The sequence below is a fragment of the Euprymna scolopes genome, chromosome 6, assembly GCF_053919585.1.
Source record: "Euprymna scolopes isolate OS-2025 chromosome 6, ASM5391958v1, whole genome shotgun sequence".
In the NCBI taxonomy this organism is placed as follows: Eukaryota; Metazoa; Mollusca; class Cephalopoda; order Sepiida; family Sepiolidae; genus Euprymna; species Euprymna scolopes.
The window spans coordinates 144,314,716-144,446,608 of NC_136487.1; the positions used below are offsets into that span (position 1 = coordinate 144,314,716).

Here is a 131,893-nt window from a genome sequence, read left to right on the forward strand (position 1 = left end):
AATGTGTATATGTGTATATATATAAAAAAATCAATGAGGTTTATGGACAATCGTATGAACTGGAAGCAGATTTGAAAAACGCTAAACTCTAAAAGAGAACTTTTTGCATGTGCATGAATGGTAAAGTTTTTTTTAAGAACGAATCCAATTGATGAACTATTATAAATTGTAAAACCACAAAGAGCCATGGTATTAAGACCCAGAAAGAAGAAGTGGGTTAGAAAAAATATTGAGTCCAATATTGTTTCTTTTAAGTGGGGGAGGTATGTAACCAGGTTATGGGGTTGATATGCCGTTGTAGAGAAAGAGCAAAAAGAACAAACAATAGGACGATCAAATGACTCTGTGGTTAGAACACACAAAGGAAAAAGTATGTCAAGAGATACTTATTGTTGTAACGGTCAGAGTTTGGAGTGAGCTGGCTGTTTATTTTGAAACACAGAATTCGAAATGAAATGACAGGCGGTTGTTTATTTTAGAAAACAAGGTTTGAAAGCCGATGACAGGCAAGTTTTCTTGTTGTAAACAAATACAAACTCGTGATGTTTAAAGGGCATTGATGGATATTTATATATTCCTCGAACACAGTACAAAAAAAAAGAGAAAAAAAAAGAGGGGAAGAGAAGGAGAAGAGAGAATTCGATTTTGGCGAATTCAGATGGTGTTAAAGTCGGGCAGAGAGGGCTTTTGACTTAAAACACGTATCTCCTATGGCCGAAAAACTTATCCGAACTCGAGTCACAAGCTACCGTTTTAAAATAGCTACAGCCAACTTCCTTCAAACTCTGAAATATTATTAGACCATTATTATTGTGAATAAACCCAGATTAATTGTTTATTCGTGTGTGGAATCATTTTAATTTCCTTTTTCACCACACTAAAATCCACGGCTCTCTTATCGGCGATGTTCGCCGGTAAGTGAGTACACAACGACAGGTCCAGAGTATAAATTTAGACGATCAATTGATAATTCTGTCATTACCCCATATCAGCAACATTAAAACGGCTAAGGATTATCACCGGCAGTGGTCATTGGAAGGACGAAAATAGTGAGCTGCAAACCGCCAGAGTCGGGTCGTTTTCAGGCTGCCGTAATTGGAGTGGAAGAGTTCTGGGGTCGACGATCGTCTCAACCGACCGGCTGAAGGGGGTGACAGCCTTATCTAGATTGAGGCTTTATAGAGAGTATAAGGACAAAAACGACGAGGAATTTGAAGACACATTCCTGCCCCTTGCAGAAACCGATGTAATATCTGTACATAAAATGGCTACTGAAACTACAAATGACCCAGTGTTAAACAGCTATATTAATTTTACTTTTTATCTTTTTAGATTCAAATGTAAATAACTACATTTTATTTCAGTATTTAATTTATATTTTTATTTTCTGTTTTTTTTTTATTTAATAATTAGCATTTCTCGTCCATAAATGTTGTTTATTATATCTACCAAGTTGATCTTAAAGATAGCATAGACTCAACTATTATCTTTTCTTTACAGACCCCCCCCCCCCGCACCGTGCTTTCATTTTATCTTGCAATTCCTTAAAACGTCACTAGCTGAAGTTCAAAATACGATCACGTTTTTTCTTTTAACGGTTAATTAAAAAAAAAGTCTTTGGAACGTTATGTTTTTAAAGCTAATTTCCCTTCAACAGTTTGCATTTTGGAGACGGAACTCTTTTCGAGATAAGTCGCTGCTATATTAATTTTACTTTTTATCTTTTTAGATTCAAATGGTTTTATTTCATTATTTAATTCATATTTTTATTTTCTGATTGTTTTATTTAATAATTATCGTTTCTCGTCCATAAATGTTTATTTTACCTACCTAGTTGATTGCATAAATAGATTAGGCAATTGTATTCATTGTCAGTTCGTGAGAGGGAAATCTATCACCATACTTTCCCTTTAACACGCCAATTGGAGTTTTATTAAGTACAATACTTAATAGAATATTTTTTTCTAATGGAGAGTAGAGAACGCATTGTGGATGCGTTATCAGCAGCTCGTGTTACTCTTGCTTCTCTTTATTTGTCCTTCAGTCCTCATTTTTTAATGAGTGATTTTTCTGACAAAGGGAGAAGAAAAAGCTGTATTTTAGGTTGGCAGTATTTTGCGCAAACAGTTGGCAGAGGTGCCGGAAATTTTCTGTTTCTATGTCTATCCTTGTAACCATGTCACTAGTAAGGGTGCTGGAGGTAAACGTTTTATCTGGGCTGACATTATCCGCCTGATAGTCAGGGATCCGAACCTTGGATTAAACGCTAAGGAGACTGTCCTATCAGCAGGTGCAAAGTACTGGGACTGCTGTATTGCCATTTGGTGAATGAATTCTGGACCATGCAGTAGCTTCTGGTAGGGCCTCTCGATGCCATATTAGTGGGTAATTGTTACGGCTTTACCTTATCATGTTCTACAAAAAAAATGTCTTCATTTCTTTTTCTCTCTTAGTTTCCCTCTCTTTCCTGCTCTAAGCAAGTCTGACGAGCTAGTTCACAAATTCCAAAACTCCATCATGAAAACTTTCAAGAAAATATACACGATTAAACCTGGATCTCCATCTTCTAATGTAGACCCCCACTACTATGTCTCCTTCTCCAACATCAGGGGTCTACATTCTAACCTTCTAGAGGTTGAAACTCAATTACAGGAGACTAAACCAGACCTATTATTTCTAAGTGAAACTGGCATTGGACAGACTATTTCCCTAGATGAGTTCGTAATTAAAGGATACTCTAACTTAACTTCCAAATCTGACCCCCAAGATCGCCATGGGCATGGAATATGTGCCTATATAAAAGATGGCTTTCCATGTGGTAGGGTCATCTCCAGAGAAGATCCTTACTTACCCTATATGTGCTTTTGGGTTGCACTTGCTCAAACTGCTGCATTTATATTTGCTCTCTGCTGCCCCCACAACAGCGGAGTTACTATCTTTAAAAGCATATCTGAGAAAATTGACCATGTCCTATCTGCTTATCCTTCAGCTAACATTCACGTATGTGGGGATTTCAATGTTCACAATGTGGAATGGTTGACCCACTAAAACAAGACCAATAATGAGGGGAGGTTCTGCCATGATTTCTCCATTGCTTATGACCTCACTCAGATTGTTCACGGACCCACCCATGTGCCTGACACTAACGGCCAGTATGCAAGTCTCCTAGACCTTTTTCTCACAACTTGCCTTGAACTATGTTCAGTTTCCGTTCTGTCTCCTCTTGGATCTTCCGACCACTCTGTTATATCAATTAAGATAAAAATGAAATGTAATAAGTCCTCAGACGTACTTCTCCATCGTACAGTATATCGATACACTATGGCTGAGTGGGATAGCTTCCGTACATTTATATTGGATCTACTTCTGTGTTCGATGTTTAAAAAGGATGTGTCCTCTATAGTATCAGACCTAACGGAATGGTTAATTGTAGGTATAGACCGTTTCATACCCTCGAAAAAGTTCCAGCAAAAACCTAACAGCCAGCCATGGTTCTCTTCAGAATGTGCTGCTGCCATTGCGCACAGAAATCACTTTTTCCATTGCTTCCAAATTACTTAAAATGAAAACATATATACATAATGATGGTGTGTGTGTGTGCGCGTGTGTGTGTGTGTGTGTGTGTGTGTGTGTGTGTGTGTGTGTAGTTTTGAATGTTAAAATTTTATGTAAAAAAAAGATAACTTTGAGTCCAAAATTATTTGTTCAAAAACTCCTTTGCTTGTAAGTCGACAACTCTCTTGCAATCACTGTATTCTAATCATTTATGATAGTTTTAATATTACTGTCAGCATCACCAGCTTCTATTATTTTGGATTAATCAGACGATTATTCTCATCTTGGGTGTTATTTGCACAACGTTTAGGTCGTTGTACCCTGTGACCTTCTTTTTCTCTAATAAGGAAAAGAAGGGTTAGCTCTGCATTGCAAGAATTTGGATCATGGGTTTGAGGGTATGTCTCCGTAGATCATAAAGAAAATTCAATCCTCACACGTTTAGGTCGCTGTACATTTTTTCAGGATAATTGTTAATATTAGTATTGTTTCGTAAAACATGTTTTTCATTAATATTAACAATATGCATAGATATCCTGAAAAATTGAGTCATAGGAAAACCCTAAAAATATCTTAGTGACACCTGAAGATTAAACTTTCTTTATGATTTATGGACACACCCTCAAGCCCACAGTTCAAATTCTTGCAATGCAGAGCTAACCCTCTTTACTTTAGTAGAGAAAAGGAAACGTATTCAACACCCAAAGAACGTTGCAGGGTACAACGACCGAAACGGTGTGCTAACAACACCCAAGATGAGAATAATTACCTGATTCATCAAAATAATACAAGCATTCACATCTCAAAAATTCGGAATTGGATCACCAGTTGTTTTCTACGAAAAATTGTTTTGGGTATTTAAAAACAAAACACTTTTCTTTATCTCCTGCCTCTCCATCAGTGTTGATCAGACATGAACTACCAAAAACGCTCTGGCTCTCAATTGAATATTCAATGTAATGCATTTTGATTTATTTTACCAGTATTTCGCCAATTTAAACTTTGACAGAATAAAAGTCTTCAACGAACACCAGTAATTGCAGCCACGGGGAAGGTCATATTATTTGGATTCTTCAAACTACTGTTCTTATCTTAAGTGTTATTTTCAAAATGTTTCGGTCGATGTAACCCCCGACCTTCTTCAGGTGTATCTTGTCAAACTCGGGAATTTGGACAGCATTTTGGATGGAACCCTTTATTTACTCCACGGGAGTAGCATGCTCTCATTCCATCAGCGATGATTGAATCGGGGTCCTAAGTAATTCGCATTTGTATTTTCGGTCAACCACACTGAGAATTGAACCTTCAACCGTCAGGAGAATATTACTTTTTATGATTCATTTTTCCAACTACTGTTACTAAGGTCCGAATTAACACTCAAGGTTCGAACAGTAGTTCAAAGAATCAAAATAACATGAATAACTAATTCTCATCTCAAAAATTCAGAACCATAAGAGGGGAGGTTTACAATGATTGGATCGAAGTAATAGTTTAGTCACTGAACTCCTACAAGAGGTGAATATATATATATATATGAGAGAGAGAGAGAGAGAGAGAGAGAGAGAGAGAAAGAGAGAGATGATATAAATGCGGGTATACCTCAAGGGTCGATCCTTGGACCTTTATTATTCCTGATATTCATAAACTACCTTCCTGATAAAATTGTTTCTGAGATGGGTATATTTGCTGATGGCACCACACCGACCCGTGGGAAACAAAAAAAAGCACACATCTAAGGCAATGGCGGAAAGCCTAGAGGAAGATTTCCAGTCAGTAGTTGAATGAAGACAAAAATCGATGGTGACATTCAATGCTGCCAAGACTAAGCTTGTTTCCTTCAATAATTACAAGAAACCTTCTAAACCACCAATAACTATGACTAATGATAAACTACTTGAAAGTACTTAGTTTAAACTCCTTGGCTTAACGTTCACAGGGAACATGAGTTGGAACAGATACATTGAGGGCATTGCTGCGAGGAAGGTGGGCTCTCTCTACCATGCTAGAAAGTTACTTATGTCTGAAAGTATCCTGTATGTTTACAATTCGCCCATGTATGGAGTATTGTTGTCATATTTGAGCTGGTGCAACTGCTATCAGTCTCTCGCTCCAGGACAGGGTTCAAAAGAGAGTCGCCAGCCTAATAGGTTCTGAACTGTCAGCCAGGCTTCAGCCTCTCTCCCATTGACGAAATGTTGCATCCCTCTCCCTGTTTGACAAGTATTTTAATGGTAGATGTTCCGATAAACTACAAGCCTTTGTACCCCCTCGACATAAATACCCCAACAAACCAGAGAAGCAACAAAATCCCACCTCTATACAGTAGAGATCTCCAGATGCCAGAAAGCCTTCTACTTCAATAGTTTCTTCCTCAGAACTGCTAGACTTTGGAATTCCCTTCCAGATTCCTGCTTCCCCGACTGTACTTACATGCACAAGTTCAAGTGTAATGTAAACAGACAACCTGCTGCTCAACTCCCTACATAGTATCTCTGCAATTATGTTCCAAATTGTAACCCCCTACAGCAGTGGCACTGTGCTTTTTTAGGGGTGAAAATGCAATTAAAAAAATAATAATACAGTTGTTGATATCGTTCCCAAAATTGATTGCACAACCAAACGAATCATCCTGCTGCTCAACTCCCTACATAGTATCTCTGCAATTATGTTCCAAATTGTAATCATTGGTATAACTGTACACAACTCACATCGTTGTCCAGGATGTTTTTTTTTGTTTTTTTAAATTTTTTTTTTTTTTTTTTTTACTTTAGTTCACCCCAAACAAAGCACGTTGACATTGTATGAGATTATATAAATTCGGAACTATGTTCACTTGTGCATTACTATGAAGGAACCACCTTTTTGGTTTTCAGTTTCGTGTTTCGAGAGTTCAGAGCAGGGAGGAGAAATAAAATTTTCAAATGCGTGTTTTGTTTGTTTTTTATTTTGTTCTTTTTTGTTGATAAAAAGGTTTTGTTACACATCTATTGAATTAAAATAAATTTTAAAAAACTATAACGTGCGCAAGCCTTTTCTAGTCTCACACAAAAACACGTGTTCACATTTCAAGCTATATTACTTGTCATATACATACGCGCACACAAACATACGCGCCCACGTCCACACACGTACATATATTCACATTCGCGTACATACACTCACATTGACGTGTATATATACACACACGCTAACGTACACACATGTACTCACTTACAAGCACGCATGGACGACGTCACTCCCTTTCAAAGGAAATCCATACATGCGCAAAAGACCAGCGAAAACACCTATAAAAGAAAGAGCAACAAGCGGCTTCTTCCTTTTAGGCTCAGCTTTCGAGCTGGTTGGTCTACGGAGCGACCGCGCGTACCTCACACCATTTACTACTATGTGGGGTAAAAAGTTAACAGACCGTACGTACACATTCTCACTCTTTCTCTCTCTATCTACTACTGGTCCCTGAGAACACCTTCGCATAGCTGACTGCTAACTGATGTCAACCCTCTATCCTTTTCTTTGTCTACACGATGAACTGCCATTTCTCGTTCTATTACATTACTCACTTCTTTTCCCACACGCGAACAAACGATAGTGACCCGAACGTGAGATGAAAACACATTTCCTTTTTCCTTCTACAATACAAGTCCTCTACAAACGATGGTTACACCCGCGCAGACATGAACACATGTTATATCTAAAACATTCTTTCAACAGTAAATAAACAACGTTTATCTTATCCATCAATTGAGTTTTCGTTTCATTATTTTCTTGTGGCGAGTTAGGGTATTTTATATCCTGGTCCGCAACAAACGCAAATAGATTTTTTGATTTTTTTTTTTTTTTTTTTTTTTAATCGATTACATTACACCTACTGGTGCCAACCTCCAGGTATCAGTGCTGAAAACTACATCGGTGAAAATTTTGGGTCTGATTAGCAGACTTCCTCAGTGGGTGACCCGACCGAATGCTGTTACCTGAGGTGAAAACTGCTATTCGTGTAATCGTGCATACTTCTTTTTTCTTCTTCTTCTTTTTATATAGATAGATAGAGAGAGAGAGAGAGAGAGAGAGAGAGAGAGAGAGAGAGAGAGAGAGAGAGAGAGAGAGAGAGAGAGAGACGCGGTTAATTAGTTAATTAAGTTAATTAGCATTAGTCAATTCACTTAACCGCGCTTCTCTATAAAAAAAATACATAAAAGTAATCTCAGGCTATTTTGATGTTTTTAGTCGGAGGCGATACTGTTCAACATGAGGAGTTCAACTCGGAGTGGGGTGGGGGTAAAAAAACTGTTGGCATGACGACGCGACAAATTGGTTCAAATAGTTTTTTCACTCACATTTCAAATCTATAAAACAATCTTTAGGTACCTTCAAAATGTTGTGTACTACGTCATCAAACTAAACAAAAAACACGACGTCATCAGTTCGTGTGTTTATTGTAATTTCTATGAAAGAGCATTAGCACTATAAAATTTATTTGCAAATAACGTTATTTTACTATCGTTATTATTTTAGAACGGTAAAATAAGTGCATAAGTTCACAAAAAAAGTAATTTCTCATATTACGAAAAACAACTTGTCCGTGTAAATGATTTGAAGATATAAGAAAAAAGCTCACAAAGAATTCAAAATTTATACATTAAACGATAAATTTATCAGAGATTTCTGAATAAATAAAACATACAATAAAAAATGTACAATAAAAATGTATAAAAAGTAATATAAGACTTACCTTTTGTAAAGCAAATAGATTTTTAATAACGAACTAGACAGACGATAAAATTAATTTTAACCTGTTCTATTGATACATGTATCTACAAATGCTTGTCGTTACAGGCTTCCGTATATTTTTGAAAAAAAGCGCAAATTTGGATTTCAACCTCTGTCATTTTAAATAATCAAATCGAAACGAATTTTTTTTTTTTTTGGTCGATTTTTCTTTTGCAATTTTTATTATCTCAAGAGTCAGATATTATATTATATGAATATATTTTTTTAATATTGGAAACCTGTTATATAAAAAATCGGTTTAAACTTCATATCGCGTAATATTTTAATTTAATATCATTTAAAGCTTTTTAAAAATAATTATTTTTTAGAATTCGTTTTTTTTTGTTGTAATTCAAATAATTATGTTACCGAGAAAAAAAATCAAGAAAAATTGTTCATTTTATTTTTTTAACATAACATTAATGGTCTTATGTCAAATTTTATTTACAACTTTGAGGTAAGTGAAAAAAATGATGGAATTTTATATATATATATATATATATATATATATATATATATATATATATATATATATATATATATATATATATATATATATATATATATATATATGAATATAACTATTTTTCATTTATTTGATCTTTCCAGCTTTAAAAAATGTTGAAATTTTTATCGACCTACATTTATTTTGTTCAGTTTACGTAACATAAATTATTTATGGTAGAACACTAGAACACCTAAAAAAAATCCTCTAATATATTTAACGAAACCTACTTTTAATATGTAAGTTTATTTAATAATGAATAAATATCGAAAATTCCAGGTAACTATGACTTGTTTGATTTTTGCTAGATTTTTAAAACATAGGTGTATCAACGGCTTAAAAGACGTTACTACATAGGAACGTTGTTTTAATGCGTCCATAATGTAAACACGATTTTTGTCTCATTATTTTTTCTTTTCATTATTTTTATAAGCTGTAAAAAATAATAAAAAATATTAGCAGTTTATTTGAAGCTGATTCTTTTAAATAGTAAAAACGTTAGGATGATAATAATAAATTAATTATCGTGTTACATACAGGGGGGGGATAAAACTGTGGTGCGCGTTGGGGGTACCTAACAATCTACATCGAAAAAAAATTCTGACTAATTACCGTGCGAAATATTTAGCGAGTAATAAAATAGTAACAAAAATTATATATCTTTTTTAGTAACAAAATCGAATTTCTTAAATTTTCGTAACTAATAAAATATAAATAATCATCAACGTTTATTGTTTGAAATAAAGTTGTCAAATGCATAAATTTTAACATTTATAAATATTTTGAACACACATTAATATGCGCGTGAATTTTGAGAAAACTTGTTTTTTCAAAACTTTTAATTTTCGTAACAAAATCAAAACTTTATTGTCGTGAATAAAAGTTGTCTGCCCCTGTTATGCACTCTCTAAACTGAAAAACAAAACAGGCACCCTAAATAGACAATTGTACAATAAGATGTTACTGTTGGACAGATCGATATTTTTTTAATGTATGCTTGTTAAAGAAAACAACAGTGCTTCTTGCTTAAATGTCATGCCGAAAATAGTAATATATCCAAAAATTACGAAAATTCATAAAGTAGGACATTATTTATAGTTAAAGGTAATTTTTACGGAAAATTGGAGAAAATTGCATTTTCCCTAGATGTGAACACCAATTTAAATAAAATGCATTAAAAAAACATAACGATGTTTAAAAAAATATATTAACAAAAAATATCTGATTACTTTTTCCCAAATATATAAGTGTTGCGGGACTAACGTGTGTCGATGTTAATCCCGCAAATTCAAAATAATAAATAATAATCAATCAAGTGAAAAATAATAATAATAGTAACGATAAGAATCGAGTGTAAAGTGGAGTTGAAACAATGAAGCAAAAATGACTGAGACGAATGGATAAATTAAATACAAAATTTATTTTTAAAAAAATTGTAAATGAATGAAAAGAGAAGATAAGAAAGTTTCTTCTTAATTGAAAGTCTCTTCCTGCGACTGAGGTGATTGAATGAAAAGATGTAGAAAAGTGAAAGTTCTTGGTTAGAAATAACCAGTCTCTTTACAAAGAATTAAACAATGTAAAAGGTCCACCGCTTACTTAGCGGAGAAATAGAAAAGGGTAAAAATAAAAGGTTCATTAGGGTTGCAAGTCCGTATCCGCGTGGAGGAATTAATTGACGGGCACACGTGTTTAACTTCCAAACGCGGACGGGTCGATGTTGATGTTTACGCCATGATGTTCAAAGGTCAACTGCCGTTTAAACGCAAAAATGCCCTTTCTATACCTCTCCGACCGGCTCCAGAGAGGCCTTCAGAAAAAAACATTTTTTTAAATTTGTTTTCCTTGTAATCCGATTGGATGAAAAGAATAACATTCTTATGACGTACGATGCTTTAAGTGACGTCTGCATGAACAACTGAAGTTTCCTTTAAGATCCACCAAATTTGCGTGGGTGGAGAAAGGGAAATTGTATGCGCAGCTGAAACGATGTTTATACATCCACGCATGCACAACTGGGTTTTACTCTTAAGGCAGCATGCCATTATTTTGTTTTGAGTAGATTTGACGCGGGCATGTCGGGGCTACGATATAAGTAAGCAGTTTTGAAGAATGGCAGAAGTAGTGTATCCATTTGTGCTTCCATATCTCAATGGACAGATCTGCCGGTGTGTTTGAAAGTTAGGGTCTGGTTTTATGCACAATTACCGATTTTTTACATCAATGTCCTACGCCACAGTTTTAACATAAATTTCATTACATAGGAAAACAATTATTTGTTATATACTTGTGTTTTCACTAATTTTTAATTCTGTGGAGTATTTAATTTAATTTTCTTTTTCGGACTGATTCTCAAGATTGTGCACATGTTAACTGTTTTGGGGATGGGTGTGGGGGGAAATTTTTACATTAGGTCCACCTCCACAATTTTTTTTAGAATGATGACTTTTATAGGTTTTCGATATGCTGATTAAGAAAATCTCATTCAAATTTTGCAGAGACAGATACTTATAGAGATATAAAGACCTGTATCATGCACTGTAATTTACTGGCAGGTTTGTGTGATAAACAAGTCTACTTCTCTCCTACCGACACTGCCACCCTCAATTTGGGGGAATTATCACCCACCCCCCAAAGGGTGTTGTCTATTTCGAAAGTTGTTCTTTACATGGGGATGTTATGGGCGTCTATTCCAAACACCGTATCTAAGATGGGGAGGTTGGTTGTGTCTATTCCAAATAACATAAGAAGTTTGGGATATCTATTCCAAATGCCATCCTTCTTAACATGACAATGCTCAAAGATGGGACGTTGGTGGTGTCTATTCCAAAAACCGTTCTTAACATGAGGAGTTTGGGATGTCTATTCCAAATGCTGTTTTTCTTAACGTGACAATACTCAAAGAAGTGAAGTAAAAATAGTTGTAATTGTTTTGTTTTACACATTAAAAAAGACGACATGAAACTGGGATTTAATTTATTACTATTGGTGGAAGAGTTGAAAAGAATATATATATATATATATATATATATATATATATATATATATATATATATATAAAGTTGATCATAAAGGTTTGAAAAGATTAATAATTAAAGGAAAGTTCTAAAGTTAAAATTCTCTAACTTTCTGGATTTTCACCCAAATCAACTTATTACCAAAACCTGATGAAGATTAGCAGATGCCATTTACTGATTCAGCAATGTAAAGATACTCTAAATCAGTTGTAGAAATCTAAACAACATTTGAAAAGTAAAAAAAATTGTTGCCCAGTGATTTACTTTTGATAAAGTGCGTGAACGGTCATTAAGGAAAGATATATCTTATTTTAAGAATCACAGACACGTACGTTTTTAATTTGTTTATATTTACCGTATATTTCGAGTATAAGACGACCCTTAAAGTTTAAAAAATCATCTTTGAAAACCAATATTTCATAAGAGACCAGGTGTTGTAATCTCTAGCCTAGGCTAAACAAACATGTTTTTTGTGATTTAGCACACAGCCCAAAAATAAATAAATAAATACTTGCAAACTACATTTATATTTTTACTGGACAAATGAGTCACCGAACGACTCCTGATAATCTGTCCATGGCTTCAACATTCCTTTCATTTTTCTTAATTTCGCTTCATTATTCAAACATTCAGGCGGATCAGATTGCAGCGGCTTAATTTGACCAATCAAATGAACCGTTGGAACAACCAGACTAATTTCTGTTTTCACCAAGCATCAAATTATCGACTTACTAATATAATTGCTGGAATGTTGCACTGGCTATATCAATGCTTTATCCTCCATATTAACACTTGTATGGTGGACTTTAGCAAATTACTAGCAGTATTTTCCGGTGTTGTCTGGGTGGATACATAATGGAGAATTAACTTCAATTTTGTTGTTTTCTGTTCACAATCCGATTTCGGTGACAATTTTTTTATACAGGTGTCCCATATTCAGCGCCTGGTATCCTTAAATGGTCACCCATCATGTACTGACCAGGCTCAACGTCCTTTAATTTCCAAAAATCAAAAATGGGTTATCTTACTAGAAATTCTGTCAACGTATTTATGTCATACTTTGTTTTATTAAAGGGAAGTAATTTCATTTTCGCCCATATTTCGGTGAAGAACAATGGAGTTATTCCCCTTGGTAAGAAATTTTACTCAGTAAAAGTAGTGTCAAGGATGTGTGGTAATATCGTTAGCGTGGTTTCAATTGCCCCTAATTAGCTAGTTAACTATGTTGTAGCATATCTTTCTTTTGATTTCTTAGTCTTATTGAATTCCAAGGCAAGAATTCATTTAATATAGTTAAATACCCAGTTTAGTACTGTTTCTATAGGGAATAACACTTGGAAAAGGTGCACAATTCTTTGTATAAGTGTGAAGCCATACTGACGGGGATCTTATTTGGCCTTCAAATACTATGTTATTTTGAATATTTGGTCAGGGTTAGTATCTTCATGCTGTCTTCATAAATTCCTGTACAAAAGGACTTTAGACTCTTGAGAATGGTGGCTAGTAGGCATTCAAATTCTCTACATTTTTTTTTTTTTTCAATTTTTTAATCATTTTGTTATTGTTGACGATGGAACATCCTCTTGGATGCCAGAAAATCGCTCACTATTTCAGACACTTCAACCGAGAGATCATTTTAAGATTTTAACTGCCTATTAAGTACTCTTTGTTTGTATTTCTTTTGCACTTGCTTGCTTCACCAGGTATATTTGCCAGGTAGTTCTTGTAATTCTTTTTCGTGAGCATGCTTCTATAAACTGGAATGATGGAGATCTTTCTCAGATTCCACTTTATTTTTATGTTGTACATAAAACCTTGGTTTTTTGTTATCTTCTCTTTCTTATCACTGTTTAAGCAGGCATCATCTCTGGATATATATATATATATATATATATATATATATATATATATATATATATATATATATATATATATATATATGAGCAAATAGTATATAAATATGTTAAAAAACACTTTGAAAAAGAGTTAAAAACATATTTAATTTGAAAAGGGAACACTAAATAAGTGAATAGTCCTTAATCCGTGGAGTTTTGAAGAAATACTTTCCTTCTTATCAGAGGATAGGAATTAGCAAATACGGGATCGGATTTTCCAAAAGTATTTGATGAAACTGCAAGTAAGTCAAAGATTTTACTTCATAACAAAAATTGAAGCAGAGGGAATAGGGTGAAGAAAAAGGTGATTTCACGTGAATGGATAGTCTGGTGAAAGGTAAAATATCTAATGAAGGTAAAATCCAAAAATGTAAATCCAAGAAAGTTAGTTAAATTTCCATTCACACAAGTAAAATCCAATGAAATCGCGTAATTGGAAGATGGTCCAAAATAATCCAAAAGGCCAAATCCATAGAATAATTCACAAATAGGTACAAGGAAAATAGGAAAGAAATCAAATAATATTATTAAAAGAAAAATAAGATATACGTTAAAATGAGTGAAGAAGAAGAGAGAAAAAATGAGTGAAGAAGAGAGAATATATATATATATATATATATATATATGTATATATATTTACACACACACACACACACACACACACACACATGCATGCATGCATATTGGAAGCGGTAAACGAGTTAAGAATTATTCTCTGATATAATATATATTACACTGTTCAACACTGAAAAAAGTACAGGGCATGTGTAGTCATTTTTATATGTACAATTGTATGGAATATCTTTTTTCCGGTGTTTCTTTTGTAAAATTAGGTATATTTTTTTGTTGTTGTTGTTTTTTGTTTTGTTTTTTCTTGCAAAATTTTCACTTTTGAGAATTTTGTGGATAATCTCAGTGATGGGAGTGATGAACATGACGAAAGATTCTATCAGAATATTTCAGTGATAAAGAAACGTTTTAATGAAAAGTGAAACCCTGACAGATTACTGCTGGAATATAAAAGGGGGGGGGTGACACTCAACACAAGAGAGTTAAGAGGAGAAATGTTTTTTAAACTGGCGATTGTTGTTTTTCATTCATAACCAATAATAATAAAATATGATTCATAGTACGTGAAAACGGTGCATAATCTAAACAAATAAAGGTCAGATTAAGTATCAGGATATTTTTCTTACACCGAAACAGATTTTATGTAACATGTATGTGTTTTAACCTTAACTTTCTTGCATTGTGTTGTATTTTTATCTCTGTCTCTACTTACGTATAAAAGGCACTTTATGTGTGTGTGTGTGTGTGTGTGTGTGTGTGTGTGTGTGTGTGTGTGTGTGTGTTCCCTATGGGATCTGAAACAGCTGTTTATGAAATTTTACACAAACATTTTATGTATCTGGGAGTGTTCTTAGATAGAATGCCTCTGATAAGTATTGAATATCGTTAATCGAAAAAATCCCATTAAAAAAGGAACAGTCCGATTGTGAACAAAGTTAATACCTTATACAGCCTAACATCATAAGTGCATCTGAGAAGTTTATCACCGAACAAACAGAAAGGCCTGGCATACAAAATCAACAGTAGTTTTTTTAATAAAACCGGGGCGTGTGAAGTTTCCTTTCAGTGCACCACAGTGGGTCAACCACTAGATCAGTCACTCAATCAATTTGGTTAAAAAATGGGCAATTTCACTGATTTCGATGACAATAAATGTGTGGTTTAGAACATTCGTTGTTCCTCATTCAATCCCGGACAACGTCGAGTTTTCCAGCTAATTCTTCTTTAATTTCTCTATCAATATTATGTCTCCACCCAGACAACACCGGGAACATGCTGCTAGTAATTTGCTAAAGTCCACCATACAAGTGTTAATATGGACGATAAAGCATTGATATAGCCAGTGCAACATTCCAGCAATTATTAGTAAGTCGATAATTTGATGCTTGGTGAAAACAGAAATTAGTCTGGTTGTTTCAACGGTTTATTTGATTGGTCAAATTAAGCCGCTGCAATCTGATCCGCCTGAATATTTGAATAATGAAGCGAAATTAAGAAAAATGAAAGGAAAGTTCAAGTCATGAACAGATTATCAAGATTCGTTCGGTGACTCATTTGGCGAGTAAAAATATGAATGTAGTTTGCAAGTATTTATTTATTTATTTATTTATTTATGGGCTTTGTGCTAAATCACGAAACCATGTTTGTTTAGTTTAGGCTAGGGACTGCAACACCCGGTACCTTATGAAATATTGTTTTTTAAAGATGATTTTTAAAGATATTGTTTTTTAAAGATGTTTTTTTAAACTTTAAGGGTCGTCTTATACTCGAAATATACGGTAAATATAAACAAATTAAAAACGTACGCGTCTGTGATTCTTAAAATAAGATATATCTTTCCTTAATGACCGTTCACGCACTTTATCAAAAGTGGACAACACTGGGCAACAATTCTTTTACTTTTCAAATGTTGTTTAGATTTCTACAACTGATTTAGAGTATCTTTACATTGCTGAATCAGTAAATGGCATCTGCTAATCTCCATCAGGTTTTGGTGATTTAAGTTGATTTGGGTGAAAATCCAGAAAGTTAGAGAATTTTAACTTTAGAACTTTCCTTTAATTATTAATCTTTTCAAACCTTTATGGTCAAGTTTTATATATATATATATATATATATATATATATATATATATATATATATATATATATATATATATAATGGTTGTATCGTTTGTTTTCTAGAAGTAGATCCACTGAACCCCCTGTGTTTATTATAGAGTGCCTGATTATTAATATTTTTAAACCTTTAAGGTCAAGTTTATATATATATATATATATATATATATATATATATATATATATATATATATATATATATATTATATAACTTATATATTATATATATAACATATATTATATATATAACATATAACATATATATTATATATTATATATATAACATATATATATATATTATATATATATAACATATATATATATATTATATATATATATATGTATTATATATATATTATATATATATATATTATATATTATACATATATATTATATATGTATTATATATATTATATATATATTATACATATATATATATTATATATATATGCTATATATATATTATATATAATATATATATATATTATATATATTGTATTATATATATTATATATTTATTATATATATATATTATATATATTATATATATATATTATATATATATTATAAATATATATTATATATATATTATATATATATATTATATATATTATATATATATATATATATATATATATATATATATATATATATATTATATATGAACAAATGATTAATAAAACATGTTAAAAGACATCTTGAAAAAGAGTTAAAAACATATTTAATTTTAAAAAAGGAAGCACAAGATAAGTGGATAGTCCTTAATCCACGGAGTTTCGAAGAAATACTCTCCTTCTCATCAGAGGGCAGGAATTAGCAATATGCGGGATCAGATTTTGCATGTAAAAGTATTTAGTGAAACTACAAGTAAGTCACAGATCTTACTTGGTTAAAAAAAGGGTGAGGTAAGGGGAGTAGGAGGTAAAAGAAAAATGATAAAAAGATTTCACATGAATGGATAGTCCGGTGAAGGGTAAAAAATCCAAGAAGGGTAAAATCCAAACACGGTAGAATTAAAAATTTCCAATCCCACAGGTAAGTTCCAAATGGTCCAAAATGATCCAAAAGGCAGAATTCCTTGGAAAAAATAACAAATGGAATGAGTTCCAAATGATTAAGAGAAAAGTTCAAATGTGCACAGAAAAAACATTGGAGAGAATATTTAAAACACGTCTGCCAAGGCCGGAGGAATCAATTTCTATATATATTATATATATTATATATATATATATATTATTATATGTATATAACAATGCCTCTTCCTAGATGGTTTGGCACCGAACGATACTAAACCAAATCCGATACTCCCTGTTATGCAAAACGCTCGATGTCTCTTAAATGAAAACTGAAATTATCTCCCTTCAATAGTAGAAACACTAACACAACTTTTATCTATTTGCATCTACTGAAAACTTGCCCAAATATCTATTTACCTGATTATACATACAGAATACGCCATGACTTTAAATGTTCCCTCTAGTTATACCCTTACTGTACTGCACCTACATCTTAACACCCTAAATCTAAATATACAGTGGCTGGGCAAAATTCTTTGCTCAATTCCTAATACCTACTCACACTATAATGTTAACCTGTACCTAAACTAACATAAAGTTAAAAAAAATGGAAAAATCTAAAGGTAAAAGTCTTAATCCGCAGTAACGCCTTTCTAACAAGCCTGCTCACATAACTGCTTCCACTGCATGTCCCTAAATCACTTTGAGGAGTATAACTATTCATTATATATATAACCTCTACAAACTAACCCTGTAACATTAACTAACCACGCGGGGTCGCAGAAATACCTGGATTAGGACCCAGGCGCAGAGCAAACCCTCTCAGTGCTGATGGACCCAGTAGATCTTCCCAGATTACCCGTCTAGGAGAAGGAAAACTCTGAAACTAAACAAAAGAGGAGGGATGCCTCTCCAGTCTTGGATGACAACCTTCCTAGATCGGTGACTCAAACAAATTACCGGTCTGCAAACCTAAATTGCTTTAGGAGTAGATAGGCTCTGTCAATCGCCCGGCTTCCATACTCCTTTTTTGCCTATTAGTCAGGCGCAGAGACACTATCACAGTGAATCGACAAAACACTTAGTGGTAGATCTTGTTTCTTGTCTAGGGCAATGAATGCCGTTTCCCCACTACCGACACATCCCACCCCTCAAAACTGGGCACTTGGGGGTGCTTGAGTACCACACATGCCTGTGCAATTAGATTGAGGTGACCTTCTTCTGATGGGCTGAGGGTACCGGATTGACAGTTCGTGGTTACTGTTTCCGACTTGTAGTACAGGAGCCCTAACTCTTTGGTAGCACTTAGAGCGGCTGCTCCATCAACAGTTTATAATATCGGGATGTTTGTAGTGCCATGTCGTGCATGGAAAGGGACCCTGCACTCATCCCCGATGGGCTTTCCCGAGGCCACAGTCCTAGTTGAAGAAAGGTCAGCTAATGGTCTACTTGTGTTGCATGTCTTATACCCTGCATAACCTCTTGTTCAGCTCCCCCTTAACTGAAACTCTTTAAAAACATGATGACAGTACAATAAAAAAAATAAGCTTAAACCAGGCCTAGGGACAAACAAATCCAACTTGCCTCCTCCCTCGAGGCTTGCATTCACTAACATCCGTCGGCTTAGAACTAATTTAGCTGATGTTGAAGCATTTCTCCTAACAAATACCCCGGATATCTTAGCACTAAGTGAGACTAACCTACACTCCTCCATCCCCTCTAACTACTTTAACATGCCTGGCTATCTCCCACTCTGCCGTAAGGACTCTGACAGACATATGCACGGACTTGGAGTCTACATTCGTAACACCCTCCCCCTGACTAGAGAAACAAACCTAGAAACGGACGATCAAGCCTTTATGTGCTTTAGACTAAACATACAACATAACATTAGCTACTGTTATTTTCTCTACTGCTCTCCCTCGACCCAGGACTGCACCATAATAAACAAAGTCTCTGACAGCATAGACACAGCACTCTCTCTCGACACTAGTGCACAAGTACATGTATTTGGTGACTTTAATGTTCACCACAAAAACTGGCTTGGATTCTCTACTCACACAGATGCAGCGGGCAGCTCAACACATAGCTTTGCTATATCTCACTCTCTATCACAAATGGTTACGTTTCTAACCCATTTCCCTGACCAGCAAGAACAACAAGCATCACTTCTAGATCTGTTTCTGACCACAGTTCCCGAGGATTGTATAACAAATGCTGACAGCCCACTCGGGAACGCGGATCATGCAGTGATAATGGTAGAAATCGGCCTAAACTCTAGACCCAAAATTGAAGAGCCAGTGCTCAAAACAACGAGATATTATAAAAAGGCTGACTGGGAAGCCATCAGAGATCTTATCAGAGATGCCCCATGGGGAAATATTTTTTCTCTTCCTGCTGAACAGTGCGCAAATGAGACCACTGAATGGTTCAAAACGGCAATTGAAGCACATGTTCCCATGCGGAAATTTTATAGCAAGCCCCACTCTCCCCAATGGTTTACCTCTACTTGGGCACCTGCCATTGCTCAAAGGCAGCATGCATACCGCAGATTTTACCGACATGTCCAGTTCAAACAGACAGAAGTATATAGAAGCTAGAAGTAACGTTAATAAAGAAATAGCGACAGCTAAGAGAGAATTTACTGAAACCATTAAAAAATGCATCGAAGCACAAAAATTAGGAACGCGTGACTTCTGGAAAATCTACAACAGTGTAGTAAATAATGTGCAATCAACAATTCCTCCACTAACCAACAATCACGAGGTTGTTTGCTCAGCAACCAACAAGGCTAATATGCTTGCCAGCCGGTTTGCCTCAAACTCCATACTGGACCTTTCCAACCATCCCCTGCCTGACTTTCATTTGCGGACAGACGCCACGCTAGACAATCTAAAAATCACCCCTGCTCAGGTGCATACTATCTTAAAAAGCCTTGACACTTCAAAAGCATGTGGACCTGATCTCATCCCAGTTGTGCTATTAAAAAAGTGCTCAGCCGAAGTAGTTCCAGTTCTCTCCAAACTCTACAACAAATGCTTTAATGAATCATGCTTTCCGGGCTGTTGGAAAACTGCTTCTGTGGTACCAGTATTCAAGAATTCTGGCGAAAGAACTGACCCATCAAATTATCGCCCCATTAGCCTCCTCCCACTTTTCGCCAATATATTTGAGACCATAATTAACCATGCTCTAGTCCATCACCTTACAGATGCTAAACTTCTGACTGACAAACAATATGGATTTAGACAAACCCGTTCCGCAGCAGACATCCTCACTGTAATCTCTGAACGTATATATCATTCACTGGACAAAGCGGGGGAGGGCAGAGCGGTAGCTCTAGATATATCTAAGGCTTTTGACAGGGTATGGCATGAGGGTCTCCTCAGGAAAATTAGATTATACGGTATCACTGGTAGAATACTTAACATAATTAAATCCTTCTTAGATAAGAGAAAAATCCAGGTTGTCCTCGACGGTCGTACATCTAAACAATATGATATAAATGCGGGAGTGACCTCTATTGTTCCTAATATTTATTAATGACCTCCCCGACAAAACTGCCTCTGAGATGGGTATATATGCTGATTACACCACACTCTATAACAGGCATGACAGGAAAACAAATGAACACATAACTAAAGAAATGACAAAAACACTAGAGGATAACCTCCAATCTCTAGTGGAATGGGGACAAAAATGGATGGTCACATTCAATGTTGCCAAGACTAAACTGGTTTCCTTCAATAATTACAAGAAACCTTCTCTACCACCTATAGCAATGGCCAGTGACTCCCTATCTGAGAGTACATCTTTCAAACTGCTTGGCCTAACGTTCACAGGAAACATGAGTTGGAACAATTACATTGAAAACATTATCAGGGCTGCTGTGAAGAAGGTAGGCTCTCTCTACCGTGCTAGAAAACTACTGACACCTGAAAGTATCCTGTACCTCTATAAGGCCACCATTCGCCCATGTATGGAGTATTGCTGTCACATTTGGGCTGGTGCATCTGCTGCTAGTCTCTCGCTCCTAGACAAGGTTCAAAAGAGAGTCGCAAATCTGATAGGCCGTGAACTGGCATCTAAGCTTCAGCCTCTGTCTCATCGACGAAACGTTGCATCCCTCTGCTTGTTCTACAAGTATTTTAATGGTGAATGCTCTGACGAACTGCAGACACTTGTGCCCCCATGACGTAGACACCCTCGACAAACCCGACAGGCTGCTAAATCCCACCCCCACACAGTAGAGATCCCTAGATGCAAAAGATCCTTCTACTCCAGTAGTTTCTTCCCCAGAACCGCTAGACTCTGGAATTCCATTCCAGGTCCCTGCTTCCCAAGCTGTACTGACATGCAAAAGTTCAAGTGTAATGTGAACCGACATCTTGCTGCCCAAATCCCAACATAGTGCCTCAGTAGTTGCTGCGCCTGATAGTAGCCCCCTACACCAAAGTGACAATGTGCCTGGTTTGGGGTCAAAATGTAATAAAAAAATAAAAAAAACAACTTCTGCACTAGCAAGCATTTTGGATTTCTTCTACCAACACATTTTTATATCACCGACGAGGATGACCACTCCATATGCACTTCGAAATAACAGTATGGAACAACCAAACATCTTGGTATATCAGATTACTGATTTTTCCCCTGGATCACTACTCCTCCAACCTGGCAATAATACCCCGGAAAATATTAAATTCATTCTGATATTGGGCTACCCAGGTTGTATGAAATTCCTTTTCCTATAACTATTATTCACCTCTGAGTATGTCCCCACAAGTTCTACCAGTCTCTACATTTCCTTTTCCTGTCTACCGAATATTTTCAAATCATCCATAAACAGTAGATGGTTGAGGCGTCTGTCACCAGATCCAAAGTTATACCCCAGTTTTTCTCTCTTCAAGAGGATGGTCAGTGGCATCATTATCATTACAAAAAGAAGTGGCGATAATGAATCTCCTTGAAATATTCCACGTTTAATGCCAACCTGCCCCATCTCCTCTCTGCTGTCAGCACCGTTTTCCATTGAGCCATACTTGTCTCCAAAAGCCCTACCACATTCTCAGCAACCTTCATCATCAATAGTTTCACGTATCCATGAATGAAGAACCATGCCATAAGCCTTTCTGTAATCGATCCATGCTACGCTCAGATTTCTCTTCTTCGCATCCTGCATTAATGCTTTATCAATTAGTAGTTGCTCTTTAGTACCTCTCGAGCCTTTCCGGCACCTCTTTTGTTCGTCAGGAACAACACAATTACTCTCGATTTCGATGATTGTTTTTATAACCATAGAACAATGACAATCAACCAATCAGAAGCTTTAAATGTTGTTATAAAAAATATCGAATTTTGGATTCAATTCAGTTCACTGTCAATCTCTGTCTCGAAATGACTGAATCGTGACTGTATTGATTCTTCGCCACCATCCTTTTTACTAGGAATTACTGAACACTCGAGATCGTGACTGCATTGATTCTTCATCGATTTGATTTATTCCCGCCATCTTTGTTCAACATAATGTCTCAACACTTAACAGTAATTGAAAAGTAATATTAAAAAGTATGCAAAATAAAAAATACAAAATTAACGAAAATAAAAATATAAATAGAATAAAATAAAAATAAATTATAGAGTAATAAAGATTGAAGCAAATTAATGGTAAAAAAAAAAATATATAAAATAAGTAATAGCGTTTTTTTTATTTTTTATCCACTGTTAATTATTTTATATTTTTGCATCACTATTCTGCTTCCAAAATCTTTGCTGCATCACTTTTCTTCAGGACTGGTTTCTTCTGTGAAATGTAACCTTTTTTTTTAAATCGCCTGACGAGGACTTGTGGTTTTAACCGACCATCTGTCCAAAACATTAGCATCTGCAGTATTGCAACTATGTAAATTTATTTATATTAATAAAATATATCTTGCTCCTCTTTTATTGAGCACTCTTATATCCTCGTTAAATTTCTGAGGGATCACTCTTAAATACCTATAACTTGGTATATATATATATATATCCATTTATGTGAAATATTTTTATCATTTTTTTCTTTTACCTCCTATTCCCCTTACCTCACCCTTTTTTTTTTTTAACCAAGTATGATCTGTGACTTACTTGTGGTTTCATTAAATACTTTCACATGCAAAATCCGATCCCGCATTTTGCTAATTCCTGCCCTCTGATGAGAAGGAGAGTATTTCTTCGAAACTCCGCGGATTAAGGACTATCCACTTATCTTGTGCTTCCTTTTTTAAAATTAAATATGTTTTTAACTCTTTTTCAAGATGTTTTTTAACATGTTTTATTAATCATATGTTCATATTATAAGCTCTATTTCCTTTTCGGTTTTATTGAGCTTTTACATCTGGTTGAGATTACTTCACTCGTAAATATTAACTCTTTAATATTTATAATATATTTTAAGTTTACCATTTTGATTACCTTGGTAAACTTATTGTAATTTTTATTTCTTATATATATATATATATATATATATATATATATGTATATATATATTTATATTTTTAAAAACTTGTTTTTTCAAACATATGAAGGAAAAGACAAGATGGAAATAGGAAATAGCAAATATATATATATATATATATATATATATATATATATATATAAAACTTAGTTACCTTTTCCATTTGCTAAAATGGCTTTGCTATTTCCTATTTCCATCTTGTCTTTTCCTTCATATGTTTGAAAAAACAAGTTTTTAAAAATAACTTGAATTTTACTTCTATGTGATCCGATGGATTTTCTGGAACCATGAACATACCCTGCAATTCTGTTTTCCATTTTTATGGATTATCAATGGACTTTATCGGATTTATCCTGTCCTTCCTGGATTTTACCTCCTTATTCAATGGATTTTTACCATATCCTTTCATACTTCTACTTTTTTCCTGCTTTTATAATCATTACGAAACTTTCACAAACTGTTAAAACCGTGTTTATGCAAATATGATTCAATTAATATTTGTAGTTTCTTTTAATGCATTTTTCTTCAAAATTTATTGTCTATTTTGCTAACCTCTTTCCTTTGATAAGAAGAATTAATTTTTAGAAACTCCGTGGAATAAGGTCCTTCAAGTTTATCTGTACTCCTTATTAGATAATTATAAATTCTGTATACCTTCTTTACAGGTATTTAATGGTTTTTTTTTTGAGAATCTGAATTCATTTTTAATAATATTTTTCTATTATATATATATATATATATATATATATATATATATATATATATATATATATATATATATATATATATATATATATTATTCAAGGTTAAGAATATCCAAAAGTAAAAACAATTGAACTTCATGAGGTTGTTGATAGTGATAGATCAAATATTATTTCATTCAGTTTAGGAAAATAACATTACCATTAGTCGTGACAATGAATTTACTGTTTCAGTCTAAAAAGTCTAAAAAGTCTGATGTTTTTTAAACTGAAACAGTAGATTTATTGTTGTGACTAACGGTAATAAAATAATATGTATATATATGTATTATATAGCAGGACCTGTTAACTGGCATTGCCCAGTTGAAGTCTGCCCCTCCCCAACTCGCCAGAAAGTAAACTAAAGTTATTGTTGGTGGTCACTATGTAATGAAATTTATGTTAAAACTTGTGCATAAAACCAGACCCTAACTTTCAAACACGCCGGCAGATCTGTCCATTGAGTTATGGAAGCACAAAATGGATACAATACTTCCACTATTTTTCAAAACTGCTTATTTATATATTTGGGCAAAATATTAAGATATTTTTTGTTAATATATATATATTTTTCAAACATAGTTACATTTTTTAATATACTTTATTTATAAGTACGGGCAAAAATGGGCGGACAAAAATGGGGGACATAGTTTTGAAAGCCGATTTACCATAATTTTTTGGTAGGTTTCCGACTACTTCTTAATTGTATTTGAAAGATTAGAGACAAAAGTTAATTTCCTAAAGGAAAAAATATTTGTACACATGAAAAAAAAAAGTTATGAAAAATGTTTTCACAACGAGCTAACCAATTCAGCTAAATTTTGAAGTTAAATAAATGAATTGTAAAAATCCTTTAAAAGATAAATATTAGTTTTCTGGGTCTATTGCAAAGATAATTAGTAAACTAAAGTCTTAATATATTAAATTAAATTTTAAAAAAAACACCTTGTTTGCGCAAAAATAACTTTCCTTCAAAAAGCAAGTAATTTACCGTTTGACAAAAATGCAACAAGCTAAAATTTTGTAAACACGATTATAAGGAGGCCCAACATTTCAGCCAATCGAAACGCTGTTTCAAAATGAAGTCATGAAAGTAAAAGGATGTAGGGGCGTTAGATTATTTTTTTTTCCAGATGTGCATCCATACATTCCTATTCTAAACGTTTGTATCAATTTTTGATTTAATTATTTATTATGTTCGTGTTTTTAAATTAATTTTTTTTTTAAATTATTGTTCGAGGTTATAAAAAATTATATTACACCGAAAGTTTCACATTCTTGCGGGCAAGGAAATTATTAAAATCTTGCCTATAAAAATTATGCGAAATCTGTAATTTAAAAAAAAAAAGTAGAAATATTTTTGCTATTATAATTTTTTTTGTGCGAAAATATTAAATAAACAATAGTAATAGCGGTAGTTCGAGAAATTAATTTTTCTTTGAGTTATATCGAATTCATTAATACGGACTTTAGGGTCTTTTTCCGTAATGTTCCTATAATTTTTTTTTATTGTTACAAATTACGATGCTTTATTTATATAAAAAAGCAAAAATAAATTCTTGCGTTTTTTATTCACTACTGAAACCTATAACTTTAATAAAGGTATTTTTTGTTTAAACAAAATAATATATTTCCACTCAGCTTTAAATAAAAATAATTAATTCCGCCACCATTATTTGATAAATACTGAAAATTTCATTAAACCTAGTTCATTTTCTAATTTTTGGTGAATTTTTAAATAAAGGGAGGGGTTGTTGGCCCTCTTGCACTTTAGGCAACTGGAAATTAGGAAGATAGAAAAGGAACAGCAGTCGTCTGACACCGGTTGAAAGAATGCAATTTGATTGGATAGAGAAATTATGACGTCATTACGATGAAATATTGATAAAAATTGAAATTGTTGAAAAAGAATTGAAAAAGAATTTAATAACTAAATATTTAATAATTAATAGTATTTTTAGAATTAAAAAAAAATTTTTAAGTTAAGATAGAATTTAAGAATTGAAATTATTGTAAAAGAATTTAATAAGCATTTAATAATAGTATAAAAATAATTAATGTAGAAGCATTTTTAAAAGTTAGTCATTTGTGGAGAAATGCGTGACTTACCTGGATAGACCACATGCGGGTCGGTCACCGAAAATAAATAAAAAGAAAGAAAAGAAACGGTCAAGACTCTTATTTATAGAGTAGTGATCACGTGAGTTAGAAGAATATGCAAATAGAGGTGAACGATTTTGCGATATAAAAAGCCTGTGTTGTTAAGAGAAGGGGCAGACTGTTGGCAGAAGTCAGTGCTGTCAGACGTGCTTTAGAGTTTTGCTGTGTTCGATTGTTGGGAGAGAGAGAAAAGAGAAGAGGAGGAACCAAGAAGACATTCTGCAGATACTTGACTTTGTGTTGGTTTTAAGCTATTTCGGCGCTTGGTGTGCGGTGACTAACAATGGACAGATTCGACATTCGCTTAATACCCGAGTTCGACGGATCTACCACTGGACCGGCTGTCGTTGAATGGATTGAAAAGGCAGAGAAAATCTGTAAACTGTGCAAAATTTAAGAACCAGCCACAGTTATCCCTTTGAGGCTAACCGGAGGGGCCTATGCAGTCTACCAACAACTCGGGGATGAACCAGACTGGGATGAAATCAAGCAGAGCCTGTATACAGCGTTTGGTACAGATCCATTTGTTGCGTGGCAACAGTTCACGAGCCGGACATTTCAACCCAAGGAAACAGTCGACGTGTACCTAGCCGACCTGAGAAAATTATCTGTACCGTTTGGTGAGGTCAACGATAAAATATTAAGCTGTGCTTTTTTGGTAGGCCTACCCGAGGAGGTCAGTAAACTGTTGCGGGCATCATCAAGAATCGATGAATTGTCAACTGATGAGTTATTAGCCCGAGCTCGAAACATCTGTAAGGAACAGGAACCAATTGCAGCAGCAGCTCGTTTTCGACATGGAGGCAATGTGGACTTTCTTCCAGATAGTAATAAGCATGCCACCCCAGTGTGCTATAAATGTGAGGAGGCCAATCATTTTGCTAAAGAGTGCCGGAGTGATAGGAGAGGTGTATATCCACAATCAAAGAGACCAGTGCAATGCTATCGCTGCAATAAGTTTGGGCACATATCTCGCAACTGTTCGGGAAACGAAGTTGGGGGCAAGGTACTATCGCTACCCTTGCCCCCTGCCAACCAATAAACACAGGATTGCTGTCATTAGCGTTAAACTTGATGATGTGCAATGTTCAGCACTTATAGACACGGGGTGTTCCCGGTCTATAGTTAGTGCCCATTGCTGTCCGGTGTGGCGGAGGAACCCAGTCGGTGTTATGACCATCAATGGCTTATCACGGGTATGTTGTGGTGAAGGGACAGTCACAATCTGTACTGAGAAGGGTGACACAGCTAAAGTTGACGTTCTGGTGATGCAGGAGAAACCCTTTGGCTATGACATGTTGCTTGGAATTGATGCAATACAAGCACTAGGAGGCGTTACAATCACAGCAGCTAGAGGTATCAGGCTTGGAGAAGGGAAAGACGTCTGTGCAGCCATGTCGATTGAAGAAAAGGACTTCTGTGCTACATTTGATGACAACGAAAGGGTGTGGACTGCAAAGTGGAAATGGGCCATGGGCCAGGAACCAGATTGGCTGTGCAACACGATTCCAGAGTATGCAGTTTCTACCAAGAATAGGGCCGCATATGAAGAAGAACTTCAGATGTGGATTGACAACGGTTGGTTAATACCATACCCACAGGAACGTCTGGGACCACCCAAGGGATTAATTCCGCTCATGGCTGTTGAACAACCTACCAAAGAAAAAATTCGTCCCGTAATGGATTACCGAGAGTTGAATCGGCATGTTGATGCGTTTACCGGAAACGCAGATGTGTGCGCTGCTAAACTGAGAGAGTGGCGTCAAAAAGGGAGCAATGTAGCACTTCTGGATCTAAAGAGGGCCTACCTGTAGATACGTGTCCATGAGTCATTATGGCCGTTTCAGACAGTACTACTCAAGGGAAAACTATATTGTTTGACACGTTTGGTTTTGGCCTAAACGTAGCACCCTTGATTATGACAACCATTATTAAAACTGTTTTGATGCAGGATGAGACTACAGCAAAAGCTGCTTCAGCCTACATAGATGACATCTATGTTAATGAGGACATAATGTCTGTGGATGCAGTTCGAATAAAACTGAAAGCGTTTGGGTTAATAAGCAAAGACCCTAAGCGCCTAAAGGATGGAGTGCCCGTGCTAGGCCTCGAGGTCTGGGAGGAGGGCGATACGTTGCGATGGAAACGAGGGAGCCCACTTCCAAAGTTACCCAATGTATTAACAAGACGTACTGTGTTTTCTATCTGTGGTAAATTGGTAGGACATCTACCTGTCTGTGGATGGCTCCGATCGGCAACAGGAGTGGTGAAAAGACGAGTGACTACAGTAACAAAAGGATGGGACGATGTTGCGGATGATGATTCTCTCCAACAAATGATGGTTGAAATGTTGTCCAGAGTGCATAGGAATGACCCTGCCCGGGGTGAGTGGCAAGTGTCTGGAAACAAACTAAATGCATGGGTTGACGCAAGTTCGTTGGCTACAGGTATCGTGTTGGAGCAACTAGGTGTTGTTGTGGAAGATGCATGCTGGCTTCGTCCGAAAAATGATGCCCAACATATAAATTTGGCAGAACTTGATGCCACGTTAAAAGGTCTTAATCTCGCATTGCAATGGCATACTAATGTTGTGCATCTCCACACTGACTCATTGTGTGTTTACCATTGGTTAACCGACACCTTGACTGGAAAGGCTCGAGTTAAGACTAGAGCTGCAAGTGAAATGCTAGTACGAAGAAGACTAGCAATAATTAAGCGTCTAGTTGACGAATACAGCTTGCAGGTAGACATTACGTTAGTCTCGTCGATGCAGAATTTGGCTGATAGCTTGACTCGAGTACCAAAGAGGTGGATCGATGCAATGAGGCAGGAATCCGATCTTCAACAACAAACATGCGCGACTGTAACGGATCAATTAACACCTGACCAGATCCGTATGATACATCAGCAGATTGGACAACCTGGAATTCAGAGGACTGCATATTTTGTCCGAAGAGTATGCCCTGCAACTACAAAAGCATCAGTGAAAGCAGCCATACGTTCGTGTGAAGAGTGTCAGAGAATTGATCCGGCACCATCCCAATGGCAAAAAGGGAAGCTCGAGGTGGAGGGCAACTGGCAGCGAGTAGGGATGGACATAACACATTATGGGGACAAACATTTTTTGACTATGACGGATTGTGGCCCGACGCATTTCACAATATGGCGCCTGTTGACACGACAGGATGCAGCCAGCATTATACAACAGTTGAGATCCGTCTTTTTTGAACGTGGTGCCCCGATTGAAATTCTGACTGATAATGCCGCCACATTTCGATGTCAAGAATTTCAGAAATTCGTGCACGAATGGGGGATTAAAATGCATTATCGGTGTGCATATTATCCAGAGGGTAATGGTATAGCAGAACGGTGTCACCACACCATCAAAAGAATTGCAGCCAGGACGCAGTGCTCTATTCCAGAAGCTGTGTACTGGTATAATATAACACCCAAGGACAATGCAACACCAGCAACTGCACCAACCAATAGGATTTACCAATATGAACAGCGTGTGAAAGGAGTTGATGCCATACCATCAGTGGTGAGTGTTGTCAATACACCATATCAGGTGGGAGATCTTGTTTGGATAAAACCCCCGAATGCTGGGTGCACTACGAAATTTTTCCGGGGAAAAATAGACGAAATCATAAGTCCTCAGACCATGTTGATTAGTGGCATACCACGTCACGTAAAAGATATCCGCCCTTGTTATACCTCTTCTGATTCTGAGGACGATGAGGAGGATCACACACCGTTCAGAGATGATCCTGATCACTTACTGCCCCTTCAGGTGAGCATAGAAACACCACCAACAGAACCAGACGAGGGAATGATGGGACATACTGATGACAATAGTGAGGAGAGCGATGGACACAAGGAAGTAATGCCTCATCGAAATACTCGACAGAGACGAATACTGCCCACCCCCCGTGATTGCGAAACCCCGCGAGAAGGGATGATGGAGCATACCGAGGAGATGACTCCTCCGATTCTTCAGAGAAGTACCCGACAAAGACGGATACTGCCCCCCTGCCCTGATTGTGAGACACCGCCTATGGAACCACGAGACAGGATAATGGAACAGACTGGTAGTAATGATGGTGGTAATGAAGAAAACAGCAATGAGGAAGTGCTGCCCCCAATTCTTCGAAGGAGTACCCGCCAACGACGATTGCCCGCATGTCCTGTTTGTGATCATGAGATCAGGGGGGAGTGTGGAGAAATGCGTGACTTACCTGGATAGACCACGTGCGGGTCGGTCACCGAAAATAAATAAAAAGAAAGAAAAGAAACGGTCAAGACTCTTATTTATAGAGTAGTGATCACGTGAGTTAGAAGAATATGCAAATAGAGGTGAACGATTTTGCGATATAAAAAGCCTGTGTTGTTAAGAGGAGGGGCAGACTGTTGGCAGAAGTCAGTGCTGTCAGACGTGCTTTAGAGTTTTGCTGTGTTCGATTGTTGGGAGAGAGAGAAAAGAGAAGAGGAGGAACCAAGAAGACATTCTGCAGATACTTGACTTTGTGTTGGTTTTATCATTTAAGTAACAATTCGATCGCTGATTTATAGTGAACTATTTTACTTTTATTTTAAATTTAAAAAACGTTAATTAGTTCTCCAGTTAAAAGAATTTTTTAAAGTTCAGATAGAATTTAAGAATTGAAAGTATTGTAAATAAGTATTTAATAATAAAAATAATTAATGTAGAAGCAATTCGATCGCTGACTTATAGTGAACTATTTCACTTTTATTTTAAACTATATTTTATATTAAGTCAAATATTTCCGCGTATAATAATATGTATAAGAGAACAATATCAGTTATAATTAGCTTTGGTTGGTTAAAATAAAAACTGTTTTATACTAAATAAAAAAAGAGTACTTTTTTATCATGCATGTATTTATTTATTTCTAAAACTATCATTTATTTAAAAAAAAAAAAATTGTTTTCTAATACTGTCAATTTCAATATCGTATCTTTTTATCGTTTCTAATTAATTAAAATTACGCGTAAAAATTGTTTAAGAAATTGTTTATTTATAAAATGACGTCATAATTTCTCTATCCAATCAATGGCATTCTTTCAACCGGTGTCAGACGACTGCTGTCCCTTTTCTATCTTCCTAATTTCCAGTTGCGTAAAGTGCAAGAGGGCCAAAATGTTTATAAATTTTGAGCATCGGCATTCATTTTGACTGTAACTATTTATTTGAATTGGTGTTATTTTCTCTAGGTTTCCCGAAAAATTACCTTTAACTATAAATAATTTCCTACTTTATGAATCTTCGTAATTTTTGCATATGTTTCTATTTTCGACATGAAATTTAAGCACTTGTTTTTCCTTAACAAGCATACATTAAAAAAAAAAAAAAAAAAAAAAAAAAAAAACTCGATCTGTCCAACACTCCAACAGTAACATTTATTGCACAATTGTCTATTTAGTGTGCCTGTTTTGTTTTTCAGTTTAGAGAGTGCATAACAGGGGCAGACAACTTTTATTCACGACAATAAAGTATTGATTTTGTTACGAAAATTAACAGTTTTGAAAAAGCAAGTTTTCTCCAAATTCACGCGCATATTAATGTGCGTTCAAAATATTTATAAATGTTAAATGTCTTTATTTCAAACAATAAACATTAATGATTATTTATATTTTATTAGTTACGAAAATTTAAGAAATTCGATTTTGTTACAGAAAAAAAATATATATACATTTTACTATTTTATTACTCGCTAAATATTTCGCACAGTAATTACAGTGACATTTTTTTTTGTCAATGTAGATGGTTAACGATTTGAAATAGGAGTGAAAAAACTATTTGAAGAAATCAATTTTTGTCGAGTCGTCATCATGCCAACAGTTTTTTTTTTGTATCCGCCCCACCCTGAGTTAAACTCCCCACGTTCAACAAGATCGCCTCCGACTAAAAACATCAAAATAGGCCGAAATTACTTTTATTTATTTATATATAGAGAGAGAAGAAGCGCAGTTAAGTTAATTGACTAATTAACTTAATCGCGTTGAACTGCCAAAAGTCACCACAGAATTACCCCGCCCCTATATGTAAAACGATGTAACTTTATTATAAATTAATATTATCAATATAACTTTTGTACCATTTAAAAGAAGGGCAAAACAAACTAGTAATAATTAAAAAAAAATTTTTTTATCATCGAACGAAAATAATGAAATTGCGAGACGAAAATCGTGTTTACATAATGGCGCTTTAAAATAACATTCCCATGTAGTAGACATTCCGAACGTGAAAACATACCTGTGTTTAATAAATCTAGCAAAAATCAACTAATGGTCAGATTTTCGTGAAGTTTTCTATACTTATCCATTTTAGAATGAAATTACATATAAAATGCAGTTTCCGTAACATATATGAGGGGAAATATTTGTTTACTGCGTGTCTCCACCCCCTATATTTATTTTTTTCGAAATTCGAACAAAATATATTTAAATCTATCGAAATTTATATTTATTATGAAACATAAGAGTTCAAATAAGTAAAAAATATTTTGGTTTTTACAAGTTTGATTACACGTATTGAACAAAAATTAACCTTGAAGTTGCAATTAAAAAATTGATGTAAATTTAATATTATTATTTTATTTTAATAGCGTTTTTTTTCCTAATTAATGTATACGATAATCAGTTGAATTGCCAAGAAAAAGTAACTTCTTAAAAATTAACTGACTTTTAAAAGATTAAAACGATTAAAATTCCATTATTTCAAAATGTCTGCTACAACGTAGATTTTTTAATTAATTGTGTGAAAAAAAATTTTTAAATATAAAGTTATAATATAAATATGACTCTTGCCACCTATTTTATGGCCAGATTAAAACCGATTCAAAATTAATATTGCGTTAAAATCCAGTTTTTGTACATGCACTGCGATATTCTTGTATGTCTTGTTTTATGAAATAAAATACGGAAGCCGGGACTAAACAAAAATGAATTGGTTTATTGAAAACATTCACTTCCGCAGTTGCGTTCGCCGTTCTAAAACTTCACAGCTTAACTCGATTATTCTGTTAGTGTTTACTAAAAAGTAACCAAATTATCTATTCAAAGTAAGTTGTTAAATTATTTTTATAAATATTTTTCTTGTGTTTAACGTTTAATTTTAAAGTTTATTAAACTTTTTTTTTTTTCAATTTTAGATACTTAAAAAACTCCGCTTCTTTCATTAACAGTTGTTTTTAATTTTAATAGTAATTCCAAGTAGAATTCGGGGGGGGGGTGCTCTTTCGTATAAATAATTTAAATCATTCCAAAGTATTGAAAACTTAAATAAACAAACAACATGTGTAGTGAACTAACAAACTATTTTATTGTCACTTCTGCTCTTCCGTAGATGTCAAAAAAAATCACGTAACATTTTAGTTTTGATTAATCAGACAATTATTCTCATCTTGGATGTTATTAGCACAACGTTTAGGTCGCTGTACCCTGCAACCTTCTTCGGGTGCTGAGTACATGTTTTCTTTTTCTCTACTAAGGAAAAGAGGGGTTAACTCTGCATTGCAAGAATTTGAACCGTGGGCTTGAGGGTGTGTCCGTAGATCATAAAGAAAGTTCAATCTTCAGAGGTCACAAAGATATTTTTTAGGGTTTTCCTATGACTCAATTTTTCAGGATATCTATGCATATTATTTATATTAGTATTATTTCACTAAAATTAACACTTAGTATAGATATCCTGAAAAATTAAGTCATAGGAAAATGCTAAAAAATATCTTAGTGACCTGTGAAGATTGAATTTTCTTTATGATCTACGGAGACATACCCTCAAACCCATGATCCAAATTCTTGCAATGCAGAGCTAACCCTTCTTTTCCTTAGTAGCGAAAAAGAAGGTCACAGGGTACAGCGACCTAAACGTTGTGCTAATAACACCCAAGATGTGAATGATCGTCTGATTAATCCAAAATGATACAAGCTGGTGATGCTGACAGTAATATTACAACTATCATAAATGATTAGAATACAGTGATTGCAAGAGAGCTCTCGACTAACAAGCAAAGGAGTTTGTGAGAGCCTTTCCTAGTCTCACACAAAAACACGTGTTCACATCTCAAGCCATATTTCCTACATATACATACGCGCACACAAACATACGCGCACATGTACACACACGTACATATATTCACGTTCGCGTATATGCACTCATATTCACGTGTATACACACATACGCTAATGTACACACATGTACTCACACACACGCACACAAGGGCAACATCACTTCCCCTTTCAAAGGAAATCCACAAATGCGCAAAAGACCACCGGAAACAAGTATAAAAGCAAGAGCAATAAGCAGCATCTTCCTTTTTTCGGACCAGCTTCCGATGTGAGTGGTCGGCGCACCAGCCGCCGCCGTTCCAGCAGGTGCACGCACGCACGTGCCTCACGCCATTTGCTACCATGTGATGGTTCTGCTCCGGACGTCAGTGTCAGCAGAAAAACGATTCCAGAATCTTCTAGCTCCTCTTTCCGACCTGTTATGTAACAGGAAGAAGAAGGGGTTAGAACTTTGGACTCAGTTTGCTTTTTTTTACATAAAAATTTGAAGGTTGAATAACATTCAAAACTACACACACACACACACACACACACACTTTACATATATATGTTTTCATTTTTCTTCAAGTAATTTCTCAGAAATCAAGAGGGTCCTTTCTGAAATTTAACTATTTTTATGAGATATATAGATATCCGAACGTTCAGTCAAACGTTGAGTCAGTAAAGCAGCAAAGAACATTAAATGGCCAGTTTACTATATTATAGTATATCTGTCTTTTACCCTTGTAATCTTACCAGATTTCAGAATAAGAATTCATCTGGTCTGGTAGAGTATCCAGTTAAGTGTTGTTAGTCGAGATAACATCACTAGGAGAGGGTGCATCATTCCTTCTATGAGCGGGTCAAGAGGTGGGTCTTATGTAGGTTTCAAATGCTTAAAAAAAATTTTTTTTTATTATTCACATTCAGGCCTTACGTCACTTGGACGAACGGGGCGACTTTTTTATTACATTTTCACCCAAAACAAGGCACAGCTCCACTGATATAGGAGGCTACTATCTGGGACGTAAATTGCTGGGATGCTATGTAAAGAGTTGAGCAGCAACACTGCAACTTCTGCATGTCAGTACAGTCGGGGAAGCAGAAAGTCAAAAGGATATTCCAAAGTTTAGCACTTTTGGAGAAGAAACTATTAAAGTAGGCTTTCTGGATATCTACTGTATAGAGGTGGGTTTTTGCTGTTTGTCGGGATATTTATGTCGAGGGGGTACAAGGGCTTGTAGTTCATTAGAGCACCTACCATTAAAATACTTGTAAAACAGGCAGAGGGATGCAACATTTCGTCAGAGGAGCTCTTGCCTTGGGAAGATTAACAAGATGTTGGTTTACGTTACATTTAAATTTCTGCATATCTGTACAGTTAGGGAAGCAGGTAGCAGGAAGGGAATTCCAAAGTCTAGCTGTTCTAGGGAAGAAGCTATTAGAATAGAAATCTTTCTGGCATTTAGGGATCTTAACAGTGTAGGGGTGAGCTTTTGTTGCTAATTGGGTTTTCAGGGATATGTACATCAAGGGGTTACAAATTCAATGAGTTCATCAGAGCACATTCTATTAAAATACTTGTAAACGAGGCGCAGAGACGCAACATTGTGGCGATGGGACAGGGGTTGGAGCTTAGTTGACAAAGTGGGATTTATTAGATCCCAGACTTTTTGAACTCTATGCAAGAGGGAGAGACTAGTGGTAGATGCACCAGCCCAGATGTGACAACAATACTCCATGCATGGCCGAATGGTGACTTTGTAGAGGTACAGGATACTCTTAGATGTTAGTGTTTTCTAGCAAGATAGAGGAAACCCACCTTCTTTGCAGCAGCCTTTGTAATGTCCTCAATGTATTTGATCCAGTTTATATTGCCTGTGAATATTAAGCTGAGGAGTTTGAAAGAAGAATTCTCAGGTAGGATGTTATTTGTCATGGCTATCAGTGGTTGGAGAGGCTTCTTGCAATTGTTAAAGGTGAGCAGCATAGTCTTAGTAGCATTAAATGTTACCATTTATTGTCACATTTCACTACGGTCTGATGGTAATTTTCTCAGGAATCTGCCATTGTCTTAAATTTGTGTTCATGCGTTCTTTCCTCATACATGTTATAGAGCATTGTATCATCAGCAAATATACCCATCTCGGACACAATGTAGTTGTTTGAATATTTTGTAAGGATTTACTTGTAGGATTCAAATCTCCTATATTAATGTAAAACCAAAAGTGTTTGCGAATAACAAAATTGTGTACATATACGATCAGAAGTTTATTTGAAAGACAATCTGATATCAGTATTTGTTTTTCTATATTTAATTTAAAAAAAATATCTGAAGAACCACAAGCAAAGTTTCTTTCCTAGGACTGTCTGTCTATAGAACGCACCACTGTTGGGCTGCTTCCCAGCTGACTAAGACATGGTTTTCAAGTCAGGAAATAAGTTCTTGTTGAGCCGTCCTCTTAAATTATTAAATCTTACCCAAGTCCACCTAACATTTATTAACCCTTATCCTAGGACAGACTCTGGGTCTTGATAAGCAGTGACCCCTTCCCCCCCCCCCAATAAAATAAATTACTTTTATCACATTTGTGCGAGCCTTTTCAAGGCTCACACAAAAGCATACGTTCACACTTCAAGCTATATTACTTGTCATATACATACGCGCACACAAACATACGCGCCCACATCCACACACGTACATATATTCATGTTCGCGTACATACACTCACATTCACGTGTATATATACACATGCACTTACACACGCGCACACGTATGCACACAGATGGACGACGTCACTTCCTTTCAAAGGAAATCCACACATGCGCCACCGGACCACCGGAAACGACTATAAAAGAAAGAGCAATAAGCGGCTCCTTCTTTTCGGCCCAGCTTTTGAGCTGGTCGATCTACGAACCGCTAGTGTGCCTTTCAGCAGGCACCCGCACACACGTACCTCACACCACTTGCTACTATGTGGGACAAAAAGCTAACAGACCGTACGTACACATTCTCACTCTTTCTCTCTCTATCTACTACTGGTCCCTGAGAACACCTTCGCGTAGCTGAATGCTAACTGATGTCAACTCTCTATCCTCTTTTTTGTCTACACGCTGGACTATCATTCTCATTTTCACTATGTTACTCCTTTCTCTTCCCACACACGAACAAACGATAGTGAGATGAACACACATTTCCTTTTCTTTCTACAACACCAGTCCACAACGAACAATGGTTACACCCGCGCGGACATGAACACGTTATATCTAAAACATTCATTCTTTCAACAGTAAATAAACAACGTTTATCTTATCCATCAATTGAGTTTTTGTTTCCTTCAATTCCATTTGTTTCATTATTTTCTTGTGGCGAGTTAGGGTATTATTATATCCTGGTCCGTTACACATTAAAGATCAAACAACCTAAAAGTTTGAGTACAATATTTTCTATCATAGAAAAACAAACAAAACTGAATTGTGCAATTCCGAATTTTTGAGATATGTGAATGCTTGTGTTAGGTTGATTAATCGGACTATCATTCTCATTTTAGGTGTTATTAGTGCAATGTTTCGGTCGCTGCAACCTGCGACCTTCTTCAGGTGTTGAAAACATGATGGTAAAAAAACAAAACGAAGAAAACCCTGTTGTACTGTTACATGGAGAGTGTGAATATTATTTGTGTCTCAGGATCATGCGAACAGTGTTCTGGATTCCTACTAAGTGGCCAGACAACTATCAAGAAGTTTCTATTTATTGATTCGAGTACATACTTTTAAAGCCACCATCAAGAAGTTTGTGTTGAACACATTCTTAACTGAATATTTTCTGAACAGTGAAACTAAAAAAAAAAATATGTATGGGTATCAATCCTCTGTTTTGTAAAACATTTTTCACTAATATTAACAATTAGTATACATATCCTGAAAAACTTAGTCACAGAAAAGCCTTTAAAAAAATATCTTAGTGACCCCTGAAGATTGAATTTTCTTTATGATCTACAGACCCACTCTCAAATGCACGGTTCAAATTCTTGTTAAGCAGAGTCAACCGTCTTTTCCTTAGTTGAGAAAAAGAAGCATGTTTTCAACACTCGAAGAAGGTCGCAGGTGGTTAATTAACATAATACAAACAAAACTGAATTGTGTTTTTAATCTTAGTTAAACAATGGAAAATTCTGCAACGACGATATGTGACCAAAGTTTTAGAAGCATCTTTAAAAAATTGGAAATGTTTTTGAAACCACGTTTAAGATGCAAATATTTTATTAGAAATCTTTTGTTTTGCTTTTAATCTTGACTTTAATCAAAAATGTCTTTGCCTTGCGTTGTTACTGAAGCGGCGGTCAGATGCTATTACACGATTTAAGGTATTTTGGTCAAAATTCCATACAGATTATGAAATTCAACAACACACATCTGAAGAAGGTCGAAGGTTCATTTGTCGAAACATGAGAATAGCATCCAAAATGAAAACAATAGCTTGAATGACCCAAAATAATCCAAACTAAGATACTGTTGTCTTCTCACATCAATTTTTCATTTTTTTTTATCTTAAATTTCTGTAAGACAAAACAATTTTTTCCCCACAGTGAATTTTGTTTTCGAATGTAAATTCTTATCCTGAAATAAAATTCTATAATTTACTTTCTCTTAAGTGTTGATATCCGATTCAGTGTTATAATTTGGTGGAAGCGAAGTTATTAAAATTTCATGCATTTCTTTTTCTGAACAGTGAAACTATTTTGACATTTTTCATGTTATTTATAATATAAATCTCACCTGTCTGTTGAAATGTATGTATGCATGTTTGTATATCTGCCTAAAACTTTTGAGAGAAGCAATGGATTTTCACAAGATCAGTATCATTTTGAAGCGCGACGTTTTGGATGACAAATATCGAAAAATTGGCTAAAAACATTAATTCTTTCCACCCCAACTGGGCAGTTTTCTACAAAGAGGGGTCGATTTTTTGCGAGCCATTTTTGCAAGTCATCATATCGGTTGGATTGACTTTGCCTAATTTTAATGATCCAAACTTTCAGTCACGTCATGGAGTAGCAGTAAGACGTCAGATTTTCTTTCACTTTCTTTTCCACCTTCGCATCACGGGTTCGAGCCTGCCTGTCTACTAACACTTTTTTTAATTTTTTTTTGCTCAACACACACCTCCAAACACCCAGGCAACGCTGGGCGCCCAGGCTAGTACAAAAATATAAAAATGACTAGCAGGACCTGTGGACATTCCATAACGGCATCTTTCATGTGTAATATATTGCTGCTGGGCATTCTGGGGATGTTCAGCATGAATGGAGATCCCGTGATATTATTGTAACCCTTTTGTGAAAATTGTAAAATCATTTATCTTTTATCTAATTAATTTGGTTAATGTAGAATAGAATCTGGTTATTAGGGTTTATCTCCAATATCCTCATAAGAGTCTGTGACATATTTTCTTTGTATAGATGCACGACGCAAGCAGAAACCTCACTATATCATTATATCATCTTTAGACGGAACAGATACTTACATTGGATCCTAACCAGAAGACCAAGAAGGTATATTTTAGTTTCACGTACTGCCCAAAAGCGATTTTTTTTTTTTTTTTTAGATTGCATCTTTGGTGATTAGGAATTTTTTTTTTTATTAAAAAGAAGGATAGACAATGATTACATACTACAAACATTAAATTAATGTATCTATATAATAATTTAATGTTTGTAGTATATTATCACCTTTTATCCTTATTTTTAATAAATAGGAACACCTGATCAAATAATATATAATCTGGAAACCATGACACATGTATGTACGTACGTTAAAGGTACCACAGTATTAGTATATAGATACGCCACAAGTGAAAATCACATTCCAAATAAAAAAATTGTTGATACATATGCAAAAATAAATATCCTTACCAGAAATTACAAGAATTTATTGAGTAGAAAATTTAATTAAAATAAAAATCAGTCTTTTGCATTTTGACGATCTACCATTCATTATTACTTGGTTAAATCACAGACTGAATTATCTCCCCCTATTTTACAGAATTTCCACTCTTATGAGTGATGGATTGGCAAAATATAATAAAAGTAATATTTATTTCTTAAATTGTCAATTTCCGTTGGAGATACCTATTTTTTCTTGATACACAAGTATATCAAAAAATTTTTCTTTTAATTTATTTGGAACTTCGATCTTCACATGTGCCCCTAGCTGTATAACCACCAAAAAAAACAAAAAAGGTTTTGTATTTATATTACGGTAAAAAGGGACGAGATGGAAGATGGTAAAAAAACAAAACAAAGAAAACCCTGTTGTACTGTTACATGGAGAGTGTGAATATTATTTGTGTCTCAGGATCATGCGAACAGTGTTCTGGATTCCTTTCTCTTAACTAAGTGGTCAGACAACTTTCAAGAAGTTTCTATTTATTGATTCGAGTACATACTTTTAAAGCCACTATCAAGAAGTTTGTGTTGAACACATTCTTACCTGAATACGCCTTGAAATCCTCGAACCGTTTAAGATCACACTTATTAATCCAGTGGTTCCCAACCACAATGCTGTCAGTTTTTAATGTGGGAGGAAACGAACTCCCCAAAAAGGGTCAGTAACAAAAATATAAAATGATTCAGTCATAAAGGACTTTTCCTTCATTAATCGAGACCAAAAAAGTGTAGTGCAGCAGTTGAAGAACAGTTACTACACTTTGATCCTGACCCCAAGGCCAAGACACCTTATTGTACAAGAAAAAGGATTTGAAACAAGCTTTTTTGAAGCCAAGTTTTAAAGCTAGATGCCTTTCCTAACACTAACGATTTTATTTGTGATTCACACCAAGTCACCAACCATGGCCAACAATCCCCACTCAGCAGAGTCAGTCAGCTTTTATGGCGGCCGACACTTACCAAGCCCATATTTTACAACAGGGATCCGTGTGTATTTTATGGAGATACATCTGACTGGGACATATCCCACACACACCCTCTGAGTAGACTGTGATTTGGTCAGGAACTACTTATTGAGTATTAACAGCTAATCTTCATATTCGACAGTCATTCCACAGTTTCCAGATTTTATGTTATGCTTTATATGAGGAACTCCATGCCAGACAGGCGAAGATGTCAAAAAGAGACTTTGAGTAATGGCTGCTCAAAGTTCAATTACATGGAAACTAGTATAAAATGATTATTTACAAACATGTTGATGTGTTTTTGGTCTCATTTTGTAGAGCAACCACTCTAGATTGTAGTTAAATACATAGACATTATAGTTAAATAAATAGACAAGGATAAAAAGATACTTGTACAATTTAGTAAAGATATTAAAAAATGAAAATAGCGAAAGATCTTTTGGACTTAAGATCTCCGAACAAAAAGTTTCATTTAATTTGATCAAGTAGTTTTTATTTTACAGCAGAAAAACACGTTTTTATGAGAGCGCGTTGAAGTCAGCCATTACAAAATTTGTTGAAATCGCCAAAGGGAGATAACTCCAGTTAAAGCGCTGACACTCCCTCCCCATCTTTAATTCTAGCTTTTCTTCCTAAAAATCGAACCTTTTGCTCGGTATCTTAACAAATTGTTTTTTCGCTGTAAAATAAAAACTACTTGATGAAATTAAGTGAAATTTTTTTTCAGAGAACTTAAGCCTATAACGAGTACGTACAATATAACTTTTTTTTCAATATTTTCATTTTTTAATGTCTTGACTAAACTGTATAAGCGCTGATAAAAATAACAGTCATGCCCATAAAAAGACTATAAGAATGAGGAAGCAAGTTTTGATAAATATAAGAAAGAAAAACACTACAATGTTCAATGTAAAACTTACATTATTGCTGATACTATTTCGCTTGTGAAGTTTTGTTTGCGTGGTTGAGTCTTAATAAATAGGGCTATGACAACAGCATATTCTTTTCATTGTCTTGATTCTTGAGTATATATCCAACACAGACACAATTAATCAACCAAAAACCACATCACTACATAAAAACATATAAGATATCAATGGATATATACCTGAGAATCAAAGCAAGGAAAAGAGTATGCTGTTGTCATAGACCTAATAATCAAGCAGGTCATCATGGTCATCGTCAGATGTGCCAATCAGGGATTCTTGCTCAGCAATCACGTCCACCATAAACTGTTTGTGGTGAGGTGGGATTAAGGTTAACAGGGCCTTAATATCTTCCAGTTTCTTAACATCCAGTTTAACAGGTGTTAGGTATTTCTGAAGCAAGTGTGTTGTTGCAAGATCAAACACACAATTGTCGTAAGACTTTGATCTTCCCTTCTGCAATTTGATATAAACAAGATCTTGTTGGTATGTTGACTTGATGGCGAAGCAAACATGTTGCCATTTTTGAAGCTGCCCCCAACCATTGCTTCCTTAGTGATCAGGATCTGCAACACCTACAAACCTATCCCTCTGCATGTTAACCACTGTGAATGGGTTTATATGAAGAGAGGCCTTGATAAGGTCAGCAAAATTAGGTTGGAAATAAACCTCAACACCTCTTACTTTCTTTTCTATCACAGGGAGTGGCCAGGTATCGTAAAAAAGTGTTAAATTTTGTTTAATATATGTGTGTTTTCTGGAAGTAAGTTAGCACCATATTACTATTTTCATTTTGTCCACCATATTTGTCACTAAAAGATGCCATGTTTTGACATTATTGTTTATAGAAGCATCGATGTAACGTTGCAGACAGTGAACTATTTCTGCAGACCCTCTTTTACCCATGAACTCATTCTATAAATATGTTACGGCTTTTCCTGTTTGCATGTCATGTATATAAAAAATGTATGTCCAAAGTTTACGTTTGTAGTAGTGGACTCCTGTAGTCAGCTTTGAAGTAGACAATGTTTGTTGCAAATCAGAACATAATGCAGCAACACACAGATCCTGGTTATTTTTGAAGGCCTTTAAAAAAAATCTGAACCTCTTTTGCTACATCTAAATGCTATTTTGTTTTCATCCTGCAGTTGTGATTTTTTCACTATCTGCTTCTGTATTTAACCCATGTATTTCATTATTCACTAGATAACAATAGTTGCAGGTATCACTATGGGGTGGCTCGAAGCCCACATTGAAATCAGTATTAAAAATATGATAAAAATGATTATTGACAGGTTCAACCACATTTATTACTTTTAACCAATCAAGGTCCAGTGTGTACGTAATGTTTATGTTCAGTCTAGGAGGCAGGTATTTCTTGTGCGACGGTCCTGAATATGACCATAAACTATATCCAATGGTGAGGCCCCATCTTGCGGGCTTTGGACAATGTGGAGACACCCTTTAATTGCCATTGCTCCTGGGTCAACTCTGACCCGGAGTGGTAGTACTTGTAAGGGATCAACTATGGGTTAAAAAAACAAAAACAAAAAAAAAAAAACAAAAAAAAAAAAAACGAATATATTCTATTAAAAATTTTTTCTTCAAAATAACTGGATTCGGCATTAAATAACCTGAAAAGGGTTGATATGCTGTAAAACAAAAACAACTAACCAACTTCCTGTGGGGACTCTTTGCCCTACTGTAGTGATTTGATGCCTTAGGCACGCTAGCAATGTGTTCACTATCACTGACTGTCTTCGTTCATCACTAATTTTTGTTGATGGAACTGCATAACCAAGCTCAGCTGGCTCAATCACATCTGTCGGGCTTTCTTCGACAAGCATAATTCGCATACACTTTTTTTAATACCATATATAATGTAAAAAATATTTCTACAAACGCTATGCAATCACTTCCATACTACTTACGAACTTGAAAATATACGCATTTTCGCTTATTTTCCAAAATTTACTGAATATTTTCTTTATGTTGTCCCGTCCAATTTTATCAAAACATTTGCACTTGCATGCTGACCCCACAACGCATGCTCAAACTTGTTGCTTCGTAGTATAGCTCGTGTATGCCTCTCCCTTGTTCCTTGCTTTTTAGCCTTTGTTTTCTCCCAGTTTTCTACACTCTTTCTGTGTTTACGAATATAACCTGACACACCAGGCTCTACTTCAGTCTCCGTTGAACTCATTTTGCTGTAATGAAAGTTATTTCCATTAAAAACAAATCACAAAATACAGCTGAGTATCACTGACATGCATCTAACTGTTGACAAACGCAGCGCTGATATCATTAGACTAATTAAGACTGTCTACCATTTACTCACGCGCCCCCATCCTGGTCACTGGCCTTAGGCATCTTTGCCCATCTAGCACATATGCTAGAGCATGTTTGTTTCACCATGTTATTTCAAGGGACAACTGTGCCAGAGTGGCAAAGGAATATAGCTTAGTCGACCAGTTCAAAAGATAGAACATGGATAGGAGAATGAAGTACCAGAGCAAACAGGTATTTGAGTCACTGGCGGTTTCGCTTTTCTGGCATATATATATATTTTTTTCATATCATCTATCTTGTTTACAGTATTACCAGATTCTTTGTAATTCTTATCTAATATTTAGCAGTTGTAAATTAAGGTTATGATTGGAAAAAATAAAAAACAAAAAACAAACAACCTCATTGAATATATAAAAATCCTTTTATTATTTATTTTGTTCAAATAACTGCCTGCCTATTGAACTCTGTTCCGCTGGCCTGCTTTCCAGTTGACTACAATATGGTCGTCTTCCAGTCCATTGTAAAGAAGTTCTTATGCATCCCCCCCCCCTCCGCCTAAATAATCCATTTCTACCCCATTTCCACCACTTCTATTAATACGCTGTTGTCTCAGTGACTACCATACACTCGTTAATCTTTATCCTCGAGTGGCTTTTCGGTCTTGATAAGTGGTGACTCCCATGTAAAAAAAAAAAAAAAAAAAGTTATATTCAGTTCACCCTTAATCAGAAACAAATTTCTACAAAAAAGAAAAAAGGTGATGACAATAATAATTCTATAAATTTATTTAAAAATAGCAATAGTTCACCGGTTGTACAGATTGCTTGATTAGTTCACCGGTTGTACGGATTACTTGAAATTTGGATTTCATTGGATTGACAACACACACATTTCCTTCTCTATTGTGTGTTGTGTGCAGCCAAACGTTGTCTAATGAAGCAATGGTTTCAAGTTGGATGAAAAGACATTTTACTACTAATTCTCCTAACCTTTAAGCTGAACTTTATTAGTTTATTGCATGAAAAGATTGAATAGAAAGCCAAGTACATCCTAAAATAGATTATTGTTGTCGCATCTAGACAGGAGCTGCTCGCTACATCCTATCCTGCCTTGATAAAGTTCAAAATTGGCTTTGAAACCTAGTAGGTAATGCCCTTTTCTCTTCCCTGAAATCCCTTTGCCACAGAATTAATGTTGCGAGCCTATCTCTGCTCTATCATTATTTTCATGGCAAGTACTCATCTGAGCTCCAATATATGGTCCTCCTTGCCAAACTTTCACAAAAACACTCGACTAACTACAAACCCTATAAACAATTTCCCCCACTCTCTATCTGTGTCTAAATCTAAACGCAAATTTCATGAACAAACCGTCTTTCCTAGAACTACCTGCCTGTGGAACATTGTTCTATTGGTTTGCTTCCTGGCAGATTACAATACAGTAGCCTTCAAGTCTAATATCATCATCATCATCATGATGCAGTCCGTCAATCTTAACGATGATTAGTTGAGGCCTCAGTGCTTTATCCCTCGGTGTTGGTGTAGTCTCACTCCATCACCACAGAACTTTCCACCTTGGCTCCAAACTTTCATTGCGCAGTTTAGGTGCAGTATCTGTTGCGCATCAGATAGACACCCTCTGAACCTCCAATGCTCATGTCCAGTGGAGCGAAACCACGACGACTGGCAGCAGAAGCGGCCGCAGCTTCTGGCCAAAAGTTATCTCAGTGAGGTTGACAGTCGCCCTATCATATCCGCTACTACGCATTTACTTTCTGGATGAGGTTCCATAGCCTTTTAAGGAAAACTGCAAGGCAGCAGTAGAATTTGCTGTGATAAGGCCCACAATTGATTTTGAGGTTGGTTCCCTTAGTCTTCGCCCAACCAAGGGCACCCACAAGACAGTGGGGTAGGGGTTGGTAGTATGCCAGGGCATGTCCACACATCGGTGGGCCATAACGCACTACCTCTGGGTTCTCTACTACTCTGAGATCTCCTACAAGTTTAGCTTGGGACCACAAGGCACCCAATTACCGTGTGTGGCCATTGTGGAGGCACTGTAGGAGTCTTGATGATGGAGAGGCCATGGACTGGCAGGGAAGACTTATGCATAACGGCTCCCTTTTCACCATGAGGTTAGCCAGCGGTGTTAGCTGGAAGCGAGAAGGCATGCAAGAATGAACTTAACATTAACTTATACCTAACACACTAGACGCATCACATCCACCTGCCAGATTAAAAATCCAAATGCACACATCAAGTCTAATATAAACAGGTCGTGGATATGATCTTAAACTATATCCGATGGTGAGGCCCCAGCTTGCAATCTTTGAGGAGTGTAGAGCCACCCTTTAATTGCCATTGCTCCCAAGTCCACTCTGACCCAGAGTGGTAGTACCTGTTAGGGTCCCAACAACAGGTTAAATAGAAACTGACTTGGAAAAAAAAAACATATTCTATTTAAAAATTTTTCTTTAAAATCACTGGATTTGGCATTAAATAACCCGAAAAGGGTTAATATGCTGTAAACCAACCAACCAACCAACCAATATAAACAAGTTCTTGTTGAACTGTTCCCTTAAATAATCAAATTTTATCAAACTTACATCATTAACGATTACTACACTACCACCTTACATTCATTAACCCTTATTCTTGAGTGGCCTTCGGGCCTTGATAAGTGGTGATTCTCCTTGTAAAAAAAAATAAATAAATATGGTGAGCCATGAAAATTTCAAAAGCTCAATAATGTGCTGCCATGTTTTTTTTTTGTTTTGTTTTTAATTTTCGTATCAATTTTTTCACCTGCTATCTCATATATGCCAACTGAGAAAAACGTTTGAGAACCATTGTGTCAACTAATATCCATATTATATTTATCTTAGTCTATTTTAAACAAAACCAAGATTTGATGGTGCATTCATTCTTTTGCAGATTGTTATCCTCATCTTCATAGTTGTTTGACCACATCTCGGCCAACTCATCCTCTGGCCTTCTTCATATAATTAACTGTGATAGCATAGGGATGCTGAGTCTTGTAACTGTATTCCCAGTAATTACAGCCTTCCATAGTTGTCGTCTCACCACGTTTTTGGCTAACTAATCTTTTGGCCTGCTTTGGGTAGGATTGAAACCGCTATCTTCAGGCAATGCTCATCTGTAGAGACTCAATGCTTCTATCCATGAAAAGGTCCGTGGTGCAGTGGATAAAGGCATAGAGATACAGTTACAAGACTTAGCATTTCTATTCTGTCACGGTTAATCACCTAAAGAAGGCCAGAGGATGAGTAGGCCGAAATGTAGTGAAACAACAACAACTATGAAGATGCAGATAAGAGTCGACAAAAAAAAATGAATATACAACTTATGAAGCCGCATCTCAAAAGGATTAAAAAAAAAAAGAAGAAAATCTATAATATAAATCTCACCTGTCTAAATGTATGTATATCTGTATGTCTCGCAAGAACTTTCGACAAAGATGACGGATTTTCACGAGATCAGTATCATTTTGAAGCTGGACCCTTCGGACAACAAATATTAAAAAATTGTCCGAAAACATTAATTCCTTCAGCCTCACCTGGGTACTTTTCTACAGGGAGGGGTCACTTTTTTTACCGATATTTTCGAAAGTCATTACCTCTTTTCGATTGTCTAGCCTTTATTTGAACCTACGTCACTTCTGGTTTGGTGATGGATGCAGCAGCTAACATGTCACTTAAAATTTTTTTTTTTTCACTTTATTTTCCTCCTTTGCGGTACATGTTCGAGCCTGCCTGCCTGCCTACTACCACTTTTTTTTTTTGCTCAACAATCAACAATCTTACAACCGGGCAACGCCGGAGACTAGTGATATATAAAAGCAAAGTGGTTATTTGATGGTATTAAAATAAAGAAAAACAAAGTGCTTAACATATTGAAAATTTATTAACAATATCAAATTAAAATGGACACAAAAATCAAATTGATATCATTCAAAAGTGAACTTCGAAACAAATACAAGTTAAATGTATTTAGATATACAATAAATTTTCCTGAATATAGTTTTTTTTTCAAAATTATTTTGAAAAAAAAAATTTTTTATGGGAAATGTTCACTTTTATTTTTGAGAGCATTTTCTTTTCTTTTGAGCGAATTAAAAAAAAAAACTGAGCTTTATAAAATAGCTATGGATATATATTTATATAAAAATAGAAAATGAAGAATTTTTATACATTGATGGAAGTTTAATACAAAATTAGAAAACGGATATTTTGAAATATTGTCAATAAAATGAGTGCAGTTTTAATATCTATTGTCAATTTTGTCATGTTGTAACAAATGCAATTGATTTTAGTGTCACGTACAAAGCAATAAAATTTACCCATTTTCTGAGAAGGAGGAGGGAAAATGATAAACCTGTTAAAACTGATGTAACTGAATAAGACATTATATATATATATATATATATATATATATTTGGGCAGCAGTTTTTCTTTTAGGCATGTTTTATTGAACAGGAATAATTCCTGTTTGTTTCTCTTGCGATCTGTCTTTTCCATTTGGTAGGTCAATGTTCAAACAATTTGTTTGAGTGTAAAAATAATTCACCAAGCGTTTTCAATTCACAGGAGTTATGTTAAGGCTCAATATGACGCAGGAGAGGGTACGCTTAAGTGCTTTTAAACTATTTTAATCAACTTTTTCATTAAATCCACTAAACGAAATTTTTTACTTTATAACATGCCTGTATATATATATATATATATATACACCCACATATATATATATATATATATGCACACACCGATGAGAAGTAAATGTCCAGAATAACTAAAAATCCCGAACTAGTAAACAAACCAAAATAGATTTATAGCAAATGCATTACAATTAAATTCTCTACTGACCATTATGGAAACTAAGCTTCTTTTATTCTTATTTCAAGTTTTTTCGATGGAGGCTGTCTTATTAGCATTTGAAAACCAAAACAGTGGCCAAGATGGAGCTTCAAGTTTAGAAAATAGTAAATTGAAAAATAAATTACTACCCTGCCATTAATCCTAACGAAATAGAAAAAAAAAAAAAACTTGTAAACCACACATAATGGCCTGTTTAGTAAAGTAATCATTTTGGTCGCCATTTTAGTTTTCAGATGTTAAGATAGTTTTCATAAAGAAAATTTTGAAATAAAAGTTTTACAGTTGAAACTATACAAGTTCACTAGAAACGTGAATTCAAATAAGTTTGCTGTAAATTATTGTAGCTGTCTATTTTTGTTTATAACTTTATTTTACTGTTTTGTAAGTTAATAAAAATGTTTAACTGATCATAGGTTTGTTTATAGTTTTTGTTTTTAATAACATATCGACTCTTTGTAGTTTGTTAAAGCGTTTAATCAATTAAGTGAAAGGTATACCATATTTCGAAATTAAATAACTATATATATTTTTTTAAAAATAAAAATGTTACAATTTCCACATTAAAATTATACACGTGCAGTAGAGAAACTAATTTGAATACATTTGCTTTAAATTATTTGTTGTCTATTTTTTGTTTATGAGTTCTTGACTGTTATTTTAGTCTAATGTTATCCATGTAGTCCGTAAAATTGGTATTAATGTTTAATTAATGACTGGTGTGTTTACATTTAATGTACATTATTTAATGTTAAACTATTCAGTTGATTAAAAAAAATTACTTTGGATTTTTAGATAAATATTTATAATCTTCTTGTATTTATTTTAATATTTTGAAATTAAACAAGTGTATCGAATTTACTTTGATTTTGTTTCTCCTGCCTCCCCATTCATTAGAGTTCACATTTACTCCTCTATAATCTTGAGATATTTTCTGAACACTTATAAAATTTATGAGCAACACTAATTTCTTTTGGTGCTAATGCAGAATAGGGCCTGCATTATCGTCTGCATATTCTGAGCAGATTACGTAAACCACCCAAAGGCTTCAAAACAGCAAATGCCATCTTTTGTTCATTAAACTTTTTTACGGCATCTCTTGTTTATTAAATTGTAAAACAAAATTACAAAATAGTTAAAAAAGCAACCCCCTCCCATGTTAAGAATGATTTTCTACATTTTACATTGAAATTACTGTATAATGACCATTTTTGATGATTTTTTTAATTTTAAATTGTCTGCTAGAGTTTAAAACTTGCCCATCGTTTATAGTTAATGAAAAAAAAAAAATTGTTCAGCACCTTAAAAATTAACCAGTGTTTTAATGAAATGGTAAAGAAAAAATAGTTAAAATAATAAACCCTCTTTTCATTTAACATCTTTCGGTGGTTTATGTAACCTGCCAAGAACATGCCAATAATTACACGCTCTCTATTCTGCACAAGTACCTTTCCTTTTAATGAAAGTTCATCTAATCGATTAAAATCTCGAAATGTATTTGTCCAATCTGTTGCAAACTATTGTGTATGATATTTTTCGCCCAAGCCTTGCATGTAACCATGAACAAAATCCCATTGGCCGGATTCTCAAACTGGACAAATACCAAGGGCGACCGATAACCTTGCTGGTTGAGATAAGGGAAGTACTTGAATGCAAACCCATTTGGTGGATAGTATGCCAGCGGTCCCATATTTTCTCTGTCTGCAGGAAGTTCCCCATCACATGTAACGGTAATAGAGTATTTCTTATAATGGTCTAGTATTTCTTCAGGAACTGTCCCGTTGTCGTATTGCTCAGGTTCCCAGTTGAAAACCTTGTTCAGTTTGAGGAGGACACAAGGGATGCCATCATCATAGCCATAGTTCTGTTGTTTGACACAGTTACCGCCCAAATTGATTAAGTCAAAACGGCAAACCTTCTTTCGGAGATCTCTTCGAGTGTTGATTGTTTCACAGCCGATAATGTTCTCACCCTGAAAAAGAAAACATTGATTTTAGTAGATTTATAAGTTCAGTATTTTATTTTTTAGTCTCTTACATCAATGACAAAAACGATTCCTCTAATTATCTTTTTTTTTTTATTTTGTTTAAAACAAAATCTTCCATTGCTGGTAATAATAATGAAATAATATTTATTGATTTTAAAATAGCATTAAAAGGTAAAATCTATGCATCATCCACCACAAGTGTGTCTTTAATATGTGCACATTTAACAGGTTTTTACAGAAATCTGAAAAGAATGATTTTATAGTAAAATATCTAGAGATTTATAAAGAATCAGAATTGAAATTGGTTATAATATTAGACCAATCCCATCACTAGTGGAATTGGTATCGTGCACAAGTGTTTTAGCAAACCATACATCAATCAAAGAACATTCAAGTGCATTCTTACCAAACTACATACTCCGTGATTAAGAATATTGAAACAAGAGTTAGCACATCAATGCAAAAATTCAAATAAAAACAAAAAGGAACCAAATGTTATTTTTTATTTACTCATAAGCCAAATCTCTCAGATACTTATATTTACACATCAATCTAATGAAAATTATAGGGAAACAAAAATGAACAAAAAAACAAAACAAAGTGCAACAAACTAAATATGATGATGTGTATGTTTTATATCAACTGAAGGTTTGTCCAAGGTAATGCTTCAATTGTGCTCTAAACAGACACATTCATTTCAAGCACACCCCTTTCATGTCAAAGAACTTACTGTTGATTTTATATGTCGGCTCTTCGACTTCTGTGGTAATAAAACTTCTCAAATGTACTTGTGATGTTAGGCTGCATAAGGCGTTTACTTTAGTCAAAATCGCCTGTTCCTTCTTTCATCAGACTTTTTCGATTATCGATACTTATCAAAGACATTCCGATACAAACCCTATCTCAGAACACTGCCAGGCATATGAAGTACATTTGCATGAAATTTCAAAAATATCTGCCCAGCCGTTTAGGATTCCATAGGAAACGAACTCACGTACACAAGCACATACAAAGTACCTTTCCTATAATAGTAGATAATAATAGGAGATATGTAATTCACATGATCGTTGTGAACACTGATTCTTGTTTATCTTTTTTGTTATTTTTACTACTACATTCAAGGCTGGTTAATGGTTGACTGCATCAGAACAAACTCCTAGACTAGCGATGGGCAACATTTTTCGGTTTGCATACCAAAATCAGCAAAATCAATGACAAAATTCTTCTGCATGCCAATCAAAATTTGTGACAACATACTACTTGACATTCTTACAGGTGTATGTGAAGAGCCTTGTAGAAATAATTAAAATTCATCCAAACAACAAAAACACAATGTAACCAAAATTGCATTAATTCACTTTGAAAACTACAACCAAACAAAACCAATGCTTTGCTGCTTTCAAAACATAACATAACTTTTTAAACAAAACTTGAGTTAATTTTCCAAAAAAAATATGAACCCAACAAAAAGCTCTGATGACCTTTTTGTGCTATATATATATATTTTTTTTTTTCTATCAGGTTTCTGAACTTATGAGATGAGGATTGGTTATTCGTATTATTTGGATTCATTGGATTACTGTTCTCATCTTGAGTTTCATTTTTACAACGTTCTGGTCTATGTAACCTCTGATCTGCTTCAGGTGTATCTTGTCGAACTCAGGAATATTTCTGTCAAACTTGGGATTAACACCCATTGTCAGCGCCCGAGGTTCAGCATGCCATCCATTGCGCTGATTCCTGGTAGATATAATCACCCAATCATCCGCAAATCTCCATACATTAAGAACTCAGCTCACTTCGTGGAAATAATAAACAATGCTCCCATTCATTCCAACCAGACGGTAAGTCTAGATGTAATGAGTCTGTTCACAAAAGTACTCACTGATGAGACTGACAGTGGTACGGGGAAAAGCTGACATTAGATGCCTTACTGAAAGAACGCACTTGCATCCCAATTGACAATATAATGGAGATGTTGACCTTCTGTGTAGAAACTACATACTTGGTGATGGGATCTGATATATATTGGCAGGAAGAGGGTCTGGCAATGAGATTACCATTGTCCCTGGTACTGGCCAATGCATACATGGAATACTTTGAGGAAATGGTATTAGGATGAACACTACTAAAGCCAATAATGTGATTGCGATATATAGATGACACATTCATATTCTAACCTCATCAGGAAGATGTTCAAACGTTACTAGACCATGTGAACTTGATCCGTCCAACTATATAGTTCACGATGGAAAAAGAATAATTATCGTTCCTAGATGTGCTGATAACCAACACTGGTCAGGGGTTTATGTCATCTGTATACCGTAAGCCAACTTTCACTGGACAGTACCTAAACTTCAACTTCCACCATCCATATAATGTAAAGAAAGGAATCTGTGATTGCCTACAACACCGAGCAAAAGCAATATGTAGTAAACTCAGTTCATATCAAGAGGAGATGGACAGTTTAAGAGAAACCCTTCACGGAAACAACTATCCAGAGAGCATGACATCAGTTCCAAGAAATCTGGACCAGATACAAAAGGACACCATTCAGAAACTCACCACAGTTTGTATACCATATATGAAGGGTTTTTCTGAAAAACTTTAATGAATATGTAATCCATATGACATCAGGACAGTAATCAGGAGTGATTCAAGGTTTAAGGCTCCTAAAATTCAATTGTCCGTAGAATGGCGCAGTGGTTAGAGTACTTGGAAAAATCAATTGTAAAAAGTGAAATTCTCCTAAAGGTTGAAGGTTAAATCCTCAGTATGGGCGACCGAAAAATACAATTGCGAATTACTTAGGACCTCTATCCAGTCATGGCTGATGGAACAAGAGGACGCTACCCCCGTGAAGTAAATAAAGGGTTCCACTCGAATTCCGTCAAAATTCCCAAGTTTGATAAAATACACCTGAAAAAAGTTGGAGGTTACATTGACCGAAACGTTAAAATCAGATTCAAAATGAGAACGAATGAAGAGTAAAGCTGTTGCAAAGTTTTTTAAGCACAAAGAAATTGTCATGAATTTCTAACCTCCAATAGTTTGTTTTCTGCACTTCTCTTTTTTCTATTACGTTTGTGAATTTTTGAGATGAGGATTGGCTATTCATATTATTTGGATTCATTAGACTACATTTGGAGTGTGATTTTCACTACGTTCTAGTAGATGTAACCTCTGACCTTCTTCAGGTGTATCTTGCTGAACTCTAGAATGTTTTTGTCGAACTTGGGGAAAAATGCGATTAGAAAAGGGAATTTGGATGGAATTTTGTACGGAACCCTTTTACTTCCTGTGCTCTTGTTCCATCAGCCATGATTAGATATCATGGCTGATGGAACAAGAGCACAGGAAGTAACAGGGTTCCATACGAAATTCTATCCAAATTCCATTTTCTAATCGCATTTTTTCAATATTTTCTAAATCAACTATAAGGTCAATAAATTTTTGTTTTCAAACAGAGCTACTCTGAAATTCAGTCAATTGCATTCCAAATTCATCCATGTCTAACCATGAAAACTTTTGTAGATTGAGTTCCTCTATTTTTATTCTGTCTGGAAACCTCATGAATTTTGCTGTCTCTTCTAGTTCTATGGATTTTGAAAATCTTGTGAAGAACTGCTCATCAACTGACTCAATGTCTATAACTTCTGAATACTTTGAAGATTTGTTTTGTTATCATTTTGGAGATTACCGATATGCCTCTTGAATGGTATTTAAATCTTTTATCTTCAATATCTTTCTTAAAGACTTTTATATTTTTTTTTTCCAAAAGCTTTTTATGCATCTATACATAACATTAGGTGTCCAACCACTACCTTGTAATTTATTATTCAGTTCATTTAAATGTTTAAAAAAATAATAATCAGCAAAGAATATCAGTTTTGAAACGGAATTTTAGTCAGACAATTCTTGGTAAGAAATATGGTTATTTAAGATTTTTATCTCACAAAAGCATTCAACAAACCAATTCAGAACACAATTTCAGCTAAGTCATCGAACATTGTTATACATTTTAATCCTTTATGCACAGATTTTTTAAATTTTTTTACATAGGAGTCACCATTTATCAAGACTCAGAGTCCATTCGAGGATAAGGGTTAAAAAGTGTACAGTAGTCAATGGGACAATATCGTAGTAATCGTTAGTAGTGAAAATTTGTTAAATTTGATTACTTAAGGGCAATTGATCATCAAGAACTTGTTCACGTTGGACTTGAAGACGACCATATTTTAGTCAGCTGGAAAGCAGGTAAACGGAAGAGAGTTCTCAAGGTGTGCAGTTCTAAGAAAGAAGCTTTGTTCATGGAATCTATGCTTAGGTTTAGGCACAGATAAAGAGTGAGGAAAATTATTGATAGTTTGAAAACTGCTTGGTAATATCACTTTCCAGTTTAAGTATCCTATCCTTTACTGGTTTCCTACTCGGAGACAAATCTTTAATATGCTGAATAATCTTGTCTTCTGAAAAATTGTCGGAGAGAAATGGTACACACTGTAACTAAACTTCTTTAATATAAAATCCATCGTTAAGTGATTTTCATATTGAGAAATTATGTGCGAGTTGGACACTTAAAAACTTCTATATATTTTTTTCCCCAAAAGCTTTTTATGCATCCAAACATATCAGGTGTCCAACCACTACCTTGTAATGTAATATTCAGTTCATTTAAATGTTTAAAAAAAAAAAAAAATCTGCAAAGAATATCAGTTTTGAAGCCCAATTGATCTTAGTTAAGTTTTGTCTCAGATTACTACCACTAATTACCGATAATTGATAGTTGAAACCGTTACTTAAATTTATCTATCATTGGTAAAGCTACTTTTTCCATGTCGTCACTTAGCAACTATGATAGAACAATAGGCTGTGAAAATTCTACTATGGGTAAGTTAAATGTCCAAATATCTACAAAGAATATCATCATACTTTCACAAAAAAACACACGTCTAGCTGAAACCACTATCAACAATTTCTCCCACTCTTTATCTGTGCCTAAACCAAAACATAGATTCCATGAACAAAGAACTACATGCCTGTGGAACTCTCTTCCATTTCCCTGTTTTCCATCTGACTACAATTTGGATGTCTTCAAGTCTAACGTAAACAAATTCTTGATGAATTGTCCCCTTAAGTAATCCAAGTTACCTAATTTCCATTACTAACGATTACTATATTATCCCATTGACTACTGTACACTCAGTAACCCGTATCCTCGAGTGGCCTCTGGGCCTTGATAAGTAGTGACCCTTATGTAAACATATTAGTGTTGAGAGACTAAATCTGAATTGGAAAAATCGGAATTATTAGGGGCGTATCAGAAAAATTTGTGTATAGTTTCCAATGCTAAAAAAGATTTTTTTTGTATAGATTTGTTTGTTTGCTTAAAACTTAATTTTCCATCATTGAAATTATCAGTATTCATTGATTTCAAACTACCAGTAAAACTACAATCAATATATGCCATCATAACTGTACTATTTACATTTGTGAAAATATATACACATACAAATTTTTACATTAATCCGAAAAAAAAACAACTTTGCCGGTATACAGGGTGGGGCAGAAAAAATAGATGAGGTGTTAAAAAAAAAAAATAAATAAAAATAATGAAATATAAAATTTAATTGAAAATGAGATAATTTCTTCATCATTTTATTGAAAAAGGTTTGCCATTTTATAAAGTCGGGTGTGGAATATGATGTATTTCTAATAATATAGGGCAGAATGATAGTAATTTCAATAACACTTGTTATTTCTGCTCTGTATATTTAGAAGTTCTAAAACGATCGGAATCAAAATTTGTAATTGTATCAAACTCAAGTATTTAGAATAGAATCAGTAATGGTATTGGAATCATCCTATCACTAATATATATAAAACAAAATCCCAATTCATAGGATGTTTGTTATAGCTTATAAAAATAGTATTAAATGATTTACTTTTGTTTAGTATGTGTATATATACATATATATATACATAAATACATACACACACGCACACACACACATATATATATATACTAGCAAAAGTACCCGTCGTTGACTGGGTTAAAAAATAGCCTACAGAAAATGGACTCTGATTTATGAAAGTATGATAGGTTATGAAAAGGAAGGGTTGTAAATAGATAACTTCGAATTGGGGGTATCAAAACCAAAGCAAAATATGATGAAAGTAAAAATAAAATAGATAAACCCCATAATTTATTATACCATACCTGTTCACACTGAAACACTTATCACAATATTCTGTGGATTTATATTAAAAAAACCTTGTTAAACTTTGTGACATATTTCCATTCTATGGAGGTCAGGTGCGAACGAACACCCCATGATTTTATTATACTATATTTCTTCAAACTGAAACATTATAAAAGTATACTTATGCAGATAGATATGAAAAGTCTTTAAAGTTTGTGCCTCTTTCCATTTTATAGAGGCCAGGCGCGAACGCAAACCCCACAGTTTTATTATACCATCCCTATATAAGTTAAAGCATACTTAAAAAGTATTATGTACATCTATATCAAAAACACTTGTAAACGTTTTTTTTTTATTTTTTTATTTTTTATTTCCATACTTTGTGGACCAGGCGTGAACGCAGACCCCACAATTTTAATGAACCACCGTTCTGCCAGATCTGCCTTCAAACGCACCAGAGGTGTCTTTTAGATAAGAAATAAGTTTAATAAATATGTCAACACATGATAATCTCTGCAGCGGTATTTTTAAAATTATTTCGGTGCTAAATATCCTTGTTATAATTCTTTGGATAAGAAAAAGTTTAATACCTTAAACGGAAATTACAGTAATGTATTTTATTTTCATTTCATTCGTAAACATGGGAGGGGAATTTATCTTCAAATATCTTTAATTTCGAATTAGAACCATGGGCTTATACTAAGTAAATATTAATAAGTCCTTTACCAACCCCCCTTTTTTTTTTTTTTTAATGGAGAGTAGACAACGCATTGTGGATGCGTTATCTACAGCTCTCGTTACTCTTGCTTCTTATTTGTCCCTCAGACCTCATCTCGGAAGAGTGATTTTCCTGACAAAGGGTGAAGAAAAAGCTGCTTTCCAGGACGGCAGTCCTTTGTGAACAGTAGCCTGAGATGTCGGAAATCTGTTTCTATGTCTATCCTTGTGGCTATGTCACTAGTGAGGGTGCTGGAGGTAAACAATTCATCTGGGGTGATAGTCAGGGACCCGAACCAGTGGATGTGTTATCGGCAGCTCCAGTAACTCTCGCTTCTATTTTGTCATTCAGTCCTCATTCAATGAGTGATTTTTCTGACAAAGGGTGAAGAAAAAGCTGCTTAAAGGTCGGTAGTACTTGGTGACCAGTAGTCTGAGATGTCGGAAATTTTTCTGTCTCTGTCTGTCCTTGTGGCCATGTCACTATTAAGGGTGCTGAAGGTAAACGTTTTGTCTGGGCTGACGTTATCCGCCTGATAGTCAGGGACCCGAACACTGCTGTATTGCCATTTGGTGGGTGGATCTGGACCATGCAGTAGTCTCTGGTGGGGCCTCTCGATGCCATACTAGTGGGTAATTGTTATGGCTTTACCTTTTCGTGTGCTACAAAAAAAAAAAAAAAAAAATTTCCTGTCTTTTTCTCTCTTACTTTCCCTCTCTGTACTGCTCTAACCAAGTATGCCGACCTATTCCACAAATCCCAAAACCTCAACATGAAATATCTCCAGAATAAAAACTCGATTAAACCTAGAACCTCATCTTCCAATGTAGACCCCTACTACCAGGTCTCCTTCTCCACCATCAGGGGTCTACGTTCCAACCTTCCAGAGGTTTAAACCCAATTACAGGAGACGAGACTGGACATATTATTTCTAAGTGAAACTGGAATAGGGCCGACCACTTCCCTAGATGAGTTCATAATTAAAGGATACTCTAACATAACATCTAAATCTGACACCCAAGATCGCCATGGGCATGGAATATGTGCCTACATTAAGGATTGTACAAAATAGATTCCGTGGCTTGGTGGGGGATGCCCTTTTCTCTATCCTGCAACCTCTTTCCCACAGAAGAGACGTAGCGAGCCTGTCATTGTTCTATCGTTATTTCCATGGCAGGTGCTCGTCTGAGCTCCATTCTCTGGTCCCCCCTCGCCAATCTTTCTCAAAAAACACCTGACTAGCTGAAACCACCATCAATAATTTTCCCCACTCCCTATCTGTGCCTAAATCAAAACGTAGATACCATGAACAAAGCTTCTTTCTTAGAACTGCACGCCTGTGGAACTCTGTTCCGCTTGCCTGTTTCCCTCCCGACTTCAACCTGGATGTCTTCAAGTCCAACATAAACAAATTCCTGATGAACCGAGCCCCCCTAAGTAATGACACCTTACCAATTCTCCAATACTATTGCTACACTATCTCTTTGATTACTGTACACACAATAACCCTCATCCCTGAGTGGCCATTGGGCCTTGATAAGTGGTGAACTCCATGTAAAAAAAAAAAAAAAAAAGAGGAGCTGTTACTTTTCCTGCCCTTGCACGGCACAAATCTGTTTTTGAAATCTAGTGGGCTAGGGCCTTTTCTCTTGCCTATTTCTAATAAAAGAATGGATTTTCCGGGAAAACTTGAGGCTAAATGGGGGAGGGGGGGGTAATGCTGAACTTAATCATTTTTTTATGCCTCGTTCATTGTGGATTCATGAGGGGCCATACATGCTTCACTTTTATTTTACAATGAAGTCACCACTTATCACGGTCCAGAGGCCACTCGAGGATAAGGGTTAATGAGTGTACAGCGATCAGTGGGACAATATAGTAATAGTGGAAATTTGGTAAATTAGATTACTTAAGGGGAACGGCTCATCAAAAACTTGTTTATGTCGGACTTGAAGACGACCATATTGTAATCAGCTGGAAAGCAGGGAAACGCAAGGGAGTTCCATAAGCGTGCAGTTCTAAGAAAGAAACTTTGTTCATGGAATCTATGTTTAAATTTAGGTAGAGATAAACAGTGGGGGAAATTATTGATAGTGGTTTCAGGTAGATGAGTGTTTCTTGTGAATGTTTGGCGAGAGGGGATTGGAACTTAGACGAGCACTTGCCATGAGCTGTCTGTCTATGGAACACAATACTGTGTCTATTTCCTGACTGATTATAGCATGGTCATCTTAAAGCCTAATGTGAATAAATTCCTATTGAGTCGTCCATTTAGATAATCTTACTCTAACCAAGTTTACACTGTGACTTATATTGTTTTGTCATCTACCTAACTTTATGGCAAGCAAAACTATGATTTAATATGGTGGAAACAATCGTATGGTAAAAAATTTGCTTTTCACAAAAAAAAAACTGACTTATTTTATACTAGCAGATGTACCCAGCATTGGCCGGTATTAAATGTAACATTAAATGTTGTATTATGGGGTGGCTCCCAGGTTGGGAAATCGTAATAGTGCGTAGGACTCCCTGGCTGTGATACATAGCAGTTTTAGTTACGTCGGTCGTCCGTAGGTTCACTTGTTTACTAAGCGGTTGTGATGACAACGAGTTAAGACTAGTGAGTTATCTCACCTTAGACTGGCACTTTTTCCTTATCTTGCCTCTCGTCAATTGTCAAAAATGTCATAACAACGTTGAACCTGAAAACAAAGCGGTTGACACTTAGAACAATCAGCCGTAACTTAAAAATATGCATTAAAAGACGTAAGTCACAATTGTGTTTGTTTTTGTATAAAATTATATTTTACAATATAGTTACAATTTTAAACAGATCGTCTTTTTTCTTTTGGTGGTTCTGAAGTTCACAGCGATAGTAAGTTTTCTCACAGTGCTCTGAGGAGGGAAAATGACGCTTCAACGATCCGGTCTTCAGCAACACATGCTGTTCCGTGTTTCTTCTCTCTCTGCTCTGATCTGCTCTCTCTGCTGATTCACCGTTTTTATTGGCATTTTGTCGCTTTGTTTTTTCTATCCATGCGTCCTGTCAATCGGTTGATAGATAATAGAACATGCGTTCTTAAGTCACGTTTTGACCTCAGAAGATCATTCGATTTTGTCTTCAACGGACCGACACGTGAATTACCCACTCATGCCAATATCTGTAATTCCAGAGCTTACGAGGAATGTCACGTTTCTTTGTTTTGTAAACAAAAAAATCGTCGTCCGATTTCTCTGTTTATGACGTAAGCCCTTCCTCTTTTCAACCGGTAGACAATCGATTATTCGATGCCCACTCTTTTAAATCTTTTATTAAAGTTTTTTCTTTTCAGTTATGTATGATGGTTCCAGCCATTCATTACATAACACCCCTCCATTAACCATTTTTTTTTTTTTTTTTTTTTTTTTTCAATCGTCTATCGGTCCATCGACATTTCCAATAATGTTTTTAATGTCACAATTTTTTTTTTCATCCCTTTTACTGTATTTTTTTTTTCGTTTAACTTAGAAAAAAAAAATAAAAATAAAAATAAACAGCAACACGAAAAGCATAAGGTCTTCTTCGGTATAAGTGCATCGGCCGCACTTAACAGCAAAATATACGCTGCAAATTTACCAATTTTACCGAAGTGGTCGATTTGTCCAATATTCTCCACTACCTCGGCTCTTTAATTAATATGACTAATTAACTAAATACGAGTCTTACATTTTAATGACTTGTTTAAAATGTGGGCAGCATATAGTACAAAAATTTCGACCAGAACGCCAGGATCCTAAATATTGGTGGCAACTCCGAACTCCCTATGATAAGGATGTTGCCTAACATCAACAGAGTAATTTTCTTAACCAATCCAAACATCCTGTTCCGCGCTCCCGACCCGCAGTTCGATTATAACCTGAGTTCCCAACCCCCGTGCTAGCCCTAGCTACGGTTGGCTGATCCCTACTATCATAATCAACTCTGCACGACCTGGGCACTAAGTTATATATATCTTCCTTCGATATTTCATCAACTTCTTTAGCCCTTTCAGCCGTCATGCTACGCGTGATTATTTTCCGTTCCATCAACGGGACCCTGTTTTCCTGACTTGGGGATTCTTGTTGATGGCGATTGCTCTGTTGGGGATAATTTTCTTCCTCCCCACTAGAGGATTCTTGATTTGAACTACTATCCTCTACCGGTGCTGACAGGGTAGTTTTTCTACAGCCCTCTTGCTTGTTGGGGATATCCCATTCCTCCAGTTCTGCTTTCCGAAGGTGTTCCCCATGGGCTTTTGTTACTGCCCCCGTCAGTTGACTTCTAATTCTATACGAGACTGGCCCCGTCTTCTCTATTATTACGTAATATGGAGACCATCTTACGTCTAGCTTTCCCTTTTTTCTATTATTTTTATAATAAACTAAGTCGCCAACTTGAAAATCGACTGCTTTTGTTTTCTCGTTGGCCCTATCTATCATTTTCTTCCTAGCTCTCCTTACATTGTTCCTGACTAATGTAAAGGTCCGATGCATGTCCTGCAGAGCGATCTCATGATCCTCTTCCCCGTAGTAAATTCTACGCGGCCTCAGTATGTTGTCTAACGGCAAGACAACGTCTCTATTATAGAGCAAATAATAGGGGGAGTACTTCGTTGTTTCGCTGACATGAAACCTTACAGCAGCCAGCATCTGGTTCAAGTACATGTCCCATGAACGGTCATTGTCCCCTATTTTCTTTGCTAGTACGTCATGCATCGTCCTATGGAATCTTTCTATTTTCCCGTTACTTTGCGGGTGGTAAAATGAGGTGGTCACGTTATCAACATTAAGCTCTTCTAAAGCCCTTTTCATGATCCCATTGACGTTCTCCGGTCCGTTATCCGTAAGTAACTGCAATGGTGCACCAAATCTGGGAAATATTTCCTCAATTAAGAGATGCACCACTGTCTCTGCCTTTTTATTAGGTACAGCGAAAGCCTCAGGCCAACCACTATACATGTCGATGAACGTGACTATGTATTGATTGCCTGACAAAGTCCTCGGATAGGGTCCGGAAATATCCAATGCAATCTTAGCAAAAGGAAAAGAAGGCATGTCGGTCTCCTGCATTTGAGGTTGTTGCTTCCTCAAATTTCTGGTCTGGCATGGGACGCACTTCCCTATGTGTTCGTTTACCTTCTTGAACAAACCAGGCCAGAAATACTTCTGTTTAATGGAGTGGAACGTTTTCTCCACACCCATATGACCATTCTCATCATGGTATTGTTTCAATACCTTCATCCTCAAATGTGACGGAATATATAATCTAATTACAGGATCGTCGTCGGGTGTCGATAAATAATATACGATATCGTCCATTATGATGTACTTTTTTTCTTCCATCTTGGACGTTTTACCGCTCCTCATCCGTTTCTTTAATTCGACGATCTGACTATCAGCGTCTTGTTCTTTACACATATCCGAACCTGATAGTGTAGGACGCTCGCTTACTACCGGTGAGTCTTCGTCATCCTTATGCGATACAAACTCTCTTGGTTCAAAACGATTCGAGTTTATCGCACTCACCGTGTAATTCCTATCATCTATTTCTACTGGAGGATCGTCTTCATCCCGACTCGCATTTACCGCACGGGATAAGAGATCCGCACAGACGTTATCTTTTCCTTTTAGGTACTGTATGGTGCAATCATAGCCAGCCATACTTAATGCCCACGTCTGTATCTTCCTATTCTGTATCGGAGATTTCAGCAAGTACTCCAATGGTCTGTGATCCGTGTAGATGGTGAACGTAGCACTATGCAAGTAGTGATTCAACTTGTTTAAGGCATAGTGAATCGCATATGCTTCTTTCTCTATTGTTGACCATCTAGTCTGGGTATCAGACAACTTATGAGATAGAAAATAAATGGGTTTCTCCATCTCCCGACCCTCCTCCGGGTCGTAGACCATTTGAGACAAGGTTGCTCCGATCGCATAATCGGAGGCATCCGTGTATAACCTGTATCCTTTGTTAGTGTCCGGGTATGCCAGCATCACCATCTCTGCAAGCTTCGATTTCAATCGATTAAAAGCAGACTGACACGCATCGTCCCAACAGAAACGTGCATGCTTCCTAGTTAATCGAATTAACGGTTCGGCGATTACAGAAAAATCCTTGATAAATCGCCTGTAATAGGATGTCATGCCTATAAAGGATCTAACCTGCTTCACAGTGGTTGGGGTCGCAATTGCCTGAATTGCTTTAATCTTGTCCCCCTCCGGCTGGATACCTTTCTCACTGACTCGAAATCCCAGATATTCCTTGCCGAAAAACTCACACTTCGCCGCCTTTAACCTTAAATTATGCCTACGTAAACTACCTAACACTTTTTCTATATGCCTAACATGTTCCTCCTTTGTTTTGGAGAATATCAAAATATCATCCAAATAAGGCACGGCGAATACTTCCTGTCCCTGTAACACTACGGACATTAGCTCCTGAAACACTCCCGGAGCATTAGCAAGTCCGAATGGCATTACATTAAATTGGAACAGTCCTCTATGACAGGTGAACGCAGTTTTCTCTTTATCTTTTTCGTTCAACTTTACCTGCCAATACCCTGATTTCAAGTCCAACTTTGAGAAGTATTTTGCTGACCCAAGCGAGGCCAGTATATCATCAATTACTGGTAGCGCTCGGGCATACTTCTTTGTTATCTTATTCAGGGCCCTAAAATCTACACAGAACCTCTTTGTTCCGTCTTTCTTTTTTACCAAAACTATCGGGAAACTCCACGGACTGTTTGACCTTTCTATCACCCCTGCCTGTAGCATTTCCTCTAGTGCTACATTAACTTCTTCTCGTTGTTTGAGAGGTGTTCTATACGGGTTTTTCTTTATGGGATCGTTTTTTCCTGTATCGATCCTCATCTCTACTGTGTCAGTCCGGCCTAAATATCTATCCTCTGTGACGAATAAATCAGTATTTCGTTGCAGGACTTTATTTAAAACTTTCCTCATTTCTTCTGACACTTTTATGCCGTTGAGGTTACTTTTGTTTCCCGACTTCTTTTGTTTATTTGGCTTTGATATTGCCATTACTACTTCTGTTCTTCTACATCTACCTATCTTGTAACCTTTCTTTAATTTTACTGTCTGGTTCGTGTTATTCATAATTAGCAAAGGAAAACTTTTCCTACCTTTAATTTTAACTACCGTGTTCGCTACGGATACACCACTTAGATCACTTAGGAAGCCTTTATCTATCTGCACTACTTCGTAATCTAAACCCTGACCATTTCTCATTTCGGCACGAGCTGTGCACGCATGTAAATGCTGCGGTTTCAGGGTGACATCGTGCCTTAATCTAACTATACTCGAAATATAAGCCTCCTCTTGCAGCGCTATGTACTCGCTGCCTAATCGGATTGCTCCTAAATCAAAGTACATTCTAACACTATTTTGCTTGAGCCAGTCTCGGCCCAATATGACGTTCCTTTTAAGGTTTTTCGTCACTACAAAATCATGTCGAATGTACTGGCTTCCTACTTTAATTTGTAAACGCGCCACTCCTTGCACTATGAGAGGTGACCCGTTTGCAGTCCTTAAATTAATCTCTATTTTCTTTATCTCAGGCTTCTCTCTGAGACCTTCTAATACAGTACTTTTTATTACAGAAATTTCGGCGCCAGTATCTACTAAAGCCCTAAACTTATTTTTCTCTATCTTAATAGGGATGCAATTAGCGGCGCCCATATGTCCTATGATCTTTGACTGTTCACCCCTCTTCCTCTCGCTGGGCGTCTTGCGAGTGGGGTCTGCTCGTTTCCCGACTTAGGGAAGGTGCAGTTCCTGGCTATATGGCCTTTTCTGCCGCAATTGTAACACTTAATCTCCGGCCAAGGGCGCTCTGTTTCTCTTGCCTTGAAGCCGGGTCCCCTATTAAATCCTCTATAATTCCTCTGCGCCCTATCTGGCTCTGGGAATCTTTTTTTCCTTATCGCTTCTATATTCCTCTGGCGCCCACTATAATTTATTTCCATAGGTTCTTCTTCTCGGTCATTGCCTCTTATGCGGGTTTGCCACCGTTCCTCGATTAGGGCCTTTTCATAGGCTACCTTGAGGTCCGATGGTTCTTCCCTCATGACAGCGATTTTGACTTGTCTGTCATATAGCCCCTCGATGAAGAAACCTATCACTTGGCTTTTTATTACTTCATTGTTCGTATCTAGACTACCATACGAACCTATAGCCAAGTGCACTAACCTCTGCATGTAGTCCTGCACAGTTTCGCTTCTACCCTGCTTAATATTTGCTAACTCCCTAACAAACTTGGTAGGATCTGCCTGGACTCCAAAATAATTATCTAGAGCTCGCTTCAAGTCTACCCATGCCACACTCTCATTGTTGGCTAGTAGTCCTGAAACAAACTGTCCTATTTGGCCAGCCGTCGTAATTAACGCTAATTGGCATTTTTCTTCCTCTGTTTGGCTAACTATTCTAGTGTATTTATCTATATCATTTAGCCATCTTCTGTATTCCTGCGATCGTCTAGTGTCTAATGGTTTTATTTTTGATAACAACGCCTCCCCCCTCAGAGAGTTCGAAATGGCCTTCCCTACATTGTGTAGTTCAGCCCCTAGGATCTGAGCGAAATCTGTGAAAAACTGCTGTTCCATCTTTTACAATTATTTTCAAAATTATACAAGAAAGAAAAGAAATATATATAACTTTTTTTTTTTTTTTTTTTTTTTAAACAAAATTTTTTAAGAGCCGAGGTTTAGAAAAATATTGAAAAAATCAACTAACCTTTGCTTTTCCTCAGGTCCAGTGTTCTTTCTTCTTCTCTTTCTTGCTTCTGCGTTCGCGTTTCTCTTCGTCGATTGATTCACGTTGTGTTTTTTTTTTCTTCTTCTTTGTTGTTGTGTATGTGGTAACCAAGTTCTTTTTGTATAAGAGTTCTTTTTGTTTAGTTTTGTTTTTGTTAAAAAAAGTTCTTACTTATCACTCTTGCGGAGTGAACTGGTCATCAAGGCACCAATTAATACTATGTTGTATTATGGGGTGGCTCCCAGGTTGGGAAATCGTAATAGTGCGTAGGACTCCCTGGCTGTGATACATAGCAGTTTTAGTTACGTCGGTCGTCCGTAGGTTCACTTGTTTACTAAGCGGTTGTGATGACAACGAGTTAAGACTAGTGAGTTATCTCACCTTAGACTGGCACTTTTTCCTTATCTTGCCTCTCGTCAATTGTCAAAAATGTCATAACAACGTTGAACCTGAAAACAAAGCGGTTGACACTTAGAACAATCAGCCGTAACTTAAAAATATGCATTAAAAGACGTAAGTCACAATTGTGTTTGTTTTTGTATAAAATTATATTTTACAATATAGTTACAATTTTAAACAGATCGTCTTTTTTCTTTTGGTGGTTCTGAAGTTCACAGCGATAGTAAGTTTTCTCACAGTGCTCTGAGGAGGGAAAATGACGCTTCAACGATCCGGTCTTCAGCAACACATGCTGTTCCGTGTTTCTTCTCTCTCTGCTCTGATCTGCTCTCTCTGCTGATTCACCGTTTTTATTGGCATTTTGTCGCTTTGTTTTTTCTATCCATGCGTCCTGTCAATCGGTTGATAGATAATAGAACATGCGTTCTTAAGTCACGTTTTGACCTCAGAAGATCATTCGATTTTGTCTTCAACGGACCGACACGTGAATTACCCACTCATGCCAATATCTGTAATTCCAGAGCTTACGAGGAATGTCACGTTTCTTTGTTTTGTAAACAAAAAAATCGTCGTCCGATTTCTCTGTTTATGACGTAAGCCCTTCCTCTTTTCAACCGGTAGACAATCGATTATTCGATGCCCACTCTTTTAAATCTTTTATTAAAGTTTTTTCTTTTCAGTTATGTATGATGGTTCCAGCCATTCATTACATAACATAAACTCTTAAAAACAAAACAAAAAAAAAATGAGTAAAAAAAACAAAAAACAAAGAAACTGAAATATGTGCATGAGAGTATTATGTTTTTCTAAACAGTTCACTTTTCATAAGTAAAAAACTACAGTGAGTAAACTACAATAACCATTATGCCAGCTTGCCACTTTCATTAAAAAGTGTTTACAAACCTACTTATTCTTAAGAAAAGAAAGCTGTCATGTGAACGATTCACGCACTGTGCAGTTGTGAAACAGATTACAAACAAATAAAAATTGGATGACCTCCAAGTACCAATTTTGACCCCTTAGCAGCCTTTTCTTTCTGATGAAAACAGATTAAAACATTTTTTTAGCATATCTGAATACTGTACATACCATATTTCAAATCTGTAAATTCAAAATTCGTTGAGTATATAGGTTGAAAGCTGTCCTCACACACACACACACACACACACTTTTATATATATAGATGAATAGATTTAGATATCTAGTATTGAAAGTACTATTAAGCGTTCTATTTAATCTCTAGTCAAAGTAGTATATATAATCAAATCAAACAACTAATAAGTGTGAACAACTTGCCACACCTAAATTAAAAGGTTTTGTAATGTGAATCCATCTTGGATAAATTGTTTGATTTTGTAATTTAGGCTGTGATTTGTGTGATGTCAATGACTACTGTGCTATATAGATTACATATTAATTATTCATCTGACTGTATGTTTATTATTGTCAAATCAACATATTTATAAAGGTTGAAATAGGTAATCACTAGAACTAGGACAACAGCATATTCTTTCCATTGTTTTGACTCTCGAGTGTGTATCCATATCTTATATAGAGTGATGTGGTTCTTGGTTGATTATCTGTGTTTGTGTCGATATATACTCGAGAGTCAAAACAATGATAAGAATATTCTGTTGTCATAGCGCTAGTAATCACTTATTTTCCGTGAGCGGGTGTGTATGGAGCAGCCAGGTAGTTAAGAGATATGGAAAAAGATGAAACACTTAAAAAAATACATTAATGGACAGTATGAATAGATGAAGGAGTGAGCGACTGATTTTTTTTTTAAAAAAGGGGGTTGCCACATATCAAAACCCGGACGTCACTAGAGGGTTTTTTTTTTTTTTTTTTACAAGGTGGTCACCACTTATCAAGGCCCGGAAGCCACTCAGAGATAAGGGTTATTGTACCTATTTACTATGCCTCCCCACGGGACAGAGTTAGACACCAGGGTCGTTTTTTAACGTGGAGAAAAGGTACAAAAATAAAAATTGTCTCAGTCGTGAAGGATTTCTACTCCACCGAAAGAGAACAAGAAATAGAAGTGCAGCATCTGAAGAACAGATACTACACTTTGATCTTGTTTATATATTTTATTGAGAAAGAAAAAATTGAACATAAAAAACGTACAAAAAATTCAATTCAACAAAATTAGGCACAAGGCCCTACAAGAAATTGGGAGGGGGAGGGTACAGGGTCTTTTTGACTATGTAACAGATGAGACTTTGAAGTCTTACTCTTGACTGGCAACATTTACCAAAATACCTCAATCACTCTGTGGATCCTAATCTAACTAATAACCCCAGCGTTCAATGTAAAATTTAACTATGTACAATTTGTATATTCATTTCTGTATGTTGTGTGTGCATTTTTTTTTTGTGTGTGTGTGTGTATGTGTGAGAAGGGTTATTGTAAGTACAGTACGTTAGTGTGGATATTTTAGAGTGTCTACTTATGGGGGCGGTTCATCAGGAATTTGTTTACGTTGGACTTGAAGACATCCAAGTTGTAGTCAGGAGGGAAGCAGACAGATGGAACAGAGTTCCACAGGTGTGCAGTTCTAAGAAAGAAGCTTTGTTCATGGAATCTACGTTTTGATTTGGTTAAGGGTTAATGTGTGAATTAGTACAGTAATGCAGTAATTGGTTGTGGTGGAAATTTAGTATAATTAGTTTCATAAGGACGGTTCAATAAGAACTTGTTTACGTTGAACTTGAAGAGGACAATATTGTAGTCAGCTGGAAAGCAGACCAGTGGAATAGTTTCACAGGTAGGCAGTTCTAGGAAAGAAGCTTTGGTCATGGAATTCACATATAGATACCGATAGAGAGATACGGGGAATTTATTGATAGTGATTTTGGCTAGAAGAGTGTTTTTTTGTGAAAGATTCGTGAAGAGGGACCACAGAATGGAGCTCAGTCGAACATTAAAATAACAATAGAGCAGAGACAGGCTTGCAACATCTCTTCTATGTGAAAGAAGTTGCAGAGAAGAGAAAAGGGCATCTCCTACTAGATTATGAAGTCAGTTTTGAACTAATGCAAATTAGGATGCTCTGAGCAGCTCCTGCCTATCTGTGGCAACAGTACTCCATCCTAGGACATACAGGGTGGAAAGATAAAATTGTCGCCATAGAAAAGATGACAAGATTCCATTTCCGTTTGATGGAAACGGATTTTCTTTTGTTTTTGCAGCCCATCTACTAGTTGGCCAGTAGTGTACAAATCCAAAGAGCAATAGAGGTTTTCTATCATGTCTGAAAGTGAAACAATGTTCAATGAGTGAGATCGGAGATGCGCCACTGTAAAACTCATGCTCTCTACCGATCCAAGTTATGATAACAGGACCATTGCCAGCACCCTCAAAATGCCTCGCTGAATTGCCACGAATAACAGGGATGTGCCTAGGATAATGAAAACAAAGTTTCCGGCCAGAATTATGGTCTTATATGTGGTTTCAAGTGAGAGCTATATCATTCAACATCACATCTTCCAAGTCGGCTTGAAAGTCAAAACCAAAGTGTACCTGGATGTGCTGAAGAGTGTGGTGATCCCCTGGTGCAATTAGGTGGTCGCTGGCAGACCCTGGGTGTGGGACCAGGATTCGGCGTCAGCCCACAAGTTCAAAGAGACCCAGGACGTGGCTTCAGAAGGAGTGCTACAAATTTGTACCGTTCTCTCACTAAACCCCCCTCCTCCCCTGATCTGAACCTGCTGGACTACTTTGTTTGGTCATACTTTGAGAACATCACCAACATGACTTACCACAACACCAAAGCCTGCCTGATCGCCACCATCTGCCGAGTATTTGTTGAACTCCCGACGGCACTTGTGGAAAAGACATGCACCCAGTTCCAAACCTCTATGAAGGCAGTAATTGAGGCTGAAGGCGGCTACATTGAATAAATGTCAGCTCTACTAGATAATAAAGTTACTTGAATTGATTTTCTTCAATAAAAGTTTCAAAATAAATTTGTAGTGTTGTTTTCTTTAGGGCAACAACTTTATTGTTCCACCCTGTACTTAGCTGTTCTACAGGTAAAGAATTACATTGGTGGGGAGGTATCTACTAGAGAGGTAAAATGGTCCAACCATTTTTACAGCAACCTTGACAATTAATTGGATGTATGTGCACCATTTCAGATCAAAAGGGAAGGTCAGACCAAGAATGATATAGAAAACTGAATGAAGACATAAAATTGTACTTTATGCTTACTACAAAAACAAATACTGCAAAGAAATAATTGTCTATATTTTTGTATTTATCAAGGCCCAAAGGACACTTAAGCATAAGGGTTAATGAGTGCACAGTATTCATGGAGACAATATAGTGATCGTTAGTGGTGGAAATTGGGCAGAATTTGATTATTTAAGGGGACAGCTAAACAAGAACTTGTTTACATTGGACTTGAAGACAACCATATACTGGCCAGTGGAACAGAGTTCCATATACATACAATTCCATGAAAGAAGCTTTGTTTATGAAGTTTGCATTCATATTTAGGCACAGATAGAAAGTGGGGCAAATTGTTGATAGTGATTGTAGCTAGCTAAGTGTTTCTTGTAGAAGTTTAGCAGTCGGGTGGGGGGACCATAGATTGAAGCTCAGATGAGCATTTGCCATGAAAATAATGATAGAGTAGAGACAGGCTCACAACATCTCTTCTGTAGGAAAGAGGTTGCAGAGAGAAAAGGGTCTCAACCATAAGGTTTTAAGCCGGTTTTGAATTCTGCAGGATAGGGTGCTCTGAGCAGCTCCTGCCAAAATGTGACAACAGTACTCCATATTAGAGTGCATTTGACTCTCATACACGTAGAGGATTGCATCAGGAATGAGATACCTTTGAGGGTGGTAGAATGACGCAACCATTTTGCCAGTGACATGGCAACAGATTTGATGTAAGTCTTCTATTTCAGATGAGGAGTGACGGTCAGACCCTAAAGCTTGTCATAGCAAATGTTAAGTTAATTTAAATAAACAAAATGCCTTCCTTTTTATATAGATAATTAACTTTACTTATTAAAAGTTTTCAAGAAATTAAGAAAATGGTAAGAATTTCTGTTACTTGAAACTTGATTGTGTTTTAGCAAGGTTCCCATGCAAATATATTTGTTAGCTTTGAGACGTTACGATGGTTAAATGATTAACGACACTGGATGACGACTAAGGTGTTACAAGTTCGAACGCAGTTCGCTTCACACAATCACTGTCACTTAAGACGATATCAACATTTATGGCGTCCCCAACACTTACATCTTTATTAAAAAACGGGCTGATATAAAAATATTTATCGATCTGTTATCCCTCCTGGACTATATATTATTTCTTATGTAAGGAACGGTAGAAAGACTATATATTATTTCTTATGTAAGGAACGGTAGAAAGACTATATATTATTTCTTATGTAAGGAACGGTAGAAAGACTATATATTATTTCTTATGTAAGGAACGGTAGAAAGACGAATCAAATAGGATTTATTCTTACATCTTTGTCACATGTTTTTGGCTAAGAGTTTTCGACTGATTTGGGGGTGATATTCATTTATCGATCTCCGGAGGACAGCAGTCAAGAATACGGTCATAATCAGCGAGGGAACATTTAATTGTAAATGGTTTTTCCACATCTTGTCTTAATTATATCCGAAAAATTCATCTTTTATGTTACACACTTCGCCCCCTTTCACTAGAATCTCATTGGCAATTTTTTTTTTTTACCCAGTTTTCTTTGTAATAAAAATGAAATCAATTTTCACTTAAAAAATTCCAACTTACTGAGTTATTTATACAACTAAAATAACTTTACATGTAAAAAGTTGGTAGGAATTATTAGGAAAATATGGCCGGAAGTGATAAGGGATTTGAGAGAAAGGGGGGGGGGATAAATAAAATCCTCGCTAGATAGGTTACTTTCGAAGTCAATTTCTTAAAGCTGTCAATCATATGTCAGTATATAAATTCTAATTTATAAAATTCACTATGTCTGTCTGTCTCCATATTTTCAAGCGTTCATTCTTTTAGGGGTCTTTAACCAGTAAAAATAGTTTTTAAGGGATCAAAAAGGAAGTCAAAATATTTTATTAATTCATTATCTTCACTCATTTGATTTAAAAATGTAGTTTAAAATATATTCTAAATAATGATTCCATTTTCTTGACGGTATGGATTGTTTTGATGATGGGTCATTCTTGACAATTCACCGAAAAACTTTTAGTAGCTGCAATTTTTCAACTTTTAAAGTCATTTCCTCAAGTAAAGATAACGATTTTGAAAAAAATATTTTGTGTAGGTCTTTTCTATGTCAAACCCCAACTATCATCACCATTGCCTCACCAGGGTTCCAAAATCGATCTGCCCTAATGTGTAATTGTGAAAAAGTTTACAAATAAAAATCAGATGACCTCCAAGTACCAATTTTGTCCCTTAGCAGCCCTTTATTCCAGATGAAAACAGATTAAAACGCTTTTTTAGCATGTCCGAATACTCTATATACCAAATTTACAAATCTGTAGATAAAAATTATTGAGTATATAGGTTGAGAGCTGTCCTCACACATGCACACACACACACTTTTATAGATATATGGATAGATTTAGATATCTAGTATTTAAAGTACTATTAAGCTTTCTGTTTAATCTCTAGTAATTAAAGTAGTATATATAATATAATCAAATTAAACAACTAATAAGTGTGAACAAACTTGCCACACCTAAATTAAAAGGTTTTGTAATGTGAATCCATCTTGGATAAATTGTTTGCCTTTGTAATTTAGGCTGTGATTTGTGTGATGTCAATGACTACTGTGCTATATAGATTACATTAATCTTTCATCTGACTATGTTTATTATTGTCCAATCAACATATTTATAAGGTTGAAATAGGTAATCACTAGAGCTAGGACAACAGCATATTCTTTCCATTGTTTTGACTCTCGAGTGTGTATCCATATCTTACATGCTTTTATATAGAGTGATGTGGTTCTTGGTTTATTAACTGCGTCGATATATACTCGAGAGTTAAAACAATGATAAGAATATTCTGTTGTCATAGCGCTAGTAATCACTTATTTTCTGTGAGCGAGTGTGTGTGGAGCAGCCAGATCGTTAAGAGATATGACTGATTTTAATGAAATTTAAGTCATATGTCTGATACACTAATTCGGAAAGTTTTCCAACGTTTAAGTTTCTTCCAACTTCATTATGAGGCAAAATGGTTGTAAAAACAACAAAACAAAAACAAAAAAAAACAAAAACAAAAAAAAAAGCAAGTAATATGGTGCTATAATCATAGTGAAAAAGTATATAGTAGTAATCCTCATTGAATCCTGAGCAACATTGGGTTTTCCTGCTAGTTGATTAATAAAACCTAAATAAAGTTTTAGCCACATTTTTGCCTTATTGTTCACTGGCTTTGTGGACTTGGTATTGCCCCAGTCAATGACAGAGAAAAATAATTTAAACTATAATAAGTCACATCTTATTTTGGAATTGTGATGTGAACACTTCTATCTTGTTTGTATATTAATATATAGATAACAAAACTATAAACAACTTAGATATAACATAATTATACACTAATTTCCCTATTAAAAACACATACACCACACACAAAAAAAAAATCACCTTTATAAAAATTATTAGACTTATAACTGACATGACTTATTTTCAATTTAATTTCTACAAGCAAAATTTCAGTATTCCTATGCGTAACTCTCTTGGTGAAGTATTAGTCTGCCCTGTTTTTAGAATTCCTAGAATCTGATCCTTTCAAATTTAGATTACCTCCAAAACACAGAATATTTTAGATATATTGATGATATTTTAATTTTTCTTCCTGAAAACATGCACATAGATAACATTAAAAACAAATTAGACTCAGTTGAACCTTCCATAAAGTTTACCTATGAAGCAGAAAACAATCGCTCCTTACCTTTTCTAAACATACTTATTATAAAATCCAATAATTAACTATCCCTCAAAGTTCATCGCAAAACCACACAAAAAAAATGATTACATAGATTTCTATTCATACCATAACAAAATAAAAACAGATATGATAATTGGTTTCTTCTTACATGCCTTCAGAATTTGCAGTTCAGAATATCTGGTTGAAGAATTCAAATACTTCACAAACACTTTGAAAACTTTGAAATATCCCACATATTTTATATTAAATGCAAAGAAAAAAGTTACGAATATTTTCCAGGATAAATAAGCAAAAATCATATACACCAGACGTCATCTTTTACCTGCACACACCAATAATACAATAATTTGCAATACTCTAAACAAATTAGGAATTCCAATAATACAAATCACACCACAAACTATAAAACAAACATTAAATACAAAATATCTCCAAAACAAACCAATTTCCAATACAGGCACATACAGTTCCTTGCCAAAATTGCCATCATATACATCAACGCAGATTAGAGAAAAGAGACATAAGAAATAACAATTCTTTGAATGCATTATTCTCTTATTCATTGCAGTATAATCATACTTTTGACTTCAAACAAGCAAAAATAGTTAAATTTATTTTAAATAAACCACGATGGGGATTGCTTGAATCTGCGCTTATCACAAATTCAAACACAATTAAACAACATGGAGGTTTCTATAATTTATCGCCATTAATAGGTAAACTCCCATTAAAAGAACAATTTATGAGGGGTGTGCAATAAGTAATGCCCCTGAACCACTTCCCATAGCAGTAGAGCAATGAAACTTGGCACAGTTATTAGTCTTTCTCTACATAGGAACCACCCAGAGTTATGCATTTCTCCCATCGTTTGATGCAGCTCTGGACACCGTTTTTGTAGAACACCCCAGGTTGGTCCTCCAACTACGACGTGACTTCAGAAATCAAGACTGCATCATCTGGGAAACGCTTTCCTTTCAAAAACAACTTCATGGCTAGGAAAAGGCAAAAGTCAGAGGGTGCAAGGTCAGGAGAGTAGGGAGGATTTCATAACACACGCCCATATTTCTGATCTGACGACATGCGAGTTGTGGACTGGAGCGTTGTCCTGCAGGAGGAGGCTATCTTTGCTGATCTTGCCCCGCCTCTTGATTTTGATAGTTTCCCTTAATTTCCTCAAAAGTGAAGCATAATAGGCTCCTGTAATTGTGGTACCCTTTGCCAGGAAATCTGTCATCACTACTCCGTCCTGGTCCCAGAAGACTGTGAGCATGACCTTGCCAGCGGATGGCTGCACCCTTGTCTTCTTTGGAGGTGGTGAGTCCAAGTGCTTCAACTGCATTGACTGGGCTTTGGTCTCTGAATCAGTGATGAACCCAGGTTTCATCCTGTGTAATCAGTCTTTTGAAAAACTTTGACTCATCTTCTTGGCACATCTCCAAATTCATCCTCGAGCACTCGACGTGTTCTCACTTCTGGAATGGTGTGAGCAACCTCGGAATCCATCTGGCAGACACCTTATGCATATGTAAATGGTCATGCATGATAGATTCCACAGACCCTGTACTAATCTTGACATCTTGGGCTATTTGGTGAATAGCAATGCGCCGATCTTCCAAAATGGCAGCCTCAACTTGACGGACAGATGCCTCATCAATGGCAGAAGGGGGGGGGGTGACCAGGTCTGGGAGCTGTTTCCACAGACTTCCGACCATGTTTGAATTCACGATGTCAGCATTTCACAAGGTCATATGATGGAGCATTATCACCATAAGTTTCTTTCATTTCATCAAAAGTCTCCTGTGGTGTGCGTCCTTTCAAATACAAAAACCGGATCACTGCTCGACATTCAACAGGCTCCATTTCACACCCGACTCAGTTCAAACACCTGTAAAACAGGAACCACAATTAGTTCAGAGCTGTAATTTGCCAAATAACCCGTAGAGATATAAATCATTACACATGCAAAATTTCAGCTAGATCAGACAACTGAAAGTGGGTCAGGGGCATTACTTATTGCCCGCCCCTCATAAATTTTAGACACATGTTAACTCTCTCACAGCATAAAAACACCACCTACAATAATTAATGCATAAAGTCAATCAATAAATTACATAACAAACATACACTCATTTCAGTTACATCCATATTTGAATAATAACTGCCATATTTGTTCCAGAAAGGATAAAATTTAGATCATATTTTTTAAATATATTAACGGCTATATGACAAAAAAAAAAAAAAAAAAAAAAAAAAAAAAATCTTACTCTTTCGCAACGCTATACATTCTTTGAATTTACGACTTTTTTCTAAAACAGAACAAAGTCCTACATTTTATTACAACGCAAATATATTTCTAAATATCGTACTGGTATTTTATTTTCATAATTTTATTCATCCAGAAAAAGGTTTAATTAATTAAAAAGGTATAATTAAGCAGTAGAATTTTGTGATTAACAATCCTAACTTAAATGAAAAATGCTGCCTAAATGTACACACAAACACATACAGAAAAGCAGTTCGTGAGTTACATGAGACCATTAGCATGCATCTTGACATTTCAAATAATGTTCTTCACCCTCGTTCTGCAGTTCAATTTTGTTGTGGCGAGTAGGAGGCTGATGTTTTGTGTCAGATTTTATGTTGAACAAGAAGTGATGTGAATTCAGAACCGTTATCACGTCTTAATCTCTTAACCCTTCCATAAGGAGCACTATCGGCCAAGAATTGTTTTGTAGTGTCGACTGTGTTGCTTTTGTTCTTGAGGAAATATGCCATCACATAGCCTGAATAGTCGTCAGTAAATGTTGTGGCATACTTGTAACCATTCACACTAACAGGTTCTATTTTCCCAGTTAAGTCACAATGCACTAGTTCTAATGGAAACCTGGCCCTTTTGTCTGGTTTTCTTGATCGCAAATTTTGCATTTTTCCAAGAGTACAAGTTTCACACGGTGGTATGGTATTGTCTTTTTCAATAATAGTCATTCCCTCAACAATAGTCGGCATTTTCAAAATATCGGAAATATTACAATGGCCGAAAATTTTGTGCCATGTGTTCAAGTCGCGCCTTGTGTTATTAATGCTATTTGCTATGCATTTATTTAAATAATAAATTTTCCCCCTTTTCTTTATTTTAAATTTAACGCTGTCTTTGGTGGTTAGCATAGCATGGATTTGTGCAAATTCCACGCTGCAGCCTTTCCCTACGGCGGCTTCTACCGACAATGTTTTGTGTAAATGTTGGTACGAATAAAACATTTTTTTAATAAATATTATGCCTCTTTTTATAAATATCATGTAACGTTATTTTTGCCGTTCCTTTCTTTAACGCTATATTATTTTTTATTTGATCCATCAGCAAGCTCAATATAATGTTCTTCTGGGTTAAAGTCATGTTCAAAAGTAACAATTTTTTTTTCATCATTAATAATATGGACAGTAGCCCCACAATCGACTAATAGTTTAAAGTGATCAAAAAGTATGTGAGGGTTTATTCCTACCTATTAGTATGAATGCCTGCTTCCTTCAGTTGGTCTTTTTCTGCAGAATTTTGTATCACGAGTTCTTACTTCGCCAAATTTACACCACCTGTTTTTATTACAGTTTTTTGTGAAGTGGCCATATTTGTTGCACCGAAAACACGGGGGGGGGGGCTTCTTTTTTATTTTATGTCTTCATGATGGCATCTTCCATTTTCGGTTTCGTGTTTTCCTCATATGATTGTAGTGATGCCTTGAATTTCATCAAAGTTTGTGGTATTTGGGTAACTATGCCTTTAATGTGTTGAAGGTAGACAGCAACCCTTTTAGTAGCATAGCTGTCGCCAATGCGTCTGAAATGGTCTCTCTACCATTTCGTAAAGCAGCTATAGCTTTTTAAGCACGTACGACGTAGCCGGTAATATCTTCGTCCTTGTGTTTTTGGAGGGTAGACAGTTTAGTATACAAGACAATGATTTTTGGTTTGCTTTGGGACAAATAATGTTCTCTTAAAATTTTTAAAGCTTTCCTTCCATTATCTTTCGTGTCTCACATGATTGATGCCAAACTTCTATCATCTAGAACTTGGATAAGTTCTGCAAATATATCCTCATTTCTCTGTGGGTCAATTTCATCATCTTCCTTTTTTAACTCGGCTTTTAATTTTAGCCTGTGAACGTGTCCCATAAATTTAATTTCGAACATCTCGTAATTATTTTCATTGGCATCAAACATTAGTCGGCTGGGCCCATAACCTGTTAAATGGGACATATTAAATGTACGTGGCAGTCGATATCAGTAAAAGGAAGATCTACATGTGGAGACGGGTTATCAACGTCTTTATCTTAAAAAGGTTTACACCGGGAAGAAGGAAACACGATTCCTTAAGGAGAGAGTTCTCAAACCAAAGGAGCATAACTCAGGATGCTAAGGTTTACTCTCTTAACATTAATTTATGCAAATTTCTTATTTTTATAGAGCAAATTCTTTATTGGTTATTATATTGTACTCAATGAGTTCAAAAGTTAAATACTTCAGTGTCATCAGCTAGAACTGAAAGAAAATATTTACCGATCAAGCCATATGTTACGTATTTTGTTATTATTAAGTGTTCTTATTAAGTGTTCTTATTAGTAATGATAAGAGTCTTAAGAGTGTTCATGTTGTAAGTGTTCATATTGTAAGACATTAACAGGTGTATATAAAGAGAAAGTGAGAGTTTATAAATGAGAGAGATTGCATATAAATGCATTTTGAGAAAGTGTTTTCATATCTAGATAGACAGACCGATAGGTTAGCATTTATGCCGATGGATTGACAGGTTGGCATTTATGCTTTGACAGTTCGTATGAACGGGAGTGTTTGTATAACATAAATAGACACATACTTTCTAACACCTATATTTTTTAGATGATGAATTTCAAATGGTTTTTACACATAAATAGACAATACCTTTTTCATGTAATGATGGACACAGGAGACGGCAGTTATAAAAACACATGATGAGCATTTATTCTTCCACTTAACCGGTTGGTGGCTTTGCGTTCAGGAATTCAAAGGTCCACATTCTAATGTTTCAAAAGTGACCGTCTCGCTTCTAGACGATTGAAACCCATGTCTGGACCCAGACTATTGTCTGACTGACTCTCTGCCTCCCTTCTTCTGACTTCTCACTCTCTCTAACTCTCACTTCCTATATTAAGAAATCCATGCATGTCCGGCCAACGTAACCACAATTCACGTGCCATCAACATGCGCGACCTGCACGTTTCCGAACATTGATATCCCATTTTTTCTTTGTTGTTTTCACAAAGGAATTCAACCTACATATCTAATTCATTTAACCCATATTTTATTATCTACATTCTTTCTAACAATGATAGTTTATTTATTATTTATTTCATCAGAATCAACAATTTACTGGACATTCCATTTAAACCTATTGTTCTTTAAAACTTATCTCCAGGGTTCGATTCCTGCTTTCTCTCATTTTATTTTCATTTTAACTAATCTCTCTATTTTTATACTTACATGAAAAGGGGACAGCCCTTATCATGTAACACAGTCATTATTTAGTGTCTCAGTCTTTATTATTAATGTTTGAGCTATTGCAGATATATAAAAAGAAAAGGCTGTAAATTCGACTTCAAGCTAAAAATATATATGTACGCATGCTCAAAAGTTAATTGATTTACTCCTACCAAAGTAAACTGATTTTTTCAATTTTGATCCATTAGCATCTATTTTTACAGGCTAAAGACCAAATCGAAAGGATTCCTGAAGTTCAAATACTCTATATATCAATAACATCAAGTTTGTAGACAAAATATTCAGAAAGGTGTTTAATAGAGACGTTTTGCACATACACACTGACAAGGTCACTTTATATATATATATATAAACATGTCCGTTTGCTAGAACGTTCTCATATTAAATTCTATGCAATCATGCAGAATGTAGAAACTATGCATAAAGAAAATTAAACGTAATAGTTAAATGAAACCAATTATCTAATAAGAACCAATAAAAATAATTAATGAGCGTTCGTTTTTCAAAGAAAATGTAAATTCGTAAACCTTCATGAATCGCTTGTATATCCATGACTGAGTATATTCAGTTCGTTTTAATAATTTTTATATAGAAAAAGTAAACTTTTAACATCAATGCCAGAGTGAGAGAAGAAAACTGAACATTATAGGTAGATAGATAGATCTATACGAAAAAGAGAAAAACAAAAGATACAAATAAAAAACAAAACAAAAACAAAAAAAAGCAGTTTCATAAAGAGAATAGTCCATTTTAAATGAAGGACAGGGATGATAGGAAAGTCCACTAGGAGAGTAAAATGTATTGTGTTTATACCCCCCCCCCATGTCCACCTTCCCTAGTTAACCTGTTTCTACGCCTTTTATCACACTAACTTTTATTTTGTGGGTTTCTTTATAGCCGGTTATCCAGAAACCTTTATTTATGTTTCCTATTGTTCAATGAGAGAGCAGCTATAAGCTGACAAATATAATTCTGGAGGAGGGGGGGGGGGCTCAGATGGGTCAGATTGATTCAGGCAATTAAAAAAATTTATACCAACCGAGGTTTACCTTGGCATTATTCAAGCACCTAATGTCTGGGGTGATCCATCAGGCCCTTGGTCTTTTGGCTAGGAGCAAAGTGTAAGTAGGAGAGTCCCTAGAGTGAATGCAGTATTATGGTGATTGAAGATGTTAGCTAGGAAAATGATAGACATATATAAGGCACAGTGACAAGGACGACAATAGACCCCCACACCCGACACTTTTGAATAGCCTAATGCCTAATTTAGTTTTTGTATTTTTCAGAAAAATATATTTTGGAAAGTGTAGTATCTGCTTTGATACTACACTTCAACTTTTCTGTTCTTGGTCAGCGAAAAACTCCTTGTAGACTGAGGAAATTTTTTATTTTATTCCAAGCAAGACTGTCTCACTCCCTTTCTGAGGAGCTGGATTTTCCTCACCCCCCCCCAAAAAAAAACGAACGTATTTAACTTTGCCCTCATGAGGGAAGCAAGTAAATATAAAGTGCAGTATGTACATTCCAACTTTTCTGTCGTCGGTCATCAAAAAGGAAATTGTTTTAGACTGAGGCAATTTTAATTTTGGTCACAATCCAAAGTATACCTTATTTTTTGAGGTGGAGGCTGGATTTTCTCCACATTAAAAAAACCTCCTTGTATTTAACTCTGTACTTGCGGGGAGACAAACAGACAAATAATTCAGGTGCTTCCTCTCAGTATCCATTTACTGCTGGTTGCTTTAGGGAGCCATACCAGGAAATACCGAAAGGCTTGTCATTGAAACTGCAGCACTAACCCTAGATGGGTTTAACCAGCTTCCTCCAAAGGAGAAAGTTCCATGGGAGCATGGAGTTCACAAGCGGTCCCAAGTTGCATGTATATTCTCATTAGTGGATATGACAATGTTAGGTTTTTACGATTCTTGCAAGAAAGTGTTGATGTCCACTGCATATAGTGTCTAGTATTCCAAAATTGGTCACCCATCTGGTACTGACCAAGCTCAATGTTGCTTAACTTAAGTGATCTAATGAGAATCGGTGTATCAATGTGATTAAAGGTTTGTTATTGGCTACTTTTGTAGCAGTCTGTGGCGCTCCAAATAGAGAGGCTGGTTTACTCCAACTTTTAGTCTTGAGTAATATTTTGCTGCAATGAAAATTTCTATTGGATCCTTATAATGCTCTAGCCTATTTCATATAAACCTGAACACTGTCAGATCTGTTCCTTGTGGATAGGGAGATTTATAAATAACCAGATACCTAAACATCTTATTGGATACTAGTGTTTGGAAGTGTGTGTTGAGCAAGAAAAAAAGTGGTAGTAGGCCGGCAGGAAAAAAAACGTGAATAAAAAAAAAGTGACGTTTTTGCTGTTGCGTACATCGCCAAAGCAGAAGTGGCAAAGGCTTAAATTAAGGCTAGTCATTTGAAAAGAGGGGATGACTTTCGAAAATATCGACAAAAAAAAAAAAGCAACCTCTCCCTGTAAAAAGGTGCCCAGTTAAAGGTGAAGGAATTAATGTTTTTAGCCAATTTTTTTATATTTGTCGTCCGAAGAGTCGAGCTTCAAAATGATACCAATCCCGTGAAAAATCTGTCGAAAATTTTAGGCAGACATATATACATACATTTAAACAGAAAGGTGAGATTTATATTATAGAATAGTGTGGGTGCCTGGCGTTGCTCACTTGTTTGTCGGTGTGTGTAGGAAAAATGTTTTGGTAGGCAGGTAGGCTCGAACTGGAAGCTTTGAGGTGAAGGCGGAAAGGAACTGATAGCCTGATAACTTACCACGACGCTACAAGGGCAGCAGAATTGAAAATGGTTGAAATTAAATGATTAAAAAGCTAAGTGACAGGTGCGCAAATTTAATGAGGTCAAACATCACGTCATAGGGGAAAGTTCTAAGTTATTTCATTTGGACAAAACACTAAGAAATGGGGTCTAAATAGAGTTGGGGCCCGTTTTTTTTGGGTCACTTTGTATAAAGATGATTTATCTGAGGACTATACATATAAGCAACAACAAAGATTCCCTGAAAGGCAAATAGGATTTAGTGAGGAAATATATAATTCTGTGTTGATTGTTATTGGAGACCATGTGATCGCCATGGGAGGGGAGGAGCTCTACAAATCTGGGTTACCTGAAAGTCATTGAAGTGAAGTGAATAACAAAACACTAAGAAACAAAGCCTAATTATAGTTGAGGCCCGTTTTTTTGGGTCACACTGTATAATATATATATATATATTTTGGGGGGGGGGGCGGGTCACCCTGTATATGCATTCTGGAATCCTTATTTTGTTGTGTTTACCATATAACATGTCTCTCGTTTTTCTCACATTTGATTATAAAACCTGAAAAACTTTTTTTACTCAAAACATTTCTCTGACTCTGGCTCACCCCATTCCATTATTAAACACCTTAAAAGGAAACTGGTGTGGAACATATCCCTAAAGATGACACCAATGTTACATAGCCATCTCCTGACAGAGACCCTACCACTTCAGAAAACAGTTGAAGAATTTGGTTCCTTCTGATGATGGTGTAGTGTTTATTCTAGTAGAAGAGCTGCCAGCTGTGAAGCCCACAAAGATTGTGCCATTCAAATCCTACACCTCCTCTGATCCAACTTGCTGATCCAATGTAACCATGACAACACATGAATAAATTAATGTTCCTATTAACTTGCCTCCTGATGAGAGCAGAGATAGACACAAGGTCGGTTTTTAATATGGGGAAAATCCAGCTCACTAAAAAGAAGCGATCTGAATAAGAAACAAAAATAAAAATCGTCTCAGTCTAGAATGATTTCTCCACCACTGACCAAGGACAGAAAAAGTGAAGTGTAGTATCAAATCTATCACAATAAAATAATCTATATATCTATAAAAGTGAACGTGTCTGCGTGTGTGTGCCTGTGTACATTTTCCTTCGCAATAACTCATAATTTTTAGTCTACAGACTCGAAATTTGATATACAGAGTACTGAGATTTGGAAAAATCTATGTGATCGGTTTTCACCCAGAAATTTGTTAAGAGGTCAAAGTTCAACGATTTGACCTTTGAGAACTCTACCAAACTCCTCCGACAATTTTGGGTCTAAACACTTGAAATTTTAGATATAGGTTCCTTGGACATGGATCTAACAACTCGATTTGAGCCCAAAAAAATAATTTTTAAGGGGTCATAATGTGGGTTAAAGTTAAAAAAATTGACCGTTATTTTTTGCTCAGTTTAACCCCACGCGTGTCTCCCTTGTCAGATCGCTGACTCCCAACGTCGTGTACCGTGGATTTTTCGTTCGACTGTTCTTCTTATGGCCGGATCGTCCTTTTCCTGTTGGCCACTGTCAATGAGAACAAACGCGGTTCACAAAACAGAAATATGAACAAAGAAGAAACACAACGCCAATGTTCACATATAAATTGACTGTTGAACTTGTGAGTGCGTGTCTTCCCCCCCCCCCGTTCTATCGATGTTACATTTGTCTATCTCTGTTTCACAATCAACTCCAAAATTGTCCACGTCTCTAGTTCACAGTCAACTCTATAACTGTTCAACTATCACTGTCCAACTTCCAACCGTTGTCTAGCGAATCTAGATCTCAACTGTCACTGTCCAATTTCCATCCGCTGCGACGGGCATCTAACTGTCAACTGACTGTTCAACTTCCATCCGCTCTCGAGCACATCTCGATCTCAACTGACTGTCCCCTCTATGTTAGTATCACTGGTCGCCCACCCCATCTTGGTTACCGGAAGCTGCCCTTCCCTGTTTTATCATTAGGTTTCTATTGTTATGGTTGATTCTAGGATATTTTCTCTTTCTTTGTTTTTCTAAGCCATTTCCTATCCCTTTGTCTATTCTAGGATATTTCCGATTTCTTTGTCTATCCCCCCCCCTCTAAGCACTTAGTGGCTCAAATCCACCACAGGGCCACTTTATAGTATCACATCAGCATACACCTCCAAACACCCGGGCAACGCCGGGCACCCATGCTAGTTGTGTAATAAAATAAAGTTAATAGTTTCAAAATGAAAAGTAAAAAGAAAATATCATTTGACTCTTTTCTAGAATAGAAACTCCTTTAAGAAATACTGTTTTTCTTTGGTTTAATAATACTAGATTTTTGCCTATAAATTTTAATTTGTCCAGTTGCATAACTGATTTAGAGCCAAATCATTTCAGCAATACTCCCAAAAATTTTATTAAAATAAAAAAAAAAAATGGATAGATAGTCATAGCAAGTTTTTTCATTGTATATGCTAAACGTCTGAACGAAAAACATAATCGCCATCTTTAGTTAGTTCAAGAAATAAATATCATTAACTTAATAGTGAGGTAGAAAATTTGAAGTTATCCAAAGCACAGTCGTCCTTGAAATGAAATTTTTAGCCTTCTCCTTCAGCAGTTCATTATAATATTGGTTCTCACAAAGTCTGTTTTGTTTGTTTTTTTTGTTTTTTACCACAAGTGCTTCGATGATTGGACCCACGATTGCATGAAACCTTGTACTTTAATTTTACAAAATTGGAGAAATGGGAATCGGGGGTTTCTCATCGGAATCTACCTGCCAATCATTCGTTCCATGCAAAAGATTTTGTTTCTCAATATCACTTACTAGTTACGAGTGTCACATGGAGCATTTGGCCTTTCAAGTTCTTTAAAGAAAACCTACCAACCTCGACAGTTGAACTCCAGACTATATGTAATGCAAGTACCATCGCAAAGGAATAAACAAAAATAAAAGAAAGAAATCCTACTCGCCTTTTTTGTTTTAGCAAAAAGGCTACCATTATTTTCCGAACAATGCCTGGTTCTTGTTTTTTCTTTTACTGTTTTTGTTCATTTCGTCTGCCATAAGATTAACAAAACCCTGCTGTCTCGACCTTTTGCCGCCACCACAGGTCTATACGTTCATTCTTCTCTCCTCGACCACACACCAGCCATAACCAGCCATTTTTTCGTCTTCAACTTTACACATCTATCTTTCCTGGTGCACACTTTGATTCTTTCCTCGACCACATGCTCTCCTTTTTTTCTTTTTCTTGTAACGCAAGCCCACGCACGCTTCCTTGCTTTAATGGCTACTGCTGCTAATCACTTTGCAAGCCAGCTATCGTACTGCTCCTGCTGATATTTTCATATGTGCACACACACACACACACACACACACACACACACACACACGGTCCGTTACATGTAAATCACCAAGTTTCTCAGGTGTTAGAGTTGCAACTACAGAGATCATCATCATCATCATCATCACAGACATAACCTACCCAAACTCAGAAGCTGATTTCCTCCACCATTTGAATTTAGTGATTTTGCGTAGATTTATTTTTTTACTCATGCTCACCCCTAACAAGGCATATCACCACTTGGATGCAAGGGGCCACTATTTGGGGCCATGCCTAGGAAAGATTAACAAAGTGTTGGTTTATGTTACATTCAAACTTCTGCATTCAGTACAGTCAGGGAAGCAGGTAAGGAATTACAAAGTCTAGCTGTCTGAAGGAAAAAAATATTAGAGTAGAAAGCTTTCTGCCATTTAGTGAAAGGGGTGAGATTTTGTTGCTAAGTGGGTTAGTCAGGGATATTTATGTCGAGAGGGCACACGTGCAACTAGTTCATCAGAACGCATTCCATTATAATATTTGTAAAACAAGCACAAACATTGCGGCGATGAGACGGGCTGGAACTTAGTTACCAAAGTGGGATATATTAGATTGAAAAATTTTTGGACCCTATCCAAGAAGGAGAGGATAGTGGTAGATGCACCAGCCCAGATGTAAAATAATATATCTATATGTCTTATACGAAGTCTGCCTATTACAATCTCTTCTTTTGTCTTTCTGTAGACGAGGGGGCACTAATCAATAATTGACCAAATCTTGTGTAATTTATTACTTTGACATTCATCCCAAGATTCTTATCATTTTTCTTTGATTATCCTGATAATAGAAAATCATAGGTTAGTGTATGGAATCCTAGAAATGGTAGAAATATTTTTGTTTGAAAAGTCTGCAATGAATTTAAAAAATATTTGGTCGGATTTATCTGTTTGAACAAGTCCTTTAGAATTTTTAGAGTTGTATTTAATTGGCTTTGTTGTAGATTTTGACAGTAATGTTTAACTGTAAAAATTTCGACAAACTGGACACTCTTCACCATCCAAGAAATATTCAAGTAATGTACGTCCTATATAGAGTTTGGCTACATCTTCTTGCCTTTCTGCAGACTAGGGGCCACTCATCAATAATTGGTAAAAGTTTTTTAGAATTTATTACTTTGGCATTTATCCAAAATTCTTATTTTTCTCTGATTACTCTTTTGCTGATACGACTTGAAGCATAATCTCATTTTACCCTGCATCTTGTTTTAGATAAAAGTGATCTTCTTTAAGATTTTGATTATCAACATTTTTATCCGTATTTTTATCCGTATTCCATGCTGTGAGCATCAGTAGTGAGTTGCAAAAGATGAATTTATCAATCTTATCTTCTATTATTTTTACAGCTAAGTAAATTGCTGCAGTTTCTGCACTCAAAATTGACACATTGTCTTGTAGTCTATACTGCATTTTTTTTATTATTATTTAGAATGGAAATTTTTACAGATTTCAAATTCATGGACTGTTTTTGACTCCTAATGGGGGTTTGACACCAATGATTTCGATGATCGTTTTTATAACCATCGGTTGTGATAATCAACCAACAAAAATCTTCCAAAGATACTATAAAAATTGTCGAATTTTGGATTCAATCAGTTCACCGTTGGCTATGTCACGAACCACATTTGATTTTTGGCCAATATCTTTGTTCAACATAATGTCTCAACACTTAACAGGTTATGTGCCCAGCCATCGTCTTTTCTTTGACAGTTCGGAATCTAAATTCAAATTGTGGCAGGAAAAATATCTGGGATATCTAAGGATTCGAAAACTACACAAAGTGATACAATCTCCAACAGAGAATCCTAGCGACCCTGAATTTCTCGAAAAGAACACAACTGCTTTTGTAGAAATGATTCAATGCTTAGATGATAGAAGGCTGTTTCTGATTATAAGAGACGCTTTAGATGATGGACGGAAAGCATTGAACATATTAAGAGAACATTATTTATCAAAAGGGAAACCGAAAATTATATCACTATATACAGAACTAACGTCTCTGAAATGTAACGACGATGAAACTATTACCGACTACATTATAAGGGCAAAAACAACCGCCAATGCTTTCAAACTCTCAAGTGAAATAATAAACGATAGTTTGTTGATATCAATGACCCTCAACGAACTTCCAGCCGATTTTAAACCATTTACAACTGTTATAACGCAAAAAGACAAACCCATAAATTTCAGTGAATTTAAAGTGGCATTGCGCAGTTACGAAAAGACTAATCGTATGCTCATGGAAAATAATAACTCCAGCAATATTATGAAGTTCAAAAATCCTTCTCGAAAACAGACACCACCAAATTTTGCACCTCACCACAACATTTTCTCCAAAAGTAACTTTCCCAAGAAAAAGAATAAAATTATCTGCTATAATTGTGGACAACACAACCACAAGTTTCCAATGTCGATATAAACACTCTAAAATGGACTCCGTAAAAAACATTGAGAACTTTGATGAAGAACATACATTTCTATTCACATGTAACTTTAATAATACCACAAACGGTAAAAATCTCCTTGTAGACTGTGGTGCTACAGCACATGTTATCACCAAGAAATCTGATTTTATTAATTTTGATTCAAACTTTAATCCACAAAGTCATTTTGTTGAACTTGGCGATGGTAGTCAAATAAATGATATAGTCTTGAAAATGCTGAAATATCCCTAAAAAATAATAAAGGCGAAATCTGTAACTGTATTCTAAAAAATGCTCTGTTCATACCTACATTTAAGCAAGACATAAAAACATATTTTCCATGCAGGCTGCCATTAAACAAGGCGCGAATATAAAGTTTGGCCAAAACAAATCAAAATTGATATACCCCAATGGAACTGCATTTGACATTAAAGATAATGGCCGACTATATTATTTAAAAAGTATGGTTCCCTCAAAAACTGCCCGTCATGAGTTGGAAACCTGGCATAAAATTCTAGGACACTGCAATACAGCTGATATTAAAAAAATAAGAAATCTATCATGCATGTTTCATTGCAATCCATTCTTTTCTATTTGGTGGGTTAATGTTTAAACGTTTTATTCAAGTATAAAAGAAATTTGGTGTAGTCGTGAACGTTTGACTTCCATAATCATCTTCAGGCGAGTGATAAATTAAAAATTGCATTGGTGAATTTATTGAAAAGACGATTAAAATTGTTTAAAACCATTAAAAGCACTTAAGCATGCCTTCCTCTTCATATTGAGCCTGATTGATGGCTGATTTTTTTATATGGATTAGTAAGGCTTCAATGATCGGGAGGCGCAGATCACAGGGTGAAACTGCTAAAATAGTTGTGTTTTTAATGAGTATATTCCTTAATTCAGTTTTGGAGGAGTCATGTGCTGTAAGGTGTTGGTAAATGGAGCTATTTGGGGAAGATAGGTGGCATGTTAGTCGGTGAGAGATAGTGGTTTTAGCCATGCCGATTTACATGTTTTTGGAGGCACATTCTTCCACAGCACATTTAAAAACGTACATGGCATTCTGTCGTCGGATGCAGAGTTATTGTTTATTAGTAACTGACTTGTTTTTAATTTTTTGTAATAAATAATGAATCTAATTTTAGATTTTTTTTTCAGTGGTTTAAATATGTTTGTGTATATTTCTTTTTTTTTTTGTCTATTTCATAATTCGCATGAATCTGGTTACAATAAAATGTTATTATTGTTATTATTAATGTTTTTATTAATAGCAATTAAAATGTGTTTAATCTGTTGATCAACGATATAATGTGGGAAGTTGTTATTAATCAGGGTTTGTTTTGTTAGAAAGTGCCTTATGCATTAGAGAAAAAAATGCTACCCAAGTATACTAATAACTATCAGTAAACCCAAGTGATAATTATATTTATATAATTCTCTATGCGCGTTTACTGATCGTTAGTAAAAAAACTAAGTTTCCGTGTGTTTAGCAAGTTATTTTTTTCTTGTTAACTATACAGCACAATTGCCACATTCGAGCCAATATGGATCCCTTCCTATAGAAGCAGCAAAATAAGTTTCCATCCGGGCATTGCCGAGTAAATATAACTAGGAAATTAATATATTTCAAACACTTGATGAGCTCTGTATTTATTTAAGCTTACTTATCTTGTATTTGTTTGGGCAAGCTTTTATCGAATTTGAAAAGGTCATCACTGTTTTTTTATTTGTTTTCCAGGGGAGAATGTCATTGTTGGGTCAGCAATAATTTTCCTAGTATAAAAAGAAATATTGCATATGTAAAACTGATTCTTGTCCAGAATCCAACTCAATTTAAAAAAAAATATATATATACAGAAAAATACTTATGAAATTTATACCTGTCACAGAATGAAAACATATTCCAAAAATTACATAAATTGATGAAGCAGTTACTTTTATTAACTAAGAAAATAAAATTTTATGAGGAAGCAAGACATGGTGTTTTAATCTGCCATCTATAATATAATGATCTGCCATCTTCTATAATATAAATCTCACCTGTCTGTTTAAATGTATGTATGTATGTATGTATGTATGTATGTATGTATGTCTCGCAAAAACTTGACAGAGGCAATGGATTTTTACAAGAGTGGTATCATTTTGAAGCTCAACCCTTAGGATGACAAATATTGAAAAATTGTCCGAAAACATTAATTCCTTCACTCTCAACTGGGTACTTTCTACAGGGAGAGGTCGCTTTTTCCCAGATATTTTCGAAAGTCACTACCTCTTCTCGATTTTCTAGCCTTAATTTGAACCTGCTTACTTACTTTTATCTTTTACACTTCCAAACACCCGGACAGCGCCAGGCACCTCCGCTAGTCTATATATATATATATATATATATATATATATATATATATATATATATATAAGATAAAATGACTGCGCGTGCGTTTTTGTATATCCAGCAAAGGTTTTTTTATGCTGGGGTTCTCGGGGAGGGGAGTACTATGCTTTAGAACTTTATTATATACTCCCTAGATGATAATATCTATGCACGTCATATCTACATTTATTTACATCAACGTTTATAAAATTCACGCTATTTCTTCTTCTCGCGTGTTTGTTCGGCTTTTTCGTATAAAAGTGAAACTGAATCGAAGGTAGTTTTTCAGCCGTTCATGCCGGGACGTTCAGAAAGCAATTAGCTTTGATCAATTTGGGGGAAACCCTTCATATAAGACAATTGCTATTCATTTGGACACTCACTTTTTGTGGGTAGCTGGTCTTCCCAAAGATCGTGGGGAAACAAATAAATGGAACAGCAGAAAGCTGAGCTGGCCTCCAGCCAACGTTTGTTTCTGCAAAGTCAACTTTTTCATTGATATCGCTAAATTTCAACGCTTTTCACTTCTCGTAGTATCACGATAAGATTTCACATTTTCTTTCACTTTCTTTTCCGTCTTCAGGTTTGTCACAGGTCCAAAACACTTTCTTTTTTTTCTTTTACACCTACAAACACCCGGGCAATGCCAGGTAACCCCACTAGTCTATAATATAAAGGGCAAAAATCTGTTTAAAATGTATGTATGTATGTCTGTCTACCTAAAACTTTCGATAGAGGCGACGGATTTTCATAAGTTTGGTATCATTTTGAAGCTCAACCCTTTGGACGACAAATATCGAAAAATTGGCCAAAATCATTAACTCCTTCACCCTCAACTAGGCACTTTTCTACAGGGAGGGGTCGCTTTTTTTAGTCGATATTTTCAAAAGTCATCCCCTCTTTTCGATTGTCTAGCCTTAATTTAAACCTATGTTAGATGAAAGTACATAACAACGAAGGCTCCCTCTTTATGTATAGAATCGCTTTCTGAATTATTATTTCAACGCGGTCTATACTGCGCAAGTACCAAAAGTTTTACTAATTATCTTTGCTATTTAAGAATTGGGTGCTTATACGAAGAGAGGTGGCAGATGGATTTTTAAAAGAAAATGTCCTTTTAGACAAGAACAATGTCGAAAATAGTAATATATCCAAAAATTACGAAAATTCATCGAGTAGAACAACTGATATTATATTTATAGTAAAAAAGAAAAAAAAAAGAAAGCGTGTATGATCCATTGTCGTTGCTTCTCCCAGTCACTATTCGGGGGAAGATTCTAGTCAGTCAATTGTGGAAAAACAATTTATCATGGAATTAGCAGATCCCTGAAAGTTTTCTTACCTTATGGCAAATGCTTGCCAAAGAATTAAATAATTTATGGGACTTGGAGTTCTCCAGATGTGTATTACTGGAGGACTCCCTGGTTGAAATTGTTTCTATGATGCATCTAAGGATGCCTATGGATTTTCACTATATGCAAAACAAGGGGCCAATGTTCCTTGATGGTTTTAAAGTGGCTCCCATCAAAGGGAAATCACTCCCTACCCTGGAAGTGATGGCTATATATCTGGCCATTAAAGCTATTCCTCAGGTCTTGTGGCCCTAATGCCTATCAATATCCACACCCTTTTCCTTGTGTCAGATGCATAAGTAGCCCTGTCATGGGTTTCAAACTGGAAGGGTTCCAAAAGAAATATTTTTGTGAAAAATCGTATACCAGATATAAATAAATCCAGAGGAAATTAACCTCAAATTAAGGGTACTAAATATGAGCCATCACTGGATAATCCAGTGGATCTATGAACTAGAGGCATTACTACCTCTAAGTTCACACAAGTATTCAATTTCTGTGTATATGGATCAGATTGGTAAAATCAAGATAGCATCTCATTAAATCTTAAAATCAGTATTTGTGGTCAATTGATTTAAGATAAAGTCACTTTCTTTCTTATTGTTAATAACTGATGTAGACAAACTAGATTTATTGTATATAAATTCATTCAACAGCAGACAGACACACATATTTAAATTCAATAACAATAATTAATTGTATTAGAGTTAAGTCCCCCAGAACAACCTTTGTTACGTGTCACTTATTTATAATTTATATATTATTTATAAACAGTTTTAAATTACCTCATATTCTAATTAGAAAAAAGTAATGCATAATCATTAATTTTTCTCTCCTTTCCTTGGCAGTGTGTGAGAAATTCTACAATTATAAGCAAGCCCCTCATTGGTTGATTTGGCCACCTACTGTCTTTGTTTAGATCAATCAAATTGGTTGTTTTAACCGCCAGCGACGAGCTTGGTGGACTTTTGAATGCCTTTTCTCTTTACAGGTAGTACCAGTAAAACAGCCGAATCAGAAGGATGGAACTCAACTCTCCTGACAATGAAGAACGAATAAAATTTGTATCGAATTTTAGAGGTATGCTTTGTTGTAATTGCTATGTTAATTTTTTGCCACTGTCTTGGAGCAAAAACATGCAAGATAAAATATCTCACAACAGGTAATATTTACCCTTTTTTGGCCATGGAGAACAGGTGCGACATGGGGGTCGATTTAGTGTGTGTGGGGGGAGGGGTAGATTTCCCCCAAATATGGCTCACCTTGATGGTTGCAAAATTTATAGAGATTGACTCAGTCGACATTTCCCGGCAAAAAGCCGAATCACAAAGTCAACAAACGAAAAAATTTAAAAAACCCCAAAAAAACTCAAGTGTATAACTGTTACGTGGAGATATGTAGAATATTCTGGGTTTGTTACCTAAGGAACCGAGTCACCGGATTCACCGGACCTTTTGAACAGAGACTTCTCCCTGTGCATTAACATGCGTTATTTGTCTATGTAAATACATAAATAAACTTCTCTTTTTTTTTTTCATTTTTCTTAAACTTTTTCTTCTAGGGGATGGGACATCCAACCAGATGTCTGACATTTACCCCTATTTTAGTGAGTCCAACCAAGAGATCTTTTCAGGATTCTAGCCGTCCCTTTCAGTGCAATCGTTTGTATTTCACTTGCACTTGGTTCACCGGGTATGCTTGCTATGTACTTTTTCATAAGCCCAGTTGCTCCTATGATGACTGGTATAATTGAAACGTCTTTTAATTTCCAATTTCGTTTCATATCATACATAAGTCCTTGATACTTTGTTATCTTTTCCCTCTCAACTCTGTTAAGCCCTGTATCATTGGGTACACTGACCTCTATTACGGTCGCTTTTTTGTTTGCTCGGTCCCAAATCACTATATCTGGTTTAACAGCTGCGTTTTCAAGATATGTAGCAGTAGGGATTATGTAGTCATAGTGAATAGTGTAGTTGTCATTCCCAACTGTTCGTTCGGGTATATGTTCCCAGGAGTTTTTACTACACTGAATGTTGAGTTTCTTACATATCTTCCAGTGAAGGTATTTGCAAACTCCGTTATGGCGATCTGTATAATAACCGTCTCCAAGTAGGACTTTGCAACCAGAAATCAGGTGGCCCACACTCTCAACCTCAGTGCTACAGAACCTGCATTTATTATTGTTGCTTAGACCACACATCTTTTTGAAGGCGTTTGTCATGAGGCCCTGGTCTTGTGCAGCCAATATCAACCTCTCTTGGTCGTAATGGAGGGATCCTCTTTTGAGCCAGTCCAGGGAACCATCCCTATCAATATATTCTTGGGATAGTTCAGTCGGTAGGTATTTTGCCCGTTTATGGTTGGTCCATTCTTCTGTTTTAACACTATGGAATTGGCTAGTGTATTTTTTCCGACTTTTCTGGGCTATGTCAGTGGCAGGCTTGTTTGGGTTCTCAGTATCATTTGTAAGGCAATCTTTTCCAAAATGAGTGGCAAGTTGTGTTATAGATGTTGTACTACTTGCTCGATTCTGATAATGGTCTTTAATTTTCATAAGCTTGGGGTTTCAAACCACAGTGTATATTTAAGTATTCCTTTCCCGGAATACTTTATCTTTGATTGTCCATATAATGGGCCACCTTAGGAAATATCAAACTGGCGATGAGGATGAGATAAGAACTCAGTAAAAAATTTTTTTTTTAAAAATGAGCATGTGGTGAGCACAAAAAAAAAAAAAAAAAAAAAAAAAAAAAAAAAATTCTCAAAGCGTTTATATTCGATTAAAGAAATACTTCTTAGAAAGCGAAAGACGTGTATTTATGCAAGTGCAAAGAATTTCTATATTTTTATTGGCGTTTTTCTTTGGACTTTCTGAAAAGTTGACGGCATATCGTCTTGTTTTGAAAAGTGATTCAGTGTTTTGTTTTTGATTAATACAATAAAATGAATTGTACTGTGGAAATTGTTTTTCTGTCATAAAGAAATTCTTAAAAGTTTACGTGTATTTAAAAAAGACGAAAAGGATCTGAAAACTTGTAAACTATTGATATTTTGTATGGAGAATTTTTTTTCTCTCCGAATATTTCTCAAGTGCTGACAATTTATTCTTTCTTTCTCGTGACAGGATCTGAAGGGGAACATCTTATTTTTTTTTTTTTTTTTTTTAACAAATTTGTGTATTTGTGCATTAAAAAAAAAAAAAAGAAAAAAAAAAAGTCTTCCGAACAAATAACAGAGTTGACGAAAATGTTAAGTGAGAGCTTGATCACTCAGCAAAAAGCTCAAATTGAATTTCAAAAACGGATGTTGATTCAGCAAGAATGTTTTGAATCACTCGTCATTCAGCAAACTACAGAGAATCATCTATTATGTGAAACTGCGTTGTCACAAAAATTTAAAGATGGCGCATCTAGATTTTTTTCGGCAGAGGGTATAGCCAACTCTCTAGCGGAGTTCAAATACGACCCAAAATGAGGTGATACATTCCCTGCCTATTATCGTAGGTTTGAGACAATTTTTACAAAAAGATGTGAGAAATGGTCGGACGAGGAAAGAACCAAACTCCTACTTCAGAAATTGGGTACGGAGGAAAACACAAAATTTATGAATTTGATTTTACCAAAGAAACCGGAAAATATTTCTTTTTTGGAAACAGTTTGAATTTTGTACTCAATATTTGGTGAAAAAGACAACCTTTTTCATACAAGGTATAAGGTATAAGTGCTTGAACATGCAAAAAGAAACTGATGATATTGTCACATATGCGGGTAAAGTCAACGCCCAGTGTGAACTATTTAAATTAAAAGATTTATCAGTTGACATGTTTAAGTGCTATATATTTGTTCAGGGACTAACAGCACCGAAGGACAAGGATTAAAGGCCAAGGATTTTATCGATTATTGAGCAAGATCCAGAAATTAACTTACAAAAAGTGACAGAAGAATGTCAGAAATTTATAAATGTGAAAAGGGATACCACTAGGATAGAGGAAAAAACTACATCCCACGTCCTTATGGTAAAACAAAAAATATTTCCCAAGAACAAAGAAAAAAGTTTTGAATGTTGGAGCTGTGCGGGTTCGCACTTAAGAAAAAATTGCCCTTTTAAAGACCAACCTTGTGCCAAATGTGGTTTAGTTGGACACCGAGCCTCCCAGTGCCGAACTAAACAAAATAAACAAAGACAAAAATTTAAGTCTAAAGTAAATGTGGTGTTGTCAAAAGAAGTGAGACAAGGAAGTAAAAGAAAATTTGTCAATACCAAAATAAATGGTCACATAGTGAAACTACTTTTGGATACAAGTAGCGATATTTCCATTATCGACAAAGTGACATGGAAGAGGATTAGGTTTCCAAAACTAGAAAAAACATTTAAAATTGCCAAAGGAGTATCCGGCAAGAGGTTAAAATTCATGGGAGAATTTAATTACAGTGTATCCCTTGGATCGAAAACTTTTTCAACAAAAGTGTTAGTTGTTCCAGGTATAAATTCTTGTCTCTTCGGAATTGATTGGATCGTTTTGTTTGATGTATGGGAGCTACCCATAAATTCATTTTGTAACAGTGTGAGTGTAGCTGAAAAGAAAAATTCCAAACAAAATGAAGATTTTCTTATGCTCTTAAAAAGTGAATTGACCAGGGTTTTTTCTGAGGGGTTAGGTATGTGTACTAAGACCGAAATGAATTTTGAACTAAAGCAAAAATGTGAAACCTGTTTTTAAGCCAAAAAGAAACATGCCTTTCTCTTCAAAAGAGTATGGAGAGTAGATAATGCACTGTGGATGTGTTATTGGCAGCACCAGTAACTCTCGCTTTTCCTTTTTTGTCCCTCAGTCCTCATTTTCAATGAGTGATTTTTCTGACAAAGGATGAAATAAAGCTGCTTTCCAGGTCGGTAGTACTTCATGAACAGTAGCCTGAGATGTCGTAAATTTTTCTGTTTCTATGTCTATCCTTGTGGCCATGTCACTAGTAAGAGTGCTGGAGGTAAACGTTTCATCTGGGCTGACGTTATCCGCCTGATAATCAGGGACCTGAACCTTGGATTAACCACTAAGGAGGCTGTCCTATCAGTAGGTGCAAAGTACTGGGGCTGCTGTATTGCCATTTGGTGAATGGATTCTGGACCATGCTGTAGTTTCTGATGGGGCCTCTCGATGCCATACTAGTGGGTAATTGTTACGGCTTTACCTTATGTGCTACAAAAAAAAAAAAAAAAAAAAAAAAAAAGAAAAATTTCCTGTCTTTTTCTCTCTTACTTTCCCTCTCTGTCCTGCTCTAACCAAGTCTGTCGACCTGTTCCACAAATCCCAAAACCTCAACATGAAATATCTGAAAAAAACAAAAAAACAAAAAAAAACACGAATAATCTTAGAACCCCATCCTCCAACGTAGACCCCTATTACCATGTCTCCTTCTCCAACATCAGAAGTCTACGTTCCAACCTTCCAGAGGTTGAAACCCAATTACAGGAGACAAAACCGGACACATTCTTTCTAAGCAAAACTAGCATAGGGCCGACCACTTCCCTAGATGAGTTCATAATTAAAGGATACTCTAACTTAACATCTAAATCTGACCCCCAAGATTGCCATGGGCATGGAATATGCGCCTACATTAAAGATGGCTTTCTGTGTGGTAGGAATATCTCCAGAGAAGACCCTAATTTACCTTATATGTGCTTCCGGGTTGCACTTGTTTACACCACTGCATTTATATTCGTCCACACAACAGCGGAGTTACTATCTTAAAGAGTATATGCCTGAGACTACCAGTCAGTATGCAAGCCTTCTAGAACTTTTTCTCACAACTTCCCCTGAGCTATGTTCATGTTCTGTTCTATCGCCCCGGGGATCCTCCGACCACTCCATTGTATCAGTTAAGATAAAAATAAGACGTACCTCTCCACCGTACTGTATATCGATACCCTATGGCTGACTGGGATAGCTTCCGTACATTCATATCTGCTCTACCTCTGCATTCCATGTTTAAAAAGGATGTGTCCTCTATAGTATCAGACCTGACCGAATGGTTAATTGTAGGCATAGACAGATTCATACGATCCAAAAATTCTGACAAAAACCTAACAGCCAGCCATGGTTCTACCCAGAATGTGCTGCTCCCATTGTGCACAGGAATCACTTTTTCCATAACTACTAACATAATAGATGTACTGAGACTAAAGTTGCTTTTAGGACTGCCAGCAACCACTGTAAAAGAGTAATAAAAAATGCAAGAAAGTTATCTGCTCAGTCCGTTAAATCTAAAGTAGCTGAGCAGCGGCTTGGTTCCCACCAGTTTTGGCAAATAGCAAACAGGATCCACCAGAACTTGTCCCCATACTTACTAAACTGTTTAAGCATTGCCTTAAGGAGAAGTGCTTCCCAACACCCTGGAAAACCTCATCAGTATGCCCTCATGCCCTCAGTAAGCTGCTGGAATCCATATTAAAGAAGTAGTTAACCATCTCGGCAGAAATAACCTTAGTGACATGGAATATGGTTTCCATTCTGCTAGATCTACAGCAATTGTGCTAATGGTTATATCTCACAGGATTAGTGAATCTCTCGACAAAGGCTTCCTTTCTAGGGCAATTGCTCTGGACATATCAAAGGCCTTCGATAAGGTATGGCATAGAGGCCTACTTCACAAGATTTCCAGCTACGGTATAACTGGAAATGTTTTCTCAATCATTAAATCATTTCTCTCCGATAGGCTCATAAGAGTAGTGGTCGATGGACAAAAATCAGAGGCTTGCAGTATTAATGCTGGAGTCCATCAAAGGTCAATCCTGGGCCCAACTCTCTTCCTGATCTACATCAATGATCTCCCTAAACACATACTTAAATCATTCGACATCTATGCTAATGACACAACCATCTACGGCAACACATCAAAGGCTGTAAATGACAAAGTTCTCTGATTCTCTTTCCTCTGATCTCGAGTGCGTGGTTCAGTGGGGGAAGATGTGGCTGGTTACTTTTAATGCATCTAAAACCAAGCTCCTATCTTTACATCATCAACGCTCTGATCCCCATCTGGCATCAATTGAAATGGATGGCTCACTCTTTATCTGTGCCTAAATCAAAACGCAGATTTCATGAATAAAGCTTCTTTCTTAGAAGTGCACGCCTGTGGAACTCTTTTCTGTTTGCCTGCTTCCCACCTGACTACAACTTGGATGCCTTCAAGTCCAACATAAACAAATTCCTGATTAATCGCCTCCTTAAGTAAGACACTTTATCAAATCTCCAATACTAACAGTTACTACGATACTATCCTATTGATTACTGTACATGCAATAACCCTTATCCCTGAGTGGTTTCAGGGCCTTGATAAGTGGTGACCTCCATGTAAAAGGAAAATATGGAAATTGAACTACAGAGACGGCAGGAAAATGGTGTAGTCGACAAAAGTTGACTATACTGAGTGGGCAAGCCCCACTGTTATGTTAAAAAGAAAAATAAGAGGATTCGGGTATGTGCCGATTTTTCTACAGGCCTCAATGACGGTCTTATTGATCATAGTTATCCACTCCCATCCTCTGAAGACATTTTTACAAAGCTGAATGGAGGGAAAATTTTCTCCAAAATTGATTTATCTGAGGCTTACCTGATTTATCTGAGGTAAAAGTCAGTGAAGAATGTTCGAAGTATTTGTGTACCCATACCCATTTAGGACTCTTCAGACTCAAAAGGTTCCCTTTTGGTTTGAAAGTAGCTCCAGCATTATTTCAGCAAATAATGGACACAATGCTTGCCGATTTAGATTTTGCAATCGCATATTTGGATGACATTCTTGTAAAGAGTAGAAATGTGCAGAAACATAAGGAGCATATCAGAACAGTTTTTCAAAGAACTGAGGAATTTGGTTTCAAATTGAGTGCCCAAAAATGTGAATTTTTTTAAAAACAGATAAAATATCTGGGTCAAATCATTGACAGCGAAGGTAGAAGACCAGATCCTCAGAGAACAGAAGCCATTGAGAGGATTCCATCACCTAGCAATGTTGCCCAGTTACAATCTTTTGGGGGTTTAGCACAATATTATGTTATCTATATCCCAAAAATGCATACGTTGAGAGCACCATTGAACGAATTATTAAAATAGGACGAAAGTGGATTTGGTCAAAGGAGTGTCAAAGTGCATTTGAAGAGATTAAGAAACGTCTGCTATTTGATTTAGCACTGGCACACTTCGATCCACAGAAGGAATTGATTGTGGCATCAGATGCAAGTGATTACGGTATAGGAGCAGTACTTTTACATAGACTGGAAGACGGATCAATGAAGCCAATAGTTTATGCTTCCAGATCACTCGCCTGCAGAGAAAAACTATTCTCAAATTGACAAAGAAAGTTTGGCAATAATTTATGCAATTAAAAAATTCCATAGATTTATTTATGGCAGGATTTTTGTGTTGCAGACTGACCACAAGTCCTTGTTGACTATTTTTGGATCTAAAAAAGGCATACCCACTCACACTGCAAACAAACTTCAATGATGGAGCATAATTCTGTTGAATTATAATTTTAAAATGGAGTACATTTCATCTAAAAATATCGGACATGCAGATGGACTATCTGGATTGATTCAAAAGTGTGCAGAACCTTTAGAGGACACAGTGATAGCTGCATTGAGAAAGGAAAAAGAACTCTTCGAACTGCTGTGCAACACGATTCAAGAGTTACTCTAGCTGCCATCAATAAGGCAGCATAAACAGATGAATTCATTGTAAGAATGAAAAACCAGGTGCAGCTAGATGACCAGTCAAAGAAAGACTTCAAAATTTCGGCATTTTCGATTTTCTCACAGACTTTATTGTATGCAGACAGAGTCATCATACCGACCATACTGCAAAAGAGAATACCAAAAGAATTCTATAGCAGTCATCCAGGCATGTTCATAATGAAGGCCTTGATACGCGAATATACTTAATGGCCTAATATAGACTGGGACATCAAAAAAATAATAAAGAGAGTGTCGAGGGTGTCAGACAGCAGCAAAGGCACCACCTGTACAGATACAACCATGGCTGAAGACGGATACACCATGGATACGGTTACACATTGACTATGCAGGTCCGTTGAATGGATATTATTTGTTAATGGTTGTCGACAGCTTTACAAAATGGCTGGAAGTGCTTAAGTGTAAACATCCGACATCAACTGGTACTATAGATGCATTAAGAAGTCTGTTCAGTCGTTTTTGAGTACCTAAAACTATTGTCAGTGACAACGGCACCCAATTTACCAGCAAAGAGTTTGAAGAATTCTGCAAGGCCCTATCCCTTGAACATTTAACAACTGCAATATACCATCCAAGGTCAAACGGCCTCGCAGAGAGATTTGTTGACACGTTTAAAAGAGCTTTAAGGAAACACCAAGGCATGGACACTGGTGAGATGAAGAGCCGCCCAAGTGGCTTACTGTAGGCAGTACATCACTTATTCCCAAAAATGAGGACACCCACATGGGTAGCAAATATAGACCAATCTGCTGTCTCACAACAACCTATAAGCTCCTAACAGGGATAATCGCGGATGCAACATACGACCATCTGGTTGCTGGTGACTACCTTGAAAGTGAGCAGAGGGGGTGTACGAGGAAAAAGCTTGGCACAAAAGACCAATTCCTTGTAAACAGAACAATATTAGAAGACTGCAGAAGAAGACAAAGAAATCTGTCAATGGCCTGGATTAATTACAAAAAGGCCTTTGATAGTATACCTCACTCCTGGATACTTTGCTGTCTGGAGCTGTACAATGTGCACACTGATATTACATCATTTCTTCAAAAACAAATATGGCCAGATGGTGCACATCAATTACACTACAGCACACGGAAGGAAGGATACAGACCCCAAATATAAAGATCAAACGAAGAATATTCCAGGGAGACAGCCTCTCACCGCTCCTTCTGCCTCACAATGGATCCACTAAGTAAGCTACTGGATACAATCTCAGCATGGGCAGAAAGAAGGAGGAAAATAAAAGAGTAAACCATCTACTCTTTATGGATGACTTGAAACTATGCAGAATCCGAGAAACAACTTGTCTCTCTGATCGACATTGTTAAAAATTATACAGAAGACATCTGCATGGAGTTTGGATTCAACAAATGCGCTAAGTGCACCATAAAGAAAAGAAGAAAGACAGCATCAGAACATCTTAATCTTGACAATGGCTCTATTGAAGACCTTGAAGAGGATGCTGTCTATAAATACCTGGGAGTAGAGGAGAATGAGACACTTGAACATGGAAAGATGAAAGAAAAAGTGCAGGTAGAATACTTCAAGCGACTTAAAATAATCCTCTCATCAGAACTATCACCGAAAAACAAAATTACTGCCATCAATTGGCAATATCCGTTGTCTCTTATGGATTTCGCATAATCAATTGGCCACAGAACTGCATCAATAACCTTGACGTAAAAACTCGAAAATGCTGGCCCTTCATAAAGTTATTTAGAAACATTAGTGCATAGACAGGCTGTACTTACCATGGAGAGAAGGTGGTTTAGGCCTCAATGAAATAAACCACGCATACCGAACTTCAATGGTAAGCATAGGCCAATATATTAAATGTTCTTCTGATTCCAAAATAAAAATGGTGAATGAACATCACACAAAATGTCTGACTCAGCAGACGTCAACTACAAAGCTTGGTGAAAATTTCAGTGGTAACACACTGGATAACACAATAGAAGAATATGACAACCCAGCAACCCTAATTGCCCGAAAGAAGAGAGAGGAGTATACAAAAGAGGAACTGAAGACAAGACTAGAAGGATGGCGACAACATAAGAGAGCAGGCAGGTTCATAGAAGAACTGAACCAGAACTACATTGACAATGGCTTAAAAGTGACAAATTTCCATTTATGAAAAACGATCAATTATAGCTGCACAAGACCAAGGCTTACTCACAAATGGATTTAAGAAAATGGCTGGGATAAAAAAAAAAAAACAACCAATGCCGATTCTGTCACTCGGCTGTTGAAAGCCCAAGCCACCTAATGTCTGGATGCAAGATACTTCTAGCCACTGGTCATTACAATACTCGCCACAACAAAATATGTAGATACTTACACTGGAAGATCTATGGAGAGATGCAACTAGATAGGTCGTCGAACATCTGAGAACATAAACCACCACTGATAACATCAAACGGAAAAGTGACAGTGTTCTATGACAAAGACATACAGGCAGGCAGATACAGAAAAGACAAGGCCATCAAGCCAGATATAGTAATATGGAACAAGCCCAAAAGCAGAATGGAAATATCAGAACCTAAAAAAATGATCTAAAAACAACATGGTCTCTGAAAGAAATAAGCATTATACCAGTTGTGACAGGAGCAACTGGCCTAATAAAAAAGAACCTTCAAAAATACTTAGAAGCAATCCCTGGAAAATGAAGCTGCAAGGAAATACAGATAGCTGCCATAAAGGGAACAGTGTCTATTCTTAAAAGAGCCCTCGGATATAAATTTAAACTGTAATAGAATCAAGTGTTAGCCCCAGGAAGGAGCCCCTTGATCTCTTCTTTTTTGTCTGTATATGGGATCACTCTTAAGCCAAACACGAATGCTGGTTTGTCACCAGCTGAACTAATGTTCACACGGAAAATCAGATCTGTATTTGACAGGATTTTACCAAATGCAACCAAGACAACAGCAACGAGAGAAAATCATTTGACGAGGTTCTACAAACCTGATGAAAAAATATTCTTCTTGAATTATAGGACTGGGAAAAGCTTTTGGGAGGAGGGGATGATTATGAAAAGAATTGGGAACATGCTATATTCGGTAAGAAGTAGTAAATTTGACTGTCGCAGGCATATGAATCAGCCAAAACTTCGACACACTGACGACTACAAACAGGCAGAAGGTAATGAACTGCCCTTAGAGGTATTGTATGACTCTTAATATTCCTCTACTCATAGCACAACCTACTCCCAGAGTAGTATCTTTTACTCCAGGTCAGAGAGTACCAGTTTCACCACCAGCTCCATCCCATTAAATGGTGTTGAGGAGAAAAAGTACAAGGCTGAAAAGAAAAGGTAATCGACTGAGCTCTAGGCCAAAAAATAAATGGTATTAAGCAAAATTCTCCAAGGAGAAATTGGCTTGGGGGGAGGTGTTATGTGGAGATAGATAACCAACCCGGAATATTCTACATAAGGAACTGAGTCACCGGATTCACCAGACCTTTTGAACAGAGACTTCTCCCCGAATGTTAACACGCTTTATTTGTTTCTATGTAAATACATAAATAAACTTCTCTTTCAGTATTCAAACCACAGTATATATTTAAGTATTCCTTTCCTGGAATAGTTTATCTGTGATTGTCCGTATAATAGGTCACCTTAGGATATATCAATAACAAATAAATGTTACTAAAGGGAAGATTATTCTTCGACATACCCGAATAAGTTGTTTTAACGTATTTTAAAGCTTTTATTTGGTTTGAAAAACAAATACTGCCGAGTTGGTAAATTAAACCAACAACATGACTGACAAGAACATGCCGCCTTCGAAGTGTCAGTAATGGCCCAAAACTCGATTGTTAAAACAAAATAGTGATAGAAATACAGCCAAGCGTCACCAGGAAATGCATTGGGTTAATTTTTATCAGTATTTTGTTTTGTTTTCGTGATTTAAGCGATTATCAAAACTTCCCAGTTGAATGTCTGATGTCGTTCTAACTTACCACTACTTGTTTCGAGTTTAATAGACACTTTAAAATATGCCCGACCACACGAATCTTATCCAGGTAGGTAGAAGAGTAAAATATATTGTCTTTGGTAACATTTATTTGTTATCTATTTGAATTTTTATACTTTTTCGTCTTTGGCTTCTTGGGTTTGTATTACTGTACACATCGATTCGAAAAAGTTGTCAAAAAACAAAGATATAACAAATAAATGTTATCAAAGGCAAGATAAGTTACTTTTCTACCAAACTAGATATATTTTTCGTCTTTTTATTCAATGTAACATGTTTATTCAGATCGAAAACCATACAGTGTTTACCGATGTATTGGAACATTCAAGATGGCATCTGATTCTCTCTTTAACACGGTAAGTGTGGAAAAAGATGTTATAAATAAAAAACCGGATAAAATACTGTTAAAAACTCGCTCAATATATGTTACCGTGACATAGGTTGACATATCTTCGGCGGGTTTTTAATAGTATTTTGTATGTTTTTTATTTATAACACCTTTTTCCAAACTTACGGTGTTAAAGAGGGTGTGAGGAGACGCCATCTTGAATTTTCGAATACGTCGGTAAACACTGTATGTTTTTCGAGCTGAATAAATATGTTACATTGAATAAAAACACAAAAAATATATCCAGTTTGGTAGAAAAGTAACTTATCTTGCCTTTGATAACATTTATTTGTTATATATTTGTTTTTTGACTTTTTCGAATCTATGTGTACAGTAATACAAACCCGGCTTCTTTGCTAAATTCCATCCTTCTATAAGATGAGACAATGCCTGGGAGGATGACTTTGAAGAGACTCCACACTGACATTAGCGTCAGAGGCCAGTGTTAGGTGATCTCAATAAATGGATAACGTACTTCACGCTTGAATGACCACCTATAAACACACACACACACACACACACACCAAGATCGTTGTTAAATTAAAGTTATTTTCGCAAATGTTGTAACTAGAAGTTAACTTTATAAAATAAAAAGAGATAATAATATATTACTTAAAAGGCGTATTTTACACTAAGCAATCATTTATTTACTTAACGATAAAAAATGAACTAAAAACACTGCTTTTCTTTTTAACTAGGTCAGTGCTTGGTGCTTTGCTTTGTCACCTGGATTTTTTTTTTTTTTTGTAGACAGGTAGACACCGAGTAGAAAGTCCTAAAAAGTTATGCAGCTCCACATGAATATTCAAGAGCACCAACTAATGATTATATCCAACATTAAGGAATTTAAAGTCAATTTACAAATTTAAAACGAGTTGGTTAAAAATAGTAATATTAATCTATGTTAAGAAAAGTGTAATCCTTTCTTATGTGTGTCTATATTTATTGCGTGTCTACGTTATTTACACAATCACTATCAATTGCTTATTTATTTGACATCAGAAATAACGAAATTAAATCCACCGGAACAAGTCAGCCATTTTAATTTCTAAATAATTGAAAAGAAAAAAAAGTCATTTACGTCACTGGAAATATTTAAAATGATTAGAAAGTGATTTCTAGTTTCCATTTCTTAGTAAATCCGCATGTATTTTAGAATATCCAATAATTTTATAAAGATTAAAATAAAATTATCTTAATATTAGCTCAATAATAATTTAATGGCGACTAAGTATAATATATTTAAATATGTATTTTAAATTTTCAAAATCCTATATAAAATGATTTGATAGGAAAAAAAAACAAAAAAACAAACAAACAAAAAAACAACGGGCAACACCGTCAGTTAGTTAAAGAGAAAATAGACTTTTAAAACATCCATTTTTGTTTTTCAACAAAACTAAAAAGTTAAAAAGTAAATAAATAAAATACATAAAAAAAAAGAAAAGGTAAAATAAAAAAATAAAAAACAATTATTACCAGAGGGAAGAAAGATTACTTTTCTATCTTTTTTTTTGTGTGTTTGTTTCAGAGTAAATAAACGCTGAAACACAATTAGTGCTTATTGTTAACTTAGAATAAGAAAAAACAAATAAAAAATAAATAAATAAAGGCTGGCACGAGGCGGCCATCCGAGGAGTGTTGATAATCGCTCAAAAATCGAAAATCAAAAATACTGGAAGAAATCCACCTAATAAATCTCGTGGTAACTATAATGCAAAATGCGGCGCTTCTGCACTATTGGGACTGATTTCGGAAATCGTAATACTGAATTTCACATGAAAACAATTGTATCTATGTATTCCTCGTATTTTTAAGATTATTATATATATTAAAAAAATACGAAAATCGATAAGCCTTATCGACGATAAGGTAGAAAATTATTAATTAAAGAAAAAAAAGAATTTGATGAAAACGATCGTAAGACACGGGAAAGTTCAAAAAGGAGGTAATTTTCCGTTTTGATTTGAACAAGATGATTGCAATTTTTCACTTGCTACCACAAGTTTTTTTTTAAAGTAATAATTCAGTAATAACCAGGTAATTCCGACTGCATAATTAGAAGCTACTATTGGTACTTATAAGAATTAACAAACAAAAAAATTAGTTGAATCCATTGTTTTTTTCTGAAAACTCCATTTACCGACTACAAAATCTTGTCCCAATAGTGTAAAAGCGCCAAAAATGCTTTTTTTTTTTTTTTTGGTTATCAAATTAAAAAGAAATAGTAAACTAGCCGAAATGCAGCTGGCAAGTTTGAGAAAACATGTTAAAACAACAACAACAAAAAAAAAACCAAAAACATGATTATTACCATAAAAATACCACCCACCTGGGCAAAAATTCTAAAAATTTAACGGGGGGGGGGACATTTTTTCGATTGACACCGTTTGATGTTACAGATTTATAATATAAAAATACAAGTATTTTCCAACTTGAATTTATATCTCAAAATGGATTTCATATTACAATTGAACACCCCTCTTAAATACGAATTATATTTCCCAACGTTTTATTTTTTTATGTAATCGCACAATTTAGTTCTTAGTATACAGTAACGAAAATAAATTCTTTTTATGATCTAAAAAAAAAAAAAAAAAAACATTTTGGTGTCGACAGATCGATTTTTTTTTTTAAATATGTCGTTTTAAACAAAACAACAATACTTACTTATTCAAAAATTAAGAGAATTCAATATTCATCGAATATTGTGTTTTTAGTAAAAAATAAATAAAATGTCTATCGCTATGGTCTTAAAAAAAAAGTCCGCCATTAAAGTGCCGAAAAGGGATATAAGTATGTCCCCTGTATTCACAATCTTCAAGGTGTTTACATATAGGGAAAATGGAATTTCCTAATTTTCCGTTTAATAATTTTCTACTTGATGAATTTTCGTAATTTTGGGATATATTTCTATTTTCGACATGACAAGTACTATTATTTTTTTGTTGCTTAAAACGACATATTGAAAACAAAAATGGATCTGTCGATTATCTAAACAACCATCAACATTTTTTTTAATGGTGGCTGGTGGCATGAGTGGCAACAAGTCAACCTCCTCTAATAAAAAAAAAAAAAAAAAAAAAAAAGAAGGGTGATAATGCAGAGAGTGATCCGTGCTATTTTTTTAAATCGTATTTCCAGGTTTAATTAAAGTTTTATAAGTTTTTTTCTGTTTGTTTGTTTGTTTTTTTTTTCAATTGTAAGGTTAAAGCACAGAATAGGTACAAAACACCCTCCCTCCCCATGTTAAGAATGGATTTTTAAATAATAACCTTATTATTTCAACACGGATCACTCTCTGCATGAGTACCAAAAAAAAGAAAAAAGATTATCAGGAAGCAGTTTTTAAATACAGAATTAGAAAAGGAAAAAAGAACGAAGTGTGACTTAATCTTCTTACCTGTTGATTCTCGTTTTCATAAAATTGAATAAGCGATTCAATATGGTCTATGTAGGGACGTGTTGACGGTCCGTCGCCTTTCTTGTAATGAATAAATGTACTCTGTGAATCTGGTTGGGGTCTGAAGGATAGACCTGGCTTGCCACCTAAAATGCTATCAGGCCCGATCACTTTGGGTTCGTTCCAATCAAGCACCTGATAGCAAATACCCCCCAAAGCAAGTGTAAAGAATACCAAGAACAGATAGAAAACGGTATAAAAAATAATCAGTTTGCATATCCTCTTGGGGGTACACCCTAAAATCGTTCCATCGTTGGGGTCATAAAGGTATTGCGATAGGGAATTCACCCTGTTGCGATAGTTCGTCTTACTGGGGATGGTTTGGACAGAAAACTCGTCCGAACTGCTGTGCCTTGAACTTCTTGAAGCCATGGCGGTGGTTCTGTTTTTTTTTTCTTTTTAAAGGGGAAAAATATCTCAGGTTGATTTCCTTGTCGGGTTAGTCATCCACCCGTTGGAAGGCGTTTCGTCCTATAGTGTTTAACCGTCGAGAAAAGCGGAAGAGAACGGAAATGTGTAGCCTCGTTTCTAGCGCACAGGTGTGGCCCAAGCGGAACAAATAGTCGCACTGACTTTCTAATACTTTTTGTATTGGATTCAGAAAACACACACACACACACGTACAAGAATTATATTGAAATTATTTCATTTATATACGTTTAATATTATAAGGTGTTGCGTATTGATTTTCGGTATTTACTTCAACATTGCTCAATACGTGAGTAGAGTTCTTAATAGTAAGGCATGGACGTATATTAAGCTAATAATGCAGAGAATCGTCATACACCCCCCTCTCTCTCTCTCTCTCTCTCTCTCTCTCTCTATATATATATATATATATATATATATATATATATATATATATATATGAGAAAGAGAGAGAGAGAGAGATCTTTATGGTACTTTCGCAGAATAGGGACTGGGCTAAAATAATAACGTTATTATTTAGAAACCCATTCTTAACATGAGGAGGGGGTGAGATTTTGGGCTTTTTGAAAACTATTCTGTCCTTTCACAATTTAATAACTAAATGATACCGTAAACATTGAATTTAACTTGAAAATCATATTTAAAAAATAATACGGTCCGTATTCTGCACACACACACACACACACACACACACACACACACATTATATATATATCATCCACATACATTTCGTTGTATTACAACTCATCAGTGCAGTGGCTGCAGTGCAGCTAGACATACACCTTTCCCCAGCCGTGGCTCGCACCTACGACCGTCGCATTGACAGTCGGCAACTCTCACCATTAGGCCACGAATCAGTACCGTAAATATTTCCCCTTGAGTGTATATTAAATTCTCGCCAGACCATCGCAACACGCAACAGTGCTCTAACTATCAGTTTGTTTACAAACAAATTAATAGTGAGATTCGCTTAATAGCTTAAATATGCGTCGCGTGAAAATATATTGACAAAGTGCTCAACCCAAAGAGGAGGGGGCTTTAATATATATATATATATATATATATATATATATATATATATATATATATATATATATATATATATATATATATATATATATATATATATCAGGATGACCAGACGTTGCCCGGGATTAAATGATGATCAAAGAATGTTTCACTTTTCCATATTTTTATTGTCATCGAAATCAGGGAAATCAGCTATTTTTCAATCAAATCAATTGATTGCCTGCTCTAATTGGAGACCCATCGCGGTGCACTTGAATGAAGCGCACTTGCATCTCACAGAGACTAAGTTCACAATACATTTTAGTCTACATTGCACTGTAGAGAACCTACTGTTGATTTTATTAAATGTATTTTGTATACATAATTGTCTCAATTAAAGTTTTAAATGTAAAAGTCAAGTATCATACTTCAATTGTGCTCTAAACAGACACACATACACACACACACACACACACACACACACACACACACACACACACACACAGATTCCTTCACCATTTATCAAGGCTCGAAGGCCACTTTAGGATAAGGGTTAATGCGTGTACGATGGTGGAAATTGGGTAGAAATTGACTATTTAAGAGGACTGCTCAACAAGAATTTGTTTACATTATACTTGAAATTGACCATGTTGTAGTCAGCTGGAACGTAGGCTAGCGGAACAGAGTTCCACAGTCAGGCAGTTCTAGGAAAGAAGCTTAGTTCATGGAACTTGCATTTAGATTTAGGCACAGATAGAGAATGGGGATGGGGAAATTGAAAGAAACTGAGAGATGTTCATGCTAGTATTATGTTTTTTCTAAACAGTTCATTTCTTGTAAGTAAAAGAAACTCGAGCTGAGATCGAAACCAAAACATAAAGACCGTGAGTTAAGCACGATAACCATCGGGCCATCTTAATACGATCTAAAAAATGTGTTTTCAAACCTACTTATTCTTAATACAAGGAATTTTTTTTATGTGAACGATTCACGCATGCGCATTTGTGAAACAGTTGACAAACAGATAAAAATCCGATGACTTTCACGTACCAATTTTTCAATTTTGACCCCTTAGCAGCCATTTTCTTTTTAAACAGTTCACTTCTTGTAAGTAAATTAAAAAAAAACTTACTCAAGCTGAGATCGAACCCAAAACCTAAAGACACTGAGTCAAGTACGATAACCATCACACCAGCTTGACATGGTTTTCTAAGAGTGTTTACAAACTAACTCATACTTAATATGCACAGTCATGAAACAGTTGAACACAGATAAAAATGTGGTGGCCTCCCACGTACCAATTTTTCAATTTTAACCCCTTAGCAACCCTTTTTTTAATGAAAACGGTTTAAAAAGTTATTCACATATCTGAATATCCTATATATCGAATTTCAGGTCTGTAGATTAAAAATTCGTTGAGTATATAGGTTGAGAAGTGTCCTCGCACATACATTCTCACTTTTATAGATATACTAGAATAGGAGATGTACTCCGCATTGCCCGGTATTAAACGTAATGTTAAATTCTTCAAAAAAAAAAAGGAAGTAAAAAAAAATTGAAGTAAAAAAAAATGAAATAAAAAATGGAAAGAAACTGAGACATGTGTGTATGAGTATCATGTTTTTTTTCTAAACAGCTCATTTCTTGCAAATTAAAAAAAAACACTTGAGGTGAGATTAAAAGCAAAGCCTAAAGGCAGCGAATCAAGTACGATAACCATTAGACCAGCTTGCCATGACATTTAAAATATATTTTCAAACCTTGCGAAACAGGTGACAAAAATCCAATGACCTCAAGTAACAATTTTTCAATTTTAACCCCTTATCAGCTCTTATTCCAGGTGAAAACCGATTGAAAAGTTTAAACATGTTTAAATACCCTACATACTAGATTTCAAGTTTGTAGATCAAAAGTTCGTTGAGAAGTATTTTCTCTCTCTCTCTCTCACATACATACACACACACACACACACACACACACACACACACACACACACAGATTTTCATTTTTATACATATATAGATTATCCTATGCATGGTATTATAGTCATTTCCCTATGTGGGGATGAGTATTCTAAAATAGTGATATTTACAAGGAGTAACATTTTCAAAGCACAATATATTCTAAAAGCAATATATTCTAGGAATATAAATAACTAGCAGAGTTGAGGTGGGGGCGCTCGGCTTTGCCCGGGCATAAAATACGCTTAAATATGATATTTTAATTTTCCAGATTTCGTATATATTTTTATAGAGTCGTGATTTCAAAACTAAAAAGAAAATTATTTGGGTGCCATCAGCTAGAATCGAAATCGAAACTGATGCATTCAAAGCTGGTGACATTACCACTATACCAATGTGACACACATACGAAGCGGTTAAAAATTAATAATTAAAAATAAACTAGGATGAATATACAAAATGTTTAACAATTTTTTCAATTTTGACCCAATTTTGACCCCTTAAAACTATTTTAACCGGCTAAAGACCCATAAAAGAACGGCCGAGAAAAAATCCAATCATTTGACGCCCCTAGCGCTACTCTGCAGCTTTTAGTTTCGGAGGAGATAGAGTTTGAAAATATGGAGACAGACAGCCTTTTATATATTAGATTATTTTACTTTCAAAAATTGTATTTGATAATTTATTTGATATTAAATAACCCATAGATGGTTGATATGCCGTACATCAAACCAAATCAAACTAATAACAACAAGTGAAGCATGCATGGTCCCCCGTGAGTGCACAGTGAACGAGCCATAAAAAACGACTAAGTTCAGCATTCTATCACCCCCCCCCCCTATTTAGCCCCAAAAGTCCTCAGGGGATGTCAAATCCTGATGAAAATGAACAAACGGTGCAGTTTTAGGCCTTAACATATGCAAATTTGAGTTCTGCACCATGCAAAAAAAGAAATGACTAATCCATCATTTGCCTCCCCCCCCCCATCCATTTAGCCCTAAAAGTCCCCAAGGCCTTAACATATTTATATTTGAGTTCGGCACCATGCAAAACTGCTAAATAGACATACACAGAAGATTTTGGACAAATACGGTAAAATAGTCCTAAATGTGGAGTGTTTTTATTAGCCATAAAAAAAACCCTGGGGCACCCCCAAGAGTTATCGCGAAGTATAGACAAACAAAATTATATAGAAATCAGTTAGTTACAACTTTTCAGAAAGTTTTATAAAAATCCAAGGTATCAATTTTTTTTTTTGATAAACACAAAAGTGTAAATTATAGCCATTTTAACCCAGAAGGCACCCCTGGGGAGGGGGGGGGGAGAGCGGAGTTTTCCCGGAAAATCCATTCTGTTACTTTTTTACTCATATCATGTTTAATGTTTGTGCAAAATTTTAAAAAATTTCCAGGCATAGTTATTGAAATAAGTGCGGACAGATGAACGGACAAACAGATGAACGGATAAACAGATGAACGGACAAACAGATGAACGGACAAGGGTGAATTTACAGGTCCACCCTTCTTTTAACACAAAATATATTATTCACAAGGAAAGCAAAGCAAACTCGTAACAAAGATAAGTCCAACCAAGATTGTGTACTTTTGTAACAAATTTTTGCTAATACAGTTTTATTTAACTGCTAGCAGGGAGACCCAACGTTGCCCGGGATTGAATGATGATCAATGAATATTTCACACTCCTATATTTTTATTGTCATCGAAATCCATGAAATCCGCCGAGAGGAAGCTTCACATGCCTCCATGCAGCAACCTAGTCCAAAAGATATGTTATTCTACATTGCACTCTAAAGAACCTACTGTTTCTTTTATAAAATTATTTTATATAATCTTCTTTCCAGTAAACAAAAAAAAAACATTACAAAATTTATGTGTGGGGTTTGAACCTACAGACCACGTCATGCAAAAAAAACAAAAAAAAAACATACTATCAATTTTTCCACAATTGAATTTTCACAGCCCATTGTTCTAACATTGTTGCTAAGTGACGACATAAAAAAAATAGCTTTACCGATTATAGATGAATTAAAATAACGGTTTCGATTATTGATTATCGGTAATTATCGGGAGTATTCTGAAACATAACATAAGTAAGATCAATCCCAGATTTATACACTAAAGTTCTGTAAATTTTAAAGAAAATCTGTTCAGCCGTTTTGGAGTCTATAAGGAACGAACTCACACACACCGACAAAGTTGCATTTATATGATTGTAGAATTTACTGTATTTGTCTTGATTATGACCCACAAGGCTATAACAAGTTATATTTTATATCAATGCACATGTTGGAGGTGTTTCTCTAACAAGAAGGCCACCATGCTATGAGTTGAGTTATAATGGCTAACACATGCTTGGAATAAACGATAATAATTAATTTATAAAGTAGTTCTATGTAACAGAAACCGAGGCTGTATTTATTTGCTTCCCCACCGAGCAAATTAGGCACAAGGCCGATTTTTAATGTGAGGAGTGAAGGGGAAATGGGGACCAACTCTCCGGGGAGTAGGGGAGCTGGATAGTGACAATTGGTATGAAGGGTTGCCCCTACATTGACCAAGGTCTTATATGTGGGGTTTTCCCCACATATGGTCTTTGCTTGCAGATACTACACTTTGATCTTGGCCCGAAGGCCACAAAGGTCCTCCCATGCGGGGGAGGTGGCTGTATTTATTTGCTTCCCCACTGAGCAAATTAGGCACAAGGCCGTTTTTTAATGTGGAGAGAGAGGGGGAGGGGGAAGGGAAAAGGGGACCAGCCCCCGAGATGTGGGAAATGGGAGCTGGATAGTGATTTGCCAGCTGACCTCTGTAGGGTTGCCTCTACATGGACCAGAAGATTGCCACAAGGGCAATGCTCTTTGATTGCAGCATCTGCCGGAACAGACACTACACTTTGATCTTGGCCCAAAGGCCACAAAGGTCCTCCCCTGCGGGGGAGGTGGCATAACAGAAACCGAGGCGTGAAAAGAAAAACCAAGACATTTTTATAACAACAACAAAAGGATTTATTAACTAAACCGTTCATTATAGGTGGAAGAAAGCTTAATGGTGTCCAAATGAAGAAAGGGGAGGAAAAAGTTCTTTGAGCTATCTAAGGTGTGTGAACAGTTATCTTTTGATGAAGATCGTTGATGCTGGAGTGTCATGCGGACAGGGATAGGAGAGATACAAGGTATTTTTTTTTCCTACATTACTTCCAAGGGTTCTCTCTACTGACCAACCATGATTCCCAAAGAGGCTGAACTAGTTCTTCAGTGGGCAGATAGAATCAATGTGCCATGCGAGCCGATTGGTCAGTGTGTGATCAAATCACTTAGCAGGGCGCTTTTTGCTCCAAGAGTCTCAGTTTATGATTATTACAAAAGAATGGTAGAGTTGAAATATCCCAGATTAAAAAAAAAAAATTGAAAAAAACGGTTGCCCAGTCTCACCCTACAGGAAAAAAATTTATTCATGAAAAGAAAAAAATATCCAAAAACAAATTTTACTTTACATTAGTTAAAAAAAAAAAGAAAGAAAAAAATGCAAAAAAAATAATACATGAAAAATACAAAAGAAGTGCACATTTTAAAACTTTTGTTAAAAATTGGTTATTTTTTTTATTTTTGTCTAATTTAGTTGGACCAAAAAAAAAAACTCGTAAAAAAAAGTACAACTTATTTATTTTTTCCATTTAAAAATACTTTCTATAATAAAACAGAAATTGTTACAGTAGGTCGTTGTTCCTTTTTTATTTTCGTTATTTTTTTCTGATGATTTTATTTTATTTTAATGTTTTATTCAGTATTTTCTTTGAGTAGCGTTGTTGCATTTCCATAATCAACGACTCTTGATGCAAGTCGGCAGTTGATGTCATGTTCCGAGTAAAGCCAATCAGACAGTGAGTTACGTCTGCTTTAAATTCTGCAGGAAATATGTTTTTGTGATTTATTTTAATTTAAAGTCCGCTGCCTCTAAAATCAACAACCTTCATATTAGGTTGTTATAAAAATAATGGCCAATTTCAGAAACAAATATTTATTCTTGAAAAATGGACACTAGAAATGGTAAAATTAATCCAAATACGAGCCTTGCGCAGCTATGCATCTCTGCCATCGATCTACAAGATTATTTATTCCTTGCTAATAAAAAGTTATTGGCTGTGATGCAACAAAATTTTTGAAATCTGATTCCACGTCTTCTTTGGACTGAAACGTTTTACCATTTTAAAATGAGCTTAAATGCTTAAAAAAAATGCTAATCAGTAGGCGAAAGGTCTGGAGAATATGAAGGATGTGGTAAAGTCTCATATCCCAAATCTGTGAGTTTCTACAGAGTCAATCTTGCAACATGTGGCCGCACGTTATCGTGGAACAGAATTGGACCATGTCCATTCACCAAAGCAGGCCTCATTTTTTGCAAGGAAGCATGCATTTCGGCAAGTTGATTGCAGTAGATCTTTGCTGTAATACTATCATTGGTTCCCAAAAAGCTGTAGTGGATACCATCGATTACAGACCACCAAACTGTCACCATAATCTTTTGCTGATGCAACTTTGGCTTTGGGAAGTGTTTGGGAGACTCATTACGATTAAGCTATTGACCAGATCATTTATGATTATCATAAAGGATCCACTTTTCATCACAAGTGACAATTCGGTGAAGAAAGGGATCATTACTGTTATACACACAAAGCATTGAGCAGATTTCAAATCTCCTAAGTTTTTGATTCTCATTCAGCTCACGAGGGATCTATTTCTGCTCTATAAAAGGTGTGAAACTGTTGCAGTACTGATGCCAAGTGTCTGAAACATTTCTCTGACACTTTGATGAGGATTTTGCTCAACAACTGTTTACAATTGTTCGTTGTCAAGACTGCATGCTCGCCCTCTACCTTCATCTTCAAGGCTCTCGTCTCCACTATGGAATTTTTGGAACTACCTTCGTACTGTCCAATCACTTGTGGACCCCTCCCCCATGATCTATTGATATTAGCAGAAGTTTCGGAGGCATTGTGTCTAAGTTTGAACTCATGCAACATAAGGAGGCAAAGCTCACGTTAGTTATCATTGAGGGCCCTGTATGCTTCCCAAAATTTTCTTGCCTGAAAATGAATAAATTTAAAAATATTAATTTGTATATAACCCTAAAATGAACTACAAATTTTGTGTTAAAATGACTTTTCAAAACACATCGTTTTAGTCGGCCATTATTTTTGGAAAACCTAATATAATAAAAGTGGACATCTGTATTCATCTCAATTCAATAATCACATATGCAAATTTATTTTTATGAGCCAAAAAAAAATGGGAGGTATTAAATCTGAATAACTACTATCAATAATTTCCCCTACTCTTTATCTGTGCCTAAACCTAAGCATAGATTCCATGAACAAAGCTTCTTTCTTAGAACTGCACGCCTGTGGAACTCTCTTCCGTTTTCCTGCTTTCCCAACTGACTACAATGTGTTTGTCTTCAAGTCCAATGTAAACAAGTTCTTGATAAATCGTCCTCTTAAGTAATCCAATTTACCAAATTTCCACTACTAACGATAACTGACATGTTCGTCTTGACCACTGTACATTCATTAATCCTTATCCTCGAGTGGCCTCCGGGCCTTGATAAGTGGTGACTCCTTTGTAAGAAAAAAAATAATGGAAAGAATAATCAAATTGGTTATAGTCAGCTAATGTACTTCCTAACTTTCGGCATAGCGCTGCTACAAAGCCGCATATGGTGTACCACATAAGCGGTGACAAGTCAAATCAGTTAATTCGCTTTTTTCTCTCATACATATATCTCCCCTGTGCATGTAATCTTTTTTTTTTATTACGTTTTTCCTATAATTTTATACTTTCAGAAACATATATTTATTATATAAATTCAAATAAAAAAACTTTCATTTTTAAAAATTAAAAAAAAATTATTTTTATAATTTCAAAAACATATACTTCTCATAAAATTTCAAATAGAATAAAACCATTCATTTTTTAAATTTTCTTATTAAAAGTGCAAATAAAGACTGGTTGTATCATTTTTATCTGTATAATTTTGTTAATTTTTATTGAAAAGTTTTGAATAATATCATTCTTATATATTTTATTTCAATAAATCGCTTTACAATAGAAATGCTGAATAAAAGTGAAGGAACTGATTTGCCTTGTCATCGCTTTCAGTAGCGCTATGCCGGGAGTTAAGAAGTACATTCTGACTGTAACCATCGAATTCAATTTTAATTAGCATAGAAGGGATGGCTTAACCTTAATAAATGATAATCTGCTTAAATAATGCTGATTTTACCCCGTGAAACATTAGTGACTATAGGACAAAAACAAAAAAAAACAGAACATTTCCCATGAAAAACCATTCAGCTAATCACATAGCCAAGGTTCTCAAGGGTGTTTCTAGACATTCTCCAATCAAATCATTCTCATTCCATTTTTATTATATTTATTCCGCCCTTCCATGCTATTCTAAAAAAAAATCTTTCAAAGAGAAGGTAGCATCAATTGTGACTCAATGGATTAAAATACTCAACTGATAAAAAATACGACAAATGAAAAATTCAATGAACAAAATTTAAGGAACAAATACCAGTTTAAAACAACTATATGAATCATCATCATCATAATTATCATCGTCATAATCATCATCGTCATAATTATCATTATTCAGACAACTTGTGTACGATAGAGAGAAGAAATATTTATTGAACACAAGCAAAGGATTATGGGATATTTTATAAACAAAGGGAGATAATAAAAAGACAGGAGTTATCGGACTTTTAACACTCCCTTGCTCTTAGAATGTTATTGTGTTGTTTTTATTTTTAAAATAAATGTGAAAGACCATCATATTGGTAAACGAATTTAGAGTTCGAATAAAAGTCCTTTAAATTTTTCTAGTTTTGCTCGAGTTGGAGGTTTTGTCATAATGTCAGCTAGCATATCTGCTATAAATTATCTCTATACTCTTGTTATTTAGGGCATCCCTGATGAAATGGTATTTTATATCTATATGCTTACACCTTTGTCGGTGTACAGGGTCCTTGGAAAGTGATATAGCACTTTGATTGTCCTCAAATATCTTAATGGCGCCATATTTTTGATATGGGTTCATTTCTGTGAATAGTTGTGTGTAGTACATCCCTTTTTGGGTAGTTTTTCCTAGTGACATGTATTCAGCTTTGCATGTAGATAACGCAACTGTGGGTTGTCTTTTTGATTCCGAGGAAATAAGTGGGCCATTGTGGGTTAAACTGAAACAGTGGTGTGCTGCTGGGAAACTAGTGACTTCTTTATAGGTATGTGGTACACCATATGCGGCTTTGTAGCAGTAGTCAATGTTGATTAGTGTGGGATCACTTTCATTCTGAACTACTGTCACATAGTCCTTTAGGTAGTTGGGTTGTTTGTGTTCCTGCCTTGTAGAGTTATCCTCTTCCATGACACTAGTTAATCAACATCAGGTCGATTAGGATTTTCCATTTTTAAATTTTTCATTAAGTTTCATTGGAAAAGATCCTTATCATCGTCACTTGGTGGATAAGTTTGCTTGTTGGTTGGTTGGTTGTTTTTGTTTTATGGCATATTAACCCTTTTTAGGTTATTTAATGCCGAATCCAGTGATTTTGAAGAAAAAGTTTTTAATAGAATATATATATATATATTTTTTTGTCAAGTCAGTTTCTATTTGACCCATAATTGGGATCCTAACAGTTACTACCACTCTGGGTCAGAGTGGATCTGGGAGCATTGGCAATTAAGGGGTGGCTCCACACTCCCCAAAACCCGCAAGCTGGGGCCTCATCATCGGATATAGTTTAAGGTCATATCCAGGACCGCATGTGTTGATCGATGAATTTAACTTGTCTATGTCTATACACTTTTACATTGTCTGGGCTGTTTCTGTCATGTCCAACAACATTCCCTTTTTGGCATTTTGTGTATAATTTTCCTCTTTTATTAGAATAGGCATAACACACCGAGCCAAAGATGTGCATTTTTGAAAGATCGGGTTTTCTCCTGGTTATTTCATGATAGGGAGTCTGTTTTAAACGGTTTTTGAAGCACCCGTTCCATACAACTGCAGATGCAATAACAGCCTACGTCTATAAAGTTTTAAATAAACTGCTTTCCACGTTCATGCATCTTGCCATTTCATATAATGTTCGCTAATTCCTCTTGATGGGTCCATTTTGGTGTGGCAAGATTTTGTGTTTTATGTTGTTTTGGCAGGGTAATTTTTGGAAGTAGTTTGACTTGAACTCCGAACTATTGTCTGATCTCAGTATTCTTGTTTTGCCATAGAAATAACCATCTGTGATGAATTTTTCGGTAGCAAGTGTAGTGTCGCTTTTATTTTTGAAGTATATGAACATAGTATCAGAGAAATCATTGGTGAATGAGACAGCGTATCTGTTTCCATTTAAATCTGCTAAATATAGTAGTCGCCCGTTCATCAAGGTGATTATTACTACTTTGAGAAAGTTTTCCCTGAAAGCAGATGTCACAATTTTTGTTGCTTGAGTTTTTATTTTTATTTTCATTCCACTGACTACATCGGGTAGTTTTGCTATGTTATTGTAGTTACAGTGGCCGAGTATTTATGCTATGTGTGAATATTGTGACATTGATGACAGCTGTCTTCAGTAATTTCGTCTTAAGTAGTATAGTCTTTTGTGTACATTTTAAGTTTTGTACCTTTTTTATGTTTAAGTACATTTTCAATTTCTTTAAAAATAGCCGTTGCTTACTTTTTTAGTTACAGTTTTTACAGAAAATATGTCCTGTGGGTAGGAGGGTATAAGTAATGCCATTTTTAGGGTAACTGTGATGCAGTTTCCATTCATGTCTAGATGGCGTACTCTGGCGTTACCATTTTTTAGTACTATACAGCTAGATTTTGTTCGATCTGCTAACTCCATATAGTGATTTTCTGATTGAAATATTTTATCAAAGTTTTGAAATTTCTTTGCGGCGTCTTTAATCATATGAGAAGTGGCTCCTGCATTGACTGGTAAAACCGTGGGTGATATCAGCTTGCATATGTAGTAGTCTTCCATTTTAAATGCAAATGTATTTTCTTCACTATCTGCTATCTTTTTCATGGTATTCCTTCATTTGTAGAGGCAGGAGTCTCTCTTGTGAGTGGTGATTTGGCAATAGTTACACCATGGTTTTGTCTTTTGTCGTTGTTGGGAGAGTGAGGGATGCCCTTTTCTCTTCCCTACAACCTCTCTTCCACAGAAGAGACGTTGCAAGCCTGTCTTTGTTTTATCGTTATTTCCATGGCAAGTGCTCGTCTGAGCTCCAATCTCTGGTCCCCCCTCGCCAATCTTTCACGATAAACACCCATCTAGCTGAAACCACTGTCATTAATTTTCCCCACTTTTTATCTGTGCCTAAATCAAAGCATAGATTCCATGAGCAAAGCTTCTTTCTTAGAACTGCGCAACTGTGGAACTCTCTTCTGTTTGCCTGTTTCCCACCTGACTACAACTTGGATGTCTTCAAGTTCAACATAAACAAATTCCTGATGAACCGCCCCCTTAAGTAAGACACTTTATCAAGTCTCCAATACTAACGATTACTATAATACTATCCCATTGATTACTGTACACGCAATAACTCTTATCCCCGAGTGGCTTCCGGGCCTTGATAAGTAAAAAAAAAAGAAGTTTTTGGATAGGTGCCCTTTTCTGTTATATATAAAACATGTGGTGTCTCGGCAATCATGATTATCATTCTTCATAGTTCGTGAAAAAGAGGGAGTTAATTTCATGACGTTATCACTACTTGACTGGTCTTTATGTTTTAACGTTTCTTTGAAACTGTGAAGTTCGCGTTTAAATTCCAAGACTATTAGTTCCTTATAGCTGTAGGTTACACAGATAGAAAAATGGTCCAAGTGGCTAGTTAGTCCTTTTAGTATCATTGACCAAGGCATTGTCCACTGTTTATCCAGCACTCCTGAGAGCTGTTAAAACGGTTTCTGTTCTTATTATATAGTCTGTGACGCTGTCATCCACTTTCTTTTTGAGAGATGCTGGTTGGGTACATAGAGAAATAGCCTTCGACTTTCCTTTTCTTGCGTAATGTTTGCTTACTATTTCAAGGGCCTTCCATTATCTGCAGCTTATCTCATTATCAGGAATAGGCTTTTATTGTCCAGGAACTGTATGGGTTTGGCATAAGCTACTTCATTTTTCTCATTATCGTCTCCGTCTCCAACGGTATTTACATTTGAAAGGACTTGGCCTGCCATGATAGAGTTCAAAATAGACTTCGTAGCCTCGGAGGAGATGTCCTTTTCTCTTCCTTGCAACCTCTATCTCACAGAAGAGATGTTGCGAGTTTGTCTCTGATGTATCGTTATTTTCATGGAAAGTGCTCGACTGAACTTCAATCTATGGTCCCCCCTCGCCAAACTTTCACAAGAAACACTCGTCTAGCTGTAAATACTATCAATAATTCCCCTCACTCTTTATCTGTGCCTAAACCTAAACGTAGATTCCATGAACAGAGCTTCTTTCTTAGAACTGCATGCCTGTGGAATTGTCTTCCGTTTTCCTGCTTTCCGGCTGACTACAATATGGTTGTCTTTAAGTCTAACGTAAATAAGTTCTTGATGAGCCGTTCCATATAAGTTATCAAATTTACCAAATTTTCATTACTAATGGTTACTATATTGTCCAATTTCTAATGTACACTCTTTAACCCTTATCCTTGAGTGGCCTCTTGGCCTTGATAATGTGGTGATGACTATGTAAAAAAAAAAAACAAACAAAAAAAAAAACACCTAAGATGACGTCTTTTAGACCAAGCATACAAAGATGGCCTAAGAATTTAATTTCCCAAATTTCATATTTTGCTTCATCTCCATTGAATAATAATCTCCTTCAGTAGTTTCTACTATCTCTACTGGGTGCATAACCTGTTGTGAGTTGCATCATGAGAGGAAGAGATTAAAAATAAGCAGAAATTCTAAGGAGGAAAATTATCAACACAGTACGATAGAGAGAAGAAATTTTTATTGAACAAGCAAAGGATTATGGGATATTCTATAAACAAAGGGAGATAATAAAAAGACAAGAGTTATCAGACTTTTAACCCAACTTAATGTTGAACACCCAGACAGATGGTACAAGCACAAATCGACAGCAGTACTTGAAAATGAAAGTCACAAAATTCTATGGGATGTGGAAATACAAACGGATAACCCTTTCCAAGCAACCCCCCCCCCCCAAAAAAAAAACGGATGTCATAATAGTTAACAAGATGGAAAAGACCTGCCAGATTGTAGATTTTTCCGTCCAGCAGATCACAGAGTGAAGATCAAGAAGACAGAAAAGTGGAGCAAATACACTGACCTGGTCAGAGAGATCAAAGGAATATGGAAGATGAAAAATGTCAGAATAACACCACTAATAGTAGGAATGCTAGGAACAATAACAAAAAGCTTTGAAAAAAGAATGGGAGAGATTGGAATCAGAGGGATGGCTAATGAGATAGAATGGATAACACTAATGAAAATTGCTGAAATATTAAGGAAAACCCTTAAATGTGGAGATTAATATACATGAACTACAGACACAAACTGGACATGCAGAAAATGCTACAAACGTAAAACACAAAAGAACATCACATGGATCATGAAAAATGGAATTGTATATTCGTAAGTTAATCCCCTAACTTCCCCCATTTTAATTAATTAATTAATTAAGTAATAATAATAATAATAATAATAATAATAACAACAGAAAAATCAACTGGCAAATAGTCAAGGAGGGTTAAGGAGGATGGAAAGACTGAGGAGAGAAAGTACTGACCAGACCTCCTCTGGATGAATGCGACCTTAAGGAGGCTTATTTACACCCAAATTTCTGCAAAGACCAATAGTTGCTGCCAACGAGAAATCAATGGTGAAAAACTGTTGTGATAACGCAAATTCATTTGCAAATGTTATCGAAAAAGGTGGAGAGTACTGAAAATCTGGAAGAAACTTGTTGTCACTGAAACTCCAAGGAACACCACAAGTTCTTCTTAAAGAGAAATCTTTGATAGTGACCTATGTGAAAAATCCGAGTGAGTAATAATAATAATAACAATAATAATACTGGCTCGAGAGCTGCAGGGAAGATGGAAGATGAAGAAAGTCAAGATAACACCAATAATAGTAGGAGCACTAGGAACAATCCGGAAAAATTTTGAGAAAAGAATGAGAGAGATTGGAATCAGAGGGATGACTGAAAAAATACAACGGATCACAATACGTCTGAAATATTAAGAAAAACCATTAAATGTGGAGATTAATGCATATGAGCTACAGAAGCAAGCCGAACATATAGAAACTACTACAGATGTAAAACACAAAAAAAATTGCCACATGGAATAATGAAAACTTAAACTACAAAATTCCCACTGTTTACTATGCTAAAATCACAATGACTAATGTATACCTATTAACCTTTATCCTCGAGTGGCCTCTGGGCCTTGATAAGTGGTGACACCCATGTAAAAAAAAAAAAAAAAAAAAAATTGTAAATTAATACTCACTCCTCCCTCCCCAAATTTGAAGTTAGTTTATGCCACATCACACCAAATAATCAAGAAAGGTCAAGGAGGATCAAAAGGCCGAGGAGAGAAAGCACTAACTAGACCTCCACTGGATGGGTGCAAAGAGGACTGGGATCTTGGGAAGGCTTATTCCACCCAAATTCAAATAAAGACCAATGGTCGCTACCAACAAGAAATCAATGGTAAACGGTTGTTACGATAACATAAACTAATTTGCAAAATGTACCGAAAGAAGTTGTAAGTACTGGAAATCTGGGGAGACTTGTTGTCACTTAGAGTCCAGGGAACACCATAGGTTGTTCTCGAAGAGAAATCTTTGATTATGGCTTGCGTGACTACTCCTTGTGAGTAAATAATACTAATAAAAGCTTACCCTAATTCAATTTACAACTACCCCAGACTTAGACTTGCGGTTCCACTAATCCCCTCCACTTTTTTTAGAAAACATCTTTTAAGCGTGTAATTAGCAAACAGCTTCTAAAACCTTGGTTGCCATCTTGGAAGATAATTCTAACGATAGATTAAAAATGATGATAGCTAATTCATAAATAATATTGATATTATTTGGATTCATCAGACTCACAACGTCGCCAACCTAATAGGTCTAGACCTGTCAGCTAGGCTTCAGCCTCTCTCCCACCAACAAAATGTTCCATCCCTCTGCCTGTTTTACAAGTATTTTAATGGTATATGCTTCAACGAACTACAAGCCCTTGTACCACCTCAACGTAAATACCCCCAACAAAGACAACAAGCAGCAAAATCCCACCCCTACACAGTAGAGATATCCCAGATGCCAGAAAGCCTTATACTCTAATAGTTTCTCTCCCAGAACTGCTGGACTCTGAAATTCCTGCCCGGGTTCTTGCTTCCCCGACTGTACTGACATGCAGAAGTTCAAATGTAATGTAAACAGACATCTTGCTGCTCAACTTCCATTATAGTATCCCTGCAATTATGTTCAAGATAGTAGCCCCCTACATCAAAGTGGCACCATGTTTTGTTTTTGGTGAAAATGCAACAAAAAATTTCCCCGTCATATCTTATAGAGATGAAAAAAAACAACAACTTTTGTTTGTTCTGTCAAAGCTCATTTCGAGTTTCTACACAACGGTGAAAATTCCACAGCGGCATGTTTAATATATAATATATTGCTGCTGGGCATTCTGTGAATGTTCATAGTATTCATGGAAACCCCGCAACATTATTGTAGCCCTTTTGTTAAAACTTCAAAAGTATTTATCTAATTAATCGGGTTAATGTAGTGTCAGAATATATCTGGTTATTACAGTTTATCTCCAATATCGTTATAGGAGTCTGTGACATATTTTCATTGTATGGACACCCAGTGTAAACAGAAACCCCATGATATCATTATACCATCTTTAGACAGAACAAGTACTACCTTTGGATTCTAGCCAGAATACTAAGAAGATATATTTTAGTTTCACATACGGCCCAAAGGCGACATTATAATTTTAATTTTTTTTTCTTTTTTTACATTGTGTCTTCGGTGATCGGGAGATCCTATTTATTAAATAAGGAGGATAAAAGATGGTAATATACTACAAGCATTAAATTAACATATCTATATATTAATTTAATGTTCATAGTATGTTATCCCCTTCTATCCTTATTTTTAATAAATAGGATCTCCTAATCAAATAATTCATAATCTGGAAACTGTGACACATGTATGTACATATGTACGTTAAAAGTACTAACCTATTAATATACAGATGCTTGCGTGAATGGGCGCATATTTTTAAAGGTTACCCTTCAGTTTCAAAAAAAAAAAATTTTTTATTACATTTTCACCCCAAACAAGGCATATAGCCACTTTGTTGTAGGGGGCTACTATCAGGGACATGGGCATCAGGGGTACTGTGTAGGGAGTTGGGCATCAAGATGTCGGTTCACGTTGCACTTGAACTTCTGCATCTGACATCTACAATTGGGGAAGCAGGGACCCGGCAGGGAGTTCCAAAGTCTATCTGTCCTGGGGAAGAAACAACTGGAGTAGAAGGCTCTCTTACATCTATGGATCTCTACTGTGAAGGGGTGGGATTTAGCTGCTTGTCGGGCTTGTCAGGGGTATTTACCTCGAGGGGGCACAAGTGCTTGCAGTTCGTCAGAGCATTCACCGTTAAAGTACTTGTAGAAAAGGCAGAGGGATGCAACATTTTGTCGATGGGACAGAGGCTGAAGTTTAGATGACAGTTCAAGACCTATCAGATTGGCGTCTCTCTTTTGAACCTTGTCTAGGAGCGAGAGACTAGTGGTAGATGCACCAGCCCAAATATGACAACAATACTTCATACATGGGCGAATGGTGGCCTTATAGAGGTATAGGATACTTTCGGGACTTAGTATCTTTCTAGCACAGTAGAGAGAACCTATCTTCTTCGCAGCGGTCCTGGTGATACTCTCGATGTAATTGTTCCAACTCATGTTTCCTGAGAGCATTAAGCTGAGGAGTTTAAAGGATGTACTTTCAGATAAAGAGTCATTGGCCATTGCTATAGTTTTACTCAGGTTAGATATTAAGTAAAAATAAAATCCGTATGAATCATCATAGTCCAAACATTGTTAACCGGTTTTATTCAGCTGTTGGAATTCTTGTTGTCATGGTTGTTAACATCTGTGAGTAAAATGGCACCATGGAACCGATTTTATTTGAAACTGATTAATTGAGGGCACCAGTTCATATCGTTGTCTACTTAACCAGAGTTACCTCCCATTTCATATGTGACACTAAATTTCTCAAAATATTATTGTGAGAGTTAAAATTTTAGTGGATTGCCTCCCTTGACTAAGTGAGTTGTCTCCCGTGAACTCAAAGCAGACAACTAATCATAGCGCTTTAAGAAACGACCTAAGAGAGATAAATCATGACAAGAAAGTGTTTACACATTTAAAAATTCTTATTCAATTCAAGTTTACATCAATAGCTTTATCAGGAGCTCTCTAAATATATTGATTTAGTGCATGAAAACTACTGCGTTGTGTCGATGGGTCTTTTAAATAAGAGAACACAGTTCCTCTTAGAAGAGGAAAACTTCAAACCACGTGTGTTGCACTGTTGCAGTGTTGCACTGTTGCAGTTGCAGCAGTGCAGCACTAGGTGTATCAGAAATTTGGAGGAATTTTTGACACCCCTAATAAAAAACTGCGAATAAAATATAAAAAAAACTCGTAATTTCTCATTTTAAAGTGGGTTGTTTATTTTCTGTATGGAATATACTTCCAAGATAAACTATTAAAGTTGTTTAAAAAATAATAGAAATATTATTTTTTATTTTAAAAAAAACAGTGTTTACAAAATGGTTACAAAATGCCGGCGTGCCTTCATGCAGCCATTTTTTTACGTAATAAAATCAATATAATTTTACGAATTAAATATTTTTCAATTTTTAAACTTTAAAACTCTATCAAAATTTTTCTATTGGTTCAATTTTTATGATATTTTCATGGTTAGTGTGAAAGTTTATGATCTTTCAAATAAACCAAATATAATATTTTAGAGAAACGTTTTTTTTTCAAATTCACCCCCATTTTGAAATGTCTATTAAAATTTTAATAATTAATTCATGTGCCCAAGTTTTATATATCACAAATTGAAGATAAAAGATCAATAAAGAAAATATTCTAATTTAAAATAACAAAAAAAGAATAGAAATTTACCTGTAAAATCCAAAGTGTAAAACCCTTTTTTTAAAAAAACACGTTGATTTTTTTTAAAATGAAAGCTCATATTATGCTTACATCTTCAAGTAAATACCAGACGCTGACGTCAACTTTTTCTATTTCATTGAATGTTTCCTTTTTTTTATATATTAAAAAAAAAATTAATCGATAAAGAAGTATTAAAATATATCAATCAAAAACTAGTGCCTTTCATTAAAAGAATTAAAAAAAAAAAATCGATGAAGCGGATTTTTTGTTCTAGGGGAAAAACTTATAAGTGAATGTGCGTTTCCTTTTTAACTACGGAGGATGAAAGATACTAATTTTGGTTAACACACGCAATAAAAAAGAGACATTATTTATGTCCCTTGGACGAATTCGTATTTCGTAAATTTCATTTAACAGGAACAACTCTTTAAAGCTTTGTGCAAAACACGTTGCGAAAATGCGATTTTCTACAACCCTCGTTTTAAAAAATCCTTTTATTTAAAAAATACATGGAATTTAAAATATAAATATGGATAAATTCCTAACAATGAAGAATGGAACTACCGATTTAATAGCATATTTTTTAAGTAAGTGATTTTTTGGCATTTATATATATATACATATATTTATAAGAAAGTCAAAATATGTTGATTTTCTTTATATTTTTTTTTAAAGAAACCCACTTTAAAAAAAACAAATATTGCATAATTTGCTATTAAACCTGTTATTTTTTTTTAAATTTGGTCTTTGCTCCTTTAATTGAAAAAAAAATTAGGGTTTGAATTACATTTTTCAAGTAGTTATAAGCTTCGAAAAATAGTAAGTTGAATTATTAAAGTTCTGATCATCATTTTTAATGGCCATTTTCTAATACACCTACTGTTGCGCTCAGCCATAGCTACTTTAGGTGTGCCAGAATGTTTTGGGAATTTTTGACACCTCTAACACAAAACTGTGAATAAAATATAAAAAACTTGTAATTTCTCTTTTTAAAGTGGGTTGCTTATTTTCTTTATGGAATATACTTCCAAAATAAACTATTAAATTTGTTTAAAAAATAATTGAAATATTATTTTTTATTAAAAAAAATGTGTTTACAAAGTGGCTGCGCGCGTTCATGCAGCCATTATTTTTACTTAATGAAATCAAGTCAATTTTAAAAGTTAAATTTTTTTCAATTTTTTCACTTTAAAAATCTATCCAAATTTTTCTATTGGTTCAATTTTTACGATATTTTCAGGTTCAATGTGAAATTTTATGCTCTTTCCAATAAACCGAATATAATATTCTAGACAAGCGATTTTTAAAAAATTCACCCACCCTCCCATTTTGAAATGTCTATTAAAATGAAAATAATTGATTTTATCACCTAAAGTTTATATATCACAAACTGAAGATAAAAGATTAATAAATAAAATAAGCTAATTTAAAACAAAAAAAGAATAGTTATTTGCCAATTTACCTGCAAAGTCCAAAGTTTAAAACCTTTTTTTAAAAACCATGTTGAGTTTTTTTTAAGTAAAACCTTTTATATTGTTATATTGTACAGAAAATTTCGTACAATTACGACAATTTTTTCTATTTCATTCAATGTTTTTTAAGATATTTAAAAAAATATTCACTCCATAAAGAAGAAATAAAATATATTAAAGCAAAAACTCATCTATTTCTTTGAGAGAAGAAAAAAAGATCGAAAATTCCTTGTGTTTTTTTTAAAGGCAAAAACTGATAAGTAAAATGTGATCGTTTTTCAGGTATGGTGACCCATATTTTCACACACAAGGCTTGATGGCTCACGCATATGTGTTGTCTTTACGTTTTATAACCCTTTTATCACTCCCTATTTCAAAACAGGAAGAAAAACAATAAACACCGGCT

The 131,893-nt window shown here is 35.5% G+C and overlaps 1 protein-coding gene across 1 annotated transcript; it reads right to left on the reverse strand.

Annotated features, from left to right (window-relative positions):
* Window positions 1-50,551: 50,551 nt before the first annotated feature.
* LOC145278025 (putative sodium/potassium-transporting ATPase subunit beta-3) lies at window positions 50,552-111,177 on the reverse strand. The gene is made up of 2 exons (XM_080130234.1): window positions 110,306-111,177; window positions 50,552-51,893 (listed from the first exon to the last, which is right to left on the reverse strand). The coding sequence occupies exons 1-2, from the start codon at window positions 110,735-110,737 to the stop codon at window positions 51,393-51,395; spliced, it is 933 nt and encodes a 310-aa protein (XP_079986360.1). The 5' UTR covers window positions 110,738-111,177; the 3' UTR covers window positions 50,552-51,392.
* Between the last annotated feature and the right edge of the window lie 20,716 nt (window positions 111,178-131,893).

What these genes read in the sequence shown, in the direction of transcription:
- LOC145278025 (XM_080130234.1), bottom strand. Translation starts at nt 110,737, where the DNA reads ATGGCTTCAAGAAGTTCAAGGCACAGCAGTTCGGACGAGTTTTCTGTC. An exon ending in ATGAAAACGAGAATCAACAG is followed by an intron (nt 51,894 to 110,305) that starts GTAAGAAGATTA and finishes TTTCTTTTTCAG; the next exon opens with GGTGAGAACATTATCGGCTG.